Source organism: Cetorhinus maximus, chromosome 8 (genome assembly GCF_964194155.1).
Source record: "Cetorhinus maximus chromosome 8, sCetMax3.hap1.1, whole genome shotgun sequence".
Lineage (NCBI taxonomy): Eukaryota > Metazoa > Chordata > Chondrichthyes > Lamniformes > Cetorhinidae > Cetorhinus > Cetorhinus maximus.
The window spans coordinates 43,246,943-43,391,121 of record NC_135886.1 but is presented as its reverse complement, the minus strand read 5'-3'; the positions used below and the strand labels follow the sequence as shown (position 1 = coordinate 43,391,121).

The following is a 144,179-nucleotide window of genomic DNA, read 5'->3' as shown; positions in this document are numbered from 1 at the left end:
GAAAGCTGAGTCCTGATTCGTGTCCTCACCAATCGTAACGAAGTATAAAATCTGAAAGGAAGTTCCTTTTTAGTCAATTGGTTCAAAGGAGTATTCGTAGCAGCCCAGGACCACCCACGGTCCCCCGTCTATTGTTCCAAACACTGTTGACTCTGCCCAATGATAAGTTTTCTGACCCCCAAATCACAACCAACTTTTTACCCTCTTTTACCCCACCCTCTCAAAAGCATGTCCTGATCCGTGACCCATAGCTAAAAGCAATGAGAAGAAAATTATATGTAATTTCCACACAAGAAACTAAATTGCTTGCATTACCTGGGAACATTGTACAAACTACGCACAGTGAGAACATTCAATATTTGCTCTTCTCAAATAGACAGATAGAATGTGATTGAAGTTCACACCACAATAGCAATCAGTTTCATTGTGTATTTGAACCAATGGCTGCTAAATGAATTAAAAGTGTAACAGAAACAAAGGATCTGCAGTTAGAATGCTGCACTTAATTTGCTGTTATGCCAAATACTCTCCTCTATTTTCCCTCTGTTCCAAATTGCTAACTCCAATTTAGTAACACAATCTTTACTCTCTCTTTAATTGAGAGATTCTTGCCTCCCTTGAATTATTTTTTCAGTTTCTACCTGTACAAATAAATATTATTTTTCATATTGTTCAATCTATTCAAAGTTGCCAAGTCAGTAAATTTACATACAATGTAAGAAGTTGTTATTACAAGCTTAATGTGCGACATTTCAGTGTCAAATAAATGTCAGTCTGGCAAGCAACACGGTATTGGATTGCAAATCATTTTCTTTTGCCATGAAATACGAGGGACTGTGGCAGGTGTGGTGACTCTGATACCTGCACCAGGTGAGACTAGTGATCCATATAATCTAGGAAAGTTCCCATGCTGCAGAGCTCCAGACTCAGCTCATGTGCGCATACAGAACGCTGGACACCATCTGAGGACCTGCCAACAATTATGTGATGTTTTGAGTCACAACATTACAGCACTCAGGCAACATTGGGCCTGGCGGAAACTTATTAGCACATCAGTACTGACTTGCAGCATCAGAACAGGGCAGACACCATGTACTTCTAGTTTAAGTATCAAAGAAGTGGAGTGTACCTAATGTCAGAGCCCTGATCAGAGAAGCAAAGAGGAAATCGTTCTTTACTTATACTAAAGCAAAATACTGCAGATGCTAGAAATCTGAAATAAAAAATAAAAATGCTAGAAAACACTCAGGCATCTGTGCAGAGAATAAGTTGATGTTTCAGGTCCATAGCCTTTCATCAGGACTGGACATGTTAACGGTTCCTCTCTCCACAGATGCTACCTAAACGATTGAGCGTTTTGCAGCATTTTCTAATAGTTAATGATCGACCAATTAACCACATATCAGTAGAATGAAAACTACTGACATTACCAATGAAGGTATGGGCTAATCAACAACACACAACACAGATTTGTGTGGGGTAGATCACACTTTGTTAATACAATTGAATTTTTGAGGACATTACTAAACATATGTACCAAGGGAATGCAGTGGAGAGCTTATGTTTGACAAATTAGATTAAGCTCAACAGAACTTGTGATCTACGGTATTAAAGATGAAATGGTGGCACAGAGAGCAGGTGAATGAGGAATAAAAAGCAGAGTAGAGGTAAATATTTATTTCTCAGATTGGTGAGGTACACCCAGTGGCATACTTAGGATCCATTTTTTTTTTCAATCTTCACATTATAAATGATTTGGATACAGCTGTCACTTTTTTGGAACTTTGATGCTCAACATTTTCTTGGCAGCAGCATGCCTCAAAAGCAGATGTCATGTGCCTTATGATCCAGAGTGTACCATTTGCTGTCCAGTATTTGGATAAATGATGGCAAGACTAAGGGATTGCAATGGGGAACTCTTACTCATTCGTGGAAATCTGTGTGCGTCACCATGTGATCCTCCTCCCTTCAGAAAATGTTCTGAATATACACTCCATCAAACTGAGATTCCAATTCTATGCTGGCAGTTTATTTCCGTAGGGCAGTTAATTGAACAATATAAAATACACGATGAATTTCCTGGATCCTTAACCATTTCTCTTTTCAAAGCTATTAAGAATTCTGCTTCTACTGTGTCTAAAAATCTTCCACATAATATCATTTCATCTAACTTTTTCCCTCATCTTTTGATGATCATCTTAAATTTCTGCCCTTTAGTTACTTACCTGACCAGTGAAAATAGTTTTTCCTGATGTATGTTATCCAAGCCTCTCATTTGAAAACTTCCGTCATACGTCATATTAGGCTTCTCTGTTCTAATGAAAAGACCTTCAGTTTCTCTAGTGTCTCGCTTCTAAACTTTCTCATCCTTGGTATCATGTTAATGGCTCTCTTCTGCACTGCTTTGATGTCCTAAGGCCATAAGACATAGGAGCAGAAATTAGGCCATTCGGCCCATCGAGTCTGCTCCGCCATTCAATCATGGCTGATAAGTTTCTCAATTCCATTCTCCCGCCTTCTCCCCGTAACCTTTGATCCCCTTACCAATCAAGAACCTATCTATCTCGGTCTTAAATACACTCAATGACCTGGCCTCCACAGCCTTGTGTGGCAATGAATTCCATAGATTCACCACTCTCTGGCTAAAGAAGTTTCTCCTCATCTCTGTTCTAAAAGGTCTTCCCTTTACTCTGAGGCTGTGCCCTCCGGTCCTCGTCTCTCCTACTAATGGAAACATCTTCCCCACGTCCACTCTATCCAGGCCCAGTATTCTGTAAGTTTCAATCAGATCCCCCCTCATCCTTCTAAACTCTATCGAGTATAGACACAGAGTCCTCAAACGTTAAGCCTTTCATTCCCGGGATCATTCTTGTGAACCTCCTCTGGACCCTCGCCAGGGCCAGCACACCCTTCCTGAGATACGGGGCCCAAAATTGCTCACAATGTTCTAAATGTGGTCTGACCAGAGCCTTATAAAGCCTCAGCAGCACATCCCTGCTTTTATATTCTAGTCCTCTCGAAATAAATGCCAACATTGCATTTGCCTTCCTAACTACTGACTCAACCTGCACGTTAACCTTAAGAGAATCCTGGACTAGGACTCTCAAGTCCCTTTGCACTCCAGATTTCTGAATTCTCTCCCCATTTAGAAAATAGTCTACGCTTCTATTCTTCCTACTAAAGTGCATGACCTCACACTTGCCCACATTGTATTCCATCTGCCACTTCTTTGCCCATTCTCCTAACCTGTCCAAATCCTTCTGCAGCCTCCCCGCCTCCTCAATACTACCTGTCCCTCCACCTATCTTTGTATCATCTGCAAACTTAGCCAGGATGCCCTCAGTTCCTTCATCTAGATCATTAATGTATAAAGTGAAAAGTTGTGGTCCCAACACTGACCCCTGCGGAACTCCACTAGTCACTGGCCGCCATCCTGAGAAGGACCCCCTTATCCCCACTCTCTGCCTCCTGCCAGACAGCCAATCTTCTATCCATGCTAGTACCTTACCTTCCCGAAGAATGGACTGGATTTTCCTTCTGGAGTTGGGAAATGGAAGTTGAGGCCATTTCCAGGTCTCGAACGCACCCCCCTGGGGAAACAGTCATTGGCCCCGATTTTCATGGGGGCGGGGGCCTATAAATTAGCCTGGACATGGGTTTGGCATCCAATTAATGGCCTCAGGAGTAGAAACGGAGAATGGGCTGCCCAAATGCAGGGCTGATTTATTTAGACCATGGAAACCGTAACTGTGGCATTTCACTCCTTTACTTTCAGTATTTAAGATCATAGAATCATTGAATCATAGAATCAAGAGAAGGAAAGAGTTCCAAAGAAGAATCATATCAGACTCGAAGGGCAGAATCATCCCAGATTTGCACTAAGTGCCGTGGAGGCCCGCCGTGATGTCCCCTACTCCCACTCTGGCCACAGGAGGGGCAGCAGCAATACCACTCTGGCTTGGCAGGCGTTGGCAGTGTGGTCAGTGCCAATGCTGCACAGTACAGGTAGGCCATCTAATGCAGATAGAGGACAAATGATCTCATCCATGCCGCCAGGGTAAGGCAACCATCTCATCACTCTAAACTCACATTCAAGCACATCACACATTCACTGGCATCTCACTCACTGCCAGCTCAAGGAACATCACCACCCATTCTCACACACATACCCCCTCACATGTCTATCTGGCCTCGTCTCCTTTGGAGACTGCTTCCTCAGCCCCTCACCATCTTGAGGCCACTTGCACAGATCAATGTGTCCACCCCCACCCCCCCACCCCACGATACTCCCCTTCCTAGTACAGCGCTCACCCGGCAGCCTGTTCCCTTGCCTGAGGCCACTTCGCCCCCTTCCCCAAGCAAACCCTAGCCCTGCAGCCATCGAGAAGCCACCCCTGCCTTACGGCTGGTCTGGCAGGCACAGGCCTGCCATGAGTCCCACTAAAAGTGATGTGGTGCTGCCTACAAAGCCTGGAGCTGATGACTGCGAGTGCTGCCCAAAACAAGGTAAACAAATAAGCCTTGAAGTCTCAAGCGAAATGCAGCTCACCAGGTGCCTGTCGCTTATGCGCAGTTGTGGGGGGTGGGGGGTGATTCTGGCAGGCTAAGCTTATAATGATATGCAGATGTATTACAATGAGGTTCCCGCTATATGACGGCGGGAAACGTGGCCCGCCATCGACAGACAGAGCAGGCAATTGCAAACTGGTTTCAGTTGTGAAACTGATTTTTGGCCTTCTCGCCATATTGTCTGCTCACGCCGCTGAAAACACCCGACACCAGCGGGCACGGAAAATTGCTCATGAAGTGTTAACTCTGTTTCTCTTATTGTTTTTTATTTCAGATCTCCAACGTCCGCAGGTTTTTGCTTTGATTACACAGGAGAAGCAAAGACCTGGAACCTGGGGAGGGCAGCTGCTTAATTCTCAGATACAGACCTAGAGGGTCCTCCTCAAGAGAAGGGAGGTCCACTTCCTGGAGGAGGCCACACTCCCAAACCAAGCAGGGTTGGAAGGGGATAGTTGGCGCACACAGCAGAAGAAGTGTGGTGCACAGAAATTGGATCCAGTGCAGGAAGAGGTTCAATGACCTCAATACAAACCCCAACCTTCAGGCCAGGCCTGTGGATATTCACCCTCCAGCAGGTGCACCAGCTGAGGAGCCTGAAGCCACATGCTGAGAGAAATGTGTGCCCTATACCCTCAGAGGGTAGAGGACAGAGGCAGCCATGCTCAGCTGGGAACAGGTGCAGGGCCTCGGGAGTCACAGGAAAGTGGACTCTACTTAGTCCAGCAGTTGCAGATGTGTTCCCACATGTTGGAGTTTGCTGAGGTAGTGCAGGGTCATGAGCTGAGAACAGAGGAGTCCATTCAGTTCCTGTGTGTCACCATGGCTCAATGCTTTGAACGTATTGAGAAAGTGGCCAACCTCATGCAGAAGCATATGCATTAGCACTTGGAGTGCATGCAAGAACATCAGAGTAGGAGTAGGCCATTTGGCCCCTCGAGCCTGCTCCGTCATTCAACCAGATCATGGCTGATCTTCTATCTCAACAGCATTGTCGTTTCTTGGTACTGTCTAAATCCCTTTGAAGTTTCTTTGCTTCCTCCTCACAACTCACATTCCCACCTACTTTTGTGTCATCAGCAAACTTGGAAATATTATATTTGGTCCTCACATCCAAATCATTGATGCAGATTGTGAAAAGCTGGGATCCAAGCACTGATCCTTGTGGTACCCCCACTAGTCACTCCTTGCCATCCTGAGAATGACTTGTTTATCCCTACTCTGTTTTCTGTCCATTGACCAATTCTCAATCCATGCCAGTATATTAACCTCATCCCATATGCTCTAATTTTGCTTTCTAATTTCCTGTGTGGGACCATATCAATAGCCTTCTTGAAAATCCAAATACACCATATCCACTGGTTCCCCCTTATCTGTTCTGCTGGATACATCCTCAAAAAACTCCAATAGGTTTGTCAAACACGATTTACCTTTCATGAAAAACTTAATCCTAATCCTTAATCTACTTAATCCTACCATTATTTTTTAAGTGCCCAGTTATCACATCCTTTATAATAGATTCTAGCATTTTCCCTACTACTGATATCAGGCTAACAGATCTGTAGTTCCCCATTTTCTCTCTCCCATCTTTCTTAAATAGTGGGGTTATACTTGCTATCTTCCAATCTGCATGAGCATTTCCAGAATCTGTGGAATTTTGGAAGATAACTGTTAATGCATCCACTATCTGTACAGCCAACTTTTCCAACACTCTGAGATGTAGGTCATCAGGTCCAGGGGATTTATTAACTTTCATTACTACTTTGTTACTCATACTAATTTCTCTCAGTTCCTCATTCTCGCTTGTCCCTTGATTTTCTAGTAATCCTGGGATGATTTCTCTATCTTCCTCCGTGAAGACAGACACAAAGTATTTGTTTAGTTTCTCTGCCATTTCCTTATTCCCCATTACAAATTCTCCTGTCTCTGCCTGTAATGGACCCACATTTGTCTTTGCTGACCTTTCCCTTTTTCCATACCTATAGAAGCTTTTACAGTCCGTTTTTATGTTTCGTGCTAGTTTACTTTCAAATTCTATTTTCTTTTTCCTTATCAGTTTCTTGGTCCTCCTTTCTGAATTCTAAAGTTCTCCTAATCCTCAGGTTTATGACTTTTTCTGGCAACTACACACTGACATTCACAGGATGCATTCCAGCAGCCTTGGCAGTTCAATGGTGCTAATGGTGCGAAGATGCCTGGGGAGGGTTCCAGTTACACCCCAGCTGGTGCTCTCCTCCAGCCATCCAGAATGCCATCAGGCTAAGGCAGTCAACAAGGAGGATGAAGGTGATGAAGGCACCATCATCATTAGTCTCCTTGACCCCTCTGACAGAGGGAGCATCTGTGTAGCAGGGACCGGTGATGGAGGCTGTGCCTGTAATGATGTAGGTGCAGCAGCCTCTGGAGATGCACCCATGGGCACCCCCACAACGAGGACAACTGCCATGCCCATCTCAACCACAAGCTGAGACAAGTGCACAGTCTGCCTCCACCAGTTCCAAGGCCAAAGGGGAGCAACGCGCAGCAGTGGCCAAGCACAGAGGTCACCATATCATGTGGAGCACTGAGTGGTTCACTGGGGGGATTGTCTACCTGCAGCCGTGCATTGTTTTCCTTTTTGAGCACCATGAAAATAATGACACGTAAAGCCAGATGTGAAAGCCTCTTTTTATTAATGGTGGGGCAGGAAAAGAAATGAAGTGGTGAAGAAGAGCAAGGGTTTGTCTATGGAGAGGGTGAAACCTCTGGGAAGCTGTGTCCCCTTCATTAACAGTAAGAGTTTATGTGTTAAAAGCTGCGTCTTCAATGGCAGTGTTTTCACAGGCAATTCAATGAATTCCAGAACATGCCATCTTCTTGGATTAGGAGGCTTCAGCCAAAATATTCTTGGGTCAGGTGATCCTTGACATTGATGGCATCCTGATGAGCCCTGGCCAATCCCCTTGCTGGGCCTGGTTATCTGTGTGCAGCCAAGACACGTCAGTATTCTGCACCATCCCCCTCTATCTCCTCTTCCTCTGCCTGCTCCAATGAGCTGTTTCTCTCCAGGGCGTCACCCTCTTCAAGGTCCACACCGCTCTGGAGGGCCATGTTATAGAGAGTGCAGCAAATCACCACGATGCCCAAGACCCTTGCAGTATGGGTATTGCAGGTGCTACCGGACTGGTCCAGACACCAAAAATGCACCTTAGGAAACCCAATGGCCTGCTCAATGGTTATCCTGGTGAACAGATATCTTTGGCTGGTTTGCTTCTGTGTCTCTGTCTCTGGCTCTTGTGGAGGGGTGAGTAGACATCTCACCCCGCAGAATCCATTCACGGTGTTTGGGGGTGGAATGAAGAGCTGTGGCATCCTGGACTGCCGGAGGATGAATGAGTCATGGCAGCTGCCAGGAAAGTGAGTGCACACGTAGAGAAAACTCTTGTTGTGGTTACAAACCACCTGAAGATTGAGGAAGTGGAAGCCCTTCCTGTTGTTCAATGGTGCCTTGGTGGCCACATGGGTGCAATTGATGATGGCCCGTACCTGGGGGAATCCAGCAATGGAAAGAAAACCCACGGCCCTCTGTCCCTGCCAGGCCACGTCTGTCTGGAGTTGACCTGCAAGGTGCAGTGGTGTGCAGCTGCTTGCAAGATTCAACTAAGACCCGCAGCTGATACTTGGAAAGGAGCCAGAGGTTCAAGGCCACAGTGGCTTTGATGGCCACTGGCAGAGTATGGTGAGCAGTGCCAAGAGACACGGGAGCTTTGGCGATGAGGTCACAGATCTCTGTGACCATCTGTCTGGAGAGTCACAGTTTCCTGCAGCACTGGTTCTCTGGTAACTCCATCTCTGCCAGTAGTGGTTATGCTGAGGGTATGGCCTGTGTCCTTCCTGTCCCTCGTCCCTCTGCTCTGCTCTCGTCTTGCCTGTGGCTCTGCCCTTCCATAGTGGGTGTTGCTCCTCATGGCCACTGGACCCGAAATCTGAGAGCTCTGCCAGCTTCTGCCTTCTTCATGCTCAGGTGCCCCCGCCTCCACCTCCCAGTTGTGATGGGCAGCCTTACCTCTCCACTTATAAGTCTGCAATGGCTGGAGGGTGATGGCCCGCATTGCCTGAGCACTTACTGCCCACTCTCCCTATACCTGCACTGAAATGAAGGCACCAGTTCCTTATTGGCCAAGATCCACTCTGCACTGTCCACCATGTCATAGGGTGACCATAACTGGTTCCCCGCTGTGTGCCCACCTCTATTTACCTGGTCCGCCTCAGACAGCACATGGAGCCTGTGAACTGAGGGTGGAGTGGAAATTCAGAAGGTGCTTGAGGCATGAACACGAACCTTAACAAACTCTCAATAAACTCTTTAACAATTTTAATTAGTGCTGTTAGTAGGTCCAGTGGGATTTTGGGGGCCTCTTGCCCACTCACCCCCACCTCCCACCCTGGTGAAAATCACCAGTGCTGGAAATGGTGTCGGCAAACTGGCACACCGGGCAGTGCTGGTATTTTTGTCCTCTGCTGACCTCCATTCCAGTCCCCTGCAGGACATGAAAATTCAGCCCAAATATTTTAACAGCAGCTGGTTTGTTTAGATTTAGTATGAAAGACCTATTTGCTTTTGTCACTACAGTCCTATTTATAGAAGCTAGAATTCCAGATTTTTTTTGAATAACTTTCAACTTTTCATATTTTTAAAGATGCAAGCTAAAACCAAATTGGTCGCTCCAACAGCCATTTCACCCTGCTTGTATACTTTAAATTACTGGTCAACGATAAGCTCCAGACCAGACCCCGGATTCCTAAACTTTAACAGTGGGATATAAACATGCCTGGAATTTTCTAACCCAAAATGCATGACGTTGCACTTGTCCAGTTCAGACACACACAGGCCCAGCCCTTAACCTATTTAAATCATCTTGCAACATCTTTGGTCTGAAGGATTGATTCCAATTCTGTGCTGAATTAACTTAGCTTATTAAGGGTCCCCCAGTTAGGAAAAATCATCCTGGTGCCTGATTGCTATGCAGTGACTTGCACTAAGAATGATTGTGTGGAGGTGTCAGCTGTGGCTCAGTCCATAGCACCCTCGCCTTTGAATCAGAGGGTTGTGGGTTCATGTCCCACTCCTGGAAACCAAGAACTGTGATTGTACTCGAAAGAGTTGCAATCTGTGACTGTTGATAACTCGAAAGAATGATTGTGTGGAAATTGAGTGAAACCAGAATCTGGCTTGACCAGGGTCCCCTCCCTGCTGCAGTTGAACGGTCTCATGATACTTGCTGTCTCAGCTCCCATGCAAATAATTACCTCTTAAATGAAGGACTGGAGAGTGCAACTGTCCACTAAGGTTTCATGATGCTTGCTGTCTCAGATACCATGCAAATAATTACCTCTTAAATGAAGGACTCTCAGTCTGTGCAACTGTCCACTAAGGTAAGTCAGCACTGTCAGTCGAGCAGGGGAGGAAAATTGGAGGGAAAAGGAAAGTAAATAACTTGCAAATAAGTTAAAAGCAAAAAACTGTGGATGCTGGAAATCCAAAACAAAAATAAAAATACCTGGAGAAACTCAGCAGGTCTGACAGCATCTGAGGAGAGGAACACAGTTAGCGTTTCGAGACTGTATGACTCTTCAACAGCACTAAGGAAAAATAGAAAAGAGGTGAAATGTAAGCTAGTTCAAGGAGGGGTGGGACAGGTAGAGCTGGATAGAGGGCCAGTGATAGGTGGAGATAGCCAAAAGATGTCATAGACAAAATGACAAAGAGGTGTTGAAGGTGGTGATATTATCTAAGGAATGTCCTAATAGGTGACATTAAGGGTAGAAAGCAGGACGAGCAAGGTACAGATAACCCTGGGGGGGTGGAGGGAGAGGGATCGAAATAGGCCAAAAGGCAGAGATAAAACAATGGATGGAAATACATTTAAAAATAATGGAAATAGGTGGGAAAATAAAAATCTATATAAATTATTGGAAAAAAGGGGGATCGGAAAGGGGGTGGGGATGGAGGAGAGAGTTCATGATCTAAAATTGTTGAACTCAATATTCAGTCCAGAAGGCTGTAAAGTGCCTAGTCGGAAGATGAGGTGCTGTTCCTCCAGTTTGCGTTGAGCTTCACTGGAACAATGCAGCAGGCCAAGGACGGGCATGAGAGCAGGGTGGAGTGTTGAAATGGCAAGCAACAGGGAGGTCTGGGTCATGCTTGCAGACAGACCGAAGGTGTTCCGCAAAGCAGTCACCCAGTCTGCGTTTGGTCTCTGCAAATAAGTTATATATTTTTAAATAACTTTCAACTTTTCACATTTCTAAAGATGCAAGCTAAAGCCAAATTGGTGGCTCCTACAGCCATTTCAATATATATTTTATTTGGGAAAATTATTTTTTATGTGTACAATGGTAGGACAGTTGTGAGTCATGTGAAGAGCTCAAAATCCAATATTTACATTAGATGTTGCTGGAGAAGAACAAATACATTTGCATTTGTGGTGTTGAAGGCAGGAATGCCAAATGCAAACTTTACACTTAAAAAGGGGATTACACAATTGTGTTCTGAACAGAAATGATTAGGGAAATATTTTGGCACAATAGGTCCAAATAAACTTCTGTGCAGTGAATGGTATATATAAAAGCATTAGTAATATAATATAATCAAAATTACATCATGGCTGTATTTGTAAGAGACCCCTGTATTCTGTCCCATGGAAAACAATGGAAGCACACCCAGGACAGCAAAAAATACAGCACGTACCGACCGGTCAGTATGACTTTTAATGAAGCAGTAGTGCTCCAGTAATTTCTAACAGAAGAGACAGAATTTTTCAACATGAAATTCATGAGAAAGAACAACCAGAGCATTGGTTTCATTTTATTTGTGATGGTTCTAAATTTCATTTCCAACATATTGTGTCCAACTGTGTACCTGATTGCCCCAGGCTCCAGTCCCCTTCAAAAACTATCCAACCGCAACTCATTACCTTCCCTCCAGGACTTGGTTGAGATCAGGAACTCACTAAGGTAGAAAAAAAGGAACCTATATTCTTGGAATCATAGAATTATTGCAGCACAGATGAAGGCCATTCAGCCCATCGTGTGTCCATCTAGCACCTTTCAAATCCTCAGGCCCTTCAAAACATAAATGAAGTATTTAGTCAATTATAGTCATTGTTGTTGCATTGTCAAATCTAATAGCCAATTTACCAATAAGGTCTCACAAACTATATTGAGATAAATAAATCAGCTGCTCTGTTTTTGGTAGTTTTGACTGTGAGTTAACTGTTTGCAAGCACACGCAGGAAAACACCTACATGCTCAAATCCTGCAAAATGGGGTGGATGAGAACTCTTGGGTTGCAAAATTGGCATCATAGTGGCAAGTGATGGCTTGGGAAAAACAGTGGGGATCTGCCCTGCCAACTATTTCTGGCATGGCGTACACTGATCACAATGTTTTGAAGGGCAACAGCATGGTCATCCTGTGCATGTGACAGGAGTGTGCAGAGTAAGCAGATCATGAAGCACAAATTGCCATTTTTTACTTCATTGGTCCCGTGGCCCTGTCTTAAATACGCACAGTTCTACATGCATTCAGCTGCATGAGGGAGCCCTGCCCCGCAACCTGCCAGTGCTATTTAAAGGCATCATCGTTCAATTTTCAGGTGAGCTGTTTTGGACTATTCGTTGCTGTTAGTGGAAGTAGTGTGTTGTTGGAGGAATTGGCAATAAAGAACTCCAGTCATGGTGGCTATAGTTGCCGTTCCTCTTAGGCGGCAGCATCAGAGGGAGAAGGAACAGAAGCTGCAGAGAAGCTTTGCAGAGAGAGGAGGAGGAGGGCTATCAGCAGGGGCCTTACTTAGCTGGGATGTTCAGTGAGCATAGTTCCTACTTGCCCCTCAGCTGGGGGCAGTTTATGAGGTGACGGTATTTCACCAGGAGATGGTCACATATTTAATTATGCCACTTCTAGGAATTGGACCATCCTCAAAGCAGGGTGAGGATGGCATCATCAGTGGCCATCAAGGTCACGGAAGCCCTGAACTTCTACACCTCAGGCTCCTTCCAGGCTAGAGGTGTCAAAATCACCAACATATCTCAGTTTGCCATGCATCACAATATCAGGGAAGTCAGCAGGACCCTGTATACCAGGGAAGGAGACTTCATTGTCCTCTTTCTAAACAGGAATAAACAGGAGGAGTGGAGTGACTGCAGCCCTCATGCTCAGTGACTCACCAGGTGCTGACTCATGACCCTCTAACATATTCACAGCAACAGTATTTGAGCTGATAGCCGAGAGTTCAGATACATGATGGTACTGCTTCCTCAAAGATCTGCTCTTCCTCTAGGTCTTCATCCTCAAGGATCACTAGTGTTTCAGGTGGCAGTTCGAGTTTCTGAAACCATGAAAATAAACAAGGGAAGTGGGGGATGGGGGGGGGAACGAAAGAGGTGCATGGTTACACCATCTGCAGCTTGTATATCATAACAGATAGTGAAATGAGAGTGGAATGGGACTTTAGAAGGTGCATATGGCGGGAACATACCATTGCCCTGGATGGTTTCAACAATGCCACTTGCCACAGCCTAAGTGATGGCCAAGCCAATAATGCCAAGCACTATCTCCTCCAAGGGGGTGAGGAGATGCAGCCGTGCTGTTCGCTGCTGGTTCGTTAACGCTCCCTCCTGTTTATGGGGCACCTTGTCCTGCAGGAGAGGAAAAAGAGTCCACAAGCACATTGCAATGTATTAGGGTGATGTGCCTTTCACAGCTGAATAGCTGGCAGTATGTGGAAACTGGGAGATGTAGTTGTGAGGCTTGCAGCAATGGTAGGTATGAGAGAGTGAGGTAGAAAGTATGAATGTTAGGCATGAGTCCTCATTGCTAAAGGTTGTTGGTGGGCAAGTGATGGGTGTGTGCTGCATTGAGCACTGTGTAAGGTTAATAATGCAGTTTCTGGGATTTGGAATTTGGAGATGCATTCACTAACCTTAACCACTCCTGTGAGGTCATTTAACTTCTTCCAGCACCGCATTCAGGTCCTCAGGGCCAGACCCTTGAACTGGCCTCCATAACTATATGCTCCCACTGCCTTCGCATTGTCTGTGTTAAGGGCCTCCTGGCCCGCTGCAGATGCAGCACCTTTCTCGTCCTTTCAACCTCCTTGTTCATGTCTCCAATGCTGCTTCTGAGAGCCGAGGAGTCCTATCTCTGGCCTGCTGTGCCATTGCTCCTGTTTTTTTCTGCTCCCAAGTATTTCCCAGCCTCTTTTAACATTTACTGCAGCCAGAATGTATCGCCCCTTTAAGAGGTGCATACTGGCTTTAAGAAGTGCAGGCAAGCCCCCTGCAGCCATCCAGCAGTACATTTAAAATCACAATCATGGAAATGAGCAGACTGCACAAAGTTTAAGTGTTGTGTGCTTAACAACACGGGTTAATTACAAGTTGCGGTCCCTGTATCCATTGATGAGCCTTATGAAACTTTTAGCCCATAAACCTTTTACTCAAATGTGAGATTGAGGGAAACTGGATTGGTTTTCTGAGATTGCCAAAGCTCAGCCCAAAATGGCTAGGAAATACTGCAAATCTAACCAGAAGTAAAATGAATTAATTGCACACAATTTACTGTGGTCAGTTTAATTGTTCATAACTCCAGGTATGTATAATATTATCTAGTGTTTACAACACAGAAACATGCTCTTTGGTTCAACAGGTCCACGTCAGTGTTTATGCTTCACACAAGCCTCTTCCACATCTAACACCAATTAACATATCCTTTTAGTAATTTCTCCGACATCTGTTTATCTTGCTTCCCGTTGAATGCATCCAAGCTACTTGCCTCAAAAACTCACTGCTGTGGAGTGTTTTACATCCTAACCACTCTCTGTGCAAAGAAGTTTCTGCCGAAATTCCGATTGGATCTATGAGTGACTGTCTTATATTTATTTATTTCAGCCTTACCTGCAAGTTCTTCTCTACCCTATTAAGCCCTTTCATTATCATAAAGACCTCTATCAGGTCACCTCCTCCATCTAAAGAGCCCCAGCCTGTTCAATTGTTCCTGATAGGTATAACCTCTCATTTCCAGTAACATCCTAGTAAAAATATTTTTTTCACCTTCTCCAGTGCTTCAATATCCTTTTTTTGATATTGAAACATAGAAAATAGGAGGGGTAGTAGGTCATTCGGCCCTTCGAGCCCCATTCAACATGATCATGGTTGATTCCTCTATCTCAACATCATACTCCCACTCTCTCTACATGCCCCTTAACTCCTTTAAGTCCAGGAATCTATCTATTTCCTTCTTAAATATATTTGGTGACTTGGCCTCCACAGCCCTCTATGGTAGAAAATTCCACAGGTTCACTACCCTCTGAGTGAAGGAGTTTCTCCTCATCTCAATCCTAAATGGTCTACCCCGTATCCTGAGACTGGGACCCCTTGTTCTAGACATCCCATCCAGGGGAAACATCATCCCTCCATCCAGTCTGTCCAGCCCTGTCAATATTTTATACATTTCAATGAGATCCCCTCTCATTCTTCTGAACTCCAGTGAATGCAGGCCTGGTCGGCCCAATCTCTCCTCATACGACAATCCTGCCACCCCAGGAATCAGTCTGGTAAACCTTCGCTGCACTCCGTCTATGGTAAGTGTATCCTTAACTAAAGCTGCACACAATACTCCAGGTGTGGTCTCACCAAGGCCCTGTACAACTGCAGTAAGACATCCTGCACTAAAGTCCTCTCGCAACGAAGGCTAACATACCATTTGCCTTCCTAACTGCTTGCTGCACCTGCATGCTTGCTTTCAGTGATTGGTGTACAAGGACGCCCAAGTCCCCTTTGTACATCGATATTTCCCAATCTATCACCATTTAAATAATACTCTGCCATTCTCTTTTTCCTACTAAAGTGCATAACTTCACACTTATCCACGCTATGCTGCATCTGCCATGTATTTGCCCACTCACTCAACCTGTCTAAATCGCCTTGAAGCCTCTTAACACCCTCCTCATCGCTCACATTCCCACCAAGTTTGACGTCATCAGCATGGTTCCCTCATCTAAATCATTGACATATATTGTGAATAGCTGGAGCCCAAGAACTAATCCCTGCGGCACCCCACTAGTCACCGCTTGCCACTCTGAAAAGGACCCATTCATTCCTACTCTGTTTCCTGTCAGCTAACCAATTCTCAATCGAAACCAATCCCATGTGCTTTAATTTTACACACTGACCTCTTACATGGGACTCTTATGTGGGACTTTATCAAAAGCTTTCTGAAAATCCAAATAAACCACATCCACTTGCTCTCCCTTATCTATTCTGCTAGTTACGTCTTCAAAAAACTCCAGTAGGTTTGTCAAACACTGTTTCCCTTTCATAAATCCATGTTGACTTTGTCCAATCCTGTTTATATTTTCTAAGTGTCCTGTTATCACATCCTAATAATAGACTCCAGAATTTCCCTACTACTGATGTTAACTGGTCTGTAATTTGTTGTTTTCTCCCTCCCTTCCTCCTTCTTTAAATAGTGGGGTTACATTGGCCACCCTCCAATCTGCTGGGACTGTTCCAGAATCTACAGAATTTTGGAAGAGGTCAACCAACACATCCATTATTTCCATGGCCACCTCCTTTAGTACCCTCGGATGTAAATTAATTATCAGACCCTGGGGATTTATTGGCTTTCAGTCCCATTAATTTCTCCAGCACTATTGTTTTAGCAATACTAATTACCTTCAAATCCTCCTCCCCTCTAGACCCTTGGTTTTCTAGTATTTCTTGGAAGTTATTTGTGTCTTCCTCCGTGAAGACAGAACTAAAGCAGTTGTTTAATTGCTCTGCCATTTCCTTGTTCTCCATTATAAATTCTCCCGTTTCAGACTGTAAGGACTTACACTTGTCTTCATTAATCATTTTCTTTTTATATACTTACAGAAGCTTTTACAGTCCGCTTTTATGTTCCTTGCAAGTTTATTCTCATACTCTATTTTCCCCCTCTTAAATCAATCTCATGGTCCTCCTTTGCTGAATTCTAAACTGCTCCCAATCCTCAGGCTTGCTACTTTTTCTAGCAACTTTATATGACTCCTCTTTGGATCTAATACTATCCTTAATTTCTTTTGTTAGCCATGGTTGGGCCACTTTTCCTGTTGTATTTTTGTGCCAGAAAGGAGTGTATAATTGTTGCAATGCATACATTCGTTCCTTAAATATTACACCTTTTAATGTAGCTCTCCAATCTATCTTAGTCAACTCACACCTCATGTCTTCATAGATTCCTTTGTTAAGATTTAGGACCCTAGTTTCAGATCAGACTACTTCACTTTCCATCCTAATGAAGAATTCTATATGTTATAGTCACTTTCCCCTAAAGGACCCCGCACAACAAGATTATTAATTAACCCCTTCTCATTGCACAATACCAAATCTAGGATAGCCTGTTCCCTAGTCTAAAAAACCATCTCATACACTCCAGGAATTCATCCGCCACAGTATTATTGCCAGTTTGGTTTGTTTTAGTCTAAATGTAGATTGAAGTCATCCATGTTTACTGTAGCACCTTTGTTACATGCATCTCTAATTTCCTGTTTAATGGTGTCCCCTACCTTATCACTACTGTTAGGAGGCCTACAGGCAGCTCCCACTAATGTTTTCTGTCCCTTTTGCTCCTTAGCTCCACCCGGACTGATTCTATATCTAGATTTTCTGAGCCAATATCCTCTCTCACTATCACACTGATTTCACCCATAACTTAACAACACTATGCCACCTTTTTTCCTGTCCGTCCTAAATATTGAGTACTCTTGGATATTCAGTTCCCTGCCTTGGTCACCCTGCAGCCTTGTCTCCATAATCACAATCATATCATACCCATTTACAACTATTTGCGCTGTTAATTCATCTACCTTATTGCAAATGCTCTGTGCATTCAGATACAATGCATTTATTTGCTGCTAGCCCTCGTTTCCTCTGCCTTTCACTTGTGCTTTCTACTTTTCTGTCTTTGATTCCTATCTTTGTTTCCCTCTGTGTCTCCCCGCTGAGGTTCCCATCCCCTTGCCAATCTAATTTAAACCCTCCCCTATAGTATTAGTAAATACCCCTACGAAGATATTGATCCCGATCCTGCTGGGGTGCAACCTGTCCAGCTTGTACAGGCCCCATCTTTCCCAGAATTGGTTCAATGCCACAGGAATCTAAATCCCTCCCTCCTACACCATCTCTCCAGCTACGCATTCATCTGGTCTATTCTCCTATTCGTGATTTCGCTAGCACGTAGCACTGGGAGTAATCCTGAGATTACTACCTTTGAGGTCCTGCTTTTTAATTTGTTTCCTAGTTCCCTATATTCTGCTTGCAGGACTTCATCTCTGTTTTTACCTATGTCCTTGGTACCGATATGGACCACAACCTTTGGCTGTTCACCCTCCCCCTTCAGAATGTCCTGCAGCTGCTCAATGACATCCTTGACCCTGGCACCAGGGAGGCAACATAGCATCCTAGTGTCACGTCTGTGGCTACAGTTCCCTGTATGATAGAATCCCCTATCATTATTGCTCTCCCAACTCTTACCCCCAACCCCTTCTGTGCATCTGAGCCATTTGTGGGTGCCACGTACTTGGCTCTTGCTGCATTCCCCTGAGAAACCATCTTCCCCAGCAGTATCCAAAACGGAAAATATGTTGGAGGGGGAGATGGATCCAGGGGACTCCTGAACTACCTGCCTAGTGTTTTTACTCTGTCTGATGGTCACCCATTCCCTTTCTGCCTGCGCACTCTTTCCCTGCAGTGTGACCACCTCATTGTATGTGCTATCCACGTAGATCTCGTCCTTGCGGACGCGCCACAATGACTCCAGGTGCAGCCCAAGCTCCGAAACACAGATTTCAAGTAGCTGCAGCTGGACACACTTCCTGTACACTTGGTGGCCCTGGACAGTGGATGTGTCCTCGACTTCCCACATCGCACAGGAGGAGCATTCCACTTGGCCGAACTGCCCTGTCATGACTTACCCTTAAATTACTCCCCTTACTTTTACTTCCTCTAGTTTAGAGAATATTAAGGACAGAAAAAATACTTACCAGGTCCTACTTACCAAGGCTGCTAATTTTCTTACAGAGGAAAGGTAAAAAATGAAAGTATCAGCTCCTTCCCACTTCAGCGAATTCCATCTCTCACCAAACTCCAACTGAAGCACTCTAATGCAACCCAAAGCAGCACTCCGGTGCAGACAAAAGCAGCACTGTAGATGGCTTGCTTTTTTGTTGTCTGAATCTAGCTTCTGAAAACCTGTTTAAGCCAGTTAACTAATTTCCTAGCTGCAGCTGCAAACAGAGCCTGTATAACCGCAGATACTAATTGAGGCCAAAACATTGTATGTTTTCAAGGAGTTAGATATAGCTCTTGGGGCGAAAGGGATCAAAGGGTATGGGGAGAAAGCAGGAGCAGGCTATTGAGTTGGTTGATCAGCCATGATCATAATGAATGGTGGAGCAGGCTCGAAGGGCCGAATGGCCTACTCCTGCTCCTATTTTCTATGTTTCTAACCTCTGTTTTCCAGCTGGACTAAAACTCACCTTCTCCCAACACAAAGAGCAACTTTTAGTTAGTTGTTAAATTAAAGAAAGATTAGACTTTAGATAGAAATTAACCCTTGAAAGTTCCTCTCTCACCAAACTCCAACTGAAGCACTCTAATGCAGACCAAAGCAGCACTCCAGAAGCCAGACTGTTCACAATACTCCAAGTGTGGGCTAATCAAGGTTCTATACACATTTAGCATAACATCTCTGCTTTTTAATTCTATCCCTCTATAAATTAATCTCAGCGTCAGGTTTATGTTTTCTGTGGTTTTATTCATCTTCAGTGAGGTTCTTCTCTAGGGTAGCATCCTCAATTATTCAGGGATCACCAAACCACAGATTATGCCATGATTTTACCTCAAAGCAGGGCAAGGAGTCAAGCCCCAAATCTACCTCAGATGGAATAGGGGTAAAACTCCACAATGTTGACATTATTCTAAACTACACATTAACCAGCTAGCCAACTGAACTAGCAAGCCCACCTTAGTTAGGTTAATGGAATTTTTAGTGATTTGTACATCTGTAGTCATACATTTCTCTGCTCCTTATTTTCCAAGAAGCGTGAAGCCACTTTATTCTTCTTACCAAAATGTACTACCTCACACTTAACTATACTGAAATTCATTTCCCATTCTGCAAGTTTATTAATGTCTTAGTGTACTTTGTAAAAGTATCCCACACTATTTAGATCTGGTATCGTCCATAAATTTTGAAATTGCACTTCTGATTTTAAAGTCCAAATTACTTATGCAAATGATGAACAATAGTGGTCCCAGCACCAATCCTTGTGGAGCACCACTTCCCACCTTTGGTCAGTGACCTTTAACCCCTAATCTTTGCTTTCTGTTTTGTAGACAAATTGCTATCCATTCTGCTACACATCCTCTGATTTCACATGTTCTGACCTTAGCCATGAGTTTACTATGCAGTAACTTTTCAAGGGTCTTTTGAAAATCTAGATATATTACGTCTACAGCGTTACTTCTGTTTATCCTTTGTTACTTCTTCAAAGAATTCAATAAGGCTGGTCAAACAAGGCATTCCCTTTTGAAATCCATGCTGACTATTCCAGGTTATATTTTCAGTTTCCAGATGTTAATCTATTCTATCTTTGAGTAAGGGTTCTGTTATCTTTCATAGTACCATATTTAAGCTAATTGGTTTATAGATCCCTGGGTTTATTCTATCTCCCTTTTTAAATTTAGGAATCACATTAGCTGTCCACCAATCCTCTAGCACCATTCACTTTTTAAATGATTTTTTACACACATGTAATAGTGCCTCTGGTATCTCTTCCTTAGCTTCTTTTAATAAGCAAGGATGTATTCATCCAGACCAAAAGATTTATCCTTTCTAAGCTCGGTTAGTTTATCAATTATCTCCCCTATTTAAATGCCTGTATACCTTTTTGGATATTTTCTTCTAATATCATACCTACTTGTTATCTCTCATGGTAAATACCAATTCAAATTAATTATTTGATACTCTTGCCCTTTCGCTGTAATTGCTTGAGAGTTTATTGTGCATATTTCTTCATAGTTCTATTATCACTATCCTTATTTTTCTTTCATTATTTATACACCTGTAGAATACTTTATTGTTTTTCTTTTATAGATTTTGCATTGTGAAGTAAGATAGCCTAATTGGGGGGGGGTGTGTGTTTCTGGAAATGGTATTTTAGGTGTAATCTAAAGGGATGTGAATTTTTAAAGGGAAAAGTTGAAAAGGCACTTCAGCCCATAACAAAGCTTTCGAAGGGTGAATGGAAAGGGGAGAATGGAAAGAAGAAACAGGCATCGTGAAGGATGTCCAATGTGTTGTCACAAAAAAGCTTGCGGGCAACTGAGAGAAGTGTCCAGCATCTGACCCCATTTGATGTTTGCTGAGGTGTCAGTGGTGTTGCACGAGTTGGATTCAAGGAGAGTGGAGCTCTTTGCCACCCCAGGCCACCCTTCTCATAGTACAACTATACAATTCTTCTGAAAAGACATTGGGCGGAATCGTCCCAGATTTGCACTAAGAACAGTAGTGGGTTTGAAAAACTACGTTTTACCTGCCGGCTGCAATAGAGGGGTTTTTGTGCCATATTGTCCGCTTCCCACCTCATTAATTATGCAGCCACAGGAAAAACATCGTTTCAGTGGCGGGCGGCCTCTGAATCACTCACCATGCCATTACTTCACTCCAGGTGTCATACCTAAACTGCAGCCGCGCGCAGTTCTCAATGCTTGCAGCTCAGGACTGCTCCAGTGAAGACATGTCCCTGAAAGCCAGGAAGATTCTAGTGACCCATCACTGGGATGCCATTTGGAGGTCTGCAATGAGTTCCTCCACCCTCACTCTGGCCACAGGAGGTCCAGCAATCTCACCACTCCAGCTTGGGAGGCAGTGGCTGTGGTGGTCAGTGCCAATGCTGAACAGAAGAGGTTGGCCATCCAGTGCAGAAAGAGGGTGAATGATCTCGTCCATGCCGCCAGGATAAGGCAACCATCTCATTACTCTAAGCTTACACACTCACAAGGCCATCACACATTCACTGGCATCTCACTCACTGCCAGCTCAAGGGACATCGCCACTCACTCTCTCACACATACCCTCACGTCTCCATCTGGCCTCATCTCCTCTGGAGACTGTCTCCTCACCCTGCACCATTTTGACGCCACTTGCACAGGTCAACATGTGTCCCCACACACACCCTGGGATACCCTCCTTCACCAGAACAGCTCTCACCCTGCAGCCTCTTCCCTTGCCTGAGGCCACTTCTCCACCTTCCCCAAGCAAGCCCTAGCCCGGCAGCTGTTTAAAAGCCACCCATGTCTTACAGCTGGTCTGGTAGGTAGAGACCTGCCCGTGAGCCCCCCTAAAAGTGATGTGGCGCTGTCTGTGAAGCCTAGTGCTGATGACAACGAGTGCTGCAAGGTACACAAACAAACCTCAAAGTCCCGAGCGAAGTGCAGCTCGCCACGTCGCTTATTTACAGTTGTGAAACCCATCCTCAGTGCCCGGATGATCCAGCGTGGATGGATGATTATGGCAAACAGGGCTTATAATGACACGCTAAAGTATTGAAATTAGGTTCCTGATGTGCGGCAGTGGGACATGCAGCCCGCCATTGGCAGGTGGAGCAGACGATCGCAAACTGGTTTCAAGATGGCGTAAAACCGATTTTTGGCCTTCTCGCCATACTGTCTCCTCACACCGCCAAACACACCCGCTGTCAGGAGTGGAAAATTCCGCCCATAGAAGCAGGTTTGAGGTTGTAGTCGGCTGGTCATGTCACTGGATGTGCCAACATTATGATGCATGTTAGGTGCAGGTATCCTTGCAGCAGGTGAACATCTGCATCTGCTAATTCAGGCCACATGTATCCTCATGGACATTGCTAGATAGATGTACCAGAGCTTGCAGATAAGGCTGGTGGCATTATGGCATGTTTGGTATATCAAGAAGTCCTGCCTTTAACCTCATTAGCATGTGTTCTTTCGTCCAATTTCACTTAAAGCATGAAATATATTAAGTTACATCAAGTGTACAGGTCTCAAACAGGCCATTTGGCCCAACGAGTCCATGCCAGCTTTTCTCCTCCAGGCTAGCCTCCTCCTACCCCTCGTCAAACTTCATCTAGCCCGATCAGCACATTTTTCTATCCTTTCTCCATCATATACTTATCTAGCTTCCCTCTAAATATATCAACACTGTTTGCCTCAATCAATTGTGACAACCTCTGATACAGAAGCAGTAAAGAAAATTTGTAATTTCTTTAAAATGTCTGTGGAATGTAATTGTTTTTAACAATGTTTGTAAGGGACTTGAGTTTTCATCAATTGTAAAGGGGTCAATTATAATTTTCTTGGATCATTAGAAATGCTGATCAATGTGACCTGGCGATCCTTGACCTGGAAACAAATAGGAAGGGAATTAAGATATAGATGCTATATAGCTGGTAGACACAAAGGAGAACTGCAAGAAGGAGAGCTGGAGGGTGAAGGTGATCAACACAGATGCAGACACAAAGAAAAAGCAGACAGATACAGAAAGAGGAACAACCAAATTCTTGAGGCAAAGACCAAATCACTCGCAGGAAGAGGTCAGTTTTTCTTCTTGCCAGAAAAGGAGACAAGAGTTCTTGGGGGCAATACACAGGCTGGCTGAAAAGGCCAAAAACCTGGAAAGATGTACGAATAGTTTGTAGATTCTAAAAACTCGGTGTTTTCCCAGAAGTGGCTGAAACTTGAACCGGGGTAATGGTTGGTCAGTTGAAAGGAAACTCTGAAAAGCTACACCATCAGGACTGTCATGACCCGAGGGTTAGGGAGTTCACGGAAGTGTGACTTGCTGATGATAATTTTACCCATGAAACTCGAAGATGAAAGCTATCATCAGATAGGATTCCTGACCCTCCCTACGTGAATAAAGAGCAGCATTTGTAGAACTGGGTAACTATGTAACGTCATACATGATGAAAGGGAATGCTTCTGGTTGCGTAGGACGTATGTTTGTTGTATTGACTATTTAAAGTGAAATTTACCCTTTTATTTGAAGCATCATTTGCCTTTTAATTCATGTTGGTTCTGATTCATGTTGAAGTAAGAGTTACAAAAAAGTGAAATCCTGTTGGTAATTTCATCATTTGGGGTCGTTTGATAAATTTGGTTATTTTGGTCTATGGTTCCCCCACAGGGATCACGACACAACCCTTGTGGCAGTGTGTTTCACATTTTATAGGGAGACGATGGCGTAGTGGTATTGTCACTGGACTAGTAATCCAGATACCCAGCGTAATGCTCTGGGGACTTGGGTTTGAATCCCACCATTAAAAACCCATCTGGTTCACTAATGTCCTTTAGGGAAGGAAATCTGGTGCCCTTACCTGGTCTGGCCTACATGTGACTCCAGATCCACAGCAAAGCCTAACAAGCCACTCAGTTGTACCAAACTGCTAAAAAGCCTAAAAGGAACGAAACCAGACAGAACAACCGGCATCGACCTAGGCACCAGAAACGACAATGGCAAACGCAGCCCCGTCGACCCTGCAAAATCCTCCTTACTAACATCTGGGAGCTTGTGCCAAAATGGGAAGAGCTCTCTCAACAGACCAGTCTAGCAACAGCCTGACATAGTCATATTCACCGAATCGTACATTACAATCTCTCACACACCACCACCACTATCCATGGGTATGCCCTGTCCCACCAGAAGAAAGACCCAGCAGAGATGGCAACACAGTGGTATACAGTCAGGAGGGAGTTGCCTTGGGAGTCCTCAACTTCGACTCCGGACCCCGTGAAGTCTCATGGCATCAGGTGAAACATGTGCAAGGAACATCCTTCTAATTACCAACTACTGCCCCCCTCAGTTTATGAATCAGTACTCCTCCATGTTGAACACTATTAGGAAGAAGCACTGACGGTGCTGCAGAATGGACATTGAAGTCCTCCACCCAGAATACATCACCAAGAGTGGCTCGGTAGCACCACGATAGGCTGAGTCCTAAAGGACACAGCTGCGAGACTGGGTCTGCTGCAGGTGGTGAAGGAACCAACAAGAGAGAAAAACATACTTGACCTCATCCTCACCAACCTGCCTGCCACAGGTGCATCTGTCCATGACAGTATCGGTAGGAGTGACCACCGCACGCACAGTCTTTGTGGAGAAGAAGTCCCCTCTTTACATTGGGAATACCGTCCATTGTGTTGTGTGGCACTACCGCTGTGCTAAATAGGATACATTTCTAACAGACCAAGCAACTCAAGATTGAGCAGCTATGAGGTGCTGTGGGCCATCAGCAGCAGCAGAACTGTACTCAATCACAATCAGTAACCTCATAGCCCACTCTACCATTACCACCAAGCCAGGGGATCAACCTGGGTTCAATGAAGAGTTCAGGAGGACAGGCCAGAAGCAGCACCAGACATACCTAAAAATGAGGTGTCAACCTGGTGAAGCTACCACACAGGACTACTTGCATTGCAAACAGCATATGCAGCAAGTGATAGTCAGAGCTAAACGATTCCACAACCAACGGATCAGATCTAAGTACTACAGTCCTGCTACATCCAGCCATGAACGGTGATGGACAATTAAACAACTCATTGGAGGAGGAGGCTCCAAAAATATCCCCATCCTCAATGATGGAGGAGCGCAGCACATCAGTGCAAAAGATAAGGCTGAAGTATTTGCAACAATCTTCAACCAGAACCTCACTACCGCCAATGGGAATCGGGGGAAACCTCTCTGCTGGTTAGAGTCATACGTAGCACAAAGGAAGATGGTTGTGGTTGTTGGAGGTCAGTCACCTCAGCTCCAGGACATCACTGCAGGAGTTCCTCAGGGTAGTGTCCTCGGCCCAATCATCTTCAGCTGCTTCATCAATGACCTCCTTCAATCATAAGGTCAGAAGTAGGGATGTTTGCTGATGATTGCACTATGTTCAACACCAATCGTGACTCCTCAGATATTGAATCAGTCCATATCCAAATGCAGCAAGACCTGGACAATATCCAGGCTTGGGCTGACAAGTGGCAAGTAACATTCACGCCACACAAATGCCAGGCAATGGTCATCTCTAAAGAGAGAATCTAACCATCGTCCCTTGGTATTCAATGGCATGACCACTGTTGAATCCCCCACTAACAACATCCTGGGGGTTACCATTGGCCAGAAACTGAACTGGACTAGCCATATAAATACTATGGCTATAAAAGCAGGTCAGAGGCGAGGAATCCTGCAGTGAGTAACTCATCTCCTGACTCCCCAAAGCCTGTCCACCATGTACAAGTCACAAGTCAAGAGTGTGATGGAATACCCTCCCCTCACCCGGATGAGTGCAGCTCCAACAACACTCAAGGAGCTCGACACCATCCAGGACAAAGCAGCCCCCTTGATTGACACCCCATCCATAAACATTCATCCCCTCCACCACCGATACACAGTGGCAGCAGTGTGTATTATCTACAAGATGCACTGCAGGAACTCATCAATCCTCCTTAGACAGTACCTTCCAAACCACTACCATCTAGAAGGACAAGGGCAGCAGACACATGGGAATACCACCATCTGGAAGTTCCCCTCCAAACCTCTCATCATCCTGACTTGGAAATATATCACCTTTCCTTCACTGTCGCTGGGGGTCAAAATCCTGGAACTCCCTCCTGAACAGCACTGTGGGTGTACCTACACAACATGGACTGCAGCGGTTCAAGGAGGCAGCTCACCACCACCTTCTCAAGGGCAATTAGGGATGGGCAACAAGTGCTGGCCTCGCCAGTGACACCCATATCCCATGAACGAATAAAAAAAACGTTCACACTTCATTAGCTCCCTGTTTGGATGAAGTCCTTCCTCACGGAATAGCTTTCACCTTCTCCAGAATTGATGCCAGTATCTGAGTGGTACCTCTCTTTCGAACAGTCATTACTGATACCAAAAACACAAACTAATATTGAGTAACCTTGATGATTGTACAAAATGATCAATCCATTCGGAACTCATGAAGTTCTAATAGATAAAGTTTTAAGGGCCAATGTGTCGCTGTACCTCACTCTCATCTTGTTGGTTGATTGTCATTACTAGCTTCATATTTTCAGTTTGGTCACCGTTAGAGAGCCAAACAGTAAGAGTAGTCATCAGTGATTACAACTACACTGGTTAGGTTTTCTCTGTACCTTCCATGTAACAAAATCTAATAAGTCTTCCATGTTGCCATTTTTGGTTTGAACTTTGGGCCATGTTCTATCTATAGATCAGTCTCTTAAGGTTAATCAACTTTCATTTTGAAGCACTCAATGGGTCAATAATTTGACAGTAATTCACATCATATTTTGATATGAAAATTGTAACGGCTATGCAAATCGAATGTCATTGAAGCCCATGGTTTACTGACAGCCAATAAAATCTAGCACTAAAGTGCTTGAACATTATCTAATCTTTATTGAATGTATTTTAATGGGCAATAAATGTTGGTGTTTACCCAGGCCAATTTCCTCAATTACACCAGCAGCTGCAAGTTTAACGCTGACATCAAGTGGATACAATACCAACACTTACGCATTCGCACCATAGAAATGCCAGCCAATGACCATCTCTAACAAGAGAGAATCTAACCACCGCCCCTTGACATTCAATGGCATTACCATTGTTGAATCCCCCACTACCTACATCCTGGGGGTTACCATCGACCAGAAACTGAACTAGACCAGCCATATAAATACTGTGGCTACAAGAGCAATTCAGAGGCTAGGAATCCTGCCACGAGTAACGCACCTGACTCCCCAAAGCCTGTCCACCATAATCGCATGTCAGCAGCGTTATGGAATACTCCCCACTTGCTTGGCTGAATGCAGCTCCAACAACACTCAAGAAGCTTGACACCCTCCAGGACAAAGCAGCCCACTTGATTGGCACCCCATCCACAAACAGTCACACCCTCCACCACCAAAGCACAATGGCTGCAGTGTACACTATCTACAAGATGCATTGCAGGAACTCACCAAGGCTTCTTAGACAGCACCTTCCAAACTCAAAACCACTACCATCTAGAAGGACAAGGGAAGCAGACATATGGGAACACTACCACCTGGAAGCTCCTCTCCAAGCCACTCACCATCCTGATTTGGAAATATATTACCATTCCTTCATTGTTGCTGAGTCAAAATCCTGCAACTCCCTCCCTAGCAGCACTGGGGTGTACCTACACCACATGGACTGCAGTGGCTCAAGAAGGCAGTTCACCACCACCTTCTCAAGGGCAATTCAGGATGGCCCTAGCCAGCGAAGCCCACATCCCATGAACAAACAAAACAAAACACATACTTATCAATCTTTACAAAGGAAATTTCTCCTGAATCTCCAGTCAGATTTATTAACTGCTAGCTTATATTTATGGGCCCTTAGTCTGATCTAGCCAGATAGTGGAGACATATTCTCCACATCTACCCCATGGAACCCTTTCTTTATCTTAATATCTATCAAGCAACCTTCAGCCTCCTCTTTTCTGGAGAAAAGAGCCCGGCCTATTCAGCCCTTCCTGATAAATATATCTTCTAAATTCTGATATCATCCTTGTGGATTTTTTTTGTACCTTCCACAGTGCCTCTATATACTTTTTTATTATATGGGGAACAGAACAATTCACAGTACTCCAAAATATGGTTTTCATTCATGCTATGCAAATCCTTGGCTCATTGTCTGCTGATGCTTCATCTTGAGCTGTTTCCTTTCATTGACGGTTTGCCATTATCTCCCACACTCAGAGGCAGGGCGAGGAGGCAGATCCCAAGTCTACTTCAGTTGGAACAGGAATTGAACTTGCGCTGTTGGTATCATTCTGAACCACACACTAGCCATCTAGCCAACTGAACTAACCAGCCTCCTAACCAAGATTTTAGACAAATTTAAACAACTTCTCTGGTTTTTAATTCAATCTTTCTAATAATGAAACTCCTGCTATTTGTTTTCATAGCTTTATTAATCTCTCATCACTCTTCGTGATTTGTACTCAAAGTGTATCTGCACTCAAAGATTCCATTGGTCCTCTACCAGACTCTCATTATCCATGCAGTGTTTGACCTCATTCTTCTGACGAAAAGGCACCATCTCACTGCGATCAGTATTACAATTAGTTTGCCAATTAAATCCCAATGTTGCAAGTTTATTAATGTCTCCATTCACTTTTTCACTTTCTTCCTTTATTAACTGTTTCGCCACCCACCCCCACATTTGGTGTCATCCACAAGTTTTGAAATTGTGCTTTTGACTCCTGATTCCAAATCACTGATGTAAGTTGGCGTTACCACTGCTGTTAAGCTAATTGTTCTATAGTTCCAGGGACCTGTTCTCCCTTTTTAAATTAATTAATCACATTAGCTGTCCACCAGTCCTTGACTTTTTTTTACATTTGCTCGTGGGATGTGGGCATCGCTGGCTAGCATTTATTGCCCATCCCTAACTGCCCTTCCATCAGGACCAGGAATTAGCTTATTGATTATCTCCTCTTTTCTATCTTCAATGTCTTTGTCTTTTTTTGATCTCTCCTTCTAATGTCATGCTCACCATACTACTCTCCCTGGTAAATACCAAGGCAAAGTGATTATTAATATTTCTGCCATTTCACTGATACCACCTGCTAGTTTGTCTTGTGCATTTTTATTGGCCCCATCACTACCTGACCTTTCTTTTGTATTTATACACCCGTAGAATACTTTGCAATTTCTTTTTATATTCCTCGATAATTTAATTTTGGGCTTCATCTTTACTATTCAAATTGTTGTTTTGACTTCTTTTCAAACCTCTTCATATTCCCCTTTATCCTTTATTGTCTATGTGCTTAGTTTCTGCCTTTTCCTATTGTTTCAATTTGCTGCTCTCCATGGTGTTTTATTATTGGCTAGTTTGTGTTTCTTAGCAAAATATTTTTCTCCTGAACTTTTTGATCACATTTTAAATATTTACCACTGCTATTCTATCTTTGCCAATCTTTGTTCCTCAGTTTAGCATCCCTACTTCCATTCTCATTCCCTCAAAATTTGCTGTTTTTCCAATCTATGACTTTGATCTTTGTCTTACTTATATCTTTCTTGAGCACTATTTTAAACTTTATTATGCAATGATTATTATGCCTAGGTGTTACCCTATGTTTACTGCTCCTATCTGTTCTGATCTAATAATTTTAAATTATTACATCCTCTCTTGTTGGGCCTATTCCATGCAGGAGAGTACCATTAACAGTAGCAACTATCATGGTCTAATGAAGTGCTGTGCAAGTGTAACCACTGTTGTAACATAGGAAATGTGGCAATTTGTGCACAGCAATGTCCCATGATTAGCAAGATGACGATGAATAATCAATCTCTTTTTTAGTGATGTTGGCTGAGGGATAAATATTGTCCTGGACACTGGGATAACTCCCCTGCTCTTCAAAACAGTTCTGTGGGATACTTTATGTCCACTTGAGGGCAGACAGAGCTTTGGTTTGAACATCTCAAGTGGAAGGCACCCTTCCAACAGTGTAGCACTCCCTCAGTACTGCTCTGTGGTGCCAACCTGGATTTTGAGCTCAAGTCCATGGAGAGGAAGGTGAACCCACAACCTTCTCATTCAAAGGCAGAAGTGCTATGAACTGAGCAGTCCAGCCATTGTTTTGTGCTCTGAAACTGCAGAGTGAATCATTCAAACACCATTGACAGCAGCATGTTTGGCAGCTCAAGGTTTATTCTATTGTTTAATAATTGCACACACAAGGCTTGAATCTGAAGGTAAAATCAAAACTTTGACATTATGGTGATAAAAACAGCATTCCATAACTAAAAGTTGGAGAGGAGTGTTATTCCCAAAGGCACCTCAGAAAATCCAGTTCAAAAGTTTACCTTGCAGCAGACAAGTAAAATAGCATTAGCTGGAGCTTAAGTTCCTGCTGGTTGGCAACATACGGATGAGAAAACACCAGTTGAAGCTCACGCCTTGCAAAATCCACACGTAGGTCAAGTGATCTGTGGCAATGTGAAATATTGCAAAAAATGCTGTTAATATCGGCACTTACAATGTGTGACTTAATTTCATGTCTGATAAAAACTTGGAGGCAGTGGAAGTACCAGTTTCAATGTAGATTTGGGCAATAAATCACTTCCACATTAATATACAGTGTAAACCAATATAAATCATCCATAATCTACTCAATATGAGGACAAAAAAATCTTGCATTTTTTATAGCATCCTTCAGAGTCCCAGAACATCCTAAAGCAAATGAGGTACTACTTTTTGAAGTGCAGTCACTGTTGAAATATTTGGAAATGCAGGAGACAATTTACGCACAGCAAGGTTACACAAACAGCAGAGGTAAATGACCAAATAATCATTTTGAGTGGTGCTGCTGAGGGGTGTGCAGATGTTCTTAAGCATTCAATCACGAGCATGAACAAAATTAATTTCTACTCTAATGTAAATATCTGTGCAGCTGAATGTGTCTGTGTACCCATGTATCATGCATTTGCTTATATGTTTGTGAATTCATGTGTTTCTGTGTATTTACATCTGTGTTTCTGAGTCTATTTTTGTGCATGTGTACCTATGTATTAATCAGGTAAAAAGGTCAGCAATTTCCCAGTCATTGTAAATTAACATTATACTATTCTTCTCATTTTCTACATAGCTTTGCCAATTTAATTTGATGATGTGAATAATTTTGATGTATAACATGGAGAAGTGTAAATGTAGAAATCCTCTCCTGACCTCTCCTTTGGTAAACACTCCTGCCGTGTAAAACTGGCCAGTATATTGCAACACAAAATGCCAAGAAAGATATTGAGCTAAACCACTTCAGTACCAATCTTCAACAATATGAAATATTGTTCACCAATGGTAAACATGTTCGAAGGCTGTTTTATAACAATACCAAGTTCAAAAAATGTCATTTAGAGAAAAAATGAGAAGTGTGTGTGAGAACCCATGAACCCATCCAAAATTATTCCAGAAGAATACACTTCAATTTTACAGATTTGACAACAAAAGGAAATAAATCAAAGTCTTCATGAACCAATAATTTCACCAATGCCAATCTATGAACTGTTTTATTTCTGCTAATTGCATTTGTGGTATTAATTTTTTTTAGCAATTTCATAATTTTCTTAATTCATCATCCAGAAAGCAGTTTTAGTTAGTTTTGTTTTTCTATATATTGTCACATTATACATGGAACAAGTCTATAATATAAAGCTGAGGCACCAAGGAATTCTGCAACTAAGGGCTGGGTTGTTCTGACTTTGTCCTGGATTTTGCTTTACAAAGTTACCCATCTTGAGGCAGTCTTTAGGTGGTCTGGCAAATAAAATAGGGCAGACAAGCCATCCATTCAAATTCCACCCCTAAATCTGCCACAGCAATTTCCCTGTGCCCCCTGATCTATCATAGTGCATTTAAATAAAGCAGCGAGTGCAAGTTCATTCCAGTTCTCAAAGAAGGGAGGAGAGGAAGAGGAGGTGGAAAGAGGAGGGGTGGTGAGTAGGGAGGTAGAAGGGAAAGACTAGAGTGAGGGAGGGAAGAAAGAATGAGAGATAGAAGAGAGAGAAGAGAGAGGGGGGTGAGAAGAGAGTCAGAGAGACAAAGTGACAGATTGGGGGAGAGAGAGACAGAGAGAGAGAGGGGGAGATAGAACAAAGTGCTGCAGAATAGTCCATCAAGAGTTTCCAGAATTATTGTGACTTGTTACGTCCTCCATAACTGGAACATTACAAAAGGATTGTGCCTCCCAAACACAGAAAATGAAGAGAAAGAAGATACAGGACACTGATCACCTGCTCTTGACAAAGAAGCCCAGACAAGAAAGGAACTGGCTCCATACCCTTCTGCCAATAGCAAATGTCATCAGACAGGAGGTCCTCACTGAGTCCTTCAATAAAAAGAATGACCTTCATTGGCGTGTCACAGTAAAGCCCTTCATATCTCTTGCTTTGCTCACACATCTATTCAGCCAATTATTTCTGGGAGAGGACAATTGCAAACATATAACAGGAATAACAGGTCATATCCCTGTAAACAAACTAAATTGACAAAAACGTATCTGTCTCTTCACAGATTATTTCAACATTTTGTCGTTGGGGCTACCATTTGTGCATAAAACCCTTTTCCACTTTTGACTCTAATCCTTCACTTCTATGCCATGCCATTTCATTGTCAAGAGGTTGTGGTTGGGACTACACTGATGGAGCTTCTAATGACAAAGGTGCCAATGGACTTAGTAAAGTGAATGTCTTTGATTAGTCCATTCCAACTTCCTTTGACTGCATATGGACCTCCTGTGTATTTACAGCATTTTTTATTTTTATTTCAAGATTTCAGTATTTCCAACAAAAAAAATCCAACACCAACTAAATGATGTGGAGGAAGAAGGTTGCTGCATGTGATCAGAAAGGATGGGAATATATGGAGCAGCTAATGACGCTAGTTAATGCAAGAATATAAATATGCGCAGGCGTAAATCATATGGCCACTCTGATCTGTTACACCATTCAACAAGATCATGGCGAACTTCTACATAATACAACTTACCAGCTTTATCCCTATATTCCTTGATTCCCTTAGAGCCCAAAAGTCCATCAGTCTCAGTCTTGAATTAAGCATCCATAGTCCTCTAGGGTAGAGGATTCCAAAGATTCACAACCCTCAGAGTGAAAAAATTTCTCCTTTGTCAGCCCTAAATCTCCTTATCCTGAGACTAACCAGATTCATGGGGCACTGGCACCAGTCCTGGGGAAAGCGGGAGCTATACCTTTGGGATGGTCTTCACCTGAATCGTTCCGGGACCAGTGTTCTGGTGGGTTGTATAACTGGGGCAGTAGAGAGGGATTTAAACTGAATAGTGGGAGGGAGGGATTGCATGAGGGGAGATGCGGTTAAAAGAGAAAGGGCAAGGCAATAGAGCAGGGTAGTGATATGGGTAATGATAACCAGAGTGTGGCAGGAAGAAACAGAGCAAACAAGCTTAAGAGTGCATAAACAGATAAGCCCAGAGTTTGTAAGACTGGTAAAGAGACAAAATTCAAGAATCTGTATTTGAACACACACAACATTCGTAACAAAATGGATAAATTGTTAGCACAAATAGAAATAAATATGTATGACCTGATAGTCATTTCAGAGACATGGTTGCAAGGTGACCAAGGCTGGGATTTAAATATTCAAGAGTATTTGACATGTTGGGAGGAGTGGCAAGGGAAGCTATTGCAGATTATCCTGTGGCTACAATTAGGTAGATAAGAATGGAATCAGGTGAGAGCAGCCTCAGCCAGCAGGTCGACAGTGGAGAAGCATTGGGGGAGGATAATGTGGTCAATTTATGTCAAATACTGCAGATAGATCAAGAAGGGCGAGGGGAGGATGGCACAAATTTAGAAGGTGACTATACATTCAAGGACTTTGGGGAAGAAAGAGAGGTTGGGGATGAGTAGATAGTTTGCAAGGACGGAGAGGCTCAAGGGTTTTTTTTTTAAGAGGGGTGATGATGACATATTTGAAAGAGAGGGGGACATAACCTGAGGAGATAGAATCCTTAATGATACCAGCTATTAACACCATTAAATCAATGGCCCAGCACCTTTCTCATCCTGACCACCACTTCCTCTTTTCTTCTCCAATTTCCACTGAGTTTCCACCAAGTCTTACTTGGACCAATGAACAAGCCATATACTTGAAACGCGGCAGTAGAGCAGGGCAGGGGGAAGTTAATGGGTGAAATGCATTATCAAATTGGTCTTTAAACAATGAGAATTGCAATGAGATCTAAGTGAGCGATTACATAGGATTACACACAATAATAAGGTACAGAAACATACTATTCCACCCAACCAGTATTTATGCTCCACTCAGGTCTCCTCTCATTTTTTCTCATTATGATCTCCAGAGACCGATAATTTTTGAAAAGATATTTGAATTCCTGTGACCAATTGAAAAGATCACCCAACAAAATTTCAAGTTTTAAGACTTTTGCTGTAAAAAAACCAAAGTAACATTGACTAAATAATACTTTTGTAGGCAGCTTATACTCCAAACCACAGAAAAGAAATTCCCCATTTAGCTTTTAACATGACAGAAAACCCTACGCCCCGGTTATACTTTATGCTATTCCTCAAGTGCATGCTTCATTCTCCAGGAACCAGTCCAAAGTTATTCTCAGCTCCCAATGGCTTACTTCCTTTTTCCTTGCCCACCCTGTTAACTTCCAATCCCAGAACTGACTTTCACTGTGAGGGTTACACTGGAGATTTCTCCCATCTGGCCCAAGTTAGATAAACCTGCCAGCCTTGTTTGAATCTTCGCGAGCTCTGTCTCTTCAATCTGAGCATAGCTCTCATCTGAATTTTGCTTGGTGACCAATAGAGTCAGCATTTTTCTGCTTCAGGTGCAGGACTGGTGTTTTCTATTTCCTGCTCTCTGTCTCTGAGATGGCTGCAGGCTGACTTGTGTCTGAGTGTTTCAGGGATATCATAAAAAACACTAACCCAATACTACGACGGAATTTTATGGACTTTTTCCCTTCTCAAACCTCATCTCCATCGAAATGTGAATCACATGGGTCTTGTATCCATGTAGAAATGCTAAGTAGCTATCTTCTAGCACCACCTCCCAACCTATATTCTATCTTGTGATTAAACAGGCAGTTTAAAATATAACCATTTCTCAAACCTGACAGTCCTAACACCTCACTGTGAGACTTGGAGGTTAACAGTCTACCCACAATCAGCAACTGCTCTTACCATTGTCTACAGGTGTGAACATCTTGCACCTTCTTCTCAGCAAGTCAACATGCCCCCGGTCCCTTGTTCCCATAGCAACCAAGCCACCTAGGCTTGTTGTCGGGCAGAATTCATAACAGATCACATGATCTCCTTCATTGCACCATTTTACATTAACTTAAAGAGATTGTCCCAAAGCATAATCTTACAAGCTTTGTATTTTTAACATCAAAATCTATCATCGTAACCCTCTATTCCCTTCTCCCTCAAATGCTTGTCTAGTTTCCCCTTAAATACACTGATTCATTTCAACCACTTCCTGTGGTAGCGAGATCCACGTTCTTAACACTCTTTTGTGCAATGTGAGTTTGATGCACAGCCAAAAACGATGTTTTCAGTTTCTCTAGTCTCCAATGAATTTCTCAAGCTTATGGATAGTTAAAATACCAGGTGTTAGGTTAGAGTCTATCTTTATAATGGACCACAACAAGGTAATGGTTTCTTCCAGTAGCTATAAGAGGCAACATCATAAATGCATTCATGAAGAGATAGTTATGTTCTTGTCTTAATTTCATTAGAAACAGCAAACAGAGGAAGTCTACACCACCATATCTATAATATACCTACACAATGTGACAAGAGGAATTCTGAACTCTCAGTCACAGTATTCAGGCTGCACATATTTTTGGCAACTCACCAGGTTTGATATGAAAAGTCTTTGACTAGCCAGCAATAAAATTCTGAATGTTTACAATTGACAATAGGCAACTTCCTTTATTACATTAGAACTCAAGTCTTCAAAGGCAAAATAATTTTGATCCACATGTTGCTCTTCCCACTCTGGATTACTGAACTATGCATCTCCTGGAATATTTTACCCCGCCACCTGCAAGGCACTCACAAATGTTTTGAAATTGTAACTGCAACAGTAGCAATGCAGCATATGCCAAAAATAGATCAATCCCATAATGGCATTATGTCAACACCAAAAGGTAGGTAAATATTATAAAAATGCACTCATGACAATTCTTAGAACAGAGAAGAATTCTGAATCTTGCAACAAATTGGAAATTAAGTCACAATATCTGTAGAGGGCCTGAAGAAAATCGGTGAAAACGCTTTAAGGCTTCCTCACAATCCAAGTACGAAGAATCCAGACACCCAAGAGTAAATTATCCTATGTTAATCCTTATCACAGAACAAATATATAACTATGTGCTATTTTTCACCTTTACTTTGCACTGCAACACACAGCATATTAACAAAAAAATACTAGGAGTGCCTGGTCCTTTGTTTAATTTTCGGTAGGCTGAATAAGTAAGCAATACAGATAGGGTTTTCCCAACATCAGAAAATTCTTCTTTATCTACCTGTATTGCAATGTTTTTCCCTATAGCAAAGTTTTTGCGCAGAATCATCCCAGATTTGCACTAAGTGCGATAGTAGGCAGGGAAAAGGACGTTTTACCCATTGGCCACAATGGCGGGTTTTCGCGCTGCATCATCCCAATCCTGCCTTATTAATCAAGCATCCCCGGGAAACACGCTGTTTCACTGGTGGGCAGCCTCCGATTCACCCGCCACGCCGTCAACTCACTGTTTCCTCACGCCAGGTGCCATATTTAAGTGCAACTGCGCGCACGCCTCACAGTGCTTCCAGCCCAGGAGTGCTGCACAGAAGACATGGCAATGGAAGGCAGAAAGACTGCAACTACCCCACCCCCCGCCCCCCCTCCCCAGATTCAGTGACGCATCCCTGGGACGCCTTCTGGACATCATTGGAGCTCGCCGCGATGTCCTCTGCTCCCGTTCTGGCCGTAAGAGGCTCATCAGTGTCACCACTCTCTGGCTTGGGAAGCAGTGGCAGTGGTGGTCAGTGCCAACACTGCATGGAAGAGTTTTGCCATCCAGTGCAGAAAGAGGATGAATGATCTCATCCGTGCCACCAGAGTAAGGCAACCATCTCATCACTCTAAACTCACAAGGCCATCATACATTCACTGGCATCTCTCTCACTGCCAGCTCAAGGGACATCACCACTCACTCTTTCACACACACATCCTCACATCTCCATCTGGACTCACTTCCTCAGGAGACTGCCTCCTCAGCCCTCACCATCTTGAGGCCACCTGCACAGATCAGTATGTGTCCCCACACACACCCTGGGATATCCCCCTTCCCCAGTAATGCCCTTGCCCTGCAGTCTCTTTCCTTGCTGAAGGTCACTTCTCCCCCTTCCCCAAGCAAGACCTTGCCCCGCAGCTGTTGAAAAGACACCCCCACCTTACGACTGGTCTGGTAGGCAGAGACCGACCTGTGAGCCCCCCTAAAAGTGATGTGGTGCTGCCTGTGAAGCCTGGCGCTGATGACCACGAGTGCTGCCTGAAGCAAGGCAGGCAAACAAGCCTCAAAGTCCCAAGCGAAGTACAGCTTGCCAGGTGCATGTCGCTTATGTTCAGTTGTGAAAGCCTTGGTGTTCAATCACGCCGACATGCCTGGATCATCCAGCATGAGAGGATGATTCCGGCGAGCTGAGCTTATAATGATATGCAGATGTACTACAAAGAGGTTTCCAACGTGTGGCAGCAGGAAATGTGGCCTGCCATTGACGGGCGGAGCGGACAATTGCAAACTGGTTTCACTACATCGTGAAACTAATTTTTGGCCTTCCCTCCATATTGTCCACTCACGCCCGCCATGACACCAAATATCAGCGGGTACGGAAAATTCTGCCCTCTATCTACTAATAGTTTCTCTGCGACTGACTCGCCTTTTTGTAAAGGCAACCAGAGGTTAACTAAGTTATACTAGCCAATCACCACAACAGGCTTGTAATGAAAATATGGAAATTTATTACAAGTTAGGCAAATGAGAGAAGCTTTCTGTCAAGAAAGCACAAGTCATCAGAGACACAACAAAAAATTTCTGGCATAAGTACAGAAATGACACAGAAACCTGATACAGGGACATGGGGTTGTGATTACCTATCAAATACGCTCTTCATCTTAGTTGGGTTGTCAACCATAGATACTTACCCTGTTGGAGAATGAAATTGGTTTATCAGTAAACCTTTGCCTCTCCTGTGTTGCCACTTACAGGACCCAACTGGCAGAGATCTGGAGGTGGGTGGCCTGTTTTGTAGAATGGTGTTGTCACATGGCAGAATTTAGGGCCCTGTTTCCACCACTCAGTAGTGTTGATGTAAAATATAGATTGTCATAAATATAAGTGCTATAGTAGACTGATCTTCCCTGTTTAATACTGCTTTCAAAGGTTGTTTTAATGTCAAATTGAGTTCAAGGAAATTAATGAGGGTCTTAAAAATCTTTCATGTGTTAAGGTTTTGCTGAAAGCCAATCATGAAGACTTATGAACAGACAAAAATACAAATTAGAAGCAGGGGTAGGCCATTCAGCCCCTTGAGCCTGTTCCGCCATTTGATAAGATCATGGCTGATCTGATTGTGGCCTCAACTCTACTTTTCTCCCTCTTAAGTAAGCACCAGATAACAGCATCTTCAACTTCTTCCTGACAAGACTCCAACAATGGTTGTTGGAGCTTGATTAACGTATCCCAAAGCAATGTTTAAGAAAACATGACAAAAAACAACAGCCACATTGCACCAAAACAAAGAAAACTATAGAGATCTCAACAACAAGTTGATATTGTATAGCACTTATAGTGTAGTAAAATATCCCAAGGCCGAGACTGAAAATTGTTATGCAATGATTGAAAAGGAAGAACTAGCAGCGACATGGGCCTGCCAAAAAATTTCTAGCTACTTAATAGGATTACAATTCAGGGTTGAGATGGACCATAAACCTCTGGTCACTCTGCTGAACCACCAAACATACAGCGTTTCCAACTGAGACTCATGTGCTGTCACTCTACAACAGAGTATGTGCTGGGGAAAAGTCAGACAACTGCTGGCACACTGTCAGTGACAGTGCGACAGCTCAACAGGCTACAAAATAAGACTTGACGCTCATCTCTGAGGTGGAAGCATATCCTTCATCAATAACAAGTATCCCACCAGCCTCTGCAAACAAACTCAGAGGGAAGACGGTTGGCCTGAGTATGTCCCAAGCAGTCAGGTCTTAAGGCAATACTATGAACAACAAAACCATTTGATGACTGTTGATGACCGTCTAGTTTTGAATGACAGGCTAGTAATCCCGAGAACGTTGCGAGAAGACTTTGTCCAAAAATTACACTGTTGTCATTTGGGCATTACTAAATGCAGAGCACAGGCACATCAGTATGTGGCCACGAATTTTGAAAGCCATAGAAGAACTTATTTCTATGTGCCATACTTGTGCCATCAAAAGTCAAGAACCAACAGAACCATCAGTACCATCAACATTTGAGTCCAGACCTCGCAAAGGTTAGGAATGGATCTGTTTGACTTCAGAGGAAAAGTCTACTTCATAGTCATTTACAACTAGCGAGAGTAATAGTCAATCAGCAGACTCCATACCATAAACTCAGAATCTGTGGTAAAAGCTTTGAAACACATTTACTCTACACATGGTATTCTGTACAAGGTAGTCTTGGACAACGGTCCACAGTTTATGAATGAACATTTCCGACAATTCGCAGTAGAAATGGATTTCACCATGTGACCAGTTCACCACACCAAATGGAGAAGCATAGAAACATGTAAAAACTATCAAAATGTTGATGCGAAAGAACAATGACCACGAGTCAGCCTTCCTCAATTACAGGGCAATGCCACTAAGTAATGGCTTTTCACCAGCAGAACTATTGATGTAGAGAAGGCTAAAGACCATTGCAACATAAACTCAGACCCAATACCACCTTACAAGATCACAACCAAGAAAGGTGTCACGAGTAAACACACAGAGAAACAATCCAGCTGGTATAATCACCAGCACAGAGCTAAAATATTATCCACATTGGTACCTGGGCAAAAGATGTGGATAAGGGGTCTTCAGGTGGAAGGTACAGTCATAGAGCAAACTCAGCAGCCATGATCATATCTCGTACAAACACCAATTGGTGTTCTCCAAAGAAACAGAAGAGCTCTGATGCTCTTAGAGGCTGCAAGAAGGAAATCATCCCAGTATTACCATGATGGGGTGATGAGGCAGACTGTACAGCAAACACCTCAAGAAGTGACCCCTGAGTCCAGGAACCGAGCGTAGACCAGCACTCTCAAGATGAGATCAGGGAGAGTCGTAAAAGCAACATACAGGCTCAACCTTTCATTTTAAGACTTTGGTGGGAATGTAAATAGTTTAACAAAATAATTTCACAGATTTGAAATTATAATGGGGGTGGGGGGGAGATGTAAAGGGTTAATGGTTGTGTTAATTAGGCAATGATGTTAATGATGATGGAAGCATGACATCAGGATCATATGGCCAACAGACTCCAATGGAGCAAGGCACAGACAGTCTGTGTCCAGAGAATAATGTACTTACCATGAGGTCTTGGATGTAAATAGTTACAAATAAATACCTTCAAGAAAAGTTTAATACTGATTTTCATAGAGTAAGTGAAACCTCATCTAGCCGGAAGATAACACATGTATAGGGCAATAAGCCAAACCAGAAATCTGAAATAAAAAAATTGAGGTCAGACTTTCAGTTGGGATGCATGAGGAGTTTGACTAAGAAATTGTTAGTGAATAAGCACAATAATGGCACTGGACTTAGACATCCAGAACTTCAAATTTACAGCTATACCTCTTTCATCTAAGTAGGCTGAGACTGAGATCTAAAACATATCCGTCACACTTAAAAATGAAAACTGTCTTGTCATTTGCACTATTGAAGACAAGCTCTCCCTTAAAAAGCTCTCGGGGAGACTTTACGACAGCTATTGGCAGGTGTTAAGCATGTCAAGAACTTTGAGAAATAAATTTACTGCAAGCTACCAAAAAAGAAAGCTGTGGGACCACTGAAAAATGCCAAAGATGTCAGGATATGAGGATTCCAAGGGACAGCAAAGATAATAAACTAAGCCTTCTTCTCTGTTTGTACAAAGACAGTCAGTCTCCCCAACACACAAGCTGATTTTTTAGGAATAGCAAAAGAAATCAAAATTCAGTTAAGGCAGTCAAAGTTTCTTCCCGCCCACAAAGTTAAAGGTGTGTTATGACAGCGGACTAATAGTACCAATGACCTATGGGCAATTTGAAATTTTTAAGGAAGACCTATGTTTTTCAAAAAAAAAGACACATAATGTGCAGTGACTACACCCTGGAAATATCCATTGTGGATTATAGTTGGCCGACTAGTCCCGAGAGAACATGGTATGTTGCACCTGAAAGGTGTCATGGACTTCTTCAAACAGAGATTTGAAAGTGAGACTAAACTTGAACCTCCTGTGGTTGTGGAGACAAAAGACTGATTCTACGTCTTCAGCAGGCACCCAAAATCCATCTCCTGTTAACTTATATCTCAGAATGTGTAAATGGTCATGGATGAAAAAACATAGATTCTGGGTGTGAGTTATAGTTTTTTCCCTTCCAGAATATACAGGGAAAAATCAGTTAAAAAGCTGAGGTGCTGGTGTGTGACGGTGTGACAGCAAGCAGGAAAACAAGAGTCACTCCCCCGACAGCTTGCAGGCAAAAGAATCTCTCTCTCTTTCCCTCTGTTGCTGGAGGCAAAGCTCAGCAGAAGCCACAATCTAAAGTAAATTGCACAGCCTTTCAGATGCCCTGCAGAACCAAGTGTCTCCAAACTAACTGCGAAACTGCCAAAGTCGACTCAATCAGAATCACCCAACTTAATGGCTGCAACATACCACCAACTACGCATCATGGACAAGCCAAAGACTGATTGGCATATTTGTTTTACTTTTATTTGGACTAAGTAAGTAAACTTCTTACTTCTGATCTGTGTGTTGCATTTTTATTATTTCTCTCAGGTTTTAGTAACTAATAAACTTACTCTTTAACTCAAGAAAGCCTGGTTAAATTTGGCTCCTTCGAAAAAAAATACATTTGGACTGGGAAAAGGGATCCTTTTTAAATTAATCTTGTTGTGATCAACCGAGGGAGTTGAGTAAAGGGAAGCCAGCTTACTCCTCACCCGGGAGCATAACAAAATCAGGAAGTTAATAAATCGCCTGGCGACTGGTCGTAACAAATTGGGGGCTCAGTACCAGAATAGCCCCCACAGACAAAACAAAAGAATTAGAATAGAGAATTAAGTTATTCCTTTGAAACCAATTTTTAAAAAACCACAAAATTGTTTTCTTGAGTCTGCCCAATTAAAGTGCAAAAATGTCCACATTTGATGCCTGTGTTTTTGCAGATGGAAGAGACATTAGTTATGAAAAGTTAACAGTTCAGTCCCTCGAAGAGTTAAAAGAGCCAGCAAGGCACTTAGAATTTTGCCCGAAAGCCAGAAAATCCAAAATTTTAAAAGGGATGGCCAACAGTCTACAGGTGGAAATTGAGGACGATGAAATGCATATAGTAGTGGTAGAGATTAAAATTGGAGCAGCAGAAATTAGAATTTTAGGAGAGAAAAAGGAATGGGAAAGGGAAAGAGGAAAGGCAGAAAAGGGCACGGAGAGAAGAGAATTTCAGGACAGAGAGGGGAAAAGGGAGTTTAAACTAAAACAGCTCGAAGCTGAGGGGCAGGAATCCTACTATGTCCCTTGGAGACACTGCGAGCTCAGACTTAAGGGCTGAGGCAATCCAGTTTGCTCATTTAATCTCCAAGTTTGATGAAGCAAAGGTGGAAGCCTTCTTTATCTCTTTCGAGCGGTTAGCGCAGTAGTTAAAGTGGCCAGTCCAACATTGGTTCCTACTGCTGCAAAGTAAACTTTCAGGAAAAGCTCACGAGATTTATTCCTTCTTGCCCGAGGAAAGTGCCACTGACCATGAGGCTATTTTAAATGCATATCAGTTAGTGCCGGGGAACGTACCATCAGAGATTTCGTACCCTCAGGAAATGGCCTGACCAGGTGTACCTGGAATTTGAAAGGCTTAAGCAACTTGCTTTTGGCCAGTGCGTGCGGGCACTTAAAACAGAGGCCACTTACGAAAGCCTCCGTGAAATAATTCTCCTTGAGTTTAAAAACTCCATACCCTTCCCAATAAGAACAGGCAGGCAGCCACACTGGCTGATGATTATGAGCTGATCCAAACTCTTGTCCCAGAAGAGATCCTCCCTTAGTCACCCCCAACCAACTGGAAAGGGTAGAGGTGGAGAGAGTGATAGAAAACGGAGCACCCATGGGAGTGAGGAAAATGCTGGGAGCCCTCGTCAGGACAGAAAGGGTGGTGCTGAGAATTAAAGTGAGGCCAAGAAGCCCGTGCGTTTTACCTGCCAAAAGGTAGGGCACGTCTGGGCCAATTGCTGGAGGCTATGGGAAAGACCAGCGGGATTTATTGGGGCACATACACCTCATGCAGAGAACGGGAGTCAGTCAGAGAGCATAGCAGACCAGGCTATGGCTCTGACTGTGGCTACGAATTCCTGTAAAGACACTCCTGAGAGTGCAGATGAGGTTAACCAATCCCTGAGAGTTATAAGGGTTTTGCAATCAAAGGGAGGGTGGCCACATTTTTCCAGGATGAGGTGAATAAACCGATAGTAATACTGAGGGATACAGGGGACAACCAAACTCTACTGCTGGGAAAAGGCTTGATCTTTCCACCAGAGTGCGCAGTAAGTGCCAAGGTGTTGGCAAAGGGGATTGAAGGAGAGTACATGCCCATCCTTTTAGACTGGGTGCATCTGGAATGCAACCTGGTGTCAGGGCCAGTGGCCGTGGGAGTCGTTCATAATTTGCCTGTGGACGGGGTCAACCTGCTCCTCGGCAATGACCTGGCGGAGCAAAGCTAATAGTATCCCCAGTGGTCCCAGGGAAGCCAAGTGTCATAATAATGAAGGAAAAGCACTGAATTGCGTCCTGAAATATTGGACTTTAAAAATAAGACCTGAGTTTTTAAAAATGCACACAAGCCACTGGCTGGAATGCTGCAGGGTGACTCCCTGCCCAGGCAAGGTACTTCTAAAGACATCCAGAAATTAATTGCTCCCTTCAGTAGTGACGATGAGACATAATGGGAGATGAGTATCATCTCATCAAGAAACTCTGTAATGCCCAGATTTGTGAAATTGCTTTCCACTTGGAATATACAAAGGAGGGGTTAAAAGCGAACTGAAAAGCTGCCCTGTGTCAGTCTGTTGGCGGGTGTTCAGAGAGAGAGAGAAAGTGCTGAAAGTTTGACTCAGAAGTAACAGTCACAGAAATCACCCTGCAAATCGCCATTTTGCAGGTATCCCAGTCTCTCTCCCTCTCTACTGAATTCAGCTCTACTGGAACCTCGAAAGGGATTCTTTTTAGATTAAATCTTGCTACGTCCAACGGTGGGAATGGGGGCAGGCAGTGGTGCTGAATAAAGGCAGGGAGCCAGTTCTTCCCTCCTCACCCGGGGCATAACAGACGATGACAAATTGACAGGTTTCGCCTGGATCAACACCTTTGAGGAACCTCACCTGGGGATGGGTCATTAACACAAGTGAGGTCAGGGATACAGAACAGCTGTGAGAGAAAGTGCCTGGTATTTTCCCTGACTGTGTGGTAACATGGTCTATGGCCAGCCAAGCTCCGTCAGTGGAGGCTGAAGTGGCACTGCAGACAGAAGACCCTACAGTCCAGTTATCAGGAACCTTTTTTGGGAGCCTATAAGGCCCTAAGGAGGGAATAAATAGATCTTGCTTGGTAGTGGTCCAGCAAGCTGCCGCACTTAAAAAAAATTAGCTCAGACTGCCCACACTGAAGCCGAGGCAGAAGCAGACCCTGAATGCTACAACATTAAAAATGAGGTGCTAATGAGGAAATGGAGATCCCCTCACAGACCTGCAAATGAGGAGCAGACAGTGATCCACCAGGAAGTGGTGCTGAGGTACCAGAGAGAAATATTATGGCTAGCTCACGAAATTCCAATAGCTGGGCATGTCAGTAGACGCAAAACCCAAGCCTGCATCAGCCAGCATTTTTACTGGCCACACCTCCACAGGGATGTAGTAAGGTTTTGCAAAACCTGCCACACCTGCCAGGTTGTGGGAAAATCCCAGCCTGCAATAAGACCTACACCTATAATTCCTATGCCAGCATTTGGGCAACCTTTCAGCAAGGTGTTAGTGGACTGCGTGGGGATCCTACCAGGTATGGGCTGCCTACTTATCAGGTCGGATCAGGGCTCAAATTTCATGTCCAAAATATTCCAGGGAGTCATGGGTGACCTGGGTGTGACCTAGCTGAAGTCTTCAGCGTATCACCTGCAATCGCAGGGGGCTCTAGAACAGTATCACCAGACCCTAAAAACAATGATCAGGGCATACTGCCATGAGTATTCCCATGACTCGGATAAAGAACTAGGTTTTCTTCTGTTCGCTACCAGGGACTCACCCAATGTGTCCATTGGTTTTACTCCGTTTGAATTAGTTGACAGGCACCAAGTGCGAGGGCCTCTGAAACTAATCAAGGAGAGATTCTTAGAACAGAAGGATGAAGTCTCCACGTTAGACTGCATAACAGTGTTCTGGGAGCGACTCATAACAGCCTGTGATGTGGCCTGAGAACAGTTAAAAATCTCCCAGGCATCTGTGAAGAAACAGGGAGACAAACATGCCGGACCCCGGACCTTTCAGCCAAGAGATGATGTATTAGTGCTCCTATCAATATCAGTTGAACCCTTAAAAGCCCGGTTCAGTGGCCCGTAAAAGTAGCAAAGAAGCTATGGGAGATAAACTATCTAATTGAGACCTCAGATCATAGTAAAAACAAAGGCTGTGTCATGTCAACGTGATAAAGCAATATCACAGCCAAGAAGGGGACAAGCAGAAAATGGCTTGTCCATTGCCACCGGCCTAGAGGATGAAGATAGCAGTGGGGATGAACTGGAGGGGAGACATGGGTGAGGTCCATGTTGAACCCCCTAATACCCAGCTAACCAACACAGAGATACTTTTTCACCCACCTAAGTACAGAACAGCGAGAAGACTTGATGAGGCTGCTCACTGCATTTAAAGGCTTATGCAGAGACAAGCCAGGCTGCACCACACTAGCTCTACATGATCTGGATGTGGGAGAGGCCCCTCCTAAAAGGCAACATCCCTATCATGTAGGCCCAGAGAAGCTGACCCTGGTCCAGGAGGAGATTAACCACATGCTGGAGCACTGACTAACAGAGCCTACCAGCAGTGGCTGGAGCTCCCCATGGGTTTGCGCCCATGCCGGGCAGCTCTATAAGGTTCTGCATTGATTACCGAAATGTTAAAGCAGTGGCCTGAGCTGACTCCTACCTGATACCCTGGCATGAAGGCTGCATAGATAGGGTAGGTAAAGCAGCCTACATTACAAAGCTAGATTTACTCAAAGGATACTGGCAGGTTCCCTTGACTGCCCGCGTGAAGGAAATCTCTGCCTTCATAACTCTGGATGGGTTATCCCAGTGTCAAGTCATGCCATTTGGACTCCGAAATACCCCAGCCACCTTTCAAAAGTTGATGAACCAGGTAGTGGTGGGTTTATCCAATTGCGCTGTATATCTAGACGACCTCCTATTGTACAGCGACATTAGGGAAGCTCACTGAGAACTGGAAGCTCTCTTCCAGAAAGTAGTCAGCTAACTTCCCTCCATGGCCTTGTCCCTCCTCATCTCTGTAACCTCCTCCAATATCAGAACCCTCAGAGATATCTGCGCTCTCTAGATCTGGCCTCTTGTGCAGTCCCAATCATTAATGCTCCAACACTGGTGGCCATGCTTTCAGTTTCCTAGGCCCCATGTTCTGGAATTTCCTCACTACACCTGTCTGCCTCTCTACCTCCCTTTTCCTCCTTTAAGGCACTCTTTAAAATCTGCTCCATTCATTGGGCAGCTAATCCACATCCTCAGGGAAACTTCCCCCAAAGCGGAAATGCACCAGGAAGCCATCCCAACACAGCTCCCCACTGTTTCCCCGACGCCCCCCCCCCCCCCCCCCCCCGGCTTCTAAGACCACCACTCCAGGGCCAGGAAAACTCTGCCTTGTGCATCACTCGGTAAAGGATGGACACTTATAGAAACAATCTAAACATTAGGAACGAGAGTAGCAAGTAAAGAAAAAGCAATAATAATAATAACCACTATTATCAATTACAGTTGCAGAATCAAACCCAAGATTACCGGCATAGGTCAGATTGTCAACTCTGCATCCAACCACATCAGTTGTCTTGTCAGATGATTAATGTAGGATTATGTAAATAATGTATTTAAGGGTCAGAGGCTTTGGGGAGAAGTAGTGTAAAGGATTAATCTTAAATAGATAGTCTACATCATCAGTAATGTAAGATCACATGACAACAGAGCATGCTGAGAGATAGTTCTATGTGAAGCCTTGTACTGTATATAGTTAGAGGAATTTTTAATAAAAGTTAAAGTTTACCAACAGACTAGTCTCCAGCCATCCCGGCCAAGCACAACCATAGCTAAGACCCACAATAATGATAACATAATTAATAGATGTTATAGAATTAGTGAAGTTATGAATGAGCAGCACTGTTTGCTATAGTGTTGCAATATGTATAAGTATTGGTATTGCATCTCCACTTGACGTCAGTGTTAAAGTTGCAGCTGCTGGTGTAATTGAGGAAATTGGCCTGGGTAAATGCCAACACTTATTGCCCATTAAAAATACATTCAATGAAGATTAGATAATGTTCAAGCACTTTAGTGCTAGATTTTATTGGCTGTCAATAAACCATGGCTTCAATGACATACGATTTGCATAGCTGTTACACTTTTCATATCAAAATGTGATGTGAACTACTGTCAAATTATTGACCCATTGAGTGTTTGAAAATGAAAGTTGATTAACCTTAAGAGACTGATCTATAGATAGAACATGGCCCAAAGTTCAAACCAAAAATGGCAACATGGAAGACTTATTAGATTTTGTTACATGGAAGGTACAGAGAAAACCTAACCAGTGTAGTTGTAATCACTGATGACTACTCTTACTGTTTGGCTCTCTAACGGTGACCAAACTGAAAATATGAAGCTAGTAATGACAATCAACCAACAAGATGAGAGTGAGGTACAGCGACACATTGGCCCTTAGAACTTTATCTATTAGAACCTCATGATTTAAACTGCATGGATGATCATTTTGTACAATCATCAAGGTTACTCAATATTAGTTTGTGTTTTTGGTATCAATAATGACTGTGCGAAAGAGGTACCATTCAGAAACTGGCATCAATTCTGGAGAAGGTGAAAGCTATTCCGTGAGGATGAACTTCATCCAAACAGGGAGCTAATGAACTGTGAACATTTTTCTTATTCATTCATGAGGTGTGGGTGTCGCTGGCAAGGCCAGCACTTGTTGCCCATCCCTAATTACCCTCGAGGTGGTGGTGGTGGGCTGTTTTCTTGAACCGCTGCAATCCATATGGTGTAGGTTCACCCACAGTGCTGTTCAGGGGGAGTTCCAGGATTTTGACCCAGCAGTGAACAGTCAGGATGGTGAGAGGCTGGAGGGGAACTTCCAGGTGGTGGTATTCCCATGTGTTTGCTGCCCTTGTCCTTCTAGATGGTAGTTGTTGTGTGTTTGGGAGGCGCTGCCTAAGGAGGCTTGATGAGTTCCTACAGTGCATCTTTTAGATGGTACACACTGCTACCACTGGTGGTGGAGGGGGTGAATGTTTATGGATGGGGTGCCAATCAAGGGGGCTGCTTTGTCCTGGATGGTGTCAAGCTCCTTGAGTGTTGTTGGAGCTGCACTCATCCAGGCAAGTGGAGAGTATTCCATCACATTCCTGACTTGTGCCTTGTAGATGGTGGATAGGCTTTGGGGAGTCAGGAGGTGGGTTACTCGCTGCACGATTCCTAATCTCTGACCTGCTCTTGTAGCCACAGTATTTATATGGCTAATCCAGTTCAGTTTCTGGTCAATGGATATTGATAGTTGGGGATTCAGCAATGGTAATGCCATTGAATGTCATGGGGTGACGGTTAGATTTTCTCTTGTTGGAGATGGTCATTGCCTGGCACTTGTGTGGCACAAATGTTACTTTCCACTTGTCAGCCCAAGCCTGGATATTGTCCAAGTCTTGCTGCATTTGGACAAGGACTGCATGGACTGATGTGCTGGGCTCCCCATTGAGGATAGGGATATTTGTGGAGCCTCCTCCTCCAGTGAGTTAATTATCCACCACTATTCACGACTGGATGTGGCAGGACTGTAGTGCTTAGATCTGATCCATTTGTTGCGGAATCAATTAGCTGTGTTTATCACTTGCTGCTTATGCTGTTTGGCATGCTAGTCCTGTGTTGTAGCTTTACCAGGTTGACACCTCATTTTTAGGTCTATTTGGTGCTGCTCCTGGCATGCCCTCTTGCACTCTTCATTGAACCAGGGTTGATCCCCTGGCTTGATGTAACGGTAGAGTGGGGGATATGCCAGTCCATGTCGTTACAGGTCATGGTCGTGTACAATTCTGCTGCTGCTGATGACCCACAGCGCCTCATGATTGCCCAGGCTCCAGTTGCTAGATCTGGTTGAAATCTACCATTTACCACAGTGGTAGTGCCACACATGATGGAGGATTCCTCAATGTGAAGACAGGACTTAGTTTGCAAAATGACCAATACTAGTATGAGCAGATGCATCTGCAGCAGGCAAGTTGGTGAGGATGAGGTCACGTATGTTTTTTCCCTCATGGAGGAGGGTATGTGGTAATCAGATTTCCTTGCCCATGTTTGACCAGATGCCATGAGACTTCGTGAGATTCGGAGTCAATATTGAGGGCTCCCCAGACAACTCCTTCCCGATTGTATACCAGTGTGCCGCCATTTCTGCTGGGTCTGTCCTGCCGGTGGGACAGGACATTTGCGGGGATGGTGATGGTAGCGTCTGGGGCATTGTGTGTAAGGTATGTTTCCGTAGGTACGACTGTGTTAAGCTCTTGCTTGACTAGTCTGAGACACAGCTCTCCCAATTTTGGCCCCCTGCAGAGTTGACAGAACTGAGTTTGCCATTTCTGATGCCGGGTGGTCTGTCCAGTTCCATTCCTTTAAGGCTTCGTAGCGGAGTAGGCTGAGTGGCTTGCTAGGCCGGACCAGATAAGGATGGCAGACTTCCAGATGGGTTTTTACGACTATCACCAGACTTTTAGTTCCAGATTTTTATTGGATTCAAATTTCAGCATCTTCCAGAGCAATAGCCTGGGGCTCTGGATTACTTGTCCAGCGACAAAACCACTACGCCACCACCTCCCCGTAGAAATTAGAGCAATGAAGACTCATTTATACTAGAAAGGAAGGAATGAGATAGGGAAATATAAAAGTAATCAGAAATAGCAAGTAGGAAGGCTAGAAATAGAAAAGTCAAACACAAAAATAAAAAAAAGCAATAGTAATTAGAAGAAATAAATAGGAAATAAAATTGTTGAGTTTGCAGCAGGAAAAAGAATGAGATAAAGTCATAAGGTGTTGGCTTGATCAAAAAAAAACAAAGGAAAAAGGGTCACTTTAAATGCAAACTAAAAGAAATAAACTGCGATAATTACAATTATGTCACAGGAAGATAAAGGTTTAATATAACTAACAGAAACTTAGCTGCTAACTGAGTAATGGGAAATAGACAGATATTGGGTTATAACATTATTAGAGTGTCAGTATTGATCAAGGAAGAAATACATGGAATGGGAATTTCCCCAAAGTTGCTTCCACTCTGCAGCAGTAACAAAAATAGTCACTAGTATTCATGATCAAAGATGAAAAATGTTTGTAGTACATCCTTACCTATTAAACAACCCTCTTTTAAAGTGAGGTGCAAAGAGTAATTGACAGACAGAACAGTAGGTTTATTTTTAGGATATTGCAAAACTGCAGAGTAAACATACATCATTAAAAGAAACTTTCAAGTTTCAGAATGCTGTAGATAAGAGGTTGAAAAACAAAAGTCAAAAAAAGGGCATCCACGGCTATAATGAAACTAAGCAAAGCTGTTACGGGAGATGAGCAAGGACAGAGTATGAGAAGAGAATCTCAAAGTATTAAAAATCAACATTACACATTTTACAAACACATCAGTAAAAGAAAATTGGTAAATACGAGGTGGGACCCTAAGAGGGGAAAATAGTGAATTAGTAGAGCATAAGTGGAAATTTGACAAGTAAGTTGCATCAGTAATTAATTGTGGAGGAGAAAAATCATGAATCGGTTAAAATTGATGTTATAAAAAGGAAATTATCGAGAGAAAGAGCTGGATGCCAAGACCTCATTGCATAGATATATCCATGGATCCGGAGAGAAAAGTAGGGACAAATAGTTGAGGTCCTACAAAGAGCCAGGACACTGGTCTTCATATTGAAGATCATTACCCTATCATCACATGAGGTTAACAGCTTAGTCTGCTAAACTCAGCAGATACATATAACAAATATATTAAGAATACACTATTACATATACTTACATTTTCTGGACTTATATGAATATATTTCCTGTTGCAAGATTCTCCGTGTGATTTGAGAATCCACCCTTTCTGACCTAACCTCTGGCCCCAGTGAAAGGCCACCTTTCCCTCATCTGTACAATTAAGCCTATAATATCATACTACACCTGTGCTAGGAAAAATAGACAATCATTATTGAGTTAAAAAGATCAAAGCTATGGAGTCAATCCTCCATTTTAACCCTAAATACGCTGCGAGGTTACTTGTTAGGGAATACCCTTCTTGTATGGGCTCTTGCCAGGCATACATTTTCATTGGTAATCTGTTCCTCTTTGGCATGAGAGATTCAGTCTTCTAACATTTGATTAACAAATAATGTTGCTACTTTACTCACTATAATTCCACTAATACGTTCCACATCACCTCAATCCACTGCAAAAACAATTGTGGTCTCAATCCAAAATATTTTGTATTTAATCTTATATTTATGTCCCCTCGTGCTAGAGCCCTGAATCACTGGAAATAGTCTGTTTATATCTACTGCATTCTATCTTTAATAATTTTAAATGCCTGTAACAAATCTAATAAAATATTAAAGTAGTGACATTATTTGTTTATCAAATGTTGGAAGACTGAATCTCTCATGCCAAAGAGGAACAGATAACCAATGAAAAAGTATGCCTGGCAAGAGCCCATACAAGAGTGTTCCCTAACAAGTAATCTCGCTTGCAGCATATTTAGGGTTAAAATTGAGGATTGATTCCATAGCTTTGATCTGCTTAACCCAATAATGATTGTCTTGTATTCCTAGCACAGGTGTAGTATGATATCATTATAGGCTTAATTGTACAGATGAGGGAAAGGTGGCCAAATCTTTCACTGGGGCCAGAGGTTAGGTTGGAAAGGGTGGATTCTCAAATCACACGGAGAATCTTGCCACAGGAAATATATTCGTATAAGCCCAAAAAATGTAAGTGTATGTAATAGTGTATTCTTAATATATTCATTATATGTATTCGCTGAGTTTAGCAGACTAAGTTGTTAACCTCATGTGATGATAGGGTAATGATATTCAGCATGATGCAGCAGTGTCCTGGATCTTTGTGACTCAACTAAGGGCAGTTCTGCATTGTTTCAGCATAGGAAGTAAATGGTATATCCACCATCCAATGTATTTTTCATTTCTTGCCATTTTTGCATCATGTCATTTACCTCATTCATTTCAGTTTCTTATCCATCTTCAATTCTGTTTATGTCTGTCCTCCACTACTTCTCGCACCCACTACTCCCTTCACTCCCCCCTTCTAATTTGCAAATTCTACTCTTCCCTTTCGCCTCCATTCTCTCCCAGAACTTTTCTCCTTTCCAACATCTGCTTTGCTTCCTCTTCACTCATTCTTAGAACTCTGTTGTTCCTCTTCTTAACAGAGCCCACGCCATCTTAGATCGCCATATAAACCTCATGTAGAACAGAAATGATAAGCCATACATTATTTGCTTATTCTATGCTTTAAGTTCTTGAAGGTTTCATGCAGCTTATTATATAGAAATGAGCAAGACAGGATTGGCTGATGTTTGTTTTAATGCTAATGCATTTTGCCAAGCTGGTGTGTGAGACAAACTCAGTCAAGCTGCTGGGTTAAATGTTTAGTGTTTCAAAGATTTGCAATCTACAGCACTCGGTCCACTTTCAAGTTCCTCCTCCAGACTAGCATTAGCACTGTGGGAATAGGTCCCATCCACAGCCATGCAGCTTGGTTGTATCTATATTTGGAGAAAACAAAGTAAACCATCATTAAAATTCTTGAACTTCTTCAAAAAAACAGAAAACCTGGAACCAAATCTTACTTCTGTTATACAGCAAACAAGCATTCATGACAGATGCTGGTGTCAAGAAAATGAAGGCACCAATGGTCTTAATAATGGTGTAAGAGGGATATGCAAAACACATTTATCTCTCTCTAGCTACTTCATGAGACATCGCTGCATGGTTATTTTCTATGATAGTTGTAGGGATTCCAAATGAAATAAAGCTTGAGCAGTCCCAAGCCAGGCCCCAGCGGATGAAAGTCACAGCAAAAAAAAAACACTCCAAGTTTGTACCCCATCAGAACCAATACAAGAAATTGAAGCGGTCATGATTACTTACAAAGGACATAGTTGAGATGTACCGGGATGGGACATTGGGAATTGCAAAGTGGCGGGGGAGCTGCATGATACCATTACACTTCAGGGCTTTTTTAACTGCTTTCACATTGAAAGAAGCTACATAGTTATTTTAAATTATTTTTAAGCAGAAGCTTGCTTTGGAGGGGTTAGTTTCTCAGGTTAGCCCTATGCTAGAATGCAATTTCAAAGATGAAAAATGTTTTAATATGCTAATTGGAAGTTCCTTTTCGCCCCAGGAATAAAGTGATAAATGATTAGCTAGCTTGTCTAGGTATTCTACTGGAAAACCCTTTAGTTCCTGTTGGCTTGGCATCAGGAAGAGTTGATGAACATGTTTCTTGCAGAGAAGCTTTTCAAAACTGAACATGGACCTCAGAAACAGTGATAGAGCTAAATTCACTAAGAAGATTATTAACAAGACAGGAGGCTGCAGGAAGAAAGGTGTGCCTTGGGTTGTAGGGCAGAAAACAGGGGAGTCAGTCTGTAAGTTAAGCAAGGTGACTCACCAAACTGTGCAACATGTTTATTATATTGCATGATAATTTATTCTTACATTGGTCTGTGCATTCACTGTATGGGGAATAAAACCACTTAATGATTCATAACTAAACCTGGCGTCATGTAAAATTAACAGCTCAATTTTATTGATATTGGGGAAATACACAAGCAGAAATTAAAGACTCACTCCAGATCATAAAGCAGATAAGATTGAATCACTCAGACTGCAAACTAGAGCAGCTGACACCACCGAACGCAAGAAAATAACTGCAGCAAACCCAAATTTGTAAATACATTATCTGGGGGCCTTTTGAGATTTGTGTGCACCAGACCATGGAATATTTAACAGTATCAAAATTAAATTATTTTAACAAAAACAAATAGACTAATTTCCATCTAAAATAACTTGCATTCACCTAGTATCTTTAGCATCCCAAGGCATTGCATAGCAGTGTAATTAGACTAAAATCAATACTGAGCTGCAGGAGATATTGGGAAAGCTGACAAATGTTCAGTTAAAGAGGTGGGCTTTACAGTAGAGGAGGTGAACAAGTGTAAAGAGGAAATTCCAGAGCTGCCAATGATGGGGCAGAAACACTCCAGGGTGCACAAGTGGCTAGAGCTGGAAGAACTGAGCTCTTTGGGATTGTAGATTGGGAAAGGAAACTGGTGGAATAGGGTTGGAGGCAAGGATGTGTGATCATGAAAAGATTTCAAAATGAGGAGGAGAATATTACATTTGAGGCATTGGAGGATTGGGAGCCAATTCAGGTCAGCAAGCACAAGAGCAATAGGTGAGTGGAATTTATAATGGAATAGGACATAGGCAGGTGTTTTGGTTGAGCTGAAGTTTATGAAGTGCAGAGGGGTGGAGGCCAGCTGGGAGGACATTGGAATAATGGAGTTTCAAGGTGACAAAGGCATTGATCTAGGTATAAAATGAGTATTTTGACAGCAAGTTGGCAAAACTTGACGTTTCATAAATACTGTTAACATTTTTGTAATTGTAGGTAACATTTCATTCAATTGAAAACAAATGCAAGGGGGATTGAGCATAAAAGTGGGGAAGTCTTGCTATAACTATACAGAGCATTGGCGAGACCACACCTCGAATACTGTTTACAGTTTTGGTCATCTTATGTAGGGAAACATAGACTTGCACAGGAAGCAAGGCGGTTCACTAAGCTGATTCCTGAGATGAAGAGATTGTCTTATGAAGAAAGGCAGAGCAGGTTTGGCCTATACTCATTGGAGTTTCGATGACTAAGAGGTGACCCTATTGAAACACAAGATTTTGAGGGGGCTTGACAGGGTAGTTGCTGAGAGGGTGTTTTCCCTCATAGGGGAATCTAGAACTAAGAGGCAGTTTAAAAATAAGAGGTATCCCATTTAATATGGAGATGAGGAGTCATTTCTTCTCTCAGAGGGTCTTGGAATTCTTCCAGAAAATGGAGTATTGAATGTATTCATTGAACATATTCAAGGCTGTGTTAGTCAGGTTTTCATCGAGAAGGGTTATGGCAGGCAGGCAAGAAAGCGGCGTTAAGGCCACAATCAGATCAGCCCACGATCTTACTGAATGACGGCAAAGGTTTGAGGGGCTAAACGTCCTACTCCTGCTCCTATTTCTTATGTTAGATGTATAATGACCATATAATGCACTCAAAATTTTTGTCTCATAAAAACTCAAAAGTTAAAGCAATTTGCAGAAATGTTCAAAACAAACTGGATGTTGCAAATGGTAATTAGGAAAGAGACCTTAATCTCTGGGAGCAGGACTCTCATTCAGCCAAGTGTGATGGGATGGAAATCTACTTTCTCTCTCAACTGTAAGAATCTTGCATTAAGCAAGTTTAACATGCAGCATCATGAATACAGGCCCACATTACTAAATTGACAATCTTACTCAAAGGCCTCAATTGTGTAGACAACAATCATGTACACATTATTGCACTTCGGATTTCATCTTCTATTTGATGCAGCAGAGTAGAGAAAACTTTATTCTGCATGTAACCAATGATAGAAATATTTGATGCTGACATAGAAAAAAAGTGTTGTCTGACCAAATATCCCTTCCCTTTGATTTGGGAGCAGAATTCAAACAAACAGCCCAAAAATACATCCTTGTGAGAGTTATATTTTTGCTCAGCTTCTCGATTTAATATTTGCAATCCCAAGTCAGGTTTTCTTCCCGCTCTCATGACAGAATGTTACTGAAAAATACCATAGTATAGTAAAAAAAAAGATTGTATGTAAATGATCATCTTTCGAGCTATTCTGTCAATGCAATTAGGCATTAAAAACTTTGTACTGCATCTTTATTTATGGAAGTTAGAAAGTTCAGCCTCAGACAATTACCATATCGTGTAATTGATTCACTTCAGATATTTATAGTCATAACCCCCATTACCAAGAAGCCTTCATTAAATAATTACACAAAACACTGTAGTGCTTTCCAGGCAAAGAAACAGAAAGATAAGGTTAATATTTCATAGGATGGTTACAGCACAGAAGGATGCCACTCGGCCAGTTTGTCCATGCCAACTCTCTAAAAGAGCAACTCAGTTCACTCCACTCCCCGACCCTTTTCCCATAGCATTGCAAATTTGCTCTCATGTGCTTATCCAAATCCCTTCTAAAAGTCATGATTGAACCTGCCTCTACCACACACACAGGCAGTGCATTCCAAATCTGAAGTTGAGAGAGTAGTCTGCTGAGAAAGTTATGAGATTCTAGATCCTGATACACTTTCACTGATGAGGTTCAATTAACTCCACCTCATGAAAAATAAACATCTGCACTACTCACATACCACTGAAATGTGCTTACTGCATTGTATTAGTTTGGTGTTACACTGTTAGCCTGACACACCCAAGTACTGTGCTAAGCCATGCTTACTTGTCTTGATGGGACTCTCATTATGTGAAGATCAACAACAAATAAATGTTTATGTAACAACAGTGTTACTTCTCTAAAGCTCACCACCAATGATGGAAAATTTTCAAATGACAACAGGTTCCTCTTAAAAAGGGAGTGACTTTATTCTGTTGGTTTACATAGGGTGGCTCTGCCCCAGAGCTACCAAAATGTACATAAACACCCATTAAACATACATCAGATGTATTAACTTTTCTTCTTCAGGTTCCTTCCTCTTACCAAAGGTTGTGCCAGTTGCTTCTACTATGAACAACAGCATTTGCTATTAACTAAGTGAAATTTTTTAAATGGAAAATGGTTTTGTTGGAGGCTGGTGACTTAGACTTTAAATGTTTTACTTCACAGTTGTGCACTTCCTGCGCTAGAGACAGAAATATAACTGCCGAGGCCATCTGAGGAAATTATCTAATCTTGTAATCAAAATACCCGTTTTGAGCCATTTGCGTATATTTTAAATCTTGCTGCAGATTCTTCACTCTTAAATGTTGCAGTTCTGCGTTAGGAAGTATTTTCCTCCCTCCAAAGTCACAAGAATGATTTGTATTTACAGAGCGACCTTTCACACCCTCAATGTCCCAAGTGCTTTACAGTCAATGATGTACTTTTGGAAGTGTAGTCACTGTTGTAATGTAGAAAACACAACAGCCAATTTGCACACAGCTAGATCCCACAACAGCAATGTGATAATGACCAGATCATCTGTTTCTGTGATGTTGAGCGAAGAATAAATATTGACCATGACACTCAGGAACACACCTGCTCTCTTCAAAAAAGTGCCATGGGATCTTTAATGCCGACCTGAGAAAGCAGATGGGGCCTCAAGTTTAATGCCTCATCCAAAAGATGACACCTTCAACAGTGCAGCACTCCCTCAGTACTGCAGCCATTTGCACTCAAGTCTCTGGAGTGAAACTTGAATCCACAGCCTTCTGACTCAGAGGCATGAGGTGAAGCAGAAATGATATTATCCATTCTAGCAGAGCCATCTGCCCACCCACACCCCATCCTCCACCACATCTACCAATATATTCTTCTATTTTGCCCCACTGTCCTGAAGACAGTAACCCATTCTGGATCATAATTCTACAAAAAATCAACAGTCCTTTCTGATCCAGAATCGGAACAGTAGCTAACTGCTTTCCTTTCCTAGCCCAGGTCCCGCTGAAGCGAATTACAGAATACAATGCTGCAGCTGAGATCAGCTAACACATATAGATTCTTTCCTAGTCTGTTTGATCCAGTACAAATGATGGTGCACTTGCCCAGTGAGTTATCAAGCCATATAATTGTAATATATTTAATACTCAATCACTGCAAGTAATGTCACAACTGTTAATTCTTAAATGGAAATGTCGACATGGAGCCAATGTTTTGGCTGGTGAATACAATGACATCCAGTACTTAGGAAAAATACAATAAAACTCCTCTTCCACCAGTAATTTGGATTATTAAAAGTAACTAAACTGGTCAGGCCACACTTTTGAGTACTTTGCTCAGTCTGGTCTCCATACTACAGCAAGGATATCAAAACATAGGTACAAAACAGACAGAAAAGGATGATACCAGAACTGAGAGGTTATAGCTATCTAGTAAAAACTGAACAACCTGGGGTTCTTTTCTCTAGAAAAGAGAAGGCTGAAAGGTGATCTCAGAGGTCTTGTAAATTATGAAGGAGTTTGATAGGGTGCATACAGGGATGTAGGAGCCATATATATGTGATAGTCACCAATAAATCTTAAGGAATTCAGGGGAAATATTTTTACTCAAGAGTGTGTTTAGAATGTAGAACCTGCTACCATCTGGTGTAGTCAGGGGACCTCAATCTTGTTGTTTCTGAGCCCTTGCTACAACAGAGCCTTTTAAATGAATGGCTCCTGCGTCATGATAAAAAAGTGACTAATTTTCACACATTAAGATCCCACAACAGAAAATCAGGTGGATTACATATAGGATACGCACCTCGTCTGAGCGATGCCCAGGATTTGATCCTGACACCATGAGCTCCCAGGGGCAGTGGGCAGTTTGATCAGTAGCCCGTGTCATGCTTGGCTCTATAAATAGCTGCCATTGTCAAGCTGCAGTCAGCCAAGTAAAGAGCAAAAGGTGAATTGAGTCAAACATTCTTGGCCCATTTACCCCACAAATCAGGCATCAAACTCCATTGACCTGGTACTATGCTTACCAGATTGAAACATGGCAGCAGGTTGGACTGCTGTGAAAAGAACCAGCTGCGCAAAGAGCCTGCTGCCAAATGTCATGGATCTGTGGGAGGAGATGGTGAGGGATCTCCTCTCCTTCATCAGTACTGACAGTGACCCCACATCAGCACACTGAATTAAACTTATTTTTTAAAAAGAGGTGGTTTAAAAAAAAGTCAATTTTGAGATCTCATTCTTAGTAATCAACACAGCACTATTGACATTAGTAGTGATCAGTCTTGCCCTTTTTTTGACAATCCTTTTCCAATATTGGGATTTTTAAAAAGATTACATTCTTAGAAGATGCTCATTTGGAATAAATGTTGCATACCACACACCCCCACATACACACAGGAAGCTTTTTCAAAAAGAGCACAGTGGTAATTAAAGTATGCCTTTGTCAAATCTTTTTTTAGATTTTAATTTTAAATTTTAAGACCATATATATGTATCTCCTGTTTACATCACCACTAAAGATATTGAAAATTTTCACCCGTGCCCAATACTATAAATATCCAGATTAAGGAACTGGGTAACAAGGTAAGCAATGAAAGTCTTATTCACCTCTGGGATTTCAAATCCAGTCAACTGATGGGAAAGTTTCTTCATCTATGTGATACTTGTTTATAGATAAAACCCAAATACCAGTTGTAACTCCAGCTCAGTCAGTGGAAGACCACTGCCCATAATTCTACAATAATTTGCAATCTAATTCCGAGTGCCCAATGACCCAGATGATGTAACAAATGGCAATACCACATTGGTGCAATAGGGTGGTCCTTAGAGATAAAATTAAATCAGGAGCTTAATTATGCATCTAGCTAGCACCTAATTTAGCAATACTTGGTGTCAGAACTATCCTTTTATTCATTGATGGGATGAGGGTGTTGCTGACTAGGCTGGTATTTATTGCCCATCCATAATTGCCCTTGAGGTGGTGGTGGTGCGCTGCCTTCTTGAACTGCTGCAGAAAGAAAAAGCAAGTGTCTGCACATAGTGCCAATAACTCTCAGCATGATGAAAAATAACATTTGGTCCATCTCATTTGGGGGGGGGGGGGGGGGGGGGCGGAGGGAGAGAACTCTGTGACTCAAACAAGGTTGTTGCAAATGATAATCACACCAGGCTTCGTTTGTGACAATGTGACAGCAGCCATCCAAGACAACGGTTGTTGGCCACATCACTATTAATATATCTAGACTTGGGCAGCACCTAACCAAGAAATTCTGTCAAGTGCTGCATTTTGTGTAACTTCACTGACATTTCCTTCACTGGAAATGCTGGATAAAAATATTTGATATTCACTTGAATTTTTTTATTTTCAAAAGCTTCAATTGCCTGCTTTAATCTAAAATAGAAAAATATTAAGTAGAAAGACTACCACAGAAAAAGGACAAATTGAGGAGAGGAATCTTAAACAGAGATAACCACGCAATATTTATTATCCAAGCAAATTTTATGTATCTTTTATTGTGTGGTGCATTTTACAGCTCTATAGCTGCACACTGACATAGCAGGTTTTCAGGTTTACTCAAAATATGCAAAGTAGCAGCTTGCTTTCTCTTACCCCATCACAGTACAGCTCCTTCTAATGATTTGGTCTGTGGGAAGAAAGATCCCTTAACCTCACTGAAGAACCACAAAGCATTTAAACAGTACAATTGTTTTACAGTTAATGAGTCATGTATTAAATTCCTTGCCTCCAGCTGTGTTGGGTTTGCCTGATTTTGACCAAACATTTCTCTCTTGGTTCTCTATTAAATGCCATATATTTAAACACAATTGTTCTACTTTGAATACTTCAAAAACATATTATAGTGTCTTAATTCAAAGCCAAATTCCTAAAACACAGGAGGAATTAAGATGTTGTGAATCCAGTACAATTAATTTTAATATATCACAAAGTTAGAGAATATTTGAGAAAATTAATGCACAATTAATAGAGCAACTCCAATCTTACAACTTTTAAAATTTCCATATAAAATAAGACTACCACTGTGACCTTTAAAAATTCAAGGTGGAGGTCATACTACTCCATACGAAATAAGTTAAATGTTATTTGCAATCACCCTTTTGATAAAAAAAAGACATAATGAAACTTGGTGGAATATTAGATTAAGTGCCACTCATTTAACTCTGATCTTGGTCATAAAATGTTTCACATAACACATACATAGCCTTTGAATGGCTTTTGCATCAATAGGTGTCTCTCCTCCTAATACCTCTCCCTCTTATCAGCTCAGCACTACAAATGCAAATAAATAACAAATTAAAATTATAGTTTTCACAATGTTAGAACCACCCAGCCAATATACATTTTACTTATTTGCATACTTTAACTATCCTCAATTCGGAGGACAAAATGTTTCATAGGAGATAGAAAGGCTATTTTTAGAAATACAATTCAATTATTATAGAAAAATCAAAATATGCAAAAAAAGTAAAAGTTGCAATATATGAAACTTCAACATGATTTGCAAAATGTTGCATTTTCTTGGAAATAATGTACATTTGTATTTAACAGTCTTCATTTTCAAGTTCTGTACTACCAAATGACAATCCTCATTTTATTTGGAATTTCAATTTTGAAGAAAAATGTTGCATGAAAGAAAGCATGTACATTTCATTTCAATAAAATGTTTTGTACAGAGAAAAACTGTACACCTAAAACCATGTAACAAGTCACAAAGGTCAGCCGTCCCCTGCAAGGGAAATCTTGCTAAAAATTAGCTAACGAATCAGGCCAAGCTACTCGATCACACTTTGTCATGATTAGTTAACTAGACGGATGGAGGTTGGTAAAATTGCGATTAGGCAAATGGAATTCAATATCAGTAAATGTGAGGTTTATAAAAAATAGAAGTAATTATACTTTTGGGAAAGGCTGCATAATGCAGAGGATGACAGGTGTTGGAAGGTTCAGGCTCACAAGGCTTTAAAAGCAGCATCTCAAATGAACAATGCCATAAAAAAGCTAAATGAATACTGTTTTTTTCTGGCATGAAGCAAAAGTTGAAAGTGCTGAATATATGCAAAACCTATATAAAAATCACAGTTGGAGCATTGTATTGTTCCACACAATAGGAAGGATGTTGGAGCAACAGAGGACGAACAGTGCAGGTTCGCTACAATGCTGACTCAGTTTGAGGAAACAAAATTGAAAAATTGGGGTTATTTTGGGTAGAAAAGGTGACAGGTGATTTGATTAAATTGATTAAGATTATTAAATAATAGGAAAGAGTAGAGAGAAGGTGTATTTTACAATGGTTGAGGGGCAAGAATGAGGGATCATAGATACACGGTAAATTGTAAGACTTGAGACAGAGGACAAAGAAACTCTTATTTAAGAGTGTTGTGCAGATGTGGACTGCATTACTGGAGTTAGTGAGTGAAGTAGAGACCATGTCAACATTCAGGAATAGGTTAGAAGGTTGAAGGAGATGGAATTAAGCTGCTCGTGTGGCAGACGGGCAGCAACACAAATTGGTTGGGCCTAACTGCAAGTTTTGGTGTTTCAATTTCTATGCAATTCTATGAAGGTTAGCTACTTATCCTCTTGGGTAAGTAATGGTCTGTGACATTAAAAATATGAAGTGGCGGGTAAAGAATTGTCTAAGGACAAAAGTAAATGGGAATGTGACTCAGGTAATTTCAAGAGATCTGTAATTTTAACTCAATTTTTATTTTCTTTTAGCAACCAAACTTCTCTCAGGACACCAAAACTAATTGGCTATTTTATGTTAAATGTTTCTTGGAAAATAGAAAAGTAGCCCTTATGTGAAATTAAAAAAAGCACTGAATGTATTGGTTTGCCTACAATTTTCCTCTGCCCAATGAGCTAGCTTATGAATTTTGACATCATTTTAATAGCTTTTGTAAAGGAACATCACCTACCTTTGGTATGGTCTTCCTTATCCTTTAAACATAACTGCAACTTCCATACAAACATTAAATGATATCTTTAAAACACTTCAATCAGGAGAAATCAGTAGGTCAATGTTGCTCCAAACATTTTGCACTGCAGCCAATACCCTTCTTTAACCAAACACGACGTAAAAGAACTCTACCTGCACATTTATCAACATTTTTAAATGGAGGCAGCCCTGCAGTGCAAACAATGATTATATGACAAAGAAAAGACAGTCAAAACTAAATATCCAAGCTCTGCAAATTAACCAGGTATCTGGAACAAACATTAAACCAATAAATTACAAACTTTAAGTTCTTTCAGGACTTGATAAATAAAGGCGGTAATGAAATTTGCGATTTATTTGGACTTCAGAAAGCATGTGGAAAATTCCAACCCTGGGAAATCCAGGACAGAATATGATGCAGGATTAAAATAAAAAGTTGGATTAAAACCAGAGGAAACAAAATACTAACAAAAACATGGTGTCAGAGTGGTCAAAGTACAATAATCAAGTGCTGCAAGAGGTCAGTGCTTAGTCCCATGTTCATCTGCCTATAAGTAAACTAAATTTTAAAAAAGTTAATCTTATTAAATTTGCAAACAGAGAACTACAATGGGGGTAGAAAATGCTGTTAATTTGAAGGAAGATTTAAAACAGCTTCAACAATTGGTTAGGTAAATTAAGTTCGATATTGACAAAAGTATTATATATTTATTGTAAAGGGAACAAAAGTAGCACCTAGAAAGGTACTGGGAGTAATAAGGGATTCATTTTGAATGTTGAGACAATGTTAAAAAAAAAATCCCAAAAGCATAATCATAATCTAAAAATATAATCAGAGAATTAAAGTTGAAGTCTATAGACTATGCAGTCTTTATAACTGATTACACCAATCATAAAAGAGCACAACATGATTTAAAAAAAGAACATCCCAATTGTTCTTGCCTTACTATTCTTCCTCATTTTTTGTTCCATTTAATCTTAGTTGTATTTTTCTCAGCCTTTTGAAGAAAATTCAAGAGCACTTGCTTACCTGGTTTATTTTCTCTTCTCACAAGCACCATCTACTTTGGAATGTTGAACCAGCTCTTCTTAAAAAAGTTTAAAAATTGAAAATTAGGTTTTTCCTCAAGCCAATAAAATCCCAGACACAAAGTTGACATTGCTGATTATGGATGGGGCCAGCTCAAAATGACAAACCATCATGTGCCAAAGATACCAAAATACAGGGTAGTGGCTATGAGGAACTAATAATTGCAGACAAGATTATTAGAAGGGTGTTATTGACAATATCTAGAGATATGGACATTAGATTATAATGTAGTCATAGTTCATAAGGGCTCAGCTTTTATCTGATGGTCAGATATGTGTGGATAACAATAGCAAGTTCCAAATGTATACAATATATTAAACAGTAATTGGATCAAGGAGTTTCAATCACTAAACTTAGAACTCCAATGCTGAAATAGGCTGGTGCTTCAAAGAATTCCTCCCAGCGGAATCTGCATTCGATCCAAGTAAGCAGTCGGAAGAAGAAATCAGGTCTTTGTGGTCTTTTCTGAAAGGTGGTATTCTAAGAATTGGACGCAAATATTAAAAATATGGTACATAGGTCAAGGCAGTGAACTTTGGACTATGAGAAACAAAAATGTAGCCATATTAAATGCAGAGAATACAAGCATACAAGAAATCACAGAATCAAAAGATACACATGAAATTTTTGGAGGTGAATAACTGCAACAGCCAAATAAAATTATAATTAAAGATCAGGTTGAAGAGCATAATATGCAGTTGTGGAACCAGTTCTAAAACAGGAACTTTTAAGTCAGTTTGTCCCCTAGTTCAATATTTCTATTTCAAAGAAAGTCAGCAGATAAACCACTAAATGACCTCTTTAAAATCAAGTCATGGTTTTGGCTGTGCTTTAGACTGATAGATATCACATGTAAATACAGAATAAATAAGATCAAGTCTCCATGGAAGACAGATCCATCTTCTTGCAGTCTGGTTAGAACGAGGCCAACAGCATTATATTGTCTCTCTGGCCAACTCCTTAAACATTTTAACTCCAAGGGCCTTTGTATGTGAGGATAGTTCAATAAGAAAATGTCTGATTGTTTTATGACATGACTTTTGGGGACATATGCAATTTTTTCATCAATAATTTGAGCTGTCTTTTTCTATGCTTGAAGGTTGGTTGGTTGGTCAGTAACAAAATACAATTAAAAGCTAGTGGTCCTGGCTTCATCAGGCCTGCTCTGAACAGAAATGAAACGCGCTTCAACAAATGAGAGTTATTTGGTAAGAATTTGATCTAAAAGAAACAATCTCTTAAAATTCTCAACAGCTTCCTTGGTTTAATCACATCTTAATTTGTACAATATGAGGTGTCATAAGATCAACAAATGTCATCTGTCCCTTACGGGTGACCAGGCCAAAAAGAGAGTTCTAAAGAGTCCTGAACAGCTTGGCTTCTTCCAACTGCCATCCCATTCCAAACTTCTTTTATCTAATGCACAAATGTATCCAAATCTCAAAATGGAATAGGGTTCATGACTTACTTTAGATAACTCAAAACAATACCAATAAAGTCACTCCTCTGTTCAATTTAAACAAATCCTAAAACATTCCATACACTGTTAGCAGACTTTCTCAACTTCTGCTTAGAGAGTTATTGTAAATAGGCATATGGTAGTACAGAACTTGAGTATTACTGAAAAAAGACAGTTTGTCGAAGCTTTTCGTCTTGCACTCATCAGGACAATTGCAAGAAGACCAATGTCAGGAGAAGCAACAACTTTATACTGTATGAGAAGAGAGTGCTGATTGGTTGACAAGTGTACTCTGATTGGTAGAGGCATTGCCATGAAGAATGCACCAGTTAATGGAGACTGACAGCACGCAGTACATCTGTTTCAGCTAAACAAAATAAGTGATAGCCATTTGCTAGTTCATTCCTTAGGGTAATGCCTTGACCAGAGTCAAGCTGCCTGGTTTAAAATTTCAAACAATGCTTAGCAGTTAACTGTTGTCACATTAACTGGTGCATTCTCTATGACAACGCCTCTATCTATCAGAATCCACTTACCAAACAATCAGCACTCTCTTCTGATACAGTATAAAGTTGTTGCTTCCCCTGACATTGGTGTTCTTGCAATTGTTGTGGTGAGTGCAAGAGGAAAAGCAATACATAGTTATGATAATTATAATAACTTGCACTCGAGGGAAACATTCCATGGTGCTTGACAGGGGGCTCAGGGAATCAGACAAAACAAGAGTTGAAGAATCATTGGACGTGACGAAAGACATGGCAAGAGACAGGTTTGAGGAGAAAAGGGAGTGATATAGCAAGATTAAAGTTTTTGGAAAAAGAATTCCAAAGTGCAACTCCATTTACTGCTAATTCCAAGACTTTATTCTATTTGTTCCTTGCATTAGTGTGAAAATATTTTAAGTTTTTTCTTCAACACCATATCATTAAGTAATCTTTATATTTTATATTGTTTCTTCTGAGTATTGTCCACAGGCCCCACGACAAACTCCTTTCCCTAGCCACCGTCTCCATCCTTCTCCCTGGCAACTGTCCAAGGCTGAACCAGACTGTTCGCAACCTTGGTGTCATGCTTTACGCAGATGAGCTTCTAACTGCATATCCGCGCCATCACCAAGGTTGCCTATTTCCACCTCTGTAACACAACTCCACTCCTGCCTCAATCCATAAGAACATACAAAATAGACCATTCAGCCCTTTGAGTCTGCTCTGCCATTTAATAGCTGATCTTGTACCTCAAATCCACCTTTTTGCACCACCCCAACATACTTTATCACCCTAGTATATAAAATTCAAGATCTGTGTTGAACATATTTAACGACAGAGCATCCAAAACCCTCTGGAGAAAATAATTCCAAAGCTATAACCCAATCAGCAAAGTAATTTCTCCTCATCTCTGAAATGGTCAACCCTTTATTCTGAGACTGTAACCTCTCATTCTAATCTCCCGAGCCAGAAGGAACATCTGCCCTCCATCTACCTTATCAAGCTCTTTTAAGAATCTTATGTTTCAATCAGATCACCTCTCATTCTTCTAATTTCCAGAAAATATGGACTCAGTCTACTAAATCTCTTCTCATAGAACAATCCTCTCCATCTGAGGAATCATCTGATGCTAAAACCTTCCTCCATGCCTTTGTTACCTCTCAAGTTTATTATTCTAATACACTTCTCACCACCCTCCCATCTTCCACACTCCATAAACTTATTCAAAAATCTGCTGCCATTGTCCTAACTTGCACCAAGTCCCAATTCACCCAACGTGCTCACTTTAAGCAACACCTCAATTTTAAAAGCAAAATACTGCAGATGCTGGAAATCTGAAACAAAAACAAAAAATGTTGTAAAAACTCAGGTCTAACAGCATCTGTGGAGAGAAAAACAGAGTTAACGTTGAGTCCGTATAACTCTTCTTCAGAGCTGAAGAGCTCTGAAGAAGTCATACAGACTCGAAACATTAACTCTGTTTTTCTCTCCACATATGCTGATGGACCCACTGAGATTTTCCAGCATTTTCTGTTTTTGCCTCAAGTTTACATCCTTGCTTGAAAATCCCTCCAGTGCTTCACTCCTCCCTATTTTTGTAATCGCCTCTGCCCTAACAACCACAAGTTATCTGTGCTCTTCCTTTTGCTTCACCAGTGGCAGTGAAGTCTTCAGCTGCCAAGTCCCTAAGTTCTGGAATTCCCTTCCTTTTCTTGTCTCTAGTTACCTTTTCTCCTATAAGGCATTCCTTAAAACCTACCTCTTCAACCATAATTTTGGTAGCTCATGCGGCGCAGTGTCAAATTTTATTTGACAGCACTTACATGAAGCGTCTTGAAGTTTTACCATATTGAACGCGCTATATAAATGCATGTTATTGTTTCCCAACTGACCTAGACATTGGAAGTACAGGCCATGGTAAAGCAGGCTGTACATGGTTTGTGGAAGGAAAAGGTCTCATCAGCCAGATGGCCTGTTTACATTCTGTGGTTTACATTCCATCAAACCTGAAGCAGCGCTCTTGAAACAAACTAGTGATACTACTAAGCTAGAGGAGGTACCTTGCCTGCTTTAATATTTCAACTGCAGACCTAATTCCAAAAATCAATTGCCAGAAAATGGAAATGTGTCATGTAAAAGCTTTCATGGTTTAACATATCACATTCCAGTGCTTTAGTCATCCTCAAAATGCCATTTTGGAGTTCAGTAAAACACTTCATGTTACATGGAAGACAACACTTAAGATAGAAACCAAAATGAAGACATAGAAAACATTTGCTGTCTTACCCAGCACCTAAAAAGACCAGCGTTAAGTTGAAACGTCTACAGCTCAACGTGAAATACATATCTCTAGTCAAAAATTTCCAATTATCCAACATTAGATAGGCAAAGAAAAGGAGGGGACAAGGATTGGCAGAGTTAAAAAACAAATGGAGTTAGTGGCATAAAAATGAGAACATCAGGGGAACCATTGTTGGTTCATGAATAACAGTGTACAGAGGATCTGTGTTATCCCTTTCCCGTACACACACACTTTTATAGTGATCGGACACTAGCTGTGGTCGAGTCAGACAGTGAATTCTTAAATTGGGCAGTTATAGCAACTATAGCAAAAAGAAAACTTATAAAAGTCAGAAGTATTTGCTCTCAATCACTTACCATTGTATGTATGATGGACCTTCACTAAAAGCTTCAAATATTGAAATTCAAGTGGAATCTCTATTATCCAGCATAATGTAGACATTTTGTCTGCTCCTCCTCGTCATCACCACAACCACACCGCCCACCCCCCCCATCCCCCACCTCCCCCCCCCCAACCCCACCCCACCGCCCTAACTGTTCAGCCTTCCCAGTAGATGATGGAAATTGTGTGATAACCAAGGGTCTCCAAATGTTGGTCTTCAACATATGATGGTGCAATATCCTAGATATGGGACTGAAGTAACATTCAATTTAATATTTCTTGATTTATGTCAGGCAGGTGGATTCTGGCGTTAGCAGCTGTGCAATGAGTCAACGACCACATGCAAAGTTTCATCTCGCAAGAAATCCAATAGTTAATCGGAGCATGGATAATAAAGGCTCTGCTGAAATACACTTAAAACTCAATTAGGACTCCTAATTTTTTTTTAAAGTAGATTTCGCACCATAAGAAGATTTTAATGGATTTAATGGTGAAATCCAGTTCTTTCTTTCCACCTCCCAGGTCCTTGGCACAGGGTAAAGAGGATGTGATTTTTAAATGAGTGTCAGGTTCCTTAATGAGAAAGAGTCAAATCTGAAGGCTCATCAGCCTGCTTTACTCTCACATTTATTCCAAAAATTGTTTTAAGGTCTGCATGCTCTGAAATGTGAAAACTGGTTCCCTGCTTATTGTAGCAGGTAGATGATGTGATGTAGGTCAAGGGTCGGCAATATGCGGCTCCAGAGCCACATGTAGCTTCTTCACATTCATTTGCTGCTCCCAACTTTTATCGGCCAGTTGTCATTTTCATGAAAACAAATCTAGACATTAGTGAATGTCAACTCAATGAACTAGAAGGTTTCCCTGTGGGCATCAACGGTTAATAATTTTGATAAATTTCATGATTTCAAATTATTTTCTTAATGAAAAACAGCATCATTCTTGAAATATTCAGGTCATATGTCTGAACACTGGTTATAGCCAAGTCCTTAGGTTGAAAGGTCAGGTTTTTTAAGGTTGCGACATTAATGCTTCTGATATAGCTGGAAACAATAAATTCTAAATGCTATAAGCTTTATATCATGAGAATCCATGGGCTGGAAAACTGTCTTTGTCCTGAACATTTTAAACAAAAATTTTGGTTTAAAGATGACTTTACTGACAAATTTTGGTTTATTTATTACAATGCTTACACTGTTGGAGGAACTACTCTTCAATCAATTAAACCAAGCTTAACAGTAGTTCCTAGCACCAATCACAAACAAGTGAAGGTGAGACATTAAAAATTGTCACATCAAAAATTACATCAGCATCTCTCGATTCTGGCAATACTTCAGAGAATGGATTTAAGGTTTTACAGAGATTGGATTTACTTATTAATGCTTCAGGGAGTAAACCCAGAAAAGGTTTCCTTGGCCCAAAATATATGCAGGTTTCAGTTCATGAAAAGGGCTGTTAAGTACAAGAGTAAAACAGCCATGGTATATTTGCACAGAACATTGATTAAATCACAACTGGAGTACTTTGTGGGGTTCTAAGCGCTCGATTAAGGGGAAAAAAACATTAAAGTCATTGATAGCATACTGCATAGAATCCCCAAGAGTAGTGGGCTTGAGATGATAGGACTATTTCAACTGAGGGAAGATTTAACAAATGTGGGGAACGACAGGGAGCAGTGCTACCAATTAAAAATCTAAAAAATCAGAGAATGAGGAGAGAGTTTAAGAGAAATTTCTTGACACAATGGGTTGCCAGAGTGTGGAATGCTTTGCCACATCTGGGTACATCTTTTATTACTTTACTTACCCATTACTACACCTTATCTCATTTAATGCCTCCCATCTTCCACCCTATCACAGACCTACCCTTTTAGTTCTTTTTCCACCCTCCGCATTTGACTACTTAAAACGTATTACATTTCTAACTTTTCCCATTTCTGATGCAAGATTATTGACCTGAGATATTAATGCTGTTTCTCTCCCCAGAGATGCTGTCAGGCCTGAGCATTTCTAGCATTCTGTTTTTATTCCCCTTTTCTAAGATTAAAAGTATAAGATTAAGTTAAATTAACAGGGCTTAGTCAATCAAATACTTCAATATAACTAGCCTTCTGAAATGTCAATAGCATTTTTGTTCTGCATGGGGAGAATCTTGTAACAGCAACATTGTTAATGATGCAGCATAACACATACAATGATAAATATTCATGATTATTCAATTAATAATGAGCTAAAGAATAAAGAACTAACATCCCATGGATTCACGTGACTCAAGGTCAACCATCATGGATACAGTTTCATCACAAAAAAATAGATTTTGCATTAAAAAAGTTTCTGTACATACTTACTTTACAATACAATTGCAAACATGTGGCCCACTCTGAACTTAAACCTTGATAAGACTATAAAATTACTTAAAACACTCAATTACATTTTATAATCCTTAAGTCTTTACAACACTGAGAAAAAGATACCTAAAATATTTAGTACAAGTAAACAACCTTAAGCTGTATGTAAAATTATTCACACAAGTTAAATAAATTGACATTTCTTTAATTTAAACCATTTCCAAATGTTTTAAGTTTGGATCAGTTCAGTGCAGCAATTAGCCATGTACATACATACTTCCATTTTCAAAAGTCCACCAATACATACATTTCAGTGAATTACAATTGCTTATATTGATGATGACTCAAGAATATCAAGCAGTTTAAAGAGTGCACAAATATTAAAACCAATTTCAACATTTACTTGAGTTATTGTGCAGTTTTAATGACAACTTAGGAGTCTATCCTCAGGTATGTACTTTATTGTCCAATTTTGTTCAACTGTTGACCACTGTAGGATAGGGAGACTAAATTTGCAACTTATTTGTCATGCATATCCTACACTGTTGCAGAATAACATCTGGGGGTCTGTATAGCCCTTTGTATTTGGTAGACTGAACTGCAATGGGAAGTATTAAAATGCAAATGGTGCAATGGCCAGTGCAGCAAACAATTTACTAATCTGCGGTTTTTGCCATTTTCTGCTGAAATGTGCAAGTTACTCAGGAAACTCATATAGAAATATTAAATGCTAAGCCATGAAAAAGTCCATGACTACAAAAAAAAGAGAACTGCGTGAAAGATGAGCAGCATATGAAGAGAAGGGAAAACACGGCATCTGACAAGTTGGTGCAAAACATTATGGTTTCACTCATTAGAACTTGCAAGTGCATAATTCAGAATCTTTATTTAAAACAGTCTCTTCAAATATGCAAAGGCTCAGACCTCCATTTGTCACCACTCACAACTAACACCTAGTATTCTATCACATTTTTTAAAAATAAGCATTTAGTCACCACCAATTTTATTGATTCAGTATTTTGGAAAGTCCAAATGGCTTTGCTCCTAATAGGGTTACAGACCAGATTAGCGTAGAAGTCTTCAAGGTGTATTTGACTACAGCATGCGTCTTCATTAACAGCTGCCCTCATCCTCCAGCTGCAGATATTCACACCATGTGGAAATCAGTTTGATGCAGTGTTCCAGTACCAATTAGGAAAATACCACTAGTGCTTCCTCCACTTTGATGTTCCTCAATACAGTGCTTTTGGTGAATACTTTACAAAGTAGGAAATGAGACCTCAATCACAAGCATTTGCATTGGATAGAAACAGAATAAAAAGAAACTCAGGAACAGTAATTAATCTTAAAACTGCAGAAACCATTTCACCTTCACTTCTGTTCACATTCTTACCTCTTCCTACTCAGTTCAGTGTCCTTGTTCCACATCTACATCCATTCCTGTTCTAACTTCCCCTTCCTCTAACTTCAATGTTTTATCTCACCAAAAGGTATAAGAATTTAAAAGTGCTTAGAAATATGGTGAACAAACTTTCAAAGTGAAATGCATTTTGCAAGTATGAGGAATTGTGTACTGTGCTTTCAACTTTGAGAACTATGGTAACAAATGTCTAAGTTACACACGTCTTGAGGGTTTTTAGGAGGAAAACACTGGGTTTTCTAAATCCCAAGTAATACAATGTACTGTGTAATATCAGCTCACTACACAATCAGACTTTGGTGTTTTCCTATTATTTTACAATTTCCACCTCACTAGGTTTCTCCCAAACACCACAAAATTATTACAAAGGTGGCCTGTTCCTAGGTCTCAACAATTGTAGCAAGCATACAGAAACAACCTGGGCGACTAGTTTTCTTCCTTTTTTTCCCTGTGGGGGAACCCTTACTTTCACTTTGTACCATTCATGGTGCAGATAGGATCAGGAACACACAATGTAGGGAATTCCAAGCACAAACATGTCCTACTACTCCTTGAGGCAGAAAATGTCTGAACCAAAACCGCTGTACGATCAGTATGCTCGTCTAACTGATCATGAACTGGCATCTGCAACAGATTTAAAAAAATCACACCATCCTGTCTCCTTACTAAGCATCAATGGAATTACTGGCCAAGTACCATTTGCAGGTGAATATCACTGCTTAGCCAGTCCAATGACACAAATTAGCTCCAAAATAGCACATAAGGGTGGCAGTTCTAGGACAATATTAAAAATAGTATTGCTAGTGTAGGGAAGGGAACATTTGCTATGAATACATTGAACTACTGGCAAAAAAATGCCAACTTTTGGAAAAATAGATTTGAGAACAGGAGAGACTTATTCAGGTTAGACAATGTAGTTGACTAGATGGTTTTGGATATCTAACAAACTAATTTTGGATGCAGGAGACATCAGTTGTTTCAGCACATATAAATGAGTAGTTGACATGTGATTTTGGATGCTTTGGTGAACATGAAATCATCCATTTAACAGATCATCCACACAGCATAACCCATTAGTGCTCAATATTTTTACAATCAACTGGAGTCTGGAATAAAACATTCCCAACAAATTGAAAGTTTGCCATCAGCTGGCATCAACTGTAATTGTGAATGTGACTTCTAAAATTAGACACAAGCTTGATTAGAGACTTTTCAGTGTTAATTTAATAAACTTCATTTGTACAGTATGGAAAAGTCTCCAATTGATTGTGCTGTCATAGACTGCTCCCATTCTATAGTGAGTTACACTCATCTTGCACCCAATCCTACTCCACTCATGCGCGCTCCATGTGGTACTCCGCAGGTTACAGAACAAACTCTCACTCGCACAGGAAAAATTCCAACAATTAAGATGCTTTGAACAAACGAATACAAAATATTTTTTTTTTACCTTTTGCTTAAACTACAGTCGCTCAGTAGGCAAAATAATTTGAACATGGCTTTGTGTTTAACTACATAATTATTCTGACAATGTCATCTAAAAAATCCATTGTTTTTTAAAACAATTACAGCACTCTTTAATTTAGCATTCACACATGCATACATTGTTTTGAAACAACCAGCCATCATTTTTCAGTGTTGGGTCAAAGGGGGGATGGGGCCATAGCAAAATTGCAGAGTGACACCAAGACCCACAGAGGCTGCTGGACAATGGCAATACCCGTTTTAAGACTGACCAAAAGGATAAGGGCCATGGAAACCCTGAAAAGAAAAAAAAGAAGAGTGAAAATGTTTTTCTTAGCAACAGAAACAGACTTTCATGGGAGTAGTGAGTTAGTATCTATTTCCATTTAAAGTAGGGCTGTAACGAAGCCTCAAGTACTGATATGATTTTACACATTGATATTTTGCTTTTAAACCAATCAACCAAGCTCTTATTTCAACTTCCATTTCTGCCCTTGTTGTTCTTTCAACCTCCCTCTTTCTCCCTCCACCTCTCCACTTCCATTCATAATTGAACAGAAGACAGAAGAAACCAAGTGAAAAAACGTTGAAATCTTAGCTAGGTGGCTTCAGTGCGAGTCCCAGGTTCAAGTGACCTGAAACTATTTTTTTCTAGGGCAATTTTGGCAGGCTCAGTCACATGACTTGAGTGGTATGGAGAATTCTTCCATTGTCTGCTGAGTTGAAAATCCTAATAAGCAACATCTGGGTAGAAGAGAAATGACTTCATTGTACAAAACAGTCTCAAAATTCTTAATCATTAATTCAAAAGCTGATGATGCTCAAAAATGTTTTAAAAGGCTTCGTTACTGCTCTAACCTGGAACAATTACTGCTTATCCATGCAACCTTCTGTACTACTAACCCATACAGTCAAACAAATAAGGTTTTGAACGACATAAAGGTCAACCACTTTATATCCATCATCACAACAGGAAGTTAGAACAGCCTCCTCGGCTGAAAGGAAAAGAAATGTAAAGGGGGTTGTAAGCGGCACAGTGATATAAACTTGTTGGAGCTTCAAAGCACCGCAAGCCAGAGTCATGTTGCCATTAGGTGAAGCTCTATTCTCAACCGTGCCATCATCATCAAGTAGACACTGTGATTTCCTCAGAGTGAGTCAAACAAAAATCAGTGTCAATTGACTTATGCCGCTTTGACATGTCATCCAGTAAACAACTATACAGCATGATTCGAAGGCCAGGGAGAAGGTCCCCAATCCATCCTCCATGCAATGGAAAAGACTTTAAGGAGATTGGGAGGGGTGGGGTGCAGGAGTGTGAAAGAGGAAAAATAGTTAACATCAAGTTCCAGTTGGAAATTATAATCCTAACTCAACCATCTACTCTGGACCAGAAAAAGCTAATGATGCTACACCAGCCACAAGATGTAGAATTTTTCTGGCCCAAATTCACATTCCTATACATATCCTAAAGTACGCTTTACAACATTCACTGCTCAATGGCCAAATAATACACACCACTAGCAACTCAAAGAAGATTTATCTATTAAAAAGGTGCTTTATATTTACTATGAAGGAAATATGGCTGGCAGAGATACAAGGCAGCAACTTATGAGTTACTCTGAAAACTTCTGAAGCTTCACTCACAGGTTTATGACATTAGAAACCCTCCATTTGATTTCTGCCTTGTATCTTGCTGCCAGTCATCCATCACCCCATAGAACTGAGGCCATTCCAACTTCCTATTTGGATGTGGTGGCATTTGTGTAATCAACATTTCTTTGTGGCATTCTGTAAAGTCAAGCATACACAACATGATGATTCAAAGACACAAGAGAAAAATTTAAGATTCTACTAACAATGTCACCTTAAAAAATTCACAGAATTGAGTGCTGGACTAGGAATTTCAAAATCCCAACAGCCAGGTTTAAAATATTTTATCTTATATCGCTGACTCTCACAGATGCCTACTAAATTTAGATGTATTAATTGCTCCTGCAGCCAAAACCATCAACTACACTGCAAATTACCCAGCCATATTTATCCTTCACCAAACTCAACTGCAAGATTTTTAACCAAATGGTTGGTACTTTTTTTGGAGGTCATTAAAGAATCTGATGTCTGAGTAGAACACTATGAATGACTTGACTATTTCCATCAGTAGGTATCGGTATTTTGTACTGAGTTTGAAGACATGGCGTGGGGAAAGTCAATAACCTACTAAGAAGTGAATAGCAGTGAACACAAGTAAAATATTTAAGACAAAATTATAATCTTTGTTGCCTATCTGAAAAAAGTCCTCAAAATGGAATAATCGGACTCCCATCTAACCCAAGATCAAGTGTCTTTGGAGGCCTCCATCACCACAAAAAGCTCAAAAATGCTATTGCCTCCCATCGCCACAGAATGTGCTTCATGTCACATATTCTGAAAACAGAAGGAAAAGCAACAATAATGAGCTGCAATACCCAACAGTGTGCAACAAGCTAAGCATTAAGCTTACCATTCCCTCAGCTTTGTTAGTATGCTTTCACAGTTAGGAGTATAGAGAGAAGTAGTCAATAAATAGTGTTCTCAAAATATGTAGTGTTATACCCTCTATATTTATCTCATACCCCCTTTGCAAAGCAATTCAATAAAATAAGTGCCATGCTTCTACCAATGAATACAAGCTCTTGGGAAAGCAGACAACTGAATCTGTTACACATAGAAAGTAGATTTCAGATAATTCTAACTCTATGACCTTATTTCTAAAGTCTCACAGTTCCTACTGTCCACAGGATACACTTAAAAGAAATTCTTGCAATTGTTCACTCAATCCAGCAATTCTTAATCAACATCATCATAGATAACTCCAACAACGACAGATGATTATAGAGCTTTGCACCTTGCAAGATACAGGACTAATCCACGTCCCCCTACCATGAAACCACAAATTTGGTATCATTCAGGTGAAGATCAAATACTAATATGTCCAACTCCTTATGTTATCAGCAAATAACCAGTCACTTAGCAGAGATTACAACATTACCACAGAATCAATATATCCATCAGCTGCTTTTTTAAAGAAAAGGTTCCCCATAAGTTAGTTAATAGAGATGTGTGCAATTCAGCCATGCAGACCAGACAGAAGAGGAGAGTTTGATTTCTAGTCTGTGCACAGTTAGCCAACTTTAGCCTGGATGACAGTAGGGTACAATTGGCCTTAGCTGGAAAGGAGGAAGCCAAAAGTTTAAATTCCTATCAGTACCCAAAGGCTCCTTCTGCAAATTGCACATGTGGGGACAGGATTTGGTTGAGCAATGATGTCGCTATAGTTCAATAGCATGCCAACCAGGGTTAAAAATAAATGGGGGTGGCAGGCAGGTTCGCCACCAAAACAGCACCAATTGCCCACATTGTAGTAAAGACTGGGGAAACAAATTCAAGAAAGGTCGCCCTCGTTCCACACATTACGGCTCCTCCTGTTTGGGTATGAAGAATTGATAGCGCAAGTACAGGTTGCAGGATAACAACATGTAGTTTAATTGGAGGAGCAACGAGTGAGCATGGGAGACAGAATCTATGAGGAACTGCTCCTCCAATCTCAGATTCTGTCTCTCCCATGCTGCTGCTTCTGCTCCTCAAATGACAGGCTCTTCCCTCCCACCCTTGCTGCTCCTCCAAAGACAGAAGCTATGATTGGAGGAGCAGCAACACTGGGAGGTAGGGAGCCAAACATGGAGAAGCCAGAGCAATTATCTTAGACAATGACCCACTCGTCTCAAACATTCCACATTCTCCATGTCCACTATGACCAGTTTCAGCCATAAAAAAAACATTTTAAAAAATGACCAGTTTCAGTCAAACTATCGACATCTTCCGGGACCGGAACAAATTCTAGGGGGGGGGAGAAAAACAAAAGAAAAAGGATGGAGGCAACCCGGAAACCCTGAAAGCAAGCCAGGAGCAGGCCCAGAGACCCTACCTGTACCGATAATAGGGAAGCAGCCAGAGGAGAGAAGGCCCAATACATTTTAATTTTGCATGGGGTGGTGGTGGGGCTGAGGAGGCAACTGAGAAATGAGAACTATGCAGGTTCATTTGATCTTTTACTAACTTACCTAAACTGCTTGTGCCTGTCTGTTTTGCTTCATTGCAAATGGTTGGAATTTTACAAGAATCTGATCCTAGTTTATTATTGTAAATTGGGAATTTTATTTGGGCAATGAACATTTTTGGTTATAATGACAACTTTCATTCCAATCAAAACTGCTGTTACTCACTTCCCATATGTTTTCTCTGTTCTGGTTTTGTTTGGATCATTATTACGCAAGCCATGTGTTACCAAATAAAGGCGTTACTTTGCAAAATAGGTTTTTAATCTAGCACTGACACATGGCTAGCGTACTATTTTGATCTGATTAATCCTTGGCTTGAGATTAAATAAATTGCTATATATTAAAGAGTATTTCAGTTTGATATTTGTGTTGTCTATATTTCCACTTGATATTTGTGCTGTCCATCTAAAGAAGGAAAACCTGAAAAATTCAGCACAAATATATACGGTAATGTTACAATGTGATTGCAACACCTAATAAAGAAGTTAGTGAGAATGAAAAAGGAGCCCTGGAGAAAATCTCAAAAGGAGCCCTCGAGAAAAAGAAATTATTTTGGGCCCTGCTACCAATAATAATGGTCAGGATTGACACATGAGGAATAGCCCCTCGGGTGGAGTACAAGAGCAGGACTATCATCCATGAAATTGTGGTTCAACGGCAGACAATTCCTTTAGAAGGGGGAAAGATCTGGCAGAAACCCTGGGCAAAAAATGAAAGTATCAACAAAATTCACAAAAATCCCATTGCTAAAGATATGCCTGCCAGAACTGTCCAGACTAATGACTATAAGAATGCCCTTTTCAGGCAGGAAACCTTTCCCCCTTTTTCCCTCTTAGGGCAGAAGAGGAAAGAGAGGCAGAAGAGAATTTAAAACACAAAAGGAGTTGGTTTTCAGGGTTTACTTAAAAAATAATTATAGGTCAAGATTGCAATTGGTCTTATTCTAGTCATGTTTACTGATTGTTAATGCCAGAAATATAGGACAACTGTATGATACAGTCAAAATATGTTGGAAGCCACTCCTAGGATGTCTTGTACTTTTCAAAAAACTTGACCAATATGGAAGAAAAATTTCCTTGATATGATCCAGAGCAATTTTTTTTTAAATTGTAAAAATTAGTAATTATAAAATATGGAAGGAGTAAGTATTTTCCCAGCATCCCAGTACGAATTTAATTGCATCTCTAGTCAGTTTATTAAGTCATAAAACTCCAGCTCATGTGGGTCAGGTTTAAGCATATAATAAAAGATAGTTAATTCAACAATAGAACAGGCCAGATTTTTAAATTTTTCAGAATTCTGACCTTCATTTGTCATTATAAAATGAACCACATTACCAGAACAGGTTCTTTTCCTTCAAAAGTTCAGAAAATAATTGAATAGCATATGCATTTTCAATGCTTTTACAGTTATCTGCAGAGTTGCTGTAAACATTCAGCTGTCTACCTAGCTAAAGCACACAAATAACATGCTGATAAATTTCAACAAACTAGTCTAATACCAACTCAAAGAGAGGTCTCTGCCCAGGTGCCCTATTTATACTGTTCCTCCAGTTTCAAAGGTTCCAACTCTCATTCATGCTCTTGAATACATTTCAATGATATCATTACAGCTATGGCAAACTACCAACAAAATATGTCAGTTTATGTACGAAATTAACAGAATTACGGCTTTAAGTTGAGAAAAATATGAAAAAGGCTTACTGTACTAAGATGAGGAAAAATGCATTTATACACCACTTTACATGTACTCAATATATATATTTGCATTTCACAATGTATATCACAACCAGTGGATTATTTTTGAAGTATAGTCACTATTATGTGGGCAAACATAGCAGCTAATTTACACTTAGCAATGTTCCACAAATACCAAGTGAATGAACAATCAGATAACCTATTCTGGATGTCATTGGTTAACAGAGAAATGTTGGCCAGGACTCTGGAAGAATATATCATGGGATTTTTATATCCACCTGAACAGGCAGATGGGGCTTTGGGTTGAAAGTTTATGCTATCACATTTGCGACATTGCAGAATTTGATCAATACAGATGCATTTGAAATAATAGTGGCAATAGTGATGGCCTACTGGCACCTGCAAGGTGTATTGGTGTATCAACAGGTATGCCAGAGTCAAATCAACAGCCTCAAACTATTTGCTTTACCTTCTTTCCTCAGATGACTTGGCAGGAACTGAGAATTCTATTTCTGCCTGATTTCTTATCAGAAGGGTGTGAGAGAGAAAAGAGAGAAAAAGTTGCTTATCCTATCAGAAAATCAGATATGCCTTTAACAAACCAGATATTAAAAAAGACTGACCATTTCCAGAGTGAGCAATGCTTTCCATTTGTAAGCCCTATCATTGTATTATAGAAGGAGAAATCAGCAGCTTTAATTCACATTCTAGGAATTCTAATTAATTAGTGACAAGCACATTGACCATGGTGCATTCTTGGAGTTATGGACAATAAAAGGATATGTATACAATGATGCATGCTGGGAATTTGCTACTTGCATGAATGACTTCACTTGCAGATTTGAAAGATATTGCAGAACTCAAGACCTAGGCTTCTGAGCGAGAAGAACAAAGACATAACCAACACAAAAGAGACAATATTGTTGGCAAGTTGAAAAGGATTGTGTTTGTGTATTTTTGTGTTTACGCTACAAATCTTATTTTTAGTACAATGCCTTCTGACAAAATTGGATGGCAGACAAAAGGGACTCAAAAAAATATTAAGTTGAAGCCCCATTCTATGACGTCAGCACCCAATCTAGGCTGATACTTTCGTACAATATTGAAGGGAATGTTACGTTGTCAGAAGTGCCTAATGGGATGTCAGTTTGAGGCCCTATCTATTCAGATACATATAAAAGGTTCTATAGTCCTAAGAAAGCTGGGTTTTCCTTGTAACCAACTCAACCAATGCTACCAATTTTGACTAACTGGTCACTTTACTTATTTGCGATATTTGGGATCTTGCTGCAGGCAAATTGGCTGCTGCAATTGCCCACATAATAGTAACCATATTTCAGAAGCAATCCATTGGGGCATCCTAAAAACATTAAAAAGGTGAAAGTTCTTTTATTAATGACAAACTGGTAAATAATTCAGTATGATGCTCAGAAAACTGAAAAGCTGTTTATTATAGAATAAGCCCATTATAAACTTCAAAACTGGCAACGGTATGAAGCTTTGTGGGGACCTGAATTTGATGAAACTCACACTACAGGTTGGGAAACAGGACTTTGGTATTTAAATTTTGAACCCAAGGGCAATGGCTCACTCTGTAAGCACGTAATTTACCACTGAGCCATAGGTCAGAAAAGTTCCAGCTTCAATTCCTATTTTGTAGTTTCGCTCTACTGAGATAAGCTAACCTAAGGCAAGGGGTAGGTCTCAGCACTCCAGGTCGTGTTTTGGGGTGGGTGGTGGGGAGCCAGGGGGCGGGGGGGGAGAAGAGAAGCAGGGGAAGAAATAGATCACCCTGCGTTCCCATTCTCGGTTGCTATCCAGTTACCCCTGTTGGCAAATATAGCCATATGGATAAAGGACAGACTCCTGTTCAGCCATGGTGCACTCCCCCTATCAGTGACATCATCAGGCTAAACAAACTTTAGAGTCTATGTTTACACACAAAAATTGCCATTTATGAGCCACCACTGAACGAGATACCCACGTGTCACCATTTTCAGGACAAAAGAGGAGAAATGTTGCACTTTTTTTTTTAAAAAGTGAACTAGGACCAAGCATTTTGCCATTTTATCTTCTTGTAGGAAACAAAACATTTCAAACTTTGAAACTGATGTAATTACATCATTCTCTCAGCACAACTGGCTGGTCAAAGTAATGTGAAAAATCACTGCTCAAAGCCTTCCATTTATTGAAAGATGTAACTGACTAGTGCTTAGAAATTCCTAAGAAAAATGAATGAATAAACTTCTTTCCTTCCCTTTACAAGCTTATAGGTCACAAAAGCTTTGGTTCATTATCCCAAAAGATTAGGACCAGATTTTTCTGTCAATATACCAGTGAGGCTAATAGCGCATACTGTTATTTATCTGTAAATGTTATAGTCACTTCAGAGGAAAAGCAGATGCATTGTTAAATGCCAATGTCTAAAACTAATTATCTGAGTTGTATCGCTCTGCCATTAGTTTTGCAAAAGAAGCATTGCTGTCTGCCCTACCATTGGCATGCATTAAATACAAAACTAAACTCACCACAAAAAGTTAACTCATCATTTCAAGAGCAAGCACTCTCAATGTGATACTTGTTAACTACTGTCAATCAACTCTCAGGCATGGAAAATTAACTATTAAAAGTGTGCAGTCTCATTGCTTAATTATTGTTCAAGATCTTTTTAATGTCAAATTTAAAATAATTTCCTTTGTGTCTCTTTTTTCTGTCCCACTCCAACCTTTCATTCCCTCTTACTTTATCTTTCTGTACTTGATTTGACAAAAAGAATTCTTCTCAGTCTTTCCATAGTTTATTTCTTAATCCTTCAATCCAATCGGTCAAGGAGATACACAGTCAGTTACCCTGTTCATTCTGATGCCAGGTGCTATTTCCCTCACTGTGCTGTTAACACTATCATAGTTTCTTCTCAAGCTGAAAGGTGCAGGGGTGTTTAATGACAAACACATGAGGTGTCCAACTCTGGCAAAATCTGGCTAATTAATTCGCAAAGAGTCAGTGCTGGGGGCTTGAACATATCCATGCTCCCACTGCCCAGAACAAACACTCCAGAGCAAGTGTAGCATATATCAGATACAAGAAACAGTGGTGACCAACTTTCACCGATCGTGTGCCTTAATTCAAAATTAAGAGCACTCCTATTACACTTCTCCTTTGCTGTCAACTTCAGGGCTTAGACACCAGTAACTAGTGATAATATTTAATATATAGAGAACTTTTGTGCAATGGTAGGTATCCAATAAGTACTGAATGAAATCTCTCCAGCATATTTAGGTTGGAACTAATACAGTACTTCACATCAAGGATTAAATTTAAAATCCTTGAATTTAAAATCAAAACTGTATTCAACATTATGAATGCTTGGTGCTTTTCTTACCCTCAATTGTGACAACTTACATTTATTTAGCGGCTTTAATAGAGAAAAAAATCCCAAGATACTTTACAGAAACAATCTGTCAAAAATTGACATTAAGGAGATACTCTGAGACAGACCACAAACTTGGTCAAAGAAGTGGATTTTAAGCAACATCTTAAAGGGGGAAATTACAGTGAAGTGGTGGAGATGTTTATGGAGAGAATTTGGGAGCTTAGGACCTGAATGGTTCATCGCAACCTTGCCAATAATGGAGTGAAGGAGTGGAAGTTGCACAAAAGGCCAGAGTTGGAGAAGTTCAAAGTTCTGAGCCCTAATCTGCAAACAATCTGGCTCAGCTGTGATAGTGGATGTGGAGAGGTTGGAATTGATGGCAAGGAAATGAAGTTTATGCTGGGCTGTGGGCAAGGTGAGGTTTGAAAGTAATGGTTCTGACTTCCAAATGTTTAACTGAAGAAAATGTCAAGCTGACGACGCAACGTATTTTTGGATGTGCTCCATCTATTGGCACTACTTCCTCCATTGGTTAACCCTGGAAACTCTTTCGAGTTATCAACAGTCACAGATTGCATCTCTTTCAAGTACAATCACAGTTCTTGGTTTCCGGGAGTGGGACATGAACCCACAACCCTCTGATTCAAAGGCGAGGGTGCTATGAACTGAGCCACAGCTGACACCAACTGCAATAAAGTTAGGCAATATGTGATTGAAATTATAACAAGGCACAGTTGTCAGAGTTTTGTCTGAGTGGAAAATCTAGGCTTTTATCTCCTACTCACATTCACTTTGAGCATGCCTTCCCCACTGAGCGCACAAGATCCTAAAATCACCCCTTATGACATTCAACAGGCCTGCTAATCACATTTTGCATATCCAACAAGTAGATAACAAACATCTGCGAGCTTCGGAGCATAACTTTGATTCACCGCACATCCTCCTAATCTCCAAATATGCCTTGATTTCAAAAGAATAAAAAATAAATTTACATATCCCTTCCATTCTTAAGTCACTTTTGCTTTAGCATTTGTTGCAAAAAAATTATTGGGGCAAACCTTTAGATGAAGGATTTTCGCATAGCTTCTAACTCCTGACACCAGTTTGATGACTACACTGCCTTCACTGCACATGTGCAAGCAGATAAGGCTTTCAGTCAGTGTCAGAAGTCAGTGTTTCTGATCATGTCACCGAGGGTAGCACATCGATGAAAAACAGGAGGGAATCAAACATAGAAGCAATGGTGCAGAGATGGGGAAAAAAGCAATTGCCAGGGATTCTCTGGCTACGACTGGATAGATAAAATGGAATTGGGTGATGGCAAACTGATTCAACTGAACAATGGTGGGGAGGCAAGTTCAACCATGTCAAAGGCTGTACAGTGATCAAAAGGACATGAGGTGTACCACAATCAATTACAAAGGATATCATTTGTGACTTTGATTATGGTCATTTCAGTCCAGTAGTAAGGTGCAAATCTGACTTGAGAGATTCAAACAGGGAGTTGTGGGAAAGTTGGGAGTGTATTTGAAAAGCAATGACCATGATCAATTACTTTGTCTAGGAATAAAAGATTGAAGATGGAATAACAGTTTGAAAAATCAGTGAGGTCAAGGAAGGTGATGATCGCAGTCTTGAAAGTGAGGGACACAGGACCAGAGGAGAGGGAAACATTTGCAATGTCAGCTAACAGTTTCTGGGAAGGATGATCGAGTGGTCAGCAATTTGGTTGCAATACAGTTGAGAGAGCAGGAGACTGCCAATATGAGCTCAGTGAGGCAAGGGAGATAGGAGAGAAAGATCAAGGTTCAGAGCTCGGGGAAGGAGAAAATGGCATAACTGAATACAGTTAGGACAGTTTAAACGGATGGAAATATTAACGGAGGAAAAAAAGACAGCGCACACAAGAGAGGGGCCAAGTTGAGATGGAGGTTGAAATCACCAAGGATAAGGAGGCACTCAGTGCAGAGTATATGGGAGGAAAGGAATGAGGCTATCTTGATGACAAACTTAGGTGGGTGGGGAGAACAAGATCTTATTGTTAAAAAGGAGGCGAGGGTTGGATAAAGGCAAGTGCTTAAAAAAAGGTGGAATCAGGAAGAGTGGAAGAGTTTTTGTCAATGAGATGATTTCAATGCAATCACCCACAATAAGGTTGTGGACGATAAGGATATTGTTTCCAATGAACAAACATTCTGGAGGAAGATACAGTGATTGTTGATCTGCTAGTGCAGAACAAGAGGTTGGTGGTAGGTGGGGTGAGTGAGACAGAAAGGTTGATGAGATTAGGCCCCAAGAGAATGCAGGAGTTGCAACTGCTACTTTTAAGGAGGCAGCAACAAGTGCCTCGATGGGACCTTTGGAGAATCCTGACAAAGGGAAGCTGTGAGTTATTGAAGAGGCATTCAAGCCTGGGGTGGACGCAAGAGAGTGGGAAGGAATAGTCATGAGGTGGGGTAGTAATTGAGTGGCGAGGTCAAATTGTTAGATTGGGGAGAAATGAAAGGCGATATGACTAGATGAGAGACAGAAGGTAGGCAAGAGAAGGTAAACCAAAGAGGGGTAAAGAGGAAGGGGGAAATAAATGAGGGAGGGAACAATGTGCTTAGACCTGAGGAGTAATTAAAATGCTCACGTGTGGACAGATTCAACTGCGCAGCACTGAAATAAAGAGGCTGCTCATAACTTCATAAAAGTCTAAGTCATCCATGGAAAAAAGGCGTCCTCAGAAGTTTTTAGCCTGCCCAATACGAATTGAGCTTGTACTGGACAGAGTAATCAAAAATTCACCAAAATAGCACAATAATCATTTTCTAAGACCCGGGACATCAGTAAATTCCTTCAATCCTGATAATGGCTTTCTGTCTTTTGAAAGATTCTAGTCTCAAGTCAATTCCTCAAGGGACTGGTCACAATACACACTAAGAAGCTTACTTTGAAGAACTTTTATGTAGAATTTTAAAATAACCAATTGCTCTCTAATTTACCACTGCTCATTCCAAAGATCCCAGATGTTTTGCTACAAACCACCTTCTCTCCCATGCACTTCCATTTCCAACTGGGAACTGAGCAAGTGAAGATTACAGGCATAACCTTATATATTACACTATGGTACAGCACACAAAACAATATACAATATCACTTCCTGTAGCATAATATAGTATTGAGAGGAAGCAATTAGCAGCTCAGAATTACTTAGGTCAGATCAAGATTGTGAACTCAGAATTAAAAATGCAATGCGTGCCATAAGTGGATTCTCGTAATTTTTCATGTACAACTTTTTTTTTGCATTTCAGTGACCTCTTTATTAACTGATCTACAATTAAGCCATTCTAAGCACTAAGGGCTTTTATCTGTTTGGCTTTGTAGTTTGTGAAAATGACCCAAGACTCACAAAGTAAGCCTTCCGAGCAGAGAAAGGGAATGCAGAGAGGAAAATAGTAAGATATGACCTTAAAGGGTTATACTGTAGCTACTATCAACATCAATGTTGAAACCCAAGCTGTTAAACTAATGTTATTCTTCTTCTCTTCTCCCCTGCCCTGCAAGCATTTGGAGAATCCCTTACGTCTTTCATGCTGATTAAAACGAGACCTTCATGGAGAATTTCTTGCCTTAATAAGGCTGGTTGTTTATCATCAATAGGATTGTGTTCAATTAATTATGAATTCTTACAAACTTGTCACTTCAGGTGTGTTGAACCCAGCCTCTGACAGGATTTGGTCCTGCAATTATAGAGGTAGAAGTTTATCACATTCACACTAATGCAAGCTCCCTTATTAAATAAATAAAACTGTTTGTCAAAACACCCAATGGTATTATTTACACTACAGCTGTTAAGAAAATTCCATTTGCAACGTCCAATCTAAGTTATAACTGCAACATATGACAACATCAGGAAAATATTTGCGAGAGACTTAAACACAGTTATATCAGGAATATTCTTGACCTGGAAAACTAGTCTGAAGTCAAAGTTAGAGCTGATAAACACTACAACGACTGAGAAGTGGGGGTTTAGTCATCAGACATTCTCCTAGAGATTGAAATGCTACTTTGCTTTGCCAATTAGCTTCCAAACACCACATTACAGCAAAAAAAAAAGGAATAAAGGAATATATTGTTACGGAGAAACAGAATTGGGTGAGAAGTCAATCTAATGATTCAGTTGGGCGAATCAAGAAACTTACTCAGAACTGGTATCATCAAAATGATTTGGCCCATGAGCGAAGGAAACCATTTAGGTGTTTTTTTTTAATTCCTGGGATGTGGACATCGCTGGCTAGGCCACAGACTTTCTTTGCAGTGCATTCACATTGGCAGTTTTCACATTCAAAATAGACATTTAACACCAAATAGATATGATCAAGAACTTGCACTGGAAATGTATGCATTTCACTGTCCCACGCCAGTATGCCATCTACAGTAAATCAAAAACTACAGTACTCCATCTAATACAGTAGTACTTGGGAAACATAACACCTTTTAGCAGCTGGGCATTTAAAGTGATTTCAGTTGCCGACAGCACTGGTATATCAACATACAAAGACAAGGCACAATCCTTACAATTTTTCACAATTAAATTAAAGGATATTTCAAGTTGCAGTTTATACTGATCATGCTAATATTGCTTTAAGCTATTCCCATCACATCCCTAAACCATACTATCTTGAACATTATATCATTATGATCCTGTTATTTGAAAGAAGGACAAAGATAATCTTTACAAGAAGGGCCTCATATGAAGATAGTTTTTATTTCACTCAGACAGCTCTGCAGAGGTTTCCCTGTCCTCCTATGTTTGGGGCCAGTCAGCTCATAGGTCATTTTACTGCTGCTGATGCAATACATATTTCTGCCATGTGGAGTATTTCTTTCAATGAAAAATGTACTCAAGTTGTCTCTGTAAAATATCAAGTGCACTGCCTGTTCAGACTTTTATTTGAATCATTTTGATGAATGGGGCAGAACTGAAACTGGATTTTCTGTTACCTTATTCTGCATTTTTTTTCAAAATTAAAATCAAAAAGAACAATCTTGTGAAGAGCTTTCTTCTTAAACATCCCTCCTTAACACTCCTGCCCTGACCAGCTATGAATTACAGTGGAATATGGCTCCCCGAGCACCAGCTGACCTTGGTACCTACACAATAACAACATGTAGAAACCTGTTTATCTGAGGGCAGAATCAGCAGAAGGGGACCGAATCCTTCTCCAGTCTTCCCCTTTGCATCCAGATTGGTTATTAATTCATGCTCAAGGGCATAAACCCCAAGAAACTTTTTCCTTCCTTGTGCTGAGAACACAGCTAATAATAATGTTCTTTTTGACTCATCATTGCCCTGGTGAAACCTGGCGAGCAGCACAGACCAGCATTTCAACCTGGGATCTCCCTACTGTTTAAAAACCGTTTCCTACAGCCTCCCTTCTGTCCAAAGTAACGATGAGGCATTAAGGGTCTTGGAGAGGGGGAAAATATCTCTAATTAAAGGTAATCCACATGAAGTCTCCAAATATTATCCACACTTAATAAAGAGCATGCTAAGTATATGTGTTTACCCAGTTTATAAAACTGGCATTTCAGGATTATACCAATTCTGGGTTTCACACAAGGAAGAAGATTTTCAAATTCCAAAAAAAAAATTTCGGTATATTATAGTGTAGCCAACAAGGGAAGTTGGATCCTCAGCTGAAGGACCACAAGTAACAGACAAGCCAACTCACTTGCACCAATTTGGGACCACACATTGCACTATGCTTAAGGCAAGGAAAAGACCAAGATCATCTGAAACGGGATTAGTATGAATAACAGATGCAAAGGATTCAGCTACAGGCAGTGTATCACACTCATGACTGAGAGAAAGCAGTTTGAACTGGGCAGATTAAGGAAGAAAACAGGTAAAATACCAAACTAGAAAAAGACAGTTAAGAATCAAAACAGTGAAACTTAAAATGAATTATAAAACAAAGTTGAGATTTTTCATTTTATTTACAGAACACTATTAACATACAATTGTGTTCTTCAGCCTCTGTAAGCATTCAAATACTCTTATGAAGCTAAGGATGCAAAATGTGGTACACCTCCCGTGTCAAGAAAATAGCACTCAAAGGGATTTTATGTCAAATTGCAGGTCACAGAAAATGCAGCCATCTATATTTGTTGTTATCCAGGGGGTAAAATAAGAGAGAAAGCTTACCAATACAATGCATCATTACAATCCAAGATAAAACAGATTTTCACCCTCAAATGGCAAGAGTACTTCAAATTGGGTAGTTCAGCTCCAATTTTACAGTATAAGATGAGAAAAGCCACTTTCAAATTTTAACACAACCTCACTAATCCAGCAATCGCTTCTGAAGTTAAGGTTCACTTGCATCAAGAGTAAAAACAGAGTCAGGCTCCTATGACATCTGGCCTGCAGAATGACCTGAGCTAGGGATCTTCAAATGGTGCTTCAAGGTATAAAATGGGAAACAGTTCTCTCCCAACACTATCATCCCTCAACTTCATAAGCTCACTCACACATGCATATAAAAAATAGAAAAAAGGACAAACAAAATAAATCATTCTGTATTTACCTGACTGTAAGTCACCACTGATAAGTTGCTAGAGTGACTGTTAGGGGAGATATTTACAGAGTTCTGCGACAGTCCATTTTGATCTTGTTCATTTTGGTCTTCAGTTGGACCCCATGAATTTTTACTAATGGGATTTGTACTTTGGCCCCCGGGGTCCTTCACATTGTTGTCTTCAGATTGCCTGTTTTTCTGTGGTGAAGCGAAAGGGTTAAAATTGCCTTCAATCTTGCGACAGGGTTGTGAAGAAAATTCTGTTTCAAATGAAGAAAGCTGCTGCGTAACTCCTAAAAGGCCTCCGATTTCAACACTCAGAATCACCCAAATCACATCTGAGAGTGACACAAAAGCATGGAATTATGATAAGCATGGCAATTATGACTTTTAGAGTTAAAATTGTTTTTGTAAAACACTAATAACCCACAGAACTCAGTACAACTTACATTTAAATATTTTCCACCCCATGCAAACGTTTTTTTGAAAATATATAAAAATGAGCTTCCAGTTAAGATTATAAATATTGTATGCATAAGAATTGCAAACTATCTTTCTTTCTCTGACTTATTTGTTGCCCTGGGGAAAAGCCTGTTTGGAAAGGGACAGGAAAAAGGAGGAATAAAGACAGCCAGTAGTGCAAATGCTCAAAGTCAGGTAGCATCTGAAAAGAAAGGAAAAATGTTTCTAAAGGGCTGTGCTTGAAATGGCAACAGTTTTTTATATTAGATTTCCAAATTTTATATTATATTGCTTTAAGAGGAGGGATAATTCAATCTGATTCCCTTTGCTGCCAATTTTCTGCCGTTTCCTTAAGAGGCAGACTTCGACTGACAACATGTGGCCTTTCCAAGGAGCTTATCTTTAATGATGGCAACACTGTTTAATTATGAAGGAGCACCACAGCCAAACATAGCCTTTTACTTTCATAGTGATACATCTACTTTCAACAAAGGGAGGGACACAGTCATTAAACTGCAATCAGGGCCTTAGCCACATCCTCTCCCCCTTCACTGCTCTACTCAGAAGCATTTACATCAACTATGGCATCTTACCACTACAGACCTGAGATCAAACCAGTTTCTTTCCTGCTTAGTACCCACTGAGGAATTAAGCAGGAAAGACTTCCTCGAGAAGGATTTTTTCATCATTCCATGCCATGCACGGGCCCCAACTAAAAATGCACAAGGGAACCTTTTCCCAAGTCTCAAATATCATTCTATAATCACTGAGGAGACACACAAGCACAACCAAGAGATGACTCTCATCCCAGTGTTTCCTTACAGTGCGTAGCCCAGTCTGCGCTACTTCAAAAGCAATACTGTTAAGGGAATGAATTTATCACATTACAAAATCATAGATATAACTCATCATTCTGCCAACATTCTTTTTGGAGTGATGCTTATTTAGCCATTTGCAAAATTGTCCACCTCGACTATATTGGGAACTAAAGGGGCAAGAACAGCCATATTAACAAAGCTGTTGCATCAGTTGCTTAATAACACAATCTAATAGTGATGTTTGCCAGATTTATTCTCTTAAATTTTACGTTTATTTCAAGTCCAGAGTAGCTCCTCTGGGAAATTGAAATAAATGTTGGCATTAATTACAGCAGCAGTGCTCTCTTTCTATGCTGATTCACAAAATGTTAAAATGTAATTTTCTACAATTTGACAAATTCCGAATAAAGAGTGAGCATAATGCAGAAGAAAACATGCTATCCTCTATATTCAAGAATCTGTCTAAACCTGTTACATTTTGTGTATTTAACATCTTGCTAAGTGGGAGGGAGCAAGGGCATGAAAGAAGTAAGCAGGAGTGATGAAAGGACTCAAGGGTGAACCGAGCTGAAATGCACAGAACATCACAGCTTCTTACACGAAAGCATTGGGAAGATACAAGCTTTCCTACCAGGCTATCATCTTACCAAATGGTGATCTTTATCAAAAAATGTTATGAACAAAAAAAGACTTGACTTTATTTAAGAGGATTAAGTAGGAGGGAAAGGATTAAGTAGTAGAGGGGAGTGGTGGGGGGCAGGCAAAACAGAAGAATACCATCCAAGTTTAAAATAGTGTACAAACATTGTAAAGCTGAAATATTTATCCTATTAAAATCGAAAGGAGGCAAAATTGTAGAATGATGAAGGATCAGAATTTTTCTAGAAGCATATCAAAGCTTTTTTTCTCTTTGTGGCAGCATAGGTGCATACTATGGAGCCTTAGGGGTTAGCTATAAAGCTAAATATAAATGTCCCATTAATCTAATTATATCTCAAGTTGCAGATACAAACAGGTCTTACTGTTCTGATTGAGGATCTATCCACTCATTAGACAACGTTGTCAAGAAAAACCTTCTGCAAAACTTCCAGGCAAACAAAGTTAAAAAAAAAGACCAACTGTGTTGTTACGAAAGTATAATAATTCTCAATTTTTTTCTGGTTTATTGTGAAGTAGGTTTATAGGTGTAGGTATAGGTGGTTCTGTCTGGTTTATTTAATTACATTTGGAGTCAAGCAGATTGCAAGCTTGAAATCATCAAAAGAAGCTAGGTGTAGAAATGTGCTCGAGATGCTAACGAGTGAACATGGATGCTGGCTTAGCATGTAAGGTGTGAAGGGAATTTCCATTTTTAGATATGGGATTGTTTTTTCAAAGGGATGTTAGTCTGTTTAACAACTAGCCAGATAAGCAAGGTTAAGGAATGTGTTTATTTTTCCCAAAGGCTACTGACAATATTGGCAACATGAAAGTTTTTATATTATGAGGGAGATACAGTTTCAAAGACATATGGAACAACAGAATTTACAATAAAAGAGAGAGAAACATATATAAAGGAGAACGAAAGGCTATGTGAGGAGAGGGCACATAAGATCTAACAGGAGTGTGAGAAACAGCCTTCAAGACTCCAGCCATTTGTGCATAAGTCTGCTGTGTAAAGTGACTTAAGTTGAGGAAGCCATTGGAAATTCCACTGTCAAGTGGGTATTGTGTTAACTTGCTGGTTTTGTTTTAAATCTAAAATCTATTTTGGACTGTTGCCTTAAAGGAGGGGTGTATCTGGGAGTCAGGTCAATTAGGAATTTTAGCATTTGGTATAGTAGTAATTGCAGTCATTTGTATGTACTTGAAATCTTTTATTTTGTTAATAAACATTTTAATTTAATATTTTAAATCGTTAAAGGTCTCAGTGTATGCATTACTTCTGAATTCAATGGACACATCTCGTAATAAATACAAATTGCAAAACCATTGTGATAACACAACCAAGTTTCCCTTATGGATTTGGTCCGCCTAGCACACCACATCTGCCACGTCATAACAGTGTAACAAACAGAATTGCAACAAGAAAGAGTTACCTCAACTTCATGGGCCAGATTATCAGGATTCATAGGCCAGGTATGACTGACAGATTATAGTTTGGACACCCCAGTTCCAGTGATGTAAAAGCCACAGAAATGCAAGAATACCCTTTAACAACAGAATGTATGTACTAATGCAATGCAATTACTTGCTCATTTATCACAGGTTCATTGGCCTTGTACAATACTTATAATAGCCATTTTTTGAAAGCCCAGATCCCCAAAAATCTGATTCTACACACTCAGACTTATGGAACTTTCGCCCACAGAAGAGATAATCAAATTATTGTTTATTACTTGGATAAGAAAATACAAGGGTAGGTGGCTCATTTTATCTCATTACCTCCAAAGTAAAGCCCAGTAGCTGTACACATGCGCCACTGTCCCTGGTACATTGCTGGCGTAGTTGGACTTCGCATCTGAACACTGACATCGGTAACTTCCTGAGGTTCCAGTGACCGGACCATCACCATGTTAACATGCCCAAATTGGTCACCTCCCACGTATTTTAAAGAGACACCCGGAGGCCATTGTTCTGTGCCTAGGAAGGAGAGGGAAAAACAAAGAGACCAGTATTGTCTGTTCAGACATAGCAACTCGAGTGGTCAAAAACTATTAGAAGAAAAACTCAGTAGTTCTAGCAGCATCTGTGGAGCGAGAAACAGAATTAATGTTTTGGGTCCAATACAACTCCGAGCAGGGTTCCAAAGAAGAGTCATATTAGACTCAAAGTATAAATTCTGTTTCTAACTGCTGAGTTTTCCAGCACTTTGTTTTTATTTCAGATCTCCAGCATCTGCAGTATTTTGCTGTTATTTGTCAAAAGTTAATACTTCAAACTGGAAAAATTACTAACTCAGTCCATTGAAGTAAATGTAACACTCCAAATTAGGGGAAAAAATGATTAACTGATTTATTCCACAAACTAATTCTGAAATGCAACACTGAAATAGAAAATGCAAAAAGTACAGAGTAAAGAATAAGCTTTAATTAACACAAAATAAATCCTTTGATTCACAAAAGGTAAAACGTAGATTTCAACTCCAGCATGAACTAAAAACATTTATTCATACTTTTTCTTCTCTAAATGTCCCTCAATAAACAAGAGAAGCATCACTGACAGGAGTTAGTCAGAAAATATTCTCATTCAGACATATCACTGGGTTTATTTTACATTATAGATTAAACTGCACTTAAATCAATAAACTTCCATGTACTAATTTATTTAATTGTCTCTTATTCCAAACCATGACGGCAAACATCTATTACTGCCAGTAATTCACCCTGATTCAGAAGGAGACCTGAATCCAGCTTATCCGATTATATTTGACAGATATGTTTAGGATATAAAATAATAAATATATTGTGCTTTGCTCATGACCAACATGGAAACATGACTCTCTTTCATGGAGTCTTATTTTTGTCAACCAAAAATGCTCTCCAAAGCACCCCAAACCAAGAAGGACAAATCTGTAAATCATGTGTTTTTTGAAAGTTCAAAGGAACATAGTGTCAAAAATTTCACATGCCCATCACTACATATTGAGATCTCATGGGCATTTAAGAAACTGAATTTGAGATTACCAGGTACAAGTGGGGGAACGTTTAGATGGATGGGAATGTATTACCTTTTGAGAGATGGTGCAATTCTTAAAGGCACAACATGTTGAAACAGAGTACAAGGCATGGACTTGCACTGCAGATCTGTAATGTACAGATTTGTCCTTCTGAATCCTTAAGAGGGCATTTTAGCTATATAGGGCCAAGTACCGGCAGTGGCGGTGACAACTTGAGGTGATGAAACAAACTGATAAATTGAATTTATTAATTTGAGACGGTTCAAGTGCCCATTACAGCCACATAGTTGTAAGAAAATGCCAAACGACAGCCAGTATTTCTGGAAATATGAAGAGTGGAGGAAAAAAGCCACTTTTGGACCATCTATTAAAGGAGAGGGTTAAGTGCACTTTGCCGGCTGTACTTTTCACAAGGGTAGAAAGAGAAAAAAAGCCAAGTGCCAGTAAGATTTTCAGCAATAGTTTCATGCCAAATGTTGATAATGCTTTGCAATTGATTAGTTCTCAAATTGGATGTAATTTGATTTATTTCAATTATTAAATGCTGCAGTGTTATTACTACATTTGTATTGTATTCAAATACCGAAATATTTTTAAAGTTGTGTCACACTTTTGCAATTTATAGCTATTATATCATTTAGGATACTACAACCATACCTCCCCAAATATCAATTACTTCCATAACACCCAGCAATTGTATTATAATTTTCATCCTTCAGTGTGAATATTAAATAGAGAGCTACAGAACAAGGCACGACTATGGCCTCATCCTATTGTATTCAACAAATGATCTTAGGACTTAAAAATTTCCTAAATACACCAAAGTGACTTCCCTGATCAATGCCACCATCGTACTGTTCCCATGACTAATGTGGAAACATGACAACGTTTCACTAAACCAAGGCTCCCATCACCACAGCCTTCTTCCCCACCATTAGACAACAAAGTGCATATATTGGCAAGGATTTCTTGCCCCACCCACAAGTTGGAAAGGTGAGGGCAAGCATGCCTGTTGGTTCTGCGAACCATGACTGAACTTTATGCTCTTCAGGCAATTAGTTGCCTGCAGTCATGGCTTCAGCCCCTCTGAAGCAGGATGTTGCGCCTCCAAGAAACACTGACCAATCACATGACTGGCAGTTCAAGTCCCGGCAGCATCACGAGGAGCAGTAATCACTGCTGGGGCTGCAGCAGGCCCCATGCCAGCTACCACTGAAGAGGCCCGGGGTAAAGATTGGGGCAGAGATCACCAGAGCCCGATGAAGGGGCAAGAAGGGGGAAGGGGAGGGAGAAGTCTTCCAGTGGGAGCAGCCCTTGCAACTCAGGAGGCCCTCCTCCAGCCACGGGGTACCCAATCAGGAAAATCCCCACCTCACCCCCAAGCTGCAGGGAGGCCTCCCAGTTTTACTGGGCAGCCTCCCCAGGTAACAAGATACCCATCCACCACTGGTAACATATGGACGGTGGCAGGAAGGGGTCCCTAAGTGACATTAATTGGTCCAAGGGTGAGTGGACTGTCCACCATCTCCTGAGTCACTGGTGGAATACTAGCAGAAACAGGAAGATTATGGGAATGGCAACCCCACCATCCCACTCAATTTTACACGTCCCCCCCGCCATCTCCTCAACGCTCACTCAAAACTATACCACTATCCCAGCTCAATCACTGAAAAGTTATTCCTAGGTGAAGTAACATAAGTTTCCATCAACTACAAACTAATATACACATCTATCAGGTTATGAAACAAATTTGATGTCTGTTGTAAATTTTAAATGGCTTAATTTGCCTTTCACAATAACAGCAACTTGTATTTATAATCATACCTTCAACTTTGGGCCCTCAAAATATTCCAAAACTCTTCACAGAAAAATGAACAAAACTTGATACTAAGTCAAATAAGGAGATATTAGGGCAGATGACCAAAAGCTTGCCAAAAAAAAAAGTTAAGTTTAAAAGGAACATGTTGAATGAGAAGAGAGGGAGGGTTGGGGGAGGGGGGGGGGGGGTGCGGGGAGCAGACATTTAGGGATTACAGAGCTTAAAGTCCAGGCAGCTGGAGGTACCGCCATCAATGGTGGAGTGAATGAAATCAGGGATGCTCAAGGGGCCAAAATTAGGGGAACACAGACACGTGACACGTGACAGCACGGGTAAATTTGGGGCCAAATATGATTCTAAGGTTGCAATCAATCTGGTTCAGCCTCAGACTAATGCCAGGGAGAATGGTGGAGTTGGTGACTAGGGAACAGAATTTTTGGTAGGAACCAAAGAGCGGCTTCAGTCTTTCCAATGTCCAGCAGGAGAGAATTTATGCTTATCCAGTAAGGGATAAATAATGAGAGAGAGAGAGAGAACGAACCATTAACAATATGGGAGCCAGGTAGCAACATTAGGTGGTTAGGAGCTCAGTGAGAATAGGGTTGAGAGAGGAGGTCCATCCCATGGACAGGATGAGCTCTGGCAAGTTATAAGTTTGGGTTCGGGCAGGGGGAACCTTAGTGCTGGCCCAGTGGGCTGGAGGGAAGAGGGGAAAGCAGCATGGGCAGCTGATCAGATGGGTACCATTCAGTGTTAAAGAGCTACTCACAATTGTTGGAGGTGAGGGTGGGAGAGGCAGGAAGAGGTATTTAAGGCAACAGTATGCAGTAGAGCATAAAAGCCAGGAGCTATCTTAGCATTCCAGGATGATCCTGGAACAGTGTATAGTTCTAACTGACAACAGTAGAACGTGACTGTTTTATACATGCCAGTCAAATCTGGTGGTCTATGATTAAAGCATTAACTATCATGTCCATTCAAGTCCCTTGGATTTATGGGACGAGGACCACATTAGGGGGAACAGCCAGGGTGAGAGAGAGTAATGGTTTTAAATCGGATTAAGAAAACAGGAGATTTTTCTGAAAGATAAATAGCTCCCTTCACTCAATTGAGCAAAGGAATAATAAGGGACTTCGATCGCACAACTAGAATGACTTATTTATAGGATGCAGTAAGTTGAAACAGAGACTGAAGTGCATTTGAGCAGCGTAAACAAATGTGATATTATGCTTTTTTTTAATTCACTCATGGGGTGAGAGTTTCGCTGGCTGGGCCACCATTTTATTGCCCATCCCTAGTTGCTCTTGAGAAGGTGGTGGTAAGCTGCCTTCTTGAACCGCTGCAGTCCATGTGGTGTAGGTACACCCAAGGTGCTGTTAGGGAGGGAATTCCAGGATTTTGACCCAGCGACAGTGAAGGAACGGCAATATACTTCCAAGTCAGCATGGTGAGTGACTTGGAGGGGAACATCTAGTTGGTGGTGTTCCCATCTATCTGTTGCCCTTGTCCTTCTAGATGGTAGTGGTCATGGGTTTGGAAGGTACTGTCGAACGAGCGTTGGTGAATTCCTGCTGTGCATCTTGTAGATGGTACACACTGCTGCTACTGTGCATCAGTGGTGGAGGGAGTGTGTGTTTGTGGATGTGGTGCCAATCAAGCAGGCGGCTTTGTCTTGGATGGTGTCAAGCTTCTTGAGTGTTGTGGGAGCTGCACTCATCCAGGCAAGTGGGGAGTATTCCATCACACTCCTGACTTATGCCTTGTAGATGGTGGACAAGCTTTGGGGAGTCAGGGAGTGGGTTACTTGTCACATGATTCATAGCCTCTGACCTGATCTTATAGCCATAGTATTTATATGGCTAGTCCAGTTCAGTTTCTGTTCAATGGGACCCCTCAGAATGTTGATAGTGGACGATTCAGAGACAGTAATGCCATTGAACATCAAGGGGTGAGGTTGGATTCTATCTTGTTGGAGATGGTCATTGCCTGCCACTTGTGTGATGCAAATGTTACTTGCCACTTGTCAGCCCAAGCCTGGGTATTGTCCAGGTCATTCTGCATTTGGACATAGGCTGCTTCAGTATCTGAGGAATCGCGAATGGTGCTGAACATTGTGCAATCACCAGCAAACATCCCCACTTCTGACCTTATGATGGAAGGAAGGTCACCGATGAAGCAGCTGAAGATGGCTGGGCCGAGGACACTACCCTGAGGAACTCCTGCAGTGATGTCCTGTAGCTGAGATAATTGGCCTCCAACAACAACCATCTTCCTTTGTGCTAGGTATGACTCCAATCAGCGGAGGGTTTACCCCTGATTCCCATTGACTCCAGTTTTGCTAGGGCTCCATGATGCCACACTTGGTCAAATGTTACCTTGATGTCAAGGGCAGTCACTCTCACCTCACCCCATGAGTTCAGCTCTTTTGTCCATGTTTGAACCAAGACTGTAATCAGGTCACGAGCTGAGTGGCCCTGGGCATCAGTGAGCAGGTTATTGCTAAGCAAGTGCCGCTTGATAGCACTGTTGATCCCCCTTTCCATTACTTTACTGATAATCGAGAGTAGGCAGATGGGACGGTAATTGACCAAGTTGGATTAGTCCTGCTTTTTGTGTACAGGACAGACCAGGGCAATTTTCCACTTAGCCGGATAGATGGCAGTGTTGTAGCTGTACTGGAACAGCTTGGCTAGGGGCGCAGCAAGTTCTGGAGAACAAGTCTTCAGTACCATTGCTGGGATATTGTCAGGGCCCATAGCCTTTGGAGTGTCCAGTGCTTTCAGCTGTTTCTTGATATCATGTGGAGTGAATCGAATTGGCTGAAAACTGGCATCTGTGATGCTGGGGACCTCCGGAGGGGGCAGAGTTGAATCATCCACTCAGCACTTCTGGCTGAAGATTGTCGCAAATGCTTCAGCCTCATCTTTTGCACTGATGTGCTGGGCTCCTCCAGCATTGAAGATGGGGATATTTGTGGAGCCTCCTCCTCCAGTGAGTAGTTTAATTGTCCACCACCATTCACGACTGGATGTGGCAGGATTACAGAGCTTAGATCTGATCCATTGGTTGTGGGGTCGCTTAGCCCTGTCTATCACTTGCTGCTTGTGCTGTTTGGCATGCAAGTAGTCCTGTGTTATAGCTTCACCAGGTTGACACCTCATTTTTAGGTATGCCTGGTGCTGCTCCTGGCATGCCCTCCTGCATTCTTCACTGAACCAGGGTTGATCCCCTGGCTTGATGGCAGTGGTAGAGTTGGGGATATATTGGGCCATGAGGTTACAGATTGTGTTCAAGTACAATTCTGCTGCTGCTGATGGCGCACAGCGCCTCATGGATGCCCAGTCTTGAGTTGATAGATCTGTTCGAAATCTATCCCATTTTGAACGGCGGTAGTGCCACACAACACAATGGAAGGTATCTTCAATGTGAAGATGGGCATTGTCTCCACAAGGACTGCGTGGTGGTCACTCCTACCGATACAAATGCATCTGCGGCAGGTAGATTGGTGACGATGAGGTCAAGTAGATTTTTCCCTCTTGTTGGTTCCCTCACCACTTGCCACAGACGCAGTCTAGCAGCTATGTCCTTTAGGACTCGGCCAGCTGGTCAGTATTAGTGCTACCGAGCTACTCTTGGTGGTGGACATTGAAGTCCCCCACCCAGAGTACGTTCTGCACACCTTGTAACCCTCAGTGCTTCCTCCAAGTGCTGTTCAACATGCAGGAGCACTGTTTAATCAGCTGCTGTGTTAATGCGACTTCTGTGAAGCCCCAAATATACATATTTGAACTGAAGCTTTTATATTGTGAACTTTAATCATTACTGAAGTTTTGCCCAACTTGAATCATGAATCAAGTGCTTAAAAAGATGGCACAGAGGGAAAAAACCCTCCCAAGTTTTTAATCACCAATTGGATTATCAAGCACTTGTCTAACAACTATAATGAGACAAACAAAATAATTCAAAGGTTTGCTGCTTCACACAAATTCTAACGAAGACAGTAATTAACCCAATACTTCTGCTTTTGTTTGTCCTCTCTTGTACTAACCAGGCAATTCACAAATAAATTAGTTTCTGTAGTCCAGCTGTGTAACTTGCAACATTTCAAAAGTATAATAGTACGTAACTACATTTAATTCAGTATTCAGATAACTTCCGGGGGGAACAACATCAACTCTGCAAGTCATACAATTTTGTTGGAGCAAATTACTGAGAAGTTATAGATGTTGAAGCTCAGGAGATAAGCTCAATTACTGGTCAAAATCAAGTATTCCAATAGCCAGTAAAAACTAGCAAGTTACTCTAAATTAAGCTATTTATGTTCTAATGGACACATTCTTATTTCCTCTACCAAAATAAACTAGTCAACAAAACATGAACATGTAAGCAGAAACAGCTTACAAGTGAAACTCTATACAATAGCCCCACAGTATGTCTTTAATTGGTACTACAGACTGAAAAGATGATACTGCTATAAATTTCACACCATAGTGTGGTGGTATTTTCTTTGAAGTTTTTGAACATTAAGTCACTGACTCCATCTAACGCCACCTATTTTCAAATCCAGGTTGCCCAGTGTTCCGGCTTGTATCCACTATTGCTCTCCCAGTTGCAGACACATCAAGTACAAAGAAGGCCTCCTGGATCTTTGGCTTGGTTGTGTTAGAGGATGGAGCTATCAAACCACTACAAGTTCAGATGCCCTGTCTATAATGTGAACACTGAGATATACAAAGAAGTCATCAGTGGAAGGCTTGAGATTATTTCTGAGCATTAAAAGAACAAATATTTTGAGTTCCATCATGGTATTCTGGAAGTATGGATATCTGGCACAATTACTAGCCTTCCACAAGTCACATTTTCCCACATGTACACTCCTCGATACCTGGCTTATCTTCTATCCAAATGAGCATGCTTATCCAACTGTTTTACTGTTGAATTCCCAGTTCACCAAATTCCGTGTAATCTTTGCCTATTTTTCCATGATTACTTGTATTTGACTGCAGCCTCTTGCAACCAAAAAACTAAATGTCTGCCTCAGTATGGTTGCCCACCCAAGCATAAAACTCCCAATGGACTCTAAAGAGCAGCGGTTTGCAAACCGTGTCAAAAGAGTGACTGGGGTCACGCCTGGAAGAACAGACTGCTAGAGTGTTCATTCCAGTTTGATTCTCGTTTCCCTTAAGCCTGTTTTAAAATTTCAATTTGTGAACTCTCCAACACTCGCCAAGTGTGCGGACTGTAACTGGGGACATGTCCATGACCCCTGCTGACCTATTCCTGTGTAAAACGGACCTGGAGCATGAACTCTTGAGTTGTGGAAATGGTTGCACTTGAACATTACCAAATTGCTGTCCCTTACACTCTCTCTAGTGTAGAATCTGTCCGCTTAGATGAGTATGTCCCAGTTTCTCCCTCTTATGCCTTTCCTTTCTAACCCACCCTGATTTTTCAATTTGATAAATATCTTTCCCTGCAAATCAAAGTTCTGGGAGTATCACATTGACTGAAAGATCATATTTGAGGACAGCTGCTGCAAGTTAATTATCCATGCCGAAATAGTAATGCTATTCCATTGTTCATGAAGTATCCCTTTTGAAAGGATGCAACTTATAAATATAGCAGTTGCTGCATCTTTGGAAGCTAGCTCCTCAGTGCATTGAGTTTAACTGAAAGTGCAGGCAGAATTACATATTAATATTTTTGAAAACATGCAAAAATGCTCTGCCGTGCTCTCAACTCTTTCCCCCCACCTCCCCACAGCTCTCACTCGGGGAATGCACCAACTTTGATGAGTCAAAATGGGATCACAATGGGAAAAAGTTTGGGAAGCACTGCTTAAGAGGGACAGTAATTCACATATTGGTCTTCTGCAAAATGACTGCAATTGCTCATTTAAGTAGAAGCCGAACCTCCACACAAGTTGGAACAAGTCCATCATCCATTCAGGACAATCATTGGGACTGGTTTCTTTTGGGGTATTATGCTAAGATACTAATCAAATCTTGCCCCTTCCCTCCAAGCAGAACAGAGTGACCACCCACAGGCTAACTTTCAGTTTTATAAAAGGAGGCAGCCAACTCTACAGTTTAAAATCACAAAGATAATTTGTCTGACACTAACTAGCTAAAATATTCCAGGTCAGAGTTCGTTTCAGTGAGGAAAAAGTGCATGACAAAATTACATGGAGAAAAATATATCCAAAGGAGTCAAAATGTATACTGAAGTTAAAGCAATTGTATATATTAATTTTCCTCTATACATCTTAGGACAAGTTCACTGATCTACAAAGATTGCATAGCGATGATTTGATGCCACAGGTTCTCTTCAAGTTCATATAGGAATTATCAAATATTTGGCTTCTTATGCAAGCTTCTTGTGCTTGATGTCACTGATCATTCCCATTAGTGAATCTTACATCCCATGACCCAGAGAGCACTTTAAGCCTACTCAACATCTGTATGAATGATCAGGAGACCCAGGGATCATCACAGAGAACCCTTACTCTGTGCACTGGTTGGAGTTTATCATATGATTCTCCTCTCTTCAGAATGCAGGCTAAGCCAGAGCGAAACTCAGGTTCCAAACCAACAGCTGACTATTTTGGTAAGTGAACAGTATGCAATGAAAATGTGAATCACAATTATTCTCCGGGATATAAGAAATAATACGGATGCCACTCATTTCATCTTAATAGATTTTAAAAACAGAAGTTTACTTGCTGTAACTTTAATGTGTCCCAGTTTAAAAAGAGAACTATTCTGCTGCTGGTTGGAATGCTGAAGTTGTCTCTCCTCAGTGAAACAAAGTTTCACCATGAGAATATTTCAATCCCTTAGTTTTGTAGTTCAAAAAGAAATGGGCAACTATGTAGCCAAACACAAAAGGTTAATTGCACTTATCAGTCCTGAATGGTTAGAATTTGACAGAATCAACAATGTGATTAAACATCTTGCCTTGGATTTTTAAACAATTAACTTCTTAGCCATTCCATTGCACTTTCCCGAGTAATTGTGAAGTCAACTGCAGCCAACTTTATCTGGACTTCAGCCATAAATGTTTACAGCATAAAAAGGAGGCTACCTTTTTGTTACAGTAACTGAAAAAAAATGTCCCACAATTAAAGGCCTCTTTAAGTACATTATTTAGTGCTGTTTTAAATGTCTTTTATTTAAAGGGTACAATTGTTTCTGTGTCAACCATTTCCTGTGGTAAAGCATTTCTTCTTTTTTCAATGCATAAAGGATCTCCTTCCCGTTCTTTTATTTTTAAATTAATGGTCATTCCGCACTAACAGATTGAAGTCTTTCCTTATCCAGTTGATCAAAACTGTCCATAATTTTTTTTTAAACTCATTATAGCCTTCTCTGTTCTAGTGGCCAATAGCCCCAATACCTCAAGTCCTTCAGTGCTTCAACTTTGACCAAAGTAAGGTTTCTATGATTCTTGGATATGGGAGTTGTGCCAGAGAACTAGGACATTGCAAATGTTTCTTCCCTTTTTGGAACAGGTGTGAGAGATAAACAAGGCAACTACAGGCCAGTCAGTATAACATCAGTGTTGGAGAAATTTTGAAAGGCCATCATCAGGAGCAAAATTGTCACTTGGAAGTGAATGGGTAAATAAATAATAGCTTATATGGATTTGTTAAAGGCAAATCATGTCTGACTAACTTGATTAAGTTCTATGAAATAGCAAAGATTGATAAAGTTAAGGATAAAGTGCAATGCAACAGAAAAACTGTAAACTTGAAGCCCATGAGATTGAAGGGACAGTTCCTCAGCCAATTTTATTTCCAGGTTGAAAAAGTAGAGTAGCAGCGATGGACGGCTGCTTTTCGTACTAGTAGGAAAGTATTCAGCAGTGTTCCCTGGGGTCAGTATCAGGACCACTGCATATATATTTTGATATATATGTTAATGACTTGGATTTGGGGAGACAGGGAATAATTTCAAAGTTTGAAAACGTAATAAAAAGTGAGGAAGATACGATCAGAACTCTGACTCGTGAAATAGGCAGATTAAATTTAGTGTGAAGCGTTGCATTTTGGGAGTAAAAATTACAAGAGAAAATATAATCTAAATGACACAATTTTAAAGGAGGCACCAAAACAGAGATACCTGGTGATACATGAGCAAAAATCTTTGAAGGTGGCAGGACAAGATGATCAGGCTGTTTTTAAAAAAAAAGCCAGATGCAATCCTTGACTTCATAAACAGGCATGAAGGCAAGGAAGTTATGCTGAACCTTTATAAATCACGAGGTGAAACCTCAGTTGGTGTAATGAGTCCAATTCTGGGCATCATACTTTAAAAAGGCCATCAAGAGGGCATTCATAAGAATGGTAGCAGGGATAAAGGGTTTCAGTTATCCAGGAACACTACAGAAGCTAGAATTGTTCTTCTTGGAGCACAGAAGGTTAAAGCAACATTCAATATAGGTGTTGACAGTTTCTCCTGATCTCCTGTGCTTGCACTGGCAGGAGAGTCAGTTAATAGAGAACACATTTAAAATAATTGGCAAAACATCCGGGGGGAGGTATGAGGAGAATTTTTAAAAAACGAGTTATGATGATCTGAAATTAATTGCCTGAAAGGGGAGTGCAAGGGGATTCAATGGGCAATTGAAAAATATACAAGGCGAAGGGGAGTATGACAAATTGACAGCTTTTTTTCAGAGAGCCACTGACACAGGCACATGGGCCAAATGGCCTATTTTTGTGCTGTATGATTCTATAAAACTTATTTTTACTTCTTTAGTCTGGTCTCTATGCTCCAGTTTAGAAACTGGAAATTCTTCTGGCATTGTTTTTTTAATTGCTTAATCACTTATACTCGCATATTCAATAAGTTATATATTTGAATTTTCAGATCTTTATTCATCCACTTCTTCAGCCCTTTTCCATCAAGTGTACACTTACATTCTGCTTTTTCCCCTCAAAATGCATTAACTTACACTGATTCATGTTAAATTTTATCTGCTCCCAGCATGTCTATTCCACTGAAGACATTCTATATCTTCCTAAAGTTTTTTTACAGTCCATCTCACTGATAAACCCCATGCAAATGCATTATTGACAAATTTTGGGACTGTGCTCCCTATGTCCTAGTCCGAATCATTAACACACAGAGAACACAAAAGATTGGCTTGGGGATACATCACTCCATACTCTTCTTCAATCAAGCAACAACCAGTTACCCAAACTGCTAAGATAAAAGCAAAATACTGCAGATACTGGCCCAAACACTCCTTTCAAGTGAAGCAGCACTTCACTTGCACTTCCCTCAATTTGGTCTACTGCATTCACTGCTCCCAATGTGGTCTCCTCTACATTGGAGAGACCAAACGCAGACTGGGTGACCACTTTGAGGAACGCCTTCGGTCTGTCCACAAGCATAACCCAGACCCTCCTGTCGCTTGCAATTTCAACACACCATCCTTCTCTCACGCCCACATGTCCGTCCTTGGCCTGCTGCAATGTTCCAGTGAAGCTCAACGCAAACTGGAGGAACAGCACCTCATCCTCCAATTTACAGCCTTCCGGACTTAACATGAACAATACAACAACTTCAGACCATGAGCTCTCTCCTCCATCTCCACCCCTTTCTGATCCCCCCACCTTTTTTCTTATTCATTTTTATTTTTAAATTTCTACTTATTTATTTAGTTTATTTTTCCCCACTTATTTTCATTATTATTTTAAAAATTTATTTCCATTTTATTCATTGTTTTATCCCCAGCTTTTTGCCTTTTCGATCTTCTTTCCCACCACCATCCCCTCCCCCGACCCCATCCCTACTAGGGCCATCTTTCCAGAGTGCTTACCCTGGTTCGGCTATTATCACATTCTGCTTTCCACTCTTAATGTCACCATTAGCACCTCCTTTAGCAAGAACCACCACTATTAACAACCCTTTGACCTTTTGTTTATGACATCTTTCGCAATCTCTCCTTTGCCTTCACCTATTGCTGGCCTTCTATCCAGCTTCACCTGTTCTGTCCCCCACCCCCCCGTTAATATGTATATAATTTAAAAGGACAGAATTCATGGTTTAAAATAAGAGGGCTTTAATATCATTTGTGGGCCCTGGTCCAATTATCAGTGTCCATTTTTGTTCAACTATCCTTCTGAGGTGCCTTGGGACATTCTCTTACATAAGGTGGTACACTAAGACACAAGAAATAGGAGCAGGAGACCATACAGACTGTTGAGCCTGCTCCGCCATTCAATATCATGGCTGATCTTGGGTTTCAACTCCACGTTCCCAATATCCCTTGATTCCTCGAGACACCAAAAATCTGTCTATCCCAGCCTTAAATGTGTTCAAATGGAGCATCCACAACCCTCTGGGGTAGAGAAATTCCAAAGATTCATAACCCTTTGAGCGAAGTAATTTCTCACTTCGGTCCTAAATGATCAACCCCTTATCCTTGTGAAGATGAATTTTTAATATATTTTTGGGAATATGGTGGCATTCTGTAAAGAAGGATGTTTGTGCATCCATGATTAATAAAACTGGGGGTGGATTAGTAAAGATAACTTGTCTGTGGGAACTGAGAGGTGAAAGGTAAAGGTGCTAGATGCACGCATTTGTAATGAGAGGCTATGGTGAGGTTGAATGTACGAATTAATAGGCTGGTTTTAAAATTTGCATTATGTGATAGGTAGGGATGTGACTTTTCAGCTGTTAAATTTCAAAGGGTAGTATAGAAGTGACAAAGGGCTTATGCAACTTAAAAAGGTTTCATAAGTAAACGAGATGGGGTTATTAATTTTAATTTGACCAAAAAGTGGAAGTAATAGAAAAACATGAAAGATTTTTATATATTGGAAATGTTGAGTTCAAAGACGTCCTTAGGGCAATGGAGTCTAAAATGAAAGGAGAAAAAGATACTTAAGTAAAGATGTTTAGTTGAGTTGTGTTGGCTGTGTGGGGGAGATGTCCTGAGACCAGCTCTGTGCTGAGGAAAGTTATGAATTTGAAGCAACCACCCAGTTTCAAGCCAGAAAAGTCTTTGCTTTCAGAAAGCAGTCTTCTTCTGAACTTCATTCAGATTACCACAACAGAGTGGAAGAGAATGAGATGTTGACAAGGTGTGGTATACCTTTACTGAAGTAGCAGCAGTTTTTGCCTTGGGTAACATTACTGGATTTTTATGGTTAAAAGTCTTTAAGGGAACTGTTGCCAAGTAGTTTACTTGTGTGTTCTGACCAAGTGGGCTTTTTTGGAGAATGTTTTGTAAGACTATTTTAACTGTGCAATTTTAATCTTGTGCGCTAAAGTTTTTTTTCTTTTCGTTAATAAATCTTTTAATTTTAAAATCCTCAAAGCATTATTGGGATTCTATGCTTCTGGGATCAGTAGTTGTCCTCCTTGTTTTCAAAATACAAAAAAAACGGTTATGATCAGTAACCCAAGTTTCTCTCTGGGATTTGGCTTACTCAGTAAATAGCCGACTGCGGTCGAAACATCCTGGAAGTGTGCCTGTGTCTTAGATTCCCCAACCAGTGGAAACAATCTCTCAGCATCTACCCTATCTATCAAGCCACTTCAGACTCTTGCATTTTCAATGAGATCGCCTCTCATTTACATAAATGTAAGCATTTTTTAAAATGAGTTTTGTGTTGCTTTCCTAACTGCTAAACCTTACAACCTTCAGGAAACTTAGGATATGCCCCTTACAAAGAATTTTGGAAAGAGTGGAAAAATAAGGCAAGATGTGGACTTGTAGCCTTTTATTAATTAGTGTCCAAAGGGTTGAACTTGATGGTATCAGCAAACCATGCAAAGCACTACATGTTTATGCACACATTCTGCTGACAGAAAGGCTGAAAAAGTCTGTGTGGCAAATGGTATGTGGTGTGTAATTCTGAGTTGCCCCATAGTATCCTATTCCCATATTTATGACCTCTCCTCTTAATCTATTTGTTAACATAGGTCCTGTCTGCAAAACTTTTCACTCACATCATTGTAACAGAGTCCGTTCAGCATCTTCAGTACATGTACAAGGAGATCTGAAATTCACTCAAAGTTATCTCCAATATCTCCCTATTCTGGCACAAGGATAAAGCCCAAGAAGCATTCTCAGAATAGATTCAGATTCCAGGTACAAAAATCAGATCAACAATATAGGTTTTATCATCCAAGACCACCAAATAACATCGTGAACAATTAGTCAATTAATTCCATCTTTTAACCTTTTTCACAACGTTCATTCAAACTGGGCTTTTATGGCCAGCTGCATGCCAAAACTTCAACTCAAACCAATCTTTTTAGAACTGTGCCCCCCAAATAAAAATAATTTTACTTCTGCTTCAAATATGAGGCTATAACCAATTGCTAATGTGCAACCAGCCTAATCCACAATCCTAAGCACTCACTAAAATTTAACCGCCTCACCTTCTAAAACCAATATGAATTAGAAAAACACCATAAATCCACTTCACATCTCTAACTGATCTCACTCCTTACAAAATATGCCAATACATCATAGGCTAGTGATACAATTAATTTATCAACCAACAAAGTGCCCAATCAGAACACCAATTCAAATCTCTAATCTCTCGTGAATTGCAATCGCAGTTAAAGGATTTTGGGGTAAGGTGGCACATAATAATGGTTTGACCTCCCCAAAAACAGTAATGAACATCTGGCACAAGTTAATCTTACCCCACCTCATCCTACTCCCAAACTTCCTCCTAGTGAACAGTGACAAAGCAATATTCATACTGGCTTTGGCAACAGGTCACCTACCAAGGGAATGTTGCATAAGTCATCTTAAAGCAAATGGCAAAGAAGGGCAGTAGAACAACCATACAGTTAACTGCAAACCTTCCTGTATTATTTTCTGACAAACACTGTCCCTTTGATAGGAAAGTTATATAGAATACGGTGGGATGCTGATCAGCTTTACAGTAAAAAAAATCTCCAAAGGCATTGCTCACGGTCAGTCAAATTATATGCTACTTACATCATGAATTTTAAAATAAATATATTGTTCCTTCACTTGGTGTTGCAGATTACCTTCAACAGCTTAAGTCACAGAGTGTCCTTGATCTGTGGATTCCCAAGAAAGAATCAATGGTGTAATTTGTAGAAGTTTTTTTTTCATGTAAATCTAAGCTCAACAGTTATTGATACCTGGAATCTTGTCTGTGGTTTCTTCTCCTTTTACCCAGAAGGAAAAAGCCAAGGTGATCAACATCACAGCACATGGCATGGAAGCAATAACAATTAAATGTGTTGGCCAAGATAGACATCCTTCCATTTGTCTGTGATTCAATAAACTTATGTATTTGTTGGCTTTATAGCAATAGTTAACCTTTCAAAATCTCAGTCAAGGCAGATAATTACCTGTGTTCTGTATCCTCCATGTTTTGGTGAACTGGGTGTCAGGTGGAACAGACTCCCCCTCTCCTATTGTAACATCTTCTACAAATGACATAGAAGGTGCATTTATATTTGGGCTCTCAAAGTCATAGTAAGCACCAATGGCAGCCTGCAAATTCCTGAAAAACAAAATAAAAAGTTTCTTGATCAATTATCTGAAATCAAATATTTGAAGTTTTTTGAGATAACATATTGGATACATGTTGTTACAGACCTACACATATACCCCCAGAAAATTGAATTCAAAAAGTATCACTGGAAAAAAAAGTTTGCTCATTCAAGAAGGGCACGAACTTTATTTTACTCGTAACAAAGAGCTAATAGCAAACACACAGCAAACAAAGCACAACACAGAAAAAACACGAAAATTCATTTATATATTGTATTTAACATAGAAAAATGCTCCATGATGTTTCAATGAGCAGGTGTGAGTCTTTATGAGTGGTTTAGGATAGATTACTGAAAGTTGGTCAAAGAGATGTGTTTTAATTCAGCTTTTACTGAGGGTGGATATTTGGACACCGACAAGGAGAAAGTTGGGTCTCGAGATGATAAAGGTGTGCATAAAGGTTTTGGCAGCAGTGAAGGTAAGACAGGGGCATAGGTGTGAGCAAACAGTCTTTGTAGTGGATATGAGGTTTGAAGCTCAACTTTGGGTTTACCTGGACGCCATGGATGCGAGCAGTCTGGTTCAACATGAACAACCAACCAGGGAAGGAGATGGAGTCAATGGCTTCGAACATCCTGATTTTCAATTGTAGGAAATCCTGGCTCATCCACAACATAAGAAGATAGGATCAGGAGTCGCCCATTCAGCCCCTCAAGCCCATTTCACCATTTAATTCAATCATTAATAATCTATACCTCAATTTCATTTACCTTTGATCCATATTCCCCGATACCCTTAACTGATCGTTGTTTAATTTTCTAAACTCATGGGAATATGAGCCAAATTTATGCAACCTGTCCTCATACTTTAAGCCTTTATGTTCAAATATAATTTTTTTTTTATTCATTCATGGGATGTGGGCTTCTCTGGCTGGGCCAGCAGTTATTGCCCATCCCTAATTGCTCTCAAGAAGGTGGTGATGAGCTGCCTTCTTGAACCGCTGCAGTCCATGTGGTTTAAGTGCACCCCAGTGCTGTTAGGAAGGGAGTTCCAGGATTTTGACACAGTGACAATGAAGGAACTGCAATATATTTCCAAGTCAGGATAGTGAGTGACTTGGGAGGGGAACTTCTAGATGGTGGTGTTCCCATCTATCTGCTGTCCTTATCTTTCTAGATGGCAGTGTCTGTGGGTTTGGAAGGTGCTGTTGAAGGAGCCTTGGTGAATTCCTGCTGTGCATCTTGTAGATGGTAGACACTTCTGTAACTGCGCGTCGATGGTGGAGGCAGTGAATGTCTGTGGATGCGGCGCCAATCAAGCGGGCTGCTTTGCTCTGGATGGTGACAAGCTCCTTGAGTGCTGTTGGAGCTGCACTCATCCAGGCAAGTGGGGAGTATTCCATCACACTCAAGACTTGTGTCTTATAGATGGTGGACAGCCTTTGGGGAGTCAGGAAGTGGGCTACTCATCGCACGATTCCTAGCCTCTGACCTGACCTTGTAGCCACAGTATTTATATGGCTAGTCCAGTTCAGTTTCTGGTCAATGGTAACCCCCTGGATGTTGATAGTGGGGGATTCAGTGATGGTAATGCCATTGAATATCAAAGGGCGAGGTTGGATTCTCTCTTGCTGGGGATGGTCATTGCCTGACACTCGTGTAGTGCGAATGTTACTTGCCACTTTATCAGCCCAAGCCTGGAAATTGTCCAGGTCATGCTGCATTTGGACATGGACTGCTTCAGTATCTGAAGAGTTGCGAATGGTGCTGAACATCATGCAATCATCAGCAAACATCCCCACTTCCGACCTTATGATGGAAGGAAGGTCATTGATGAAACAGCTGAAGATGGTTGGGCTGAGGGCACTACTCCGAGGAACTCCTGCGGTGACATCCTGGGCCTGAGATGATTGACCTCCAACAACCACAACCATCTTCCTTTGTGCTAGATATGACTTCAACCAGCAGAAAGATTTCCCCCTGATTCCCACTGACTCCAGTTTTGCTAGGGCTCCTTGATGCCACACTCAGTCAAATGAGGCCTTGATGTCAAGGGCAGTCACTCTCACCTCGCCTCGGAAGTTCAGCTCTTTTGTCCATGTTTAAACCAAGGCTGTAATGAGGTCAGGAGCTCAGTGACGCTGGCGGAACCCAAACTGGGCATTAGTGAGCAGATTATTGCTAAGCAAGAGCCGCTTGATAGCATTGTTGATGGCCCCTTCCATTACTTTACTGATGATCAAGAGTAGACTGATGGGGCGGTAATTGGCCGGGTTGGATTTGTCCTTTGTGCAGCGGACCTACTTGAGCAATTTTACACATAGCCGGGTAAATGCCAGTGTTGTAGATGTACTGGAACAGCTTGGCTAGGGGCACAGCAAGTTCTGGAGAACATGTCTTCAATGCTATTGCCGGGATATTGTCAGGACCCATAGCCTTTGCGGTATCCAGTGCCTTCAGCCGTTTCTTGATATCATGTGGAGTGAATCAAATCAGCTGAAGACTAGCATCTGTGATGCTGAAGACCTCCAGAGGGCACCGAGATGGATCATCCACTCGGCATTTCTGGCTGAAGATTGTCGCAAATGCTTCAGCCTCATCTTTTGCACTGATGTGCTGGGCTCCTCCAGCATTGAGGATGGGGATATTTGTGGAGCCTCCTCCTCCAGTGAGTTAATTGTCCACCACCATTCATGACTGGATGTGGCAGGGCTGCAGAGTTTAAATCGGATTCGTTGGTTGTGGGGTCGCTTAGCTCTGTCTATCACTTGGTGCTTATGCTGTTTGGCATGCAAGTAGTCCTGTGTTACAGCTTCACCAGGTTGACACCTCATTTTTAGGTATGCGTTTTGCTGCTCCTGGCATGCCCTCCTGCATTCTTCATTAAACCAGGGTTGATCCCCTGGCTTGATGGTAATGGTAGAATGGGGAATATGCCAGGCCATGAGATTTCAGATTGTGCTCAAGTACAATTCTGCTGCTGCTGCCCGCAGCACCTCATGGATGCCCAGTCTTCGAGTTGCTCGATCCGTTCAAAATCTATCCCATTTAGTGTGGTGGAGGTGCCACACAACACAATGGAGGGTATCCTCAATGTGAAGGTGGGGCTTCGTCTCCACAATGACTATGCGGCGGTCACTCCTAGCAATACTGTCATGGATAGATGCATCTGCGGTGGGCAGGTTGGTGAGGATGAGGTCAAGTATGTTTTCCCTTCTTGTTGGTTCCCTCACCACCTGCCTCAGACCCAGTCTAGCAGCAATGTCATTTAGGACTCGATCAGCTCGGTCAGTAGTGGTGCTACTGAGCCACTCTTGACAACGGACACTGACGTCACTCAGAGTACATTCTGAGCCCTTGCCATGCCACCTTCAGTGCTTCCTCCAAGTGGTGTTCAACATGGAGGAGCACGGATTCATCAGCTGAGGGAGGGCAGTATTAGGTAATCAGTTGGAGGTTTCCTTGCCATGATTTCATGGGGTCCGGAATCAATGTTGAGGACTCCCAGGGCAACTCCATCCCGACCGCATACCACTGTGCCGGTGCTGTCTGGAACATTATCTGTAAGGTATGATTCCGTGAGGATGACTATGTCAGGCTGTTGCTTAACTAGTCTGTGAGACAGGTCTCCCAATTTTGGCTCTAGACACCAGATGTTAGTAAGGAGGACTTAGCAGGGTCGACAGGGCTGAGATTGCCGTTGTTGTTTCTGGTGCCTGGGACAATATCGTTCCTTTTTATGACTTTGTAACGGCTTGTTACAACTGAGTGGCTTGCTCGGCATTTAAGAGTCAACCACATTGCTGTGGGTCTGGAGTCAGGCCAGGTAGAAGATTTCCTTGCCTAACATTAGTGAACCACCATCGACAATGGTTTCACGGTCATCAGGCTTTTAATTCCAGATTTTTATTGAATTCAAATTCCACCATCTGCCGTGGCAGGATTCGAACCTTGGTCTCAGAATTACTAGTCCAGCGACAATACTACTATGCCATCACCTCCTGGTGAATCTACACTGTACCTTCTACAAAGCTAATACGTCCTTCCTCAGGTGTGGTGCGCATAACTGAACAGAGTGCTCCAGGTGATATTTGACTAGGTTCTGTAGAATCAAAGCATAACTTCTTCCCTTTTGTTTCCACCCTCCCTGAGATAAAAGCCAACAATCCATCAGCCATTTTAATTACTTTTCGTGCTTGTGCATGAGTAGTATTTTTATTGTGCGTCTGGACGCCCAATCCCTTTGCTTCTCCACAGTCGCTATTCACTCACAGTGAAGAAAATATTCCAATTGGTTCTTCTTGGATTCAAAGTGGATAACTCTCACCCCACCCCTCCCCCCCGGACCCCCCACAATAAACTCCATCAGCTACAGCTTTGACCACTCACTCATCTCTTCATTGTACTTTTGAACTTCCTGCTCCCATCTAATGCTTCCTAATTTAAGTTTACCTGCAAACTTGGATAAAGGAATATTGCTGCATATCTAAGTCTGTGACATAGATGGTGAAACACTGAGTCCCAAGTGCAGATCCCTGGGGAACACAACTTGTTATATTCTGCTAACCAGTGTACATTCCCTTTATCCTGTCTTTCTGTCTCCTGATCAATCTGCCAGACAATTGCATGACAGCAAAGGCATACATGGTTATGGGGTCAAGGGAAGGGATGGGCTTTTAAAGGAAAGTGCTTTTAAAGGAAAGTGCCTTTAGCAAATGGAGAGCTTATCCTGTGAAAACAGATAGCATAGATGTTAGAGAGGGATAATATATAGATGAGGAATTGAAGGGAGCCTGGGATGGATCCTTGAGGAAGTTGGAATGGGACCATGTAGAAACTGGAAGTGTAATAACTATATTGGGATTAGGAGTAGAATGATGCAAGAGCAGTCTCCCTGAGATGGATCAAAGAACAGAAGCAGTAAAAGTAAAATGTTCAACATGTCTGATCAACCAAATTGAATCAAGGTGTCATATAGTGGCAGCTAGAGTTCCCAAATATGACCATGCTTTCAGGAAGCCACCAAGTTGAATCTTGCCATTAAGGAAAGGATTCATCATACTGCTCATGCAAACATTCAAGTTTGCACACAATAACAAAAGCAGCAAGCACTTTGGTTGCAGCCACCTTTTCTGTCTCTAAGGTATCGAAGTGAGCCATGTTGATTATTCTCTAAATTGTTTTGGATTATGTGGAAGTCTGGAGAAAAACTGAAGAGGACGTAAAAAGCCATTTACTGAATCTCATACTTTCAGTTGTCTTCTTCACACCAATTTTCCTCCCATTGTTCATCAAAAAGTTTATTCCTTCCAGAGGCCAAGTGACACAGACACAAATCACTGTTCAGTGTTGCACCTAAATGGCCATTGTGCATGTGTGAGGCTTTACGGTAAACATCAGGTAGCTATCCTATCACAACCAGGACTGATCCTGTCCTCACTGAATAATAATCTGAAGCAAAAATCATTTTCCACCTGTCTCTCCCATCTTAAATCAGGATGTGGAAGCTAATTTTATAGCCTCTACCATGACGCCATCCCACTGCTGGGATCAGGAAACAGCTCAGGCCAGAGATGAAATCACAAACCATTTGGATCAACTCGGGTTCAACTAATTACTGAATACACATGGTACATAAATAATGATGCAGAGCTCCCTGATTAGGTGTAAACAAATCACAATCAAACTGAACATTTACACTGCTAATTGTGGTTTTTTTTAAGTACACCAGTAAAGGTAGAACCAAATTCACCAACATCAATGGACAAATAATCAGTTCCACAACTGCCCAATTTAGGAGGGCACATCATCTAACTGGTTTCAATCAAAATAGCTAAGACTTATCATAAATCAGTATTTAGTTAATCAATTATGCAATCAATGTCCTGCAGTATCCACCCAAAAGACTTGAGCATGCCATTGCACACCACAGAAGACTGCAAAAGAAAGTCGGTCCACCAGAGCAACTCTCCTTGTGGGGTTGCGTTCATCTTGGACCAGGTCCAGGAGCAAATCCATAAGTAAGCCCTCTGAGCTGCCTGCCTCCTCCAAAACAGGTGACCCAAGATTGGGACTGACATTAAAACAAATTGAGCAGCAGCAACTTAAATGTAAGTAATAGGGACTACAACCTCTCAGTCAAGAAACATGGTTTCCTCCAAGCTACGGAAATTACATGCAGTCTGGATGTCTGCGAGTGGCTCACCACCACATTTAACACCTCTGCTCCACATAATACTCCACCCCAGATCCCTAATGGCAGGGAAGCATCCATGCATAGGCAGCCTTTCATTAAGGGCCCACCTCTGGCAGACACAAGATGGAACATCAGAACATGTTTGGGAAGATCAAAGTATGGAAATGGAAAAGTGCAGTAGCAGGAAATCATTCCATGCAGAATGAAGTACAACTTTATATGTTACATACATTAAAGTTTGAAGCTAGCAAATATTTTTTGAAAGCCAAGACCATCCTAATTATTCCTAGAATCTGTGCAATCCAATGTGGTTATAATATGTGCCAATTATTGAAAAATTCCATTTGTATAAAGACGCTTGAGGTCCAACAAGCATGACAATAAAAGTTAAATGTCAAACAATATAAGCATGAAGACAAAGTGACAGAATGCGCACTGCCCATAACCTCAGATTCCTAACAGCAACATAAACTGTCAGTTAACCTTTGAAAAGTTAGACAGCAACACTCTACTTCTCTTCCTTCGATTATATTTCTACTAACTTTTGGATCAAAGGATATAAAGATCGTGAATCAACACTACAGGTGACAATTCATTTTCCCCTTCAGGGCCATTTCAAAAGGAAATGTTATCTTCTCTTAGCATCTTAACAGTATTTTGACATCAAAACTGATCTCTGGATTTAACAGTTTAAAGATTCCCTAATAAAAGTGAGAATTTTCTATTGCTGGTCTAATACCCTACTAACTATCTCCCAAATCAGTTGGAAGAAGATCTGAGAGTGAGCCTCTTATCAGTCACCCTGCAAGATGCTACCTGGGAAACCAGGTGGGCTGCAGATGGCCTGAAAGCTTCCACCTGCTCAATCCATCCATATTTAAACCAGCAGGACTGCTGTTGTAGCAGGGCCAGGGTGCCGCTTGCCGTAATTAAACATTTTAATTAAAAAAACACAAATGATATATTTTTAGTATATTTCATGAAGTAAATTTCAAATAACACAAGCTTGAGGTGGGGAGTTCAATTACATGGAACTCAAAAACTTAGTTACAATCGCTCAGGGTGTGCAAATTCTCCAACATTAGTCTTAATGTCATCATTTTAATCACATTGCTCCTCTCTATGTATCAACTGCCCTGATAAGGGTCCAGGAATCTGATTATTTAGGGCCTGTTTTATTCAGTTTCTTTGAACATATCCATCACCATCAACAAATCTTCTTAGTGATCTTTGGATCTATTGAAATTGTGCAGCTTGTCATTTTTTGATGACTCTCCTTTTATCTCTACCCAGAACACACCACAACCAAGTCCAGACAATTTATATGAACATTGATAAAAGCCAAGTTCCAAGGGACTGCCGAAGCGTGCACTGGAACATAACCTGCTAAAACCGCACAGCTTACCAGCACCAAATATTGGTAATACTGTTTGTTCATTTGTAGGATGCTCATAGGAGGACTCGAGCTCAATGGATAATTCACACAAGAGAAAAACAGCCAAAATTTCCATGGATTCACTTTACCAGCAAAAGGCACAAGTATTAGTGTCATGAAGTCCTACCATGATTAGGTTTCATTTTATTCAAGACTTTAAAATGATATTTTCCATAACCAAGCATCCAAAGCATCTTTAACATCTTTAAGTAAACATTAGAATTCTGCAGTTTTTAAACTTAGGTCAAACTTTGAAAATGCCTTCACAAATTAAACATGCATCAAGATACATTTCCAAAGTATCAGTAAACCAGGAGTTGGAATGGATGAACCCAAGCTGCTGAATCCTACTTTTGTGCCTGCTCATATTGTTTTCAGCGCTATACTGAGATCATTGGCTAGCAATCAACAATATTCCACCAGCCATCCTCCTTTAATGCTTACTGTACAAATTAAGTGTCTAATCCTGAATCTTACCATACAGGACTCGAGGTGTAATTTTGCATGTCCAATGCAGCTGCCCTGAACATCCCCAATTTAAAGCTGGAGAAGAAAATTTTATTACGTCCATGCTAACTTTCAATACACAGGAAGACGCGAACTCTTAAAAATAATAAACTACACAAACATTGAATTATCCCTGTACACTAACCTCACTCCTGAAGGAACTTGAAGTTTACGGTTAATTGGTTACTTAACAGGTTTGTCACTACCTGAGCTGGAATGCCAAGCATCCACACAACATTGAGAAGTCACAACTGAGTTAGAGGTCTTTGGAATAAAGGCATATCTTCCAATAAAAGTAGATAAAAATGCTTGTGTCCAATTGCGAGCATTTTTAGCAAGGTGACAATAGGTCCAAATTGTTACTTTTGAAACTGTGCCAAATATTCACTGGCATTTGGACCATAAAACAAGTGCAATGCCACAACTGTTCTTCTGTAATGTGAACTGCACAAATGTACTGATACATGTGTGCATCGAACTCACTGCACAGTATTGCTTATGAGAGATTTAAATTTTGCACTGGTTAACAATTTGGACCATTTAAAGAAACAATTCATTGTAGACTTGTGCTAAAGAATGTGCAAATAGAGCTTTCAACAAATATATTCTAAAATTATTCTATTTAAAAAGTCCGACGGCACCAGCACTTTTGACGGTAGTGTAGATTGGCTGAATGATGCCTGCTCTTTCTGCATGCCAGAGATCTTGACCTAGGCTGGATCACAAAAACAGGGTGCTGAGCAAACGTCACAGTACATTTGGTACAATAAAGCTAACTTGCACACCAATATTCTACCAAATTGTACACTGGAAGCTGACTCAGAAATAGCATTAGAAAAGACTTCATGTTGAAATCAACTGCTGCTTCCTGAGTTGAGGAGTTGTGCATAACATGGGATGTAAAGCAGATCTCAAATTCATGAGTTTCTGAAATGTCAATACTTCAGTTTCAGATGCTGAGTCTTGGCAAGTTGACATTCTTTCACAGACAGCCATGTTACCTCTGCAATACACCTCTGGAACCATTGGCAGCTTTAACTAAGTGTTGGAGATTGAACTTGATAATAAATGGATTCAAGGAGGTAAATGTATAATTTGTGTAGTTGATTATTCTCATTAAAAGAAACTTAGTCAGTCCTGTTTGTTGGAACATCTCTTGGTAATCAGAAGAGTTTTATCCTCTCCAGCTTCGAATTGGGGGGTGGGTCAGGATTTAAGACAGCAATTTAGTACATTGTGAGGGAATCTAATTTAGTGGATTTTTTTTCCAGTGTTTTCGGGATGGAAGCTGAGGACTACAACTCCCGGCACGCCTGGGGCTCTTGTGCAAGCACAGCAGGGGGTCAGACCGTGCACGGTCAGTTCCGGGTTCCCTTTGACAATTGGGGAGATGGTGCGAAAAAAATTGGCCCGTGATCAGGTGTGCAGCGTTTAAACCCAACCACGGGACCTGGGGGGACAGCATAAAAACAAGCCCACGTGTTGAGATTAGCCCGGGGCTGTAAGGGCAGCAACTGAACTGCTGTTTTTAGCTCCCAGCAGCTGGCGCTCAGAGAAGCCAATGGGAAGTTGGGGCTCATAAAACCCCTTGAGCAGTAGTAGTTCTGTGCTCAGGGCTTAGAGATGCCCAGAAGCAGTTGTCAGTTCAGTGAAGCTGTCTGCTCCATGAAGCTAGCAGTAGGGCAGTGGTTGCCTGCGCAGCTAGATAGCTAGGATCGTGCAGATGGTTACATGCTGGGATGCAGCATGGCCAACCCAACAGGAAGCAGTCTCGGACAAAGTGGTTGAGCAGCTGGGAGGTGAGCAGTCACTGGGGCAGTCTGAGCTGGAGTCTCATTGCAAGCAGAAGAAACAAGAGGGCCTCCAGGCTGAATTAGAGCTACTGTCAGTGAACTCAAAGACTATGTTCTCCAAGGAGATGAGCTGAAATCCTTCATGAGGAGGACAGAGTTTTAAAGGATTTTTGAGACTCAGTGATCGCTGACGTCTGGGTGGGTTGCTAAGAAAATTGTAGGGTCTGTCTTGGTTGTGCCTGCCATTTAGTATGCAGTATGTGGAGTGTTTGGCCACAGTTAGCCTGTTAATTCACGTTTACCTCATGTACTCCTTAAAATGAAGAAATGACAAGATAGATGGTGTTGACTGTTTGCTTTGTTGACTCTTATATGGTAAAAAAAAACTTCTGTTTGTTTAAATCATATGGCTTTATTCTCTTAGTAAATACCTGTAATTTTGTCTATTTCAAACAAGTCACTGGTCCCTAATCAGATCGTAACAACATGCAAAATTAGACCTGAAGTCCCCATATCCTCCTACAGTCCTGTAACCACTGCGCCCACCCCGCTTCACATTGAATATCCCTGATTCTCCAGTCTAGTCTCTTGGATAGTCCCGATTACGTTGTCACACCATAGGTTGCCATACCTCCAGAGGTCCGAAGCTCCACAATTCCCTCCTTAAGCCTCTATGCCTCTCCACCACTCCCTCCTTTCAGGTGCACCTTAACACCTGCCCCTTTAACCAAAATCTTGGTCTCCATTTTACATGGCTTGGTGATAATTTTTAATCAGATAATGTGGCTTCAACTTTCTGTCCTGCAAGAAACTCTGTGCACCCACTGCACCTTCATTCCTACAAAAATACCCTAGCAGTGCGTTCTCTGATAGCCTACCTTCAAACAGCTTCTGAACTTCACTGTCTCCAAACTCATAACAGCTCATTGATGCTCCACGCCACCCCCACCCTACCCAAGTATCTGTATTGCAACACGGAACCTCCGGCTTGGACTCTGGGCTCATTTTTATCACCATCTATTTATTACCATGTTCTTATGTACCCTAACTTTTATGTAACGACCTATTTAACACAAGATCTTCACACGTCCATTTGCGTGCACATTTTGGTTGCCACTCAAAGCCATTACTACTTCCACCTTTGCCCTGTTTTTCAACTACTTTCTTTATCCCTCCTAAACTCTGTTCTATTGTCATGCGTCCTTTCATTTCTCCAAACTCAGTTACTCTACCCTCCCAATTCCCTAACTCAATCCTTCAGTACTCTGACTTTCCTGTTCTCTTCCACTATTTCAGGCTTGACTCGCTGTTAATTAAGCCTACAGCTTCCCTCTGTGCCTTTCTAAGGCATCCTCCGAAGAGCTCATCAAGGCACCCAGCGCTAGCTCATTGTGAGCAGCAATCCTAACTGCCTCATCCCATTCTCTCGCCTACTTTCCCGCCTGTTGGGGCCTAACCTTGCCAATCCATTTCCTGCCCAAGTTATCCATCCCACTGCTGACCCCGTGCGCTCTGCCAGCTGATCAGCTCTCACCACCCCTCTACGCATCTCCCTCCTGAATGTTTGTTCACTTATGAACAATGCCCTTGCCATCCATTAAATCATTGTGAATGATGGCATCAACATCATGGCCTTAACAGAAATCCCGTTGAGTGGTGATGACACCTTCCCCCTTAAAGAAGCCTCCCTACCTGGCTACGTCTTCTACCACTTGCCAAGTCAAGACCATCATGGTGCTCATCACCAGATCGCACCTGGACATGATTCTTTAATCCTCTGGCACTTGCACTTCCTTTGAGCATCTCACCTTGTTCCACCCCTCTTACCTCTCTTTCAAAATCACCCTTCAGAGTGATTCAAACATGGAGTTCCAGCAAAGGTGGGAATGGGTTTGGGAAGCGACAACACATTCAAGGATTTTGGAGAGGAAAGGGAGGTTGGAGATTGAGCAATAGTTTGCAAGGTGGTGGGATCAAGGGCTGGTTGCTTGAGAGGCGTGAAGACAGCAGATTTAAAGGAGGGGACAACACCTGAAGAGAGAGAACCGTTTACAATATTGATTAACATGGGGGCAAGGAGGGAAAGTTGGGTCATCAGCAATTTAGTGGGAAATCATCCTTGTGCCCTCCCAAGTACAATAAAAATTTTATCAGATGTCTTCACTGCTTTTCTCCCTCAGCCTCTGCACTGAACAACTTCTCATCCTCAGTGGTTTCAATCTCCATCTCAAGCCATCATGTTCTCTTTCCTCGGGTTCACACCCCTCCTTTCCTTCCTAAACCTCGCCCTCCATGTAAGTTCCCTAAGCCATATTCATTGCCACCCCTTTAAATTAGCAATCTTACATGGTCTTTCTAGTCCCATCATATCAACTGCAGACAAGGCCATCTCTGATCACTTCCATGTATCACTCACCACCTACATTCCCCTTCCATGCTCCAAACCGGCCTCCTTCCTTTCTGTCCTTGGAAAAATAACTGTCCCCCAACTGCACTTTCAATATCCCAACTGTCAAGCCTTTAGCCCCCATTCATCACAGCATTTTTACAGCTATTGATTTACTCAACCACACCTCACCTCCAACCTTGATACCCTGGTCCATAGTGAAATCATTACTCTCTCTCACCTCCCGTTTCCTGTTATGATCCTCATCTCCACTCTCTCAAGTCCAAGCAATGCAGACTTGAGAGGATATGGCAGACAACTGGTTTAGTCATCCATTGCCAGACTTGGACCAATTCAAAGACTAGGAAATTCTGCTCCCATCTGTTCATTAATAAACTAAAGATAACACCCAGTTTATTTTCTGTCCTGCCAACAGTCAAACCCCTCTTCCCTTTTCCCCCCCTCCCTCACCTCAAATAATAAATGGACTTCTTTGACACTAAGATCGAGAGATTCCGATTGGTTGCCCCCTTCCGCTATTCCACTGACCTACCTGGCCAAACCACCTTTAATGACCCCCCAACTACCCTCGTCCTGAACTCGCTAGTTGTTCTATATCTGTTATTCTCTCTGAACTCATCTCATCCATGAGACTTACTTCCCGTTCCCTTGAACGTATTCCTACTAAACAAATCACCCTACTTCGCCTACTGGCCCTCACATTAGCCGATATTGTAAACAGACCTCACTTTTCAGGCGTCCCTCTGTCCTTTTAAACATGCTGTCATCACTTCTGTCCTCATAAAACCCTTGACCCCAACATCCTTGAAAACTACTGTCTCATCCCCAACCTACCTTCCCTCTCAAGTCATGGAATGCGCTGTCACCTCCCAAATCCATTCCCACCTTTCCCAAAACTCCACGTTTGAATCTCTCCAATCAGGCTTCCACCCCTACCACAGTACCAAAAAAGCTCTTAAAGTGACAAATGACATCCTATGTGATGATGACAAAGGTAAACTTTCCCTCCTCATCTTTCTCAATCTGTCTGCAGCCTTTGACATGGCTGACCACACCATTCTCCTCCAATGCCTCTCCACTGTTGTCCAGCTGGGGGAGACTGCTTTCACATGGTTCTATTCTTACCTATCTAATTGTTGCCAGAAAATCACTTCAATGGCTTCTCTCCCTGCCTCCATTTTTATTCAAAAAGGGAGACAGAAAGCAGGAAACTATAGGCCAATTAGCCTAACATCAGTCATAGGGAAAATGTTAGAAGCTATTATTAAAGATGTTATAGCAGGGCACTTAGAAAAAATCAAGGCACCAGGCAGAGTCAACATGGTTTTGTAAAGGGGGATTAGGTTTAACCAATTTATTGGAGTTGTTTGAAGGAGTCACATGTGCTCTGTATAAAGGGGAACTAGTGGATGTACTGTACTTAGATTTCCAGAAGGCATTTGATAAAGTGTCACATCAAAGGTTATTGCAGAAAATTAAAGCTCATAGTGTAAGGGGTAACATATTGGCATGGAGAGAAGATTGGTTAGCTAACAGGAAGCAGACATAAATAGGTCTTTTTCTGGTTGGCAGAATGTGACGAGTGGTGTGCCACAGGGATCAGTGCTGAGGCCTCAACTTTTTACAATTTATATAAATGACTTGGATGAAGGGACCAAAGGAATAGTAGCTAAATTTGTTGACGACACAAAGACAGGTAGGAAAGTAAATTGTGAAGAGGATGTAAGGAGGCTACAATGTGACATAGATAGATTAAATGAGTGGGCAAAGATCTGGCAAATGGAGTATAATGTGGGAAAATGAATGGAGTATAATGTGGGCAAATGTGAAATCATTGATTTTGGCAGGAAGAATAAAAAAGCTCAATCTAAATGGTGAGAAATTGCAGAGCTCTGAGATTCAGAGGGATCTGGGTGTCCTAGTGCATGAATCGCAAAAGGTTAGTATGCAGGTACAACAAGTAAATTAAGAAAGCTAATAGAATGTTATCATTCATTATGAGGGGAATTGATTACAAAAGTAGGGAGGTTATGCTTCAGTTGACAGGGCATTGGTAGCTCCACATCTGGAGTATGGTGTACAGTACTGGTCTCCTTATTTAAAGAAAGATGTAAATGTGTTGGAAGCAGTTCAGAGAAGGTTTACTAGACTAAATGCAGGAATGGGCTGTCTTATAAGGAAAGGCTGGACAGGTTAGGCTTGTGTCCACTGGAATTTCAAAGAGTAAGAGGCGACTTAACTGAAACCTTTAAGATCCTAAGGGATCTTGACAGGGTGGATTCTCTTCTGGGAGAATGTAGAACTAGGGGTCACTGTTTAAAAATAAGGGGTTACTCATTTAAGACAGAGATAAGGAGGAATTTCTTTTCTGAGGGTTGTCTTTGGAACTCTCTTCCTCAAAAGGCAATGGAAGCAGAGTCTTTGAATATTTTTAAGGCAGAGCTAAATAGATTCTTGATTAACAAGGGGGTGAAAGGTTATGAGGTGTAGGCAGGAATGTGCAGTTGAGGTTACATTCAGATCAGCCATGATCTTATTGAATGGCAGAGCAGGCTTGAGGGGCCGAGTGGCCTACTCTGCTCCTAATTCGTATGTTCCTTTTTGGATCCCCCAAGGATCGATCCTTGGCCCCTTCCTATTTCTGAGCTACATGCTGGCCCTCGGCGACATCATCTGAAGGAACAGCATTAGTTCTCACATGTATGCTGACAACACCTAGCTTTACCTCACCACAACCTCTCTCGACTCCACCGCTGTTGCTAAACGATCAGATTGCTTATCTGACATCTAATACTGAAGTTGTCCTCCAATTAAATATTGGGGAAGATTGGAGCTGGACAGAAAGCCATGGCTTCAAACTCTATTCCCTACCTACTGATTCCATCCCTCTCCTTGCAATGGTCTGTTTGCAGCCTTGGTGTCACACTTGATCCCAAGATGAGCTTCAAACCTCATTTTCACTACATCACTGAGACCGCCTATTTCCACCACCATAACATTGCCTGTCTTCACGAACCCTGCCTCAGCTCATTTGCTGCTGAAATGCTCATTCATGCCTTCGCTACCTCCAGACTTCACTATTCCAATGAACTCCTGGCTGGTCACATTCTACCATCGGCAAATTTGAAGTCATCCAAAATTCTGCTGCCCATGTCCTAACTTGCACAAAATCCCATGCCTCTCTCACCCGTGTTGCTGACCTACAATGGCTCTCAGTCAAGCAACTTCTAGATTTTAAAATTCTCAACCTGGTTTTCAAATCCAGCCCTGGCCTCAACCTCCCCTTATCCCATAATCTCCTCCACATCAGAGATATCTATTCCTCAAATTGTGGCTTCTTGTGTATCCCCAGTTTTAATTGCTCCATCATTGGTGGGTATGCCTTCTGTTGCCTCGGCCCCTAGCTCTGGAATACCAGCCCTACACTTCTCTACTTTGCTTCCCTCCTTTAAAACACTCCAATAAACCTACCTCTTTGCCCAAGCTTTTGGTCATCTGACCTCATGTCGCCTTATGTGGCTCGGTGTCATACTTTGTTTTATAATGCTTCTGTGAAGCACCTTGCGAGGTTTCGTTAGGTTAAAGGCGCCATATAAATTGTTGTTGGGTTAATCTTGGTTGCACATGATTTAATGGCAGCATTTTTTTTATTTCCCTCATCTAAACACAACCACTTTCACAACGGATTTTAGGGCTTATATAAATTACTTTAATTCTTTAACCCAATTTGCCTTGTGCCCAACTAACTTCTCCTAAATTTAAGGAATTTTACTTTTGTCTTTAATGGATAGCTTTGTAATAAAATGCAAAATAACCGGGCAGATGTGAGGCAAGTGCTGGTTTAAGGCAAAATCTGTCAAGGATAGAAGAATTTTGGGGCAATCTACAGCCCAAAAACACACAGGCCCAGATTTTCCGTTCCCCACAGGTACCCCAGATGATGTGCCAGGGGACCCTTCAGGAGTCCCCAGGCAAGGACCACACAGGAATTGCTCAGCAAGTTTCAACTTCCATGGGGCAATTACCCTCCTTCTGGAACCCTCAAACTCGGATTTAAAGTTGGAGACTTTGGATGGTTTCCAGGAAAAGTTCTAACTCCTGGATAACTATACTAGTCCCCCACCTCCCAACCAACCAACCCCCAACCCCCCACCCGGATTATCCCCTCAACTAACCCTTCCCCACTCCCCCAAATTTCCCACCCAACCCAGCAACTGCCACCTCCACCAACCAACCCACCCACCTTACACACTTACTTGCTCTCCTATCAAAATCAGAATGCAGAGCTAGCGTTGTAAATAGGGGGCGTGGCTTCCCCTCCAAGATCCGGCACTGCACTGAAGGGCTCCAGGGGCAGCTGTGCTATACATTTTTTAGCAAGCCTGTGTTGGAAGTACAGGTGAGAAATGTGCAGCTTCAGACTAACGTGAGTAAAAAGGAACAGAGTGGCAATCCAACGGTGATTGCCACTCCACAGAAGATTCAACTCTCAGTGTCTGAAAATTTTGGGAAATACTATTAACTGGCTTTTCCTATTCTACTGTTTTCAACATGGAAAACTTGCAAAGGGATTTGGGACCTCAGCTATGACTGAAATACTAAATGTATAGTCCTGGTGGTATTATGCATTGCTTTATATTTATTGGCAATGATCTTTATAGCAGAAGAGTCATGCAGAAAATGCAAATCTTTCATAAAGACGTTAAAGGTAGGAAAATTATATTTGAAATTTATTCACATGGCACCACTGATTGAATTATCTGAGCCAATTTAAATACAACATAACATCTGGAACAAGGAATCAGAGATACACGTAATACCAAACCCTAAACAGTGTTAACAGGCATGGCATAGCATAACAAAGGAAAATTCTGCCTCAGAAAATATATAAGAACATTTATATTAGGCTCTTAGTAGCTCAGCCTTAAATACATTATCCAATGTGGAACTGTGCCATACAAATTAGAAGGTCCCAGGTTTGATCACCAGCCTGTGCCAAGTTATCTCATCTCAGTCAAGATGGCAGTAGGGATCTATGACTGACCTCAGCATTCAGAACTAAAAGAAACGCAGGGAAGCAAACAAAACAGGGCTTCCAGATTTTAAGAACATTTTTGCCATGGCACATTAGCTTTAAACTGCATTTAAAAGCAAATTGTCAATTTGGTTGCATTTACACATTACAATACAGGATCAGTGACTCAAAACAGGCAACCATGGAACCCAGTCTATGCCGCTTTTTGGCTTGGGTCGGGTGGGGTCAAGGGTTGTTCAGGCCGCTCGGAGTGCGAGAAAAAACAGGCGCAAAGCCGATAACAAGTTGGCGCGCCACCACAGCACTTAGCCAAACAAACCCGTAAGTTATTTTACTCATCTAATGATAATTAAAATTCATGCATGGCAGCTTAAAAAAAATGCCCAGTCTTCAGACAGTGTTAGTTTTCGGATAGCCAGATTTGAGACACTGTAACTGTACGAAGTAGTGTTTTCGCCCCTCACCACCCATCTGTAAACAGAAAGGTGTTTTTGATTTGCTTCCCCCTTTATAAGCTTATGGCTTATTTCCCAACCTCTCAGTTTTGGTGTGATCCAATTATCTATTAATAACCCCACAGCAAACTCGAGAAAGCAAGAACTCAAAAGGTTAGTTTATTTGAAGACACTCAAATGCAGGAGGAAGGGTAGCAACGTTGCCTCCTTTGTAGAAGCAAAGAAAAAAAAGAGATTTAACGTGCAGAGACCACATAGAAAAGAAATATTGTTTCACGTGGGTCCCAAGTGCAGAATCAAAGTCCAATGAGGTACTCCTTCACGGAGGTCAGCAGGTTGAAAACCAGTGACATCAACTTCACACAATGAGGCAGGCACACAGAGATGAAAAGTCCTGTAGGCAATGGTACAGACGTTCCAGTAGAAATTACAGTAGACGTGGGGCCACCTATTCAATCTGGGCAGAGCCCCTTTTCTGTGATGCTGCTAGTTAGATGGTAAAATGGCAGACTGAGTTTGTAGTACAGCAAGGCAATATAACTAGTTCCACCAGCTAGAAGTTCATGTCACATGACTCCCACCTCTCCACATTGTCTTTGACAAGGGATGTGTATTCCTCGTCTGGGTGTCTGAATGGTTAAATGTCTCAACCATTAATAATTGAAAGGAAGATTGCGGGGTCCTTTGTCAGAGCAGACGAGTAGACTCCAGTTGGCTAACCTGGGTTAGGAAATGCAGTTGGGCTTTGTAAAGTTCTCTTTGAATTTGGTCTGTGCAGCCCACAGGGGTGTCGTCAGTGTCTCGTCAAAGATGACAAGGTGCGATCTAGATACTGCCAGAAAGCTCCTTTTCTTCGAGGGTCACAGACAGGCATTACTTCAGCCATTTAAAAAGGTTTTTGTCCAGTTTTTAAAATTTTTAGCAATAGCCATGAGGATACCTATGTATATTTTCCAAAAATATACAGTGTGAGTTCTTAGTCACCTCACACGGGGTAGAGAGGCGGAGAGGTGAGGGAGGATATTCCAGAACTTGGACCCAGGCAACCAAAGCAAAACCGCTAATGGAAGGGCAATTAAAATTGGGGTTGCACAAGAGGCCAAAATTTGAGGAGCACAGATATCTCAGAAGGTTGTGGGGCTTGAGAGGATAACAGAGATAGGGAGGGAGAGGCCATGAAGGATTTGAAAACAAGGATGAGAATTTTAAAATCAAGATATTGCTTGACCAGAAGCCAAAGTAGGTCAGCAAGCACAAGGGTGATGAGGGAACGCAATTTGGTGCAAGTTAAGACACGGGCAGCAGTTTTGGATGACCTCAAGTTTACAGACCTCATAGTTACAGAGGAAGGCCAGCCAGGAGTACGTTGGAATAGTCAAGTCTACAGGTAACAAAGGCATGAAAGAGGGCTTCAGCAGCAGACGAGCTGAGACAGGGATGACGTTAGGAGATGTTAAGAAGTGTAAGCAGGCAGTCTTAGTGATGAGCTAGTAATTAGTAACAAGCAAAGCAGCTTGTCTGATTGGCACCACCTTAATAATTCACTCCCTCCAGCACCGGTGCAAAATGGCTGCAGTGTGGCTCAGTTCATAGCACCCTCGCCTTTGAATCAGAGGGTTGTGGGTTCATGTCCCACTCCCGGAAAACCGAGAACTGTGATTGTACTCGACAGAGTTGCAATATGTGACTGTTGATAACTCGAAAGAGGATCTACAAAACATGCCGCAGCAAAGTTTCAACAGCACCTTCCAAATTTGCAATCTCAAGCACCTAGAAGGACAAGGGCAGCAAGCAAACGAAAACAATACCACCTCAAAGTTCCCCTCCAAATCACACACTATTCTAACTTGAAAATATATCATTCCTTCACCGACGCTAGGTCAAAATCCTGCAACTTGCTACGTAACAGCACTGTGGGAGTACCTTCACAACACAGACTGCAGCGATCCAAGGCAGCAGCTGCCACCATCTTTTCAAAGGGAATTAGGAATGGGCAATAAATGCTGGCCTTTCCAGTGACACGCATTCCCAGAAGGAATAAATAAAGGGAAACGAAGGCATACAAACTGCATATCACAAGAGGCTGTTACCATTCTATGATAACTGGAATATAACAACAGCCTTTTATTAAAACCAAAGGCTTTGATCTCTTACTCACAGCTTGCATACCTGCAACCCTCCCTCCTCAGGGTGATGAGTTTTCCAACAAATGAGCTATACTCATATATTGAAGAGTAGTTGCAATTTATTAAGTAATCACTTATAATGCAAGAAATTGCATAGTTCTGCAAATTAAACATGATAATGCTGGATTTCATTTTATGCCCAGTTTACCTACACCACATGGATTGCAGCGGTCAAGAAGGCAGCTCACCACCACCTTCTCAAGGGCAATTAGGGATGAGTAATAAATGCTGGCCTCGCCAGAGGCACCCACATCCCATGAATGAATAAAAAGGTATCTCACGTGAGGGGCAAAGAACCAAATGGCACATTTATTTTCACATGTAAGCAGGCTGCTCACTTTACTCCATTGCTCATACACCAATTATCTGCAGAACACATCGCTCATTCAGCATTATTAGCTGAGTTGATCTCTTCTAACCATAGACCAGGGCACCAAGTGCTTTCAAGTTAAAGTTGGGCAGGTTCTGAGCACTGAATTTTCTCCTTCATGTGTTTCTTAGAATTCTAAATTTTTTATTTTTTTTCAGATTTTAGATCATCATTGTTGTCTGACTGACCTTAAAAAGTTGCAAGGGGAAAGGTCAGGGGCTGACATTAAGTGTACAGCTCCTGCAACAGACCAATGGCTTCCTTCTAAACAATAAATGTTTATGATGCAATATGCCTTTAATCTAAACCTTGCATTCATACATGCCAGAACTGACAGACCAAGTTTCAGTGCTTGCCTCCACATAGGCCAGTCTGCTGCAATGTTTTCCCAAGAGAGGTGGGCTGCAATGTACAAGTTTGAAGGCACTTTTCTCAGGTGTCCTTGTATCTTTTAAACTGACCTCTTTGATAATGTTTGCCCCGAGACAGTCCCCTCAGAAAGTTGCTTGGGGATTCTGTAGTCATCCATGCAGGAGGCTTGCCAGCCTTCTAAGTTGAATTTTCTGGCAGGTGGTTTCCATGTTGTTGAGCCCAACAAAATGAAAGACCTCTTTGTTTGTTAACTTGTCCTACCATCAAACTCTCATGAGGGTGTCTTTGGTGGAAACGTTTCAGAGCTTTGATGTGGCACCAAAAGCAACCACAGGATTCACCATACAACAGGGTGGTAAGGGCAATGGCCTGGTACAGATGCTCCTTCTACAGTACCACATGAAACTTAAACAGGCAAAGGAGAGGGATTGAGGCTGCAAAGTAGCATATGTCCATGGTTGCAAAGAATTTTTAGCACCTTTCATGACTTTAGGACATACCAAAGCAATTTACAACCAACTTTCTATGAGCAGTCATCAATATTCCATCTAATACGCCTTCGCTGTGCATGGCCTATTTCTTGCACGCATGGTCCCTTGAAGGCTGTCACAGAACCGCAAATATGTACATCCTAAAGGGACCACTTCTCATGCATGGTTTGTTTGGCCCCTGCACGGAAAGTACTGGACTACTGTGCAGCTGGGGAGGGGGAATGTTGGTAATCACGCATTCATTGGCAGCTGTCTGGTGAGAGAATGGTTTGCTCATCTCTTGGCTCAGCAACCCCACTCTGGCATGGGAGTCTCTGCTGCATTTGCTGCAGAGAAAGGCAGCGGGCTGAGAAGGTACAGGATTCTCTGGTCTCCATTTCCTCCAGGCCCTCCTCTCAGCCAGTTGAGTTATTCATTTCTGCTCACAATGCCCCTCCAAACAGTCAGCCTCCAGAGGTCATGACCATCAGCAACTATCTCCCAGTTTCAAGTATCAAAGTCCACCATCTTCACATTTTGCTTTCAGGTGTCCTTGTAGCTAAGGAATGGACGTCCAGGAGGTCTCCGGGTATACAGCCATCATCCAACTGATAAACGTGGTTGAGCCAGTGCAGATGTCATTGACTTAGAATTCAGTATATGCTGATGGAATTAGCACACTGCATGACTTACAAGTTGGTCGAGGGAATGTTGATAGTCAATACATGAAATGCAGCAACCAATCTGTGCACAATATCCCACAAGCAGCAATTTGGTAACAGCCAGATGACCTGTTTTAGTACTGTAGTTGAGGGATAAATACAGACCAGATCATTGAGAACTCTCCGCTTTTCTCCAAACAGTTTCCCATATTACAACAGTGACTGTACTTCAAAATAACATCATAGACTTAAGTGCTTTGGACACCTGATGGTCACAAAATGCACTTATGAATGCAAGTCTTCCTTTAAAGGGAATCTTTTCTGTTCACTTGAGGGGTCAGATAGGGCCTCAAATTAATGTCTCATCCAAAAGACAACATCTTCAACACTGCGGCTCACTTTCAGGACTGTGGTGAAATGTCAGCCTGGATTCTCAAGCCTCTATAAAATGTGAACCACAATAGCCTACTTGCTCATATACAAACATTCTCTAAATCCATTCTCAATAGGAGATATTTTACCTTGATTTGTTCTTGACCTTGGCTACTTCTCCGATTCAATAGCAGGAAAAAGTGATTTTTGTTCTCCTCCCACCCACAATTTCAATCACTTGTATTGGCATAAAGCAGCTGGAGAAGGAAATCACTTGTCAAGAACAGATATAGAGCCATGTAGCAGTGAGATACTTCAATAAAGCAAAACATATTGATCTTTGGCATGTTGGCAATGAGAGCTGATATAGCAGTGGAGTTAACTTCACATTATTAATCTATGATTAAGTTGATACATCACATTTCCAGTCTCGACAGTGGGTGTTTTCTATTGTTGGGAGGAATGGGACAATAGTCTACAATTTGTGGAGTTTTTCCACAGCGAACTGTCCTCTGAATCTGACTCCCGAGTCAGAAGTTAGCACAAGTACAGGTTAATGCCAAAATTCTCAAGTCTCAGTTTGTCATTCACTGTTCTGCCACAGGCTGCACTATAGACAATTCCACACCTCCAGAACCAGCAATCATCAAAGTCGATTGATCTGATAAGAACCTCCCTTTTAGGCTCGTATATCTCATGTTAGAAAATCCCACAAAAAGTTAAGCTTAGTTCAATGAGGTGTTATTACGTTTTTCAAAAGGATTTGAGTAATAACTACAGTCAAACACTGATCTGGCCCTGAAAAGTATTTGTGGAATGTTGTTAAAGGTCTCCATTAAATCATTTAACTTTCCAAAAAAAATCTTAATCTATTTTTTAAGATAATTAATCTTTTTCCAGAGTTTGTTCATGAGATTTCACCTCAAGAGCATGCCTCAGGTACACGATCCAATCTTAATTTCGCTAAAAATTTTTAAAACGTGATTTAATTATTAGTGCTTTTCATCCCCTGGTTGGCTGTCTGTGGGAATTCTTTAATGTGATTGGCTGCTTGATGACATCAATGCAGCTCGACTCTGGGAATTCCCATTAACAAACAAAAAGTTATCGCCAGAGATTGATAGATCTCTCGGTACAGCTTTCTTCGAAATCAGCAGCGAAGACCCTTGTTTTGCCACTGCCTGTGAAACCAGGATCATTATAAAAAACATCCGAACTTCCCTCACTTTCAGGAACTTTACAATGCAAGTCATGCTAAGTATAATGCCAAAGACCCCATCCCAGTAATCACTGCAAAGAATATTATCAAAATAAAGACAGAATTATAGTACAATCCTTGTGAAGGAACCTGCTGACACTTTATCCGAATGAGGGAGGTCCAGGAAAGCAATGCTCAATCTCAGCTCACCAGTCTTTCCAATTAGTTGAAGTTCAGACTCCTCAGGTAACGTCCCCCTCCCTTTCAAATCTGTCGTCATCAACCATCTCCTCAACAAAACCCTTCTTGATTCCTGTCCTTGCAAACTACCATCCCATCGCCAACTTCTCTTTCTTTTCCAAAGTTCTTGAACATGTTGTCATTGTCAAAATCCATGCCTACCTTTCCAACAACTCCCATGTTTGAATCCCTCCAATCAGGTTTTCACCCTTGCAAAAGTACAAAACAGTTCAAAGTCACAAATAGCATCCACTGAGACTGTGGTAAAATATTCATCCTCATCCTTCCCCACTTAGCTACAGTATTTGACACAGTTGACCATGCCCCTCTGATACCTCTCCTCCATTGTTCAGTTGGTGCGACTGCATTCGTCTTGCTCAATTCTTCAGCTATCCAGAAAATCATATGCAATGGCTTCTTTTCCCATTTCCATACCACTACTCCGGAGTCCTCCACGGACCTGTCCTTGGGCTATTCCAATTTCTCAGTTACCTGCTGCCTCTTGAAAACATCATCCGAAAAAATGTCAGGCTCCACATATACAATGATACCCAGCTCGACCTCACCACCTCTCTTTTTTGTCAAGATTGCTAGTTCAACATCCGGCAATGGTGAGCTTAAATATTGGAAAGCAAATATTGAAATCAAAGTCTTTGGTCCCTGCCACAAATTCCAACCCTCCTGAACCAGACCATTCACAACTTTCATGTCCCGTCTGACCTTGAAAGGGGCTTCAGACCACATACCCACTTCAACACCAAGACCTCCTACTTCCACCTCTGCTCACTAAAATATACTGGTTTCCAGTCCAGCATAGACTCAAATTTACAATTCTCATCCTTATTTTCAAATCGCTCCAAGGTCTCACCACTCACCATCTCCTTCAGCTATATAAGTCTCAGATCTCTGCAGTCCTCCAATTCTGGCCTCTTGCACATCCCTGATCGCTCTGCTATTGGCAGCTGTGCATTTGGCAATGCAGACTCTAAGTTCTGGAATTCTATCTTTCAGCCTTATTGGCTCTCTACCTCTCTCGCTCTTCCTTTAAGATGCTCCTTAATAGCTACCGTTAATTGCGCAATACAAGGCAACCCAGTGTATAAGACAACTCCATATTTTGGCCTCAAAATCATGTTTTTGCATATACTTGGCATATACATTGACCACCCTTTTCAGCCACAAAATGCCAAACTCACATTAGCAGTCAGCCTCAATTTTTCATCCCACAAATCAATCTTTTACTTACAGCGCCTTACAACTGGGTGCAAGGGATCAAGCAAGGGGTATGGGCTGTGTTACGAAGATGTGTTGATGTTTAAGACAGGGCCACACAGAGCACCCCATGTGGCAGATGACAAAGATGGCAATCTCCCACACCGACGGTTCACTTATATGGAAGTCAACCCCCACTCTTGGCGGGATTTTTCGAGGCTTCAAAGGTCAACTTAAACACCGGTATCTATGGTACTTCTTTGACCAAGCTTTTGGCCATCTGTTCTACTATCTCAAGTAGCCAGTCTCACTTTTTGTTTGGTTATGCTCCTAAGAAGCTCTTTGGGCCTTTTACTACATTACAGGCACTATATAAAGCAATTTGTTGTTGTAGTGGCATATTGGTTCACCTGTCACGACTACACCTTTTAGATTAATATGCAAGGCGAGAAACTGCAACCATACCATCATGATATACTGTATTGTAGTACACACCATTCAAGGATTTAATCAGAAAGGTAACTTGATTCAGTTTATTAAAATTTCTTGTTTAGGGAATATGTAGATGGCTGAAGGATACAGATGTTTCTTCTGGTGTGGTATCCAGCCTACTTTAGGTGATGCGAGTAGGACTCAGTGTCAGGATATTGCCTCAGGCATGATGTGCTGAATGACCAATGATTCTAATTCCTGGTTCACCACAACTATTGCAGTTCCTCAGCAATTGGCAACTTGTTATACTTGAAGTAAATTCCTGAATTTCTAAATATCTTCTACTTTTAATTTGAGGGGCAAGGAAAATTAGCCTCTACCAGTTCTGGCCAAAATGTATCACTAAACCAACATCATCACATATATTAAAAAACCAACTGCCAATTTATCTCAATGCTGTTTGTGGAATCCTGTTGTGCAAAAGTTGGCCATGGCATTTACCTACATGATAAAAATTACACTTCTAAAAGTAATTTATTGGCAGTGAGGCATTTTGGGAAGTCTTAAAAGACTGAAAGGCACTGTCAATTGCAAGTTCTTTGTCTTGTAAAATAGTGAATAACTGCATTTATGTAGCACCTTTAATGTAATAAAACATCCCAAAGCACTGCAAAGGTGCATTAAACAGAAAAATTAACACCATTATTCTAATTTGCATAAAAATGCTACAGATGTGAAAAGAGATTTGATTACATCATACAAAACATGGAAATATAAATGCATTTAAGGTGTGTTTTATGGAGGTCATCAGAAAATAAAGACCCCAGCACAAACAAGCGCCAACTGTGTTACATCTCATCCCTGAGAAAATCCAAAACCTGAATTCAAAAGCCAATGTTTCAAAGTTATAAGCTGCATTTAGTGTGCTTGAACATTCAGCATTTCTATGTTAAGTACAAAACATCTTCCATTAAATATTTAAAAAACTGACAAAAACAGTACAGAATATAACAAGTAAACCAAACAAGTAAACATTCCCTTTAGTATCTGTAAAAATCTTTAGAAGGCAAAGGGAAGAAAATATGGTTAGTTTTGTCAGCTTTTAAACCTAATCTTACATAAACAGATTTCTAAAATTCTACAGGATTGAAAATCCACTCGAAATTAGTTGGAAAATTCTTGGGACATTACTGCGTTCAAACAAAACTGGAGAAATATTGCAAGCTACGTGGAACTTTCCAGAAGACCACTGAGAAATTAGTACATTTATTAGTTTTCAATATTATCGTATTTAAGATAATAAAGCATAGTCAATTCTCATCAACTTTTACTAGCCACAAGTGTGCAACCAGAGCCAAGTTAGTCAGCCTGAACACCAGCTCAGAAAGAGTCAATAAATAGATGGTTGACGGCATCATCAGATCGCACAACTTTTCAGCTACGCTGCAAAATGACTCGACAGAAAAAGGAGCGGGCTGCCAGTTCATCAAGGCGCGGCGGTGTTAAAAGTACATTTGTGGCAGAGAGCCGGGACAGAAGCCCCTCCCCGAATCTCCAGCAATCACCCCTTCGGTAACGGAGGAGGGAGGCGGATGGTAGCGTCCCCCCTCCCACTGAAGCCGCTTATGTAATCTGCGGCGAGACGCACAACAAGGCCCGGAGTGAGCGCTCTCGGCCTATCAAAGGGACTGAGAGGAAGGAAGGGAGGGCCTGGGGAGGCCTGGGACTTACCAATTGGTCATGTCCAGGAAGAACGCACAGCCGGCCGGGTTGAGCTGGAAGCCCAGCAGCCTCTGAAACTCGGAGATGAGCACATCCTTGTCGGTGGTTCCCATGCAGCTAAATTTCTGCATCAGGTCCTGATCTAAGTCCATATCCACGTCCATCGCTTTTCTCTTTCTGGGTCTCTCTTTTCTCTCTCTTGTCTCTTTGAAGTGCCGCCGGGCCGGCTGTCGGTGAGGGGCCCCCGCTCAGCTTGCTGTGTACGGGTGCGCTGTGACGTGTAACTCGAGGCCGAGGCCTACCCCTTCAACATTGTCGCTACCTCGTTCCGATGGCGTCCGCTTCAACCGCACGGTCCCCCTCTCGCAGGCCATGCGCATGCGCGCCCACCAGGCCTGCCCTCCCCGCGAGTCACACACACTCTTGCCCGGCGTCACCCTGCTCTGACGTCACACTCGTCCGACGTCACCGCCGCTCTGACGTCACACTCGCCCGTGACGTCACTGACCCGCTGAAGATGGCGTCCCTCTCAGGTCAAAAGGACAATCAGGAGGGGCCTTTGATTGAAATAGGTGCAGGAGGAATGCATAGGGTTGCCAATACGCTAGGCTTGGACTCTTCAGGAATTGAAGATCAATCCCCAGGAAATAAAAATAATAAAAGGCCATAGGATTCACGGGAATGTAGCAAGCTGGATACAAAATTGGCTCAAGTGACAAGAAACAAAGGATAATTGTTGACAGATGTTTTTGAGACTGGAAGGCTGTTTCCAATGGGACTCGGCAGCAGTTAATTCTAGATCCCCTGCTTTTTGTTGCATATATTAATGATTTGAATATAAACGTAGGGGGCATGATCAAGAAGTTTGCAGATCACACACAAATTGGCACGTGGTTGACAGCGAGAAGGATTGCTGTAGACTGCAGGAAGATACCAATGGACTGGTCAAGTGGGCAGAAAAGTGGCCATTGGAATTCAACCCGGAGAAATGTGAGGTGTTGCATTTGGGGAGGTCAAGCAAGGCAAAGGCAATAAATGGGAGATTACTGAGACAGTAGAGGAATTGAGGGACCTTGGAATAATATCCACAGATCCCTCAAGATAGCAAGACAGGTCAATATGGTGGTTAAGAAGGAATATGGAATCCTTGTCTTTATTGGCCGAGGTATAGAATATAACAGTAGGGAGGTTATGTCAGAACTCTATAGATTATGGGTTAAACCACAGCTTGAATACTGTGTGCAGTTCTGGTCACAGAAGGGATGTAATTGCGCTAGAGGGGGTACAGAGGAGATTTACGAGGATGTTGCTAGGACTGGAAAAATGCAGCTATCAGGAACGATTGGATAGGCTGGGGTTTTTCTTGGAACAGAGGAGGCTCAGGGGAGATTTGATTGAGATGTACAAAATTGTGAGGGGCTTGGATAGAGTGGATGGGAAGGGCCTATTTACTTTAGCAGGGAAGTCAGCGACTAGGGGGCATAGATTTAAGGTGATTAGTAGAAAGATTAGAGGAGAGATGAGGAAAATTTCTTTCACCCAGAGGTTGGTAGGGGTCTGGAACTCACTTTCTGAAAGGGTAGTAGAGGCAGAATCCCTCAGGTCATTTAAAACCTGTCTGGATATGTACCTCAAGTGCTGTAATCTGCACAGTTACAGACCAAATTCTGGAAAGTGGGATTGAGCTGGGTGGCTCTTTCTTCGGCACACAAGCGGCCTCTTTCTGTGCCATAAAGTTTCTATGATTCAATGGGGACAGTCCTGCATGCAACTCTGGAGAAAATTAATAGGGACATTAAAAAGATAGGCTATTTGAAATTTTCTTTGAACATTTCCCTTTATCAGTCATAAAAATATTGAAAATGAGAAAAAAGGCTTTTTACTGACAGTCAAGTATCATCCAATTAAGTAATGAGTCTTTTTGCTTTCCGGTTAAATGACGTAGGAAGGCAATGTGTCACAAGGATGGCTGTGTTGGCCAACAAATGACTGGGGCATGGGGGCAAGTCATGTGATGAAATCTCCAGGAATACATTTAATTACAGTTGGCAACCCTAGGAATGTATTGTTAATTGGTGATGTATTACGTTGGTGCTTAAAACTCCTAAAATACTATCTTGCATAGCAATGGCTGGCGCAACAGAAAAAAGCTGCAGATATTAAAAAATCAGGAACATAAGCAGGAATTGGGAAAGCATCTGGTGAGAACAAAGGAGTTTATGTTTCAGGTGTGGCCTTCTTAAAAATGAAAGATGTTACGTAAGGAACTGGGGGGTGTGGGGAAGAATGCATCTTCGATTTGGAAAAACATCTTAAGGCTCTCTACAGAGAGGCCTTCAAAATAGTGAAGCCAAGCCAAAGGAGAACATCATTAGATAGGTGACCTGGAGCTTTGTTAAAGAACCTGGCTTTAATTAAATACTTAATGGAGGAGAGAGAGAGAGAGAGACAGCCAAATCCCAGATCACAGGGCCCACACAAAGGAGGCAGTGCCACTGGTGCACAAGAAATGAAATAGAGTGCCCTGTAAAGTACTTGAGTGGAAAACGCAATGGTTAAATGGCAGGAGTGATATTAACCTTGTGGGTCAATTTGCTAGTGTTATTGGGAAGGGTTTAATCTAACTTGGCAGGGGTCAGAGAACCAGGAGGAAACATCAGAGATGGATACCAAGGTGCACAGAAGACTGGGAGAGATAAATAGCATTAGATTAGGGATTAGTAAATTATTAGATGGGGTCAGAAAAAGGGAGAGAGTAATAAAGTTTAAATTAGGGTTAATCTGCAAGTACATTGAGTATGGTAAGTAAGATTAGTGAGTTACATGCGTAGATTGACATGTGGAAAATATGATGTGGTTAAAACAGAGTCCCAGCTCAAAGAAGGGCAGGACTAGTTGTTAAATATTCCTGGATACAAAGTGTTCGGGAAAGATAGGAAAGGAAGAAAAATTGGGAGGAGTGGCAGTACTGATTAAGGAGAACATTGCAGCGCTGAAGAGAGAGGATGCCCCAGAGCAGTCAAAGACAGTATCTATTTGGCTAGAGCTAAGGAACAAAAGAGGTGCAATTACATTGCTCAATGTGGTCTAAGGGCCACCAACCAGTGGGAAGGATGTAGATGAACAAACTTGCAAAGAAATTACAGAGAGATACAAAATTATAGATTAGTTATAATAGGATCCAAATTTAGACTGGGATAGTAGTAATGCAAAGGGCAGAGAGGGACAAGAGTTCCTAGAGCATGTTCGGGAAAATTTTCTACAGCAGTATGTTTCCAGTCAAACGAGAAAGGAAGGAATGAGGTAGGCCAAGTGGATCAAATGTCAGCCGGAGAACATTTAGGGAACATTGATCGTTGTATTGTAAGGTTTGGGTTACCAATGGAAGAGGACAAAGACAATCTGGAGTAAGAATAATTAACTGGGGGAAAGCCAACATTAATGGGATAAGAGTGGATCTGGGACAAATAAATTGGAGTAAAAGATTGTCAGGAAAAACAGCGGCTGAACAATGGGCTACCTTCGAAGAAGAGATAGTTTGGGTACAATCAAGGTATATTCCCTCGAAAGGGAAAGGTAGGGCAAACAAATCCAGAGCTCCCTGGATGACAAAAGAGATAAAAGTTAAAGATGAAGCAGATAAAGTATGCTTATGACAGATGTCAGGCAGACCAAGCTGAATATAAAAAGTTCAGAAGGGAAGTGAAAAAGCAAATAAGAGAAGCAAAGAGAGAGTATGAAAAGATGCTGGCAGCGAACATAAAAGGGAATGCCACAGTCTTCTATAGGCATATAAATAGTAGAAGGGTGGTAAGAGGAGGAATAGGGACGATTAGGGACCAAAAAGAGGATTTACACAAGGAGGCAGGCAGCATAGCTAGGTGTTAAATGAATAAAGACAGAAAGTGCTGGAAAAACTCAGCAGGTCTAGCAGCATCGGTGGAGAGAGAAATAAACTTAAAGTTTTGGGTTCAAATATGTGCACATTGACTTCTGTCTTTACTACATTACAACTGTGACTACACTTCAAAAATTACTTCATTGGCTGTAAAGCATTTTGAGATGTCTGGTGGCCGTGGGAAAGCTATATAAATGCAACATTCTCTTTTTTTTCTAATACAATGCATAATAAGAGAATCAAAGAAATTAAAGATATTTACAAGACACAAATGTATCAATAACTGAAGGAAGTAGGAACTAAGGCAAGTAGAAATGGAAGAATGAAAAACAGTATGCAGTGCAAACTCCAGGAAACTGAGAGAACAAAGAAACAGATCAATACCACGGGTGCAGGACAGCATAGTGTTCCAATCCTTATCCAAGGAACCAAGCCATTACCCTGGAAAAGCTGCAAAACCCCATCCCTAAAAGAAAGTGGGAAATCTAGTTCCGTTTTTAAGTTATTAAAGTGAAAATGAAGACTAAAGGGCTGCAAAGTGCCTAAGGAAAAAATAAGGTGCTGTTGCTTTAACTTGCACTGAGTTTTGGGACAAGATCGGGTAGAAATTTGCCACAAGTGGTGCTACAAGGCATAGTATCTGATCAATTGCCTGGTTTACACAGCACCTGTTATTCAGTTCCATTTCAGTCAATGCAATTAAACATAAAGTGCTGCATATTGGCGGGACCAATACTGCCATTTTGTGCCTCCACCCTAGGTGAATTTTGACCTTAATGTGTTGTAATACAGATCCAGAGAACCTTTGGATGAAAAATAATTGAATTAGATACTTTTATGGTAAGGTACTATTGAATCAAGAACTGCCAACATGAGATGTGCAGTTGTTAAACTTTTTGTTTCCTTTTTATTCTTTGAATTCCATAGGCTGGTTTTGTTAAAGGAACGAGCCAGAAGGGAAAAAAATCTAAATCTAGTTACAGTTAAAAATACAGCTTTGTTCAGTGTCACTAATGTGTGGGATGCTTTCACAGTTTCACTAAAATAGCCCAAAGTATCATTTAAAATCAAATGTGGTTTATGCATTATTATATATTTAGGTGGAAAGTTTTATGTCATAACTTCTTGTATTATAGCCTGCAAAATAATAAGAACAGTTTGACTGGTAAAGTTCTCAAAATATAAAACAGCAACACAAATTCTTAATCTCTCAATTGAAAGATTGGGTTGAAAATGGGATTAAGTCACGACGCACAATTAATCTCACAAATTTAGTGTGAAGCTTCCCAGCTCTATAATCACTTATCTGCTGTCTAGGATATAAGATAAAAGTTTAAAGATTTTAAACATGAATCTGTATTTTTGTCAACCCACATAATAAACTCAGTGTTCAAAATATGCATTTTATGATAATTAACTTAACATTATCATTATGCTGTGACTGACCTGTACTCATTGAAATTTCAGGATACTATTTGTAGGTTCTTTCCCATGCACATTAGGTTGGTGGAAAATCTCTCAGTTTATTAACATCAACCACCTGTTAAGATCATTAAGGATATGTTTGCAAGTATCTTACTGTTTATCATCTAAAATTTCAGTGCCAATTAAATGGGTCGTGTAGTATTTTGGCACACATTAATGGAATTATATGTCTCCTTGCCCCTGAAGGATAACACCTAAATTGTATGGAGTCACACTGGGATGAATAGGAAATAATAAGTTAATGTAATAAAAGCAGATACAGTGACAGTTATTGTATTTCTAATATCCAGGTTACACAATGAACTTTAGTTTGTTGATGACCAAAATACATAGATATTTTAGAGAATGATACATGTAATGTATCATAAAATGTTTGATAAGGTCTCTCACAGGAGACTTTTTTTTTAAAAAGTAGTAGTATAAAAGAAAATTTAGCACAAGGATAGGAAGTTGGTCAATAGGTGTTATTCAAATTGGAGACGGGTTGGAAGTGGTGTTCTCCGGGGATCCACTTTTATGCTTAATGCATATAATCGATTTGGACTTTGGTATAGTTGCATTATATTGAAATTTCATGATGATGTAAAATTAGAGAGTTTGATAAAAAGGGGGTCTGTTAAAGACTTCAGGAGGATATAAAAGAGTTAGCAGTATGGGCAAACAGGTGGCAAATGGAATTTAATGCAGAAACGTAACGTATTTTGATAGGAAGAATAGGCAGATGCATTTAATGGAAGATCACAAAACGTTTACAAATGAGGAAGACCACTTGCTTATTTTAATTTATCCATTCAGAAATATCCCATACCCCGCTCTCCCAATTGCTGGCTCTAATTCTTTGTTAAATGATTTAATGATGTTTGCCTTCACTATATGCAGGCATCCATTCCAATTAATCACCCTTCATGTGAAGAAAAACCTGCCAGTATCAGTCTAAAATTTGCCTTGTATCAGCTTGAACCTGTCTTCCTTTGTCCATCTCTCCCTGTTTAATGTATAGCAATATTCCAGAGTGGAGTCAAGGGTGAGTTTTTTGAGGAGACGAGGTCCAGGACCGGATTCCAGCTACTCAGAATTGAGTCTGGAATGATTAAAATGAGGCCCACGGGGCCAGAATTTCAAACTTGGTCCTCCATTCCCAACATATGCTATTTTCCCCAAGTTGGGTTGCAACCCCACATGTACATCCTGTGACGTCAGGGTTGCCATTGTGGAGCACTAGGAGAAATTTGAATTTCATCCCCCAGGCTATTTTTATCACGTCAGAGGATTCAGAAGCCTATAGGAACATCACTT

General features: G+C 41.4%; 1 protein-coding gene across 11 annotated transcripts; it reads right to left on the bottom strand.

Annotated features, from left to right (window-relative positions):
* Positions 1–30,318: 30,318 nt before the first annotated feature.
* ilrun (inflammation and lipid regulator with UBA-like and NBR1-like domains) lies at positions 30,319–141,415 on the bottom strand. Of its 11 annotated transcripts, XR_013577295.1 has the most exons (8): positions 137,510–141,415; positions 110,293–110,447; positions 93,885–94,082; positions 90,190–90,518; positions 64,527–64,581; positions 61,150–61,183; positions 59,344–59,459; positions 53,345–53,544 (listed from the first exon to the last, which is right to left on the bottom strand). XR_013577295.1 is itself a non-coding variant. In XM_078546742.1 (7 exons), exons 3-7 carry the CDS (start codon positions 110,999–111,001, stop codon positions 53,428–53,430), a joined length of 810 nt encoding a protein of 269 aa, XP_078402868.1. In that variant the 5' UTR covers positions 111,002–111,095; positions 132,846–132,953; positions 137,510–137,645; the 3' UTR covers positions 53,345–53,427. The 11 variants fall into 11 exon arrangements, 8 of the variants coding, with proteins under 8 accessions (XP_078402863.1, XP_078402867.1, XP_078402866.1 ...); XR_013577297.1 differs by lacking the exon at positions 59,344–59,459; XR_013577296.1 differs by lacking the exon at positions 61,150–61,183.
* Positions 141,416–144,179: the final 2,764 nt, after the last annotated feature.

What these genes read in the sequence shown, in the direction of transcription:
- ilrun (XM_078546734.1), bottom strand. Translation starts at nt 137,664, where the DNA reads ATGGACGTGGATATGGACTTAGATCAGGACCTGATGCAGAAATTTAGC. An exon ending in TTCCTGGACATGACCAATTG is followed by an intron (nt 110,448 to 137,509) that starts GTAAGTCCCAGG and finishes TTTGTTTTTCAG; the next exon opens with GAATTTGCAGGCTGCCATTG. An exon ending in CAGTGGTGACTTACAGTCAG is followed by an intron (nt 53,545 to 90,189) that starts GTAAATACAGAA and finishes CTCCAAATATAG; the next exon opens with ATACAACCAAGCTGCATGGC.